The sequence below is a fragment of the Ovis canadensis genome, chromosome 2, assembly GCF_042477335.2.
Source record: "Ovis canadensis isolate MfBH-ARS-UI-01 breed Bighorn chromosome 2, ARS-UI_OviCan_v2, whole genome shotgun sequence".
NCBI lineage: Eukaryota > Metazoa > Chordata > Mammalia > Artiodactyla > Bovidae > Ovis > Ovis canadensis.
In genome coordinates this window covers 35,466,347-35,610,525 of record NC_091246.1, presented here as the reverse complement: position 1 = coordinate 35,610,525, position 144,179 = coordinate 35,466,347, and the positions used below count along the sequence as shown (strand labels likewise).

General features: G+C 41.7%; 1 protein-coding gene, 1 non-coding gene and 1 pseudogene across 3 annotated transcripts; 1 reads left to right on the top strand and 2 right to left on the bottom strand.

The window, feature by feature from the left end:
* Positions 1–55,438: 55,438 nt before the first annotated feature.
* Positions 55,439–125,280, bottom strand: SLC28A3 (solute carrier family 28 member 3). Of its 2 annotated transcripts, XR_011254268.1 has the most exons (20): positions 125,034–125,280; positions 121,379–121,508; positions 91,683–91,781; positions 88,111–88,193; positions 85,103–85,194; positions 83,057–83,246; positions 81,859–82,003; positions 80,496–80,609; positions 78,696–78,773; positions 75,939–76,019; positions 72,391–72,471; positions 70,360–70,485; positions 68,594–68,724; positions 66,448–66,616; positions 65,846–66,043; positions 64,911–65,241; positions 60,750–60,831; positions 59,999–60,097; positions 59,642–59,762; positions 55,439–57,917 (listed from the first exon to the last, which is right to left on the bottom strand). XR_011254268.1 is itself a non-coding variant. In XM_069575827.1 (19 exons), exons 2-19 carry the CDS (start codon positions 121,454–121,456, stop codon positions 57,791–57,793), a joined length of 2,094 nt encoding a protein of 697 aa, XP_069431928.1. In that variant the 5' UTR covers positions 121,457–121,508; positions 125,034–125,280; the 3' UTR covers positions 55,439–57,790. The 2 variants fall into 2 exon arrangements, 1 of the variants encoding a protein (XP_069431928.1); XM_069575827.1 differs by lacking the exon at positions 64,911–65,241.
* TRNAG-UCC (transfer RNA glycine (anticodon UCC)) lies at positions 108,784–108,856 on the top strand. The gene has a single exon. It is a non-coding gene; the product is annotated as a tRNA-Gly (tRNA).
* A 4,301-nt stretch (positions 125,281–129,581) lies between the features above and the next one.
* On the bottom strand, positions 129,582–130,394 carry LOC138433108 (dual specificity protein phosphatase 5 pseudogene; annotated as a pseudogene).
* Positions 130,395–144,179: the final 13,785 nt, after the last annotated feature.

The window sequence follows — 144,179 nt, the reverse complement described above, 5'->3', positions numbered from 1 at the left end:
ATGTTGAGTTTTAAGCCAACTTTTCCACTTTCCTCTTTCACTTTCATCAAGAGGCTCTTTAGTTCTTCTTCACTTTCTGCCATAAGTATTTCTTCCTTGTTTTGCCTTCTAATCCCCTATAATGAAAAGGACATCTTTTTTGGTGTTAGTTCTAGAAGGCCTTGTAGGTCTTCATAGAACCATTTAACTTCAACTTCTTCAGCATTACTGGTTGGTGCATAGACTTGGATTACTGTGATATTGAGTGGTTTGCCTTGGAAATGAACAGAGATCATTCTGTCATTTTTCAGATTGCATCCAAGTACTGCATTTCATACTCTTTTGTTGACTATGATGGGTACTCCATTTCTTCTAAGGGATTCTTGCCCACAGTAGTAGATATAATGATTATCTGAGTTAAAGTCACCCATTCCAGTCCACTTTAGTTCTCTGATTCCTAAAATGTTGTTGTTCACTCTTGCCATCTCCTGTTTGACCACTTCCAATTTGCCTTGATTCATGGACCTAACATTCCATGTTCCTATGCCATTTTGCTCTTTACAGCAGCAGACTTTACTTCCAGCACCAGTCACATCCACAACTAGGTGTTGGTTTTGCTTTGGCTCCATCTCTTCATTCTTTCTGGAGCTATTTCTCTGCTGATCTCCCATAGCATATTGGGCACCTACCGACCTGGGGAGTTCATCTTTCAGTGTCCTATCTTTTTGCCTTTTCATGCTATTCATTGGGTTCTCAAGGCAAGAGTACTGAAGCAGTTTGCCATTCCCTTCTCCAGTGGACCACATTTTGCCAGAACTCTCCACCATGACCCATCCACCTTGGGCGGCCCTACACGGAATGGCTCACAGTTTCACTGAGTTAGACAAGGCTGTGGTCTGCGTGATCAGATTGGTTAGTTTTCTGTGACTATGGTTTTCATTCTGTCTGCCCTCTGATGGAGAAGGATAAGACGCTTGTGGAATCTTCCTGATGAGAGAGACTGACTGATGGGGAAACTGGGTCTTGTTCTGATGGGTGGGGCCACGCTCAGTAAATCTTTAATCCAATTTTCTGTTGGTGGGTGAGGCTGCGTTCCCTCCTTGTTATTTGACCTGAGACCAAACTATGGTGAAGGTAATGAATGTAATGGACCTCCTCCAAAAGTCCCATGCACAACACTGCTGCACTCAGTGCCACCAACCCTGTAGCAGGCCACCACTGACCCACACCTCCACCAGGGACTTCTGGACATTCATGGACAAGTCTGGGTCAGTCTCTTGTGGGATCACTGCTCATTTTTCCTGGGTTCTGGCACACACAAGGTTTTGTTTGTGACCTCCAAGAGTCTGTTTCCCAGTTCTCTGTAAGTTCTGATGGCTCTATGGGGGGTTAGTGGTGACCTCCTCCAAGAGTGCTTATGCCATACCCAAGTCTACAGCACCCAGAGCCCCTACCCCTGAAGACCCTTTTCCAGCTGGTATTTGTAACCAGGGCTAAAATTCTTAAATAGATGGGAATACCAGACCACCTGACCTGCCTCCTGAGAAATCTGTATGCAGGTCAGGAAGCAACAGTTAGAACTGGACGTGGAACAACAGACTGGTTCCAAATAGGAAAAGGAGTATGTCAAGGCTATATACTGTCTCCCTACTTATTTGACTTATATGCAGAGTGTATCATGAGAAACATTGGGCTGGAGGAAGCACAAGCTGAAATCAAGATTGTTGGCAGAAATATCAATAACCTCAGATATGCAGATAACACCACCCTTACTGCAAAAAGTGAAGAAGAACTAAAGAGCCTCTTGATGAAAGTGAGTGAGGAGAGTGAAAAAGTTGGCTTAAAACTCAACATTCAGAAAACTGAAGATCATGGCATCCAGCCCCATCACTTCACAGCAAATAGATGGGGAAACAGTGCAAACAGTGGCTGGCTTTATTTTTCTGGACTCCAGAATCACTGCAGATGGTGATTGCAGCCATGAAATTAAAAGATGCTTACTCCTTGGAAGGAGTGTTATGACCAACCTAGATAGCATATTCAAAAGCAGAGACATTACTTTGCCAACAAAGGTCCATCTAGTCAAGGCTATTGTTTTACCAGTGGTCATGTATGGAAATGAGAGTTGGACAATGAATAAAGCTGAGCACTGAAGAATTGATGCTTTTGAACTGTGGTGTTGGAGAAGACTCTTGAGAGTCCCTTGGACTGCAAGAAGATCCAACTAGTCCATCCTAAAGGAGATCAGTCCTGGGTGTTCATTGGAAGGACTGATGTTGAAGCTGGAACTCCAGTACTTTGGCCACCTGATATGAAGAGCTGACTCATTGGAAAAGACCCTGATGCTGGGAAAGATTGAGGGCAGGAGAAGGGAATGACAGAGGATGAGATGGCTGGATGGCATCACCAACTCAATGGACATGGGTTTGGGAGGACTCCAGGAGTTGGTGATGGGCAGGGAGGTCTGGCATGCTGCGGTTTATGGGGTTGCAAAGAGTCGGACATGACTGAGTGACTGAACTGAACTGAATGCCTATGAAATAGATTCAACCAACTTTATCCTTCCATAGTTTGAGAATTTGAAGAGACCTGAATCATCAAATGGTCCTGTGTTTTTCCACACTGTAGATCATTTAGGATCAAGAAGTCAGTTTATTTGCATCCTGATCAGCACATTTTAGAAAGTGAACTATAATAGAAGACGTTAGAGTGTTGCATGTAGGAAGGATAAGCATTGCTTCTGAAGCTACTGTTTCAGCACTATGTGTGTGCATATGCACATATGTGTTTGTGTATTGATCACCACATAAATCCCCCCACTGTTTGGTGCTCAACCACACTGAATTGGAGTAATACTTATTTTTGGTTTGTGGCACCACATATCAGCATAGGTATATGAGTATATACATATCAGCACTTTCATTTTGTCTATCATCTTCTATTTCAGTGTTAAGTAACATAATACTTAAAATATACACATTTAAAATAATACAAAGGTCACTTGCAATCAGGAACTAGAACATTTCCAATAATGTCAACTACCCTCTACTTCTTCTTCCCCATGTAACTACATTCTTAATTTTGTCTTTATATTCCCATACTGTTTGTATTTTTTTGTTTGTTTTTTACTATGGAAAATTTCAAATACATTAACACAAAAATGCAGAGGAGATGGTATAATGAACAGTAATGTATCCACTTTTGAACTTCAACATTTATTAACTCTCAGTCCATCTTGTTTTGTCACCATCCTCATTACCCCCATTTGGAAGCAAATCTCAGGTAATGTACCATTTTATCCATAAGCATTTCAGAATAAGGCTTAAAAAACACAAAATAATTATTGCATCTAAAAAATTTAACAATAGTTTTAAAATATCCCATCATTTTCAGAGTCTTAATTGTTTCAAGAATGATATTTATGGAAAAAAATTGAAAATTTGAACTTTGACCTGAGAATTAAAGCTATTGAGAAATGATTCTCATTTTGTCTTTGATGTAACAAGCTATTATGGTTATTATTTTCAGTTATTTTTTAAGAGTTTTATTATATATATTATATTCAGATATATTCAGAAATGTGTAATATAACTATACTGAAATATTTATGGATGAGATGGTATAATGTTTGGGATGGGCATTGAAATAATAATACAAGCATGGCGGTGAGTGGGCGGGGTTTAGATGAGATGAGATTGGCCATGACTTGATTATTATTGAAGCTGAGGAACAGGCATATGGGGGTTTATTAAATTCCTGTGTTAGCTTTTATATCAATATAGGTTTGAAATTTTCCATAGGAAAAAAACTAATAAAAAAAGAAGCCATACTGAAATAGACATTCTAGTGCACAAGTCTTTGTGCACATGTGAGGTTTTCTTGAGGGGATAAATTCGGAAGTGCAGCTTCAGCTCTCCTGGATGGTGTCAAGTTTTGCTCCCCGGAGTCAGTGGCAGCTTCTGACAGATAAGGTAAGAACGGCCTCACTTTGAGGACAGCGAGTCCCATCTCTGTGTCTGCGCCTTCATGCATACTGTCCTGGTTGAGGAGGAGGAGAGGAAGAATGTGCTGACCAATGTCCCTTCTCCTGAGGGTGACAGAAGTGTGACAGGATGCAGCTGGATCAAAATAGCAATTTCTGGAACATGAGTACTTGCCTAAGTCTACCTACTGTTTGTTTTTCTACCCTTGAGCCCTTGTTTCAGGTTTAAGACAAACAGTTGACAAAAATCTACATACATTATTTTTGTTTTGTTATGAAAGAAATATCTGCTCATTATAGAAATTTAAACATTGCAAATAAATAAAAAGAAGAAAATAAAAATCAGCCTAACTTACCATAGCTGTCAGTATTTGGTGTTTACTTTCTTTTTCCTTTGCTAATAATCTCCATTCTATTTGAAATGTGCTTTCTTAACTTTAGATGATTTTTTGTATTATTAAACATTCTTTTACAAATAGTTTTTGATGGTAGCTTGGTATTTTGTTGTCTAGAAATGACATACTTCATTTAAATAATTCCCAATTTCCAACACTTGGATTATTTCCAGTATTTTCCTATTTTTTCCCCTAGTTTTGCTGTATGCTCATTTTGAAGATGGACTCAGCACTTTAACTTGTCTCCAAATAGAACCAGTCCCACTGGGAATTAGCAAATGAGACTGTTTCATGGGGGAACACACAGCACACAAAAGAATCCTGGAAACTCAAGATTATTTAGCCACTTGATGTTCGTGTTTTCTACCCTCCATTCTTCTTTCCAGATGGTAGCCCCTTCTCTCTTCTTTCTCTTTCCCAGACACATTTTCCCAACATCCTTGGGATGTCCAGAGTTCAGAGTTATTCATCTCAGCACATTCAACTCAGCAAAGCAAAAAGATCTGCCATCAGCAAAACTAACCATCTTGAGATAGCATTTCCTAAATCATCTATTTTAACTAAAATGTTTCACCAAATGATTTATCAAAATATTATACAATTATACAATCTGTAGCTATTTCCTTGAGATTAATCCTTAGGGGTGGAATGGCTGTATCGGATTTCATAAAAAATGTGAAGACTTTTGGTGACTATTAGGAGTAACTAAGAGGAATTAAAGAACCTCTTGATGAAGGTGAAAGAGGAGAATGAAAAAGCTGGCTTAAAGGCAACATTCAGAAAACAAAGATCATGGCATCTGGTCCCATCACTTCATGGTGAATAGATGGAAAAACTATGGAAACAGTCACAGAATTTATTTTCTTGGACTCCAAAATCACTGTGGATGGTGATTACGGCCATGAAATTAAAAGATGCTTGCTCCTTGGAATAAAAGCTCTAGACAACCTAGACAGTGTGTTAAAAAGCAGAGACATTACTTTGGTGACAAAGGTCCATCTAGTCAAACCTATGGTTTTTCCAGTAGTCATGTATGTATGGATGTGAGAGTTGGATTATAAAGAAAGCTGAGAGCTGAAGAATTGATGCCTTCGAACTGTAGTGCTGGAGAAGACTTTTGAGAGTGGCTTAGACAGCAAGGAGAGCCAACCAGTCAATCCTAAAGGAAAGCAACCTGGAACATTCATTGGAAGGACTGATACTAAAGCTCCAATACTTAGGCTACCTACTGCGAAGAACTGACTCATTGAAAAAGACCCTGATGCTGGGAAAGATGGAAGGCAAGAGGGGAAGGGACAATAGAGGACAACACAGTTGGATGGCATCACTGACTCAACGGACATGAATTTGAGCAAACTCTGGGAGTTGATGAAGGACAGGGAAGCCTGGTGTGCTGCAGTCCATGGGGTCACAAAGAGTCAGACACAACTGAATGACTGAATAACAACAAAAATGAGTAAGGTGTGTTGATTTGCTCTCTGCCAGTGCCTCTGAGCGACTGCAGTAATTAAGCTGAGACTTGGAGCTGCATTTGTTGGGTCCTTCTGTCACCCCGTTCTCCATCAGCATCGTCAGCTGAACCACATCATCAGAGTTTAGCCCGGGAAGCAGAACCACTGTGCCTATGTGCTAAGTCGCTTCCATCATTCTGGCTCTTTGTGACCCTATGGACCATAGCCTGCGAGGCCCCTCTGTCCATGGGATTCTCCAGGCAAGAATATGGGAATGGGTTGCCATTCCTTCCTCTGGGGGATTTTCCCAACTCAGAGATTGAACCCTTCTGTGTCTCCTGCATTGGCAGGCGGATTCTCTACCACTAGTGCCATTTGGGAAGCCGCTGTGAGTGGTATGGAAATGGGATTTGTGGTAGTGATAGACTTCCCTGTGGTTCAGATGGTAAAGAATCTGCCTGCAATGTGGGAGACCCAGGTTTGACCCCTGGGTTGGGAAGATCCCCTGGAATAGTGAATGGTTACCCACTGCAGTATTCTTGCCTGGAGAATCCCATGGATAGAGGAGTCTGGTGGACTATAGTCCATGGGGTCGCAGAGTTGGACATGACTGAGTGACTGAAACTAACTTTCACTTTCAGACTTTACACAACTATGGAAGAGCTAAGGCAGTCAAGTTCTGGAAGGAGACTGGTTGGAGGATCAGAAAAAAGTCACCGGCTAGTGACTTTGAAAGCCTATGAAGGGGAACTGTTTGGTGGTTGGCCTGACACTGCTATAGGTCATCAAGGCAAGCAGTTGGGAAGAAAAGCTGGAGGTGAAGCAGAGGAAAATGAACAGATAGGAACGTGTGAGGGCAAACTATCTGTCTTTCACTGTATCTAACTCTGGTGATGCTGCTGACCTGTAGGAATGCTGGTGCTTGTTGCTGTGAAGCCATGTGCAGGTCCGGAACTAGGAGGAACTGACTGAAGGGATCTGGCAGGAGCTGAAGGAGCAGTACAGCCTGTTGCTGCTCCAGGCTGACAAGATGAGCCAGGTCAGCAATGTGTGTGACCTGCATTCAATTTCCAAGCATAACAGCTGCTACTTACTTTGTGGCTTCCAAATCTCATGCAAATTGCTCTTGCATACAAATCTAGCTTGAAACGGTATGGGGAAAGGACTTTTGGGAAGAATAGGCCCAGGTTAGCTAAGAGGACACAAAGTAAAACCATAGGGGACTTCTATCAGTCAGTCTCGGAAGCAATTACTATTGACCAGGGAAGTTAAGAGATAGGTTGGGGTGAAGGCTAGCAGAGTCAAAAGAATCTTGCTCATAGTTTTTCCAATAAGATAAAAGATTTTTTCAGAAGCGAAAACATATTTACACTGAAAACCAAGTTCTGCAGAGAAATTTTACACTTTCGAGTCAATGATAGGAATTACTGAACCATATAGTCTCAGGTCTGTTGCAAGAGGTATTGAAAAGCCAAGCGTAGGAATTCTATGTGTTTGCATTATTTCCCTGAAACAGACTTAGTAAGTGACCTGAATTAACCTATGTACGGAAGCCTATATTGGAGAAGGAAATGGCAACCCACTCCAGTATCCTAGCCTGGAGAATTCCATGTACATAGGAGCCTGGAGGGCTAAAAGCCCATGGGGTCGCGAGGAGTCAGACATGACTGAGTGATTAACACACACACAAATGGAAACTTATATGTAGAATTTAAAAATAACCGTTATCAAAAATAGAATTCATTGATAATAGAGTTGCTGCTAATCTGATTATCATGAAGAACTTTAGAGTAGTTGAACTTGTCTGTAATAGCAGTTTCCCCTACCACTGGGAGAACCTGCTACATTTTATTGCTGTCAAAGGATGTTTCTCATACAGTCCAAACATAGGCAACAAAAAGTCTCCTTTCAGTGTTAAAGAATTCAACATTGTCAACTCCTGAATATTCCTGCTTTGGAAGAAATTTTCAGTGATAAACAAAAATTTTCAAGATTATCCTATTCTGTGGCATAGTTTTTTCCAGTTTTATTGACAACGGTAGTAGTGTGAGAGGTAGAGTGAGAAGGCTGAATGAGATAGGTGGCGGACTTTAAATAACTCCATCTTTGTATCCTTGTACTTATTACAGAGGTTAATCCCCACTAATTACTGATACTTCTAGTATCGGTAAAAAAAAAGGTAGTCATGCTTATATCACTGCCTAACAACGTTTTTCCAACAACGTTTTGCACAATGGTGCTGCATTTTTTTTTATGAAGAATCCTTAAGAAAATTTCCAAAAGAGGTCAGACATTATTGGTACAGCTCTGGAAAACTGTATTTTTTTTTTTTTCTTTAAAGAATGTTCATACCAATTTTGGAGAAGGAAATGGCGACACACTCCAGTACTCTTGCCTGGAGGATTCCATGGATGGAGGAGCCTGGTAGGCTGTAGTCTATGGGGTCGTGGAAAGTTGGACATGACTGAGTGACTTCACTTTCTTTCTTTCTATGGTTCCTTTTGGAGAAGGAAATGGTAACCCACTCCAGTGTTCTTGCCTGGAGAATCCCATGGATGGGGGAGCCCGGTGGGCTGCCATCTGTGTGGTTGCAAAGAGCTGGACATGACTGAGCAACTAACACACACACACACACATACCAGTTTTATTCCCAATGTTCCAAAACTGGGAATAATGAAATATCCAGAAGAATGGATAAAAAAATGGTGGCATATTCATAATATGACATGTTGTTGTTGTTCAGTCACTAAGTCATGTCTGACTCTTCTGTGACCCCCGTGGACTGTAGCCTGCCAGGCTCCTTTGCCCATGGGATTTCCTGGGCAAGAATACTGGAGTGGGTTGCCATTTCTTTCTACAGGGGATCTTCCTGATCCAGGGATTTGCATTGGCAAGTGGATTCTTTACTGCTGAGCCACCAGGGAAGTCCCAGTATGAGATGCCACACAACATAAAGAATACATTTCAGCTACAGGAAACAACATGGTGAAGGAAATATTTTTTTTAACTGAAATACAGTTGGTTTATGATGTTATATTAATTTTTGCTGTACAGAAAAGTGATTCAGATATATGAATGGATGTATAACTGAAATATATATATATATATATGTATATACACACATTTTAAAATATTCTTTTCCATTACGGTTTATCACAGGGTATTGAGTATAGATCCTCATGCTATATAGTGGGACCTTGCTATTTATAAGCTCTCTATGTAATAGCCTGCATCTGCTAACCCCAAATTCCCCCTCCATCCCTTCCCCACCACAACCCTCTTGGCAAAATCTGTTTTTTAAGTATCTGAGTCTGTTCCTGTTTTGTAGATGTTTATTGTGCCATATTTTAGATTCCACATGTAAGTGATATCGTTTGGTATTTGTCTCTCTCTGTCTGACTTACTTCACTTGGAATGATAATCTCTAGGTCCATCCATGTTGCTGCAAATGGCATTATTTCATTCTTTTTTATGGCTGAGTAGCTTTCCATTGTATATACGTACCACATCTTTTTTGTCTATTCATCTGTTGATGGACATTTAGGTTGTTTCCATGTCTTGGCTATTGTGAACTGTGCTGCTATGAACATAGGGGTGCGTGTATCTTTTTGAATAAAGTTTTTTCCAGATATGCCCAGGAGTAGGGTTGCTGAATCATATGGCCACTCTATTTTTAGTTTTTTGAGGAACCTCCATATTGTTTTCCCATGGTGGCTGCACCAACTTACATTCCCACCAACAGTTTAGAAGGTTTTCCTTTTCTCCACACCCTCTCCAGCATTTGTTATTTATAGATTTTTAATGATGGCCATTCTGACTAGTGTGGAGTGATACTGCATTATAGTTTTGATTTGCATTTTTCTAATAATTAGTAATATTGATCATCTTTTCATGTCCCTGTTGTCCATCTGTATGTCTTCTTTGGAGAAATATCTATTTAGGTTTTCTGCCTGTTTTGATTGAATGTTTTGTTTTTTGTTGTTGTTGCTGTTGAGTTGTATGAGCTGTTTGTATATTTTTGGAATTAAGCCCTTGTGGAAAGATCTTTTTTATTATTCTCACACCTATAGATGAGACTTATGGATTATCACCACTGCTCTTAAGTGAGGTGTATTGGCCAGAGTTCTGCTGAAAATGACCCTAGACTGAGATTCAAGTGTGCCTTCCAGAACCACACCATCAAACTGAACTACAAGGGAGCTGCTGCCTCCAAAAATGAAAATTTTTGATTTGGGAAGTTTCCCTACAGCTGCAGCCTGTTTCTTCAGCCATTCTAGAAACCCTAGGAGCTCTTTATATCCTTAACAATCTCTTTGTGTTTAAGCTAATCAAGGTGACTGCAATAAAGACTATGACTTTATAGCAGTTGGCACTGGAATCTATGTTGAGGAGAAAGTGGACTTTTACAGTTTTTATTTATTTTCATTTATTTACTCATTCATTTATATTATAAATGGTAACTATTTAGCCAGTTGACTTTTTCAACTTTGAGAGTCAACTCAGATATAAGGGCCTCAGCAGAAAGCACCTTTCTGCCTTGGTATAGCTTTCTTTCTTTCCCTCTCTGCTTTCAAAGTGGTTGCCTAGCCTGAATTTACTCTTGAGTCTTCCTGAAAGGTACAAAAAGCAGCCAAAGCTTGCCAACATACTCTGTTTTCCCCCAAAGCTATCACCCTGGCGGGCACCTTTCACCAAACCCTCCATATCAGAGAGGAAGAGCGAACCTGTGGGGCCATCCAGATCTGCCTCTGCCCCTTCTGGTCCTCTTCTCTTTGCAGAGAATAATTAATATTGTTTGACATCCATTGACAGAGGCTCAAACTGCACAATCTGTCTCTGGAGTCAGAGCTACTGTTAGCAGGGCCTGAAACTCAGGTAATTCAGGGAATTTCTTGAGGAAAAATTATACAAAACTACAAATAGAATGTTAGTTATCGATAGGGAGTGCTTAGAATTGGAAGACAAATCACAAAACTACATATGCAAAAAAGCAGACAAATACCAGCAACTTTATAAACTGCAGGAAACAACATTGTGGACTTACTTGTGTGCCTGACAAATCTCTAAAACAATTTCCTGCCCCTGCACCGCTCTGTTTGTGGCTAAATAAAAAAGGACATGTAAAGGACACATAGCAAAGTCACCAAACTCACTGAATTGAAGCCGTGATGTATCTCAAGCTTGCTCCATTGTCTGCACCAACTATGTTTTCCTTTACGAGGCCATCCAGCTTCCTTCCTTTTGTTTCCCATATTAGTGTCCTGATTCTCCAAATCACTTTTATTTTTCTATTTTAATTTTCATCTACTTTTTATTGGCTGTTGTAATTATTTTTTCCCCTTATCTTTATAATGTTGATCATCAACGGTTTTAGTTTCCATTATCTTCTAAAAGCAAGAAAAGTTTTGTTTTTTTTTTTACACTTTAAATCTCTGCCAGTTTTTACTTTTTGATTCACATTATTCGCTTCCACCAGGGTGTTTCCCTCCTGTCATATTTCTTTTAGTAGGATCAGTGATTCTGAAAGCAATACATAATCTGGAAATAAGGTCCATATGAACAATTGAGATGCATTTTGAAATTTCTACCAAGTTGAGTTGTGTTATATAGTTGAGCAATCAAATTACACTTATAATGGCACCTGTTGGTTGACCAGGGGCTTCCTTAATGGCTCAGATGCTAAAGAAACTTCCTGCAATGCATGAGATCTGGGTTCAATCCCTGGGTCAAGAAGACCTCCTGGAGAATTAAATGGCAACCCACTCCAGTATTCTTGCCTGGAGAATTCCATGGACAAAGGAACTTGGCAGGCTATAGACTATGGGATTGCAAAGAGTTGGACATGACTGAGTGACTAACAATGGGTTGATTGACCAGTTGATCACTATGTATAGGAGTTTTGTCACTGGAGTAGTTTTCTTTTTCTTCTAGGCCATTTCTGAGCATTGGTGACAATACTGCATGCTGTCTCATCAGGCATTGTTAGACTTTGTCAGGAAAGGATGTGTTAGATATGCTAAGATTCAATCTGACACCTTGGAGTACATAAAATATGGGCCCTCACATGGCAACTGTTTGTACTACAATTTGTACCCTATATGTGTGTCCTGTACACAATGCAGGAATTCTGATACATTCTATTTCACATAATTTCCAACAAACATGAAAAAATCATGATAGGTTTATTATTGTATCAGCTGTCTTGAGTATTCCAGATAAGAAGAATTCTGACCAGGGGTCTTCTGCTTACATTATTACATATCTGATGACTGGAAGACTTGCCCATAGTCTGGCTTCTGGCTGCACATAGTTCAGCCCTTGTTTTCCCTCCATTATCCTCATCCTTTCAGTGGCAAGTGCCATTGGTTCTTTGTCTCCTGATACAGTCACTGGCCTAGGTCATCATGCCATGATATTTGGTGTAAGCACAGTGGGCAGCTGGAGTATTTCTAGAAGCCATCCCTACAAAGGGAAGATTAAACCACATAAAAATGTGACCATGAACTGTGTAAACATATTCCAAGCTAAACTTAAGCTACTTGTATCACCAACTCTCCTTCAGTGGTATTCAGAAATACCTGTGGCCACTCTAAAACCACCCTCCATAAAGGGAAATGTGATGGAGAAAAAGACAGTGTGGAATGAGACTGTGGAATTGACCAATGAAGGTTAAAAATCTAATTTTTGCAAACTTTATAAAACCCATGACCACATTTTGAGCTCTTGGAACTCTTGTCAGGGTCTTGGAAGGGCCAGGAGGCAAGGGTCCCTAGAAAATTCTGGGCAATTGTTCTGTAAACCTAAAACTGCTCTAAAAAAAAAGTCAAATTAAAAAAAAATACATTGTGGGCATCATCAGAAGAGTAAATGGGGTGGGAGATATAGTGGTGGTCACTTTTAGAAAACACATAATCTTCCTCACTGGGGTCTTTTGTGCTCCGGGCCATCTGTTCTCTGGACAGAGACTCAGAATTGGTCCTGTCCTGCGGCCCTTCTCCAGTCACTGGTCTGAAAGAAGAGGGTTGTGCTCATGGGATTGAGGTCCTGCCACTTCCAGACTCACATCCAAAGACCACAACCGTGATGTAAATCATAGCCCTGTGATGATGAATAAGTTCATGCTCAAAATTCTTTTTCTAGAATAGCTTTCAAAGGAATCCAGGAAACTGGGACATTTATTCAGGGATTTCCGTGCAAAAGGTCAGTTTTGGCTAAAGAAAAATCAGAGAGCTCTAAATTGGGAATCCAGCTCCAACACTGTTAGTTGGGTGGTCTTGAGAAAGTTACTTGACCTCTTTGGATCCCAGTTTTTCCAACTATAAAGTGTATTATATATGCTATAATAATATTAGCAAATAATGATGTGGCACTTGCTATGTGCCAGACACTGTTTTAAGCCCTTTTGGTTTACTTAATCACTAAATAATATATATCCCTCATGGTTGTCAGGTGGATTAGCCCTAAGCTGAGTGCCTTATTGTTCCTGGCTTACTGTATGTTCAAAGAAAATTTTCCTCTTCCCGTAGCGCTTGCCCGGGAGTTATTAAAACAGAATGCCATGCTTCTTCTTAGCTGGTTCTATCCTACTGAAGCTAATAAATGACCAGCAGCCTTCAGTAGCCTGGGGGACATCAGACCCTCTCTGGGCCTAACTGAAGACTTTCCTGACCAATAAACAATGGGGCTGTATAAACCAACTCCGTCTAGACCTGTGGACTCAGTCACTGCTCTATAGATTTCTCAATCCCTAATTAGCATAATCACCATGAAACCTCCAGTATTACACTTAAGAATTCCTGACTTTTCCTGTTTTTTGAGTTCTCAGTTAATTTACTCACCAGTGGTTATTTCCTTGCCTGATAACATTTTCCCCAGGCACTGATGTCTTTGTTTTCCCCTTCAATATGTAGGAAGTCAGTCAATTAATAGGTGTTTTTGTTAACTTTACATGCTATTTACTTATGTGTTTCTCTCTTTGATGAGTGAGGTGAGGGATGGTGTCTCTAAGGCTGGCAATTCCTTTTCTGTACTCAGTACCCCATGACCACTCAGCTCTTGCTAAACAAATGTAGGACTGTGGGGCAACCGGGTTGCTGGGAACTTATGCAATCTGGAGGCAGTGGCTGGCGGGGAGGAGGAGCTGTTTTTTAAGTTAATTAATTCATCTGGCTACACCAGGTCTTAGCTGTGGCACATTGAGGCATGTGGGATCTAGTTCCCTTCCAGGGCTTGAACCCGGGCCCCGTGCATTGGGACTGTGAAGACTTAGGACCACCAGGGAAGTCCCCTATTTAAGGAAAAGACTTTTTAAATTTTCAGCAAATTTTTAATTTTGAACAAATACTTATTTAAGGTGAGAAAATAAAATCCAACAAATTACAAATTTAAAACAAGTGAGAAATGACACTCTCCTGATGGAAATGCTTATGAAGGGTTACCTTTTCATATTACGAACCTCCAAAGGAGCTTATAGAGAAGGAAATGGCAACTCACTCCAGTATTCTTGCCTAGGAAATCCCACGGACAGAGGAGCCTGGTGGGCTGCAGCACATGCGGTTGCAGAGTTGGACACTAAGCGTGCATGCAAAGGAGCTTATGTAAGTGCAGGGCCCTGAAGTTGATGCTTTATGAGCTTCACGGCAAATCTCACTCTGATGACCACAATAATCCTACCTCTTAAACTCCTTCCCTCAGAGGTTCAATGCTTCTGGCTTTCTTTCAGCTTCCTGTTGGAAATAGAAGGTTTTGGAATTGGAGACAATGAGTTTCTTATTGGTTAGAATCTGGCCCTTTCCCTGTGGATTGCCTCCCTATTTGGAAATTAACTTCTCCGAGCTTTGCTTTCTTTCTTTATAAATGTAATCAGAGAACATGCAGGCTTGCCACCTATGATTCTTATGTTAGAGGCATCAAGTGATGTGAGTGACAGAGTTTAAAGATTTTTAGCCCCAAATCCAGGAAAACATGTGATTTTTAGAACTGAGTTCCTAGAGGGCTCTACCCCAAGGAAATCAGATCTACAGACCTCTCTAAAAAGCAAAGTAACCAATAGGTAATTTAAGATATGGAAATTTATACTGTGTGCCTACAGACAAATAATAATGAGTGGTTTTAAGAGATAATGAATAGCATTTCCTCATGGTTGATGGGAGGAGTCTCTTTGATGGCTGGTCTCCAGGTGCTTCCAGATACCTACCTGAGGGCAGTTTCTGTGACTGCCATTGTCTAGCACTCTAATGGGCCCATAGCCACTCCCTAAATGTTTGATGAATAAACACATATAACAAAAGAGTCCTGTTTTATAGAAGTGGTAACCAAACATTGCACTTATAGTGTACCTATACCAACTTTATTCTGTATCCTCCTTCCCTTCCTTAAGTATAAACAACTTTTTCCTATTCTAAGATCTGGGATCTGACCCTTGGACCCATCAGATGACTCCTTGCTGGCGATTAATCCCCTTAGTTAAGGAAAAGCAAATGGACAAAGGCCTTGTGCTTTCTGGTTTGGAAAAGCTGGCCGGCCCCAAGGTGAGGTTGGATTTCAGGGCCTGAAATGGACCAGAGCTCAGGTCCAAGTGACAAGGCCTGAAGAGCACAAAGCCTGGCTCCTCAAGTGGTAGGACCCAGGGGCACAGAAGGTGCTATGCAGTTGGCTGGGCCAGGAGCCTGCCTCAGGAAACCCGTCTCTGGAGGAGCAATGAGGGGGCCACACAACAGACCCCTAGCTCTCTGCAAGGAGCAAGAGCAGCTGGGAAACAGATGCTGAGAGATTCCCTGCCCATCTCTGGATTCTGTGAGCCCCAGCTGATCAGGGAAAGGGAAGCATAGTTGGACTGGAAAAGGGATAGACATTGACCTTTCCACCAGGTCAGGAGAGTAGATACGTGAGAAAAGCAGTAGAAGATGTGTGATACTATTCATGTCCCTGCTGTGGGGACCATGGGGACAGAAGAACAGGCAAGCACTTCTTACTTCATCAGGGGAGGCTAGTTGAAAGCTGCTTCGTAGTTTGGTAGGCCTCAGTGTGGAAAGCAATCTCAGAAGCGGAGGAGTCTGGTTGGTGATGAGTTGGGTCACTAGGCTGGAGCACTGGACACCCCTGGGGGGTGTGATGGGCAATAGGGATGGAGGAAGAGCATGAGGGAAATTGAAGCCCTTGGGCAGACATTTGAGTTTCCTGCAGGGTACTGGCAGGACTCAGGGAAAGGTTCTGATTCATGCCTGTCAGAATGTGGTGGCTGTGGAAGGCAGGTTCGAGGGGCTGGGCATGGCCTCTAGGAAGCACTGGGTTATTCTGGAGCATTTAATTATAATTTATGCCATAAAACATCTGGGGTAGTTTTTATGCCATGGGAGCTGATGATGCTCTATTTTGGTGTTTCCAGTGCCTTTTGGGATTCCTCAGAGCCTGTGCTCTTCCTGGGACCAAGCAGGTGATAATTGAAGACCCTTTGGGAAAACTTTTACCTGAAGGTACCAGAGGATCTGGGCTTCCCAGCTAGCTCAGATGGTAAAGAGTCTGCCTGCAATGCAGGAGACCCAGGTTTGATCCTTGGGTTGGAACGATCCCCTGGAGAAGGGAATGGCAACCCACTCTAGTATTCTTGCCTTGAGAATTCCACGGACAGAGGAGCCTGGCGGGGGCTATAGTCCATGGGGTTGCAAAGAGTCAGACACACTGAGAGACTAACACATACAATACATACATACCAGAGGATCTGCTTCAGGCTCAATATAGCCATCTTTTCAGACCTTTGTCCAAGGTGCTCTGGGGTAAGTGCTCTTGGATATTAGACCCAGCATCCTGGGGACAATTAAGCCACATCCCTCTATTTGAGGCAGTCTCAAGGTGCTGAAATCATCCCAGCTTCCAGGGCCATTCTCCACGTTTCCCCACCACTTGAACCAGGTGGTTGTGTGGTGATTTGCAGAACGTATCAAGAAGCCCCAGAAACTTGCATTTTACTTTTAAACAGGAATTTTTAATTTTATTTTTAAAAAACATATTTATTTATTTTAATTGGAGGATAATGACTTTACAATATTGTGATGGTTTTTACCATACATCAACATGAATTAGCCATAGTCATGTGTCCCCTCCCTCCTGAATCTCCTCCCACTTCCCTTCCCAATCCCCTCCCACCTCCCTTCCCAGCCCTCCAGGTTGTCACAGAGCACCAGCTTTGGGTTCCCTGCATCACACACCAAACTACCACTGGCTGTCTATTTTACATATGCTAATATATATGTTTCAATGCTATTCTCCCAAATCATCCCACCTGCTTCTTTTCCCACTGAATCCAAAAGTCTGTTCTTTACATCTGTGTCTCTTTTGCTGCCCTGCATGTAGGATGGTCAGTACCATCTTTCTAGATTCTATATATATTTGTTAATATATGATATTTGTCTTTCTCTTTCTGACTTACTTCACTCTATAATAGGTTCTAGGTTCATCCACCTCATTAGAACTGACTCAAATGCATTCTTTTTCATAGTTGAGTTATATCCCATTGTGTATCTGTACCGCAACTTTCTTATCCATTCATCTGCTGATAGACATCTAGGTTGCATCCATATTCTAGCTATTGTGAATAGTGTTGCAATGAACATTGGGGTACATGTGCCTTTTTCAATTCCAGTTTCCTCAGGGTATGTGCCCAGTAGTGGGATTGCTCGGTCATATGGTAGTTTTATTCCTAGTTTTTTAAGGAAGGAATTTTTTTATTATTAAAGATTTTTTAAAAATGTGGACCATTTATAAAAAAGTCTTTATTGAATTTGTTACAGTGTTGCTTCTGTTTTGTGTTTTGGTGTTTTGGGCCACAAGGCATGTGGGATCTTAGCTGTCGGACCAGGAATCAAAGGCAAAGTCTTAACCACTGGATTTCCAGGGAAGCCCCAACAGGAATTTTTGAAACCCTTCAATGGCATGGCTTGATGCTGGGAATTCTGTAACAGACAGACATGTCTTCTCTTTGTTTTCAGAGCAGAAGATTTCCTGCCTTTATGTGTGCTCTGGGGTGTTGGGCAATCAGGCTGGCTTTGTCATAGCACTTTGCAGCTGTGATTTATGTAACAATTCATTTCAAGAAATGGTATTTCTTTAAGATCCTGCAGTAAATTGAGGTGAGATGATAATGCATTTTTAAAGTACTTAAAGTGAGATAGGGACTCAAGTGAGGTCACATGTGTTAAATGTTACATGGAGCTGTTGACAGTCAGCATTAAGATTCTTGGCATTTAAGTAAATTACAGGTGAGGGAAAAGGGTTCCATCAAGTCATCTGTTGACATGAAACTCTAAGTAATCCTCTGTGTAACAGCCTTGCTGGGCAAAGAAGAGCCACGCGTTCACAGGGACTCTTGGCAGCTTTTTGTAGATTCATTGTCCATACACGGGCAACAGTTTCAGAAGGAAAGGAGTTCTGTCATCACTTCACTCTCTTCTCTTTCCCTCCTGCTTGGGATTCTGCATTAGGGAGGAAGCAGCCCAGTGCTTCTTTTCATTTTATATTATAACATTTACCATCACAACGAGCAGGCTTTAGGTAATGGAGAGTTTCCCATCCTTAGCCCATGGCCTAGCATTTTGAGTAACATTGTTGAGAATCTCATACAACAAAACATGTGAAATAAATTCTTTTGGAATGTGTTATGTTAGGTTTGAGTCTCTTAGAAAAACCAAATGTTCTTGTATGATACAGGGATATTGTTCCTTTCTATTCTCTTTCTTTAAAAAAATATTTTCCTCTTTTAGATTCTTTCTTTTCTAGTTAAATTTATGTATTTGTCATAGTAGCATTTGAATCTATTTTTAAACTCAAATACATCATCTTTTAAAAAGTCTCTCCTTTAAACTTTTTTCTGATTAGAAAAGCAGTCTATTTTAATTGAAGAAAATTTAGAAAAATGCTAAAAGTTCTAAAGGAAAAAAATTTTTTTTTTAGTTTTTTATTTTTTAAATTTTAAAATCTTTAATTCTTACATACGTTCCCAAACATGAACCCCCCTCCCACCTCCCTCCCCATAACATCTCTCTGGGTCATCCCCATGCACCAGCCCCAAGCATGCTGTATCCTGCGTCAGACATAGACTGGCGATTCAATTCTTACATGATAGTATACATGTTAGAATGCCATTCTCCCAAATCATCCCACCCTCTCCCTCTCCCTCTGAGTCCAAAAGTCCGTTATACACATCTGTGTCTTTTTTCCTGTCTTGCATACAGGGTCGTCATTGCCATCTTCCTAAATTCCATATATATGTGTTAGTATACTGTATTGGTGTTTTTCTTTCTGGCTTACTTCACTCTGTATAATCGGCTCCAGTTTCATCCATCTCAGCAGAACTGATTCAAATGTATTCTTTATAACGGCTGAGTAATACTCCATTGTGTATATGTACCACAGCTTTCTTATCCATTCATCTGCTGATGGACATCTAGGTTGTTTCCATGTCCTGGCTATTATAAACAGTGCTGCAATGAACATTGGGGTACATGTGTCTCTTTCCATTCTGGTTTCCTTGGTGTGTATGCCCAGCAGTGGGATTGCTGGGCATACAAATTTAAACAGCATTCTTCTTATAACATTCTTATAACATTCTTCTTATAATGGTAACTTCACCTCTCATTTTAAACATAAGAAACATCAAAGCCATATGGTACATGTTTATGATTGAACAGTTGATTTGCATGTTAAGGTGAAGGTGAAGGCAAAGGCGAAGGTGAAGGTGAAGTCGCTCAGTCATGTCCGACTCTTTGCGACCCCGTGGACTGTAGCCTACCGGGCTTCTCCATCCATGGGATTCTCCAGGCAAGAATACTGGAGTGGGTTACCATTTCCTTCTCCAGGGGATCTTAATAAAGGGCTTTAATGACTGGATATGTTGGTTTTTTTTTTTCTTTTTACTTTATTTTTTTATTGAAGGATAATTGCTTTACAGAATTTTATTGTTTTCTGTCAAACCTCAACATGAATCAGCCATAGGTATACATATATCCCCTCCTTTTTGAACCTCCCTCCCATCTCCTCCCCATCCCACCCCTCTAGGTTGATACAAAGCCCCTCTTTGAGTTTCCTGAGCCATACAACAAATTCCTGTTGGCTGTCTATTTTTCATATGGTAATGTAAGTTTACTTACTCTTTCCATATATCTCATCCTCTCTTCACCTCTCCCCATGTCCATAAGTCTATTTTCTGTCTGTTTCTCCATTACTGCCCTGTAAGTAAATTCTTCAGTACCATTTTCCTAGATTCCATATATGCGCATTAGAATGTGATATTTATCTTCCTCTTTCTGACTCACTTTACTCTGTATAATAGGTTTTAGGTTCATCATCAGAACTGATTCAAATGTCTTTCATTATATGACTAATATTTCATTGTGTATATGTACCACAACTTCTTTATCTATTCATCTGTCGATGGGCGTCTAGATTGCTTCTATGTTCTAGCTATTGTAAATAGTGCCGCAGTGAACAATAGGATACATGTGTCTTTTTCAATTTTGCTTTCCTCAGGGTATATGCCTAGGAGTAGGATTGCTGGGTCATATGGTGATTTTATTCCTAGTTTTTAAAGGAATCTTCATACCATTTTCCATAGTGGCTGTACAATTTATATTCCCACCAACAGTGCAAGAGCATTCCCTTTTCTCCATACCCTCTCCAGTATTTATTGTTTGTAGACTTTTTGATGAGGGCCATTCTAACTGGTGTGAGATGATATCTCATTGTGATTTTGATTTGCATTTCTCTAATAATAAGCGATGTGAAGCGTCTTTTCATGTGTTTGTTAGCCATCTGTATGTCTTCTTTGGAGAAATGTCTATTTAGTTCTTTGGCCCATTTTTGGATTGGGTCGTTTATTTTTCTGGAATTGAGCTCCAGGAGTTGCTTGTATATTTTTGAGATTAGTTTTTTTCAGTTGCTTCATTTGCTATTATTTTCTCCCATCCTGAGGGTTGTCTTTTCCCCTGCTATAGTTTCCTTTGCTGTGCAAAAGCTTTTAAATTTTATCAGGTCCCCTTGTTTACTTTTGCTTTTATTTCCATTACTCTAGGAGGTGGATCATAGAGGATCTTGCTTTGATCTATGTCGTCAAGTATTCTGCCTATGTTTTCCTCTAAGAGTTTAATAGTTTCTGGTCTTATATATAGGTCTTTAATCCATTTTGAGTTTATCTTTGTGTATGGTGTTAGGAAGTGTTCTAATTTCATTCTTTTCCATGTAGCTGTCCAGTTTTCCCAGCACCATTTATTGAAGAGGCTGTCTTTGCCCATTGTATATTCTTGTCTTTGTCAAAAATAAGGTACCCATAAGGTATCCATTTCTGGGCTTTCTATCTTGTTCCATTGGTCTATATTTCTGTTTTTGTGCCAGTACCATACTGTCTTGATGACTATAGCTTTGTAGTATAACCTGAAGTCAGGAAGGTTGATTTCTCCAGCTCCATTCTTCTTTCTCAAGACTGCTTTGGCTATTTGGGGTAATTTGTGTTTCCATATGAACTGTGAAGTTTTTTTGTTCTAGTTCTGTGAAAAATGCCATTGGTAATTTGATAGGGATTGCACTGAATCTGTAGATTACATTTGGTAGTATAGTCATTTTCACAATATTGATTCCTCCTACCTAGGAACATGAAATATCTCTCTTTCTGTTTATGTTGTCTTTGATTTCTTTCATCAGTGTCTTATAATTTTCTGTGTATAGTTCTTTTGTCTCCTTAGGTAAGTTTATTCCTAGATATTTAATTCTTTTTGTGGAAATGGTGAATGGGATTGATTCCTTAATTTCTCTTTTTGATTTTTGATTATTAGTATATAGATACAAGTGATTTCTGTGTATTGATTTTGCATCCTACAACTTTGCTAAATTCACTGATTAGCTCTAATAATTTTCTAACACTATCTCTATGGTTTTCTATGTACAGTATCATGTTATCTGCAAATAGTGAGAGCTTTACTTCTTTTCTGATCTGCATTCTTTTTATTTCTTTTTCTTCTCTGATTGCTGTAGTTGTGACTTCCAGAACTATGTTGATTAATAGTAGTGAAATTGGACACCCTTGTCTTGTTCCTGATCTCAGGAGGAATGCTTTCAGTTTTTTGCCATTGAGACTAATGTTTGCTGTAGGCTTATCATATATGGCCTTTACTGTGTTGAGGTAGGTTCCTTCTATGCCCATTTTAGAAGAATTATAATAATAAATCGGTGCTGAATTTTGTCAAAGGCTTTTTATGCATCTATTGAGGTTATCATATGGTTTTTATCTTTCAATTTGTTAATATGGTATATCACTTTGATTGATTTGCATATATAGAATGATCCTTGCTTTCCTGGAATAAGCACAACTTGATCATGGTGTTTGAGCTTTTTGATGTATTGCTGAATTCTGTTTGCTAAAATTTTTTAGCAAAAAATTTTTGTTGAGGTTTTTGCATCTATGTTTATCAGGGATAATGGCCTATAGTTTTCTTTTTTGTGTGTTGTCTTTGTCTGGTTTTGGTATCAGGCTGATAGTGGTCTCATAGAATGAGTTTGGAAGTGTTCCTTCCTCTGCAATGTTTTGAAAGAGTTTTAGAAGGATAGACATTAACTCCTGTCTAAATGTTTGATAGAATTCTCCTGGGAAGCCATCTGGTCCTGGGCTTTTGTTTTTTGGGAGACTTTTGATCACAGCTTCAATTTCAGTGCTTGTAATTGGGATGTTCATAATTTCCATTTCTTCCTGATTCAGTCTTGGAAGATTGGACTTTTCTAAGAACCTGTCCATTTCTTCCAGATTATCCATTTTATTGCCATGCAGTTGTTTGCAATAGTCTCCTATAGTCCTTTGTATTTCTGTATTGTCTGTTGTAACCTCTCCTTTTTCATTTCCAATTTTGTTGATTCGATTTGTCTCTCTTTTTTTCTTGATGAGTCTGGCTAAAGGTTTGTCAATTTTGTTTATCTTCTCAAAGAACCAGATTTTAGTTTTATTAATCTTTACTATTGTTTCTTTCATTTCTTTTTCATTTATTTCTGTTCAGATCTTTATGATTTCTTTCCTTCTACTAATTTTGGTTTTTTTCTTCTTCTTCTGTTTCCAGTTGCTTTAGGTGTAAAGTTAGGTTGTCTAGTCGATGTTTTTCTTGTTTCTTGATGTAGGGTTGTATTGCCATAAACTTCCCTCTTAGAACTGCTTTTGCTGCATGCCATAGATTTTGAGTTGTCATGTTTTCATTGTCATTTGTTTCTAGAAATTTTTTGATTTCCCTTTTGATTTCTTCAGTAACCTGTTAGTTATTTAGAAATGCATTGTTTAATCTCCATGTGTTTGTGTTTCTTACAGTTTTTTCTTGTAATTGATATCTAGTCTCATAGCGTTGTGGTCAGAGAAGATGCCTGATAGAACTTCAATTTTCTTAAATTTACTGAAGTTTGATTTGTGACCCAAGATATGATCTATCCTGGAGAATGTTCCACGTGCACTTGAGAAGGAGGTGTATTCTGCATTTGGATGGAATGTCCTGAAGATATCAATGAGATCCATCTCATCTAATGTATAATTTAAGACTTGTGTTTCCTTATTAATTTTCTGTTTTGATGATCTGTCCATTGGTGTGAGTGGGGCATTAAAGTCTCCTACTATTATTGTGTTACATCAGGTTTTCCTTTTACGTCTGTTTGTGTTTGTCTTCTGTATTGAGGTGCTCCTATGTTGGGTGCATAGATATTTACAATTGTCATGTCTTCCTCTTGGATTGATCCCTTGATCATTATGTAGTGTCCTTTCTTATCTCTTGTAATCTTCTTTATTTTAAGGTCTATTTTGTCTGATATGAGGATTGCTACTCCAGCTTTCTTTTGCTTCCCATTTGCATGGAATATGTTTTTCCATCTTCTCACTTTCAGTCTATATGTGTCTTAAGGTCTTAAGTGCATTTCTTGTAGACAGCATATATATATGTCTTGTTTTTGTATCCATTCAGCCAGTCTGTGTCTTTTGGTTGGAGCATTTAATCCATTTACATTTAAAATAATTATTGGTATATATGTTCCCATTGCCATTTTCTAATTGTTTGTGGTTGATTTTGTAGATCTTTTTTCTTCTGTTATATTTCTTGACTATACAAGTCCCTTTAACATTTGTTGTAAAGCTGGTTTGGTGGTACTGAATTCTCTTAACTTTTGCTTGTGTGAAAAGCTTTTTATTTCTCCATCAATTTTGAATGAGATCCTTGCCAAATACAGTAATCTTGGTTGTAGATTTTTCCCTTTTAGTAATTTAAATATATCTTGCCATTCCCTTCTGGCCTGCAGAGTTTCTGCTGTAAGATCAGCTCTAAGCATATGGGGTTCCCCTTGCATGTTACATGTTGCTTCTCCCTTGCTGCATTTAATATTCTTTCTTTGTGTTTAGTGTTTGTTAGTTTGATTAGTATGTGTCTTGGTGTGTGTCTCCTTGGATTTACCCTGTTTGGGACTCTTTGTGCCTCTTGGACTTGATTGACTATTTCCTTTTCCATGTTGGGGAAATTTTCAACTACAATCTCTTCAAAAATTTTCTTATACCCTTCTTTTTCTCTTCTTTTTCTGGAACCCCTGTAATTCGAATGTTGGTGCATTTGATGTTGTCCCAGAGGTCTCTGGGATTATCCTCAGTTTTTTTCATTCTTTTTACTTTATTCTGCTCTTCAGAAGTTATTTCCATTATTTTATCTTCCAGCTCACTGATTCATTCTTCTGCTTCAGATATTCTGCTGTTGATTCTTTCTAGAGTATTTTTAATTTCAGTAACTGTGTTGTTTGTCTCTGCATCTTATTCTTTAATTCTTCTAGGTCTTTGTTAATTGACTCCTGAATTTCTTCCATTTTGTTTTCAAGGTTTTTGATCATCTTTACTATCATTATTCTGAATTCCTTTTCAGGTAGTTTGCCTATTTCCTCTTTATTTATTTGGACTTCTGTGTTTCTAGTTGTTCCTTCATTTGTGTAGTATTTCTCTGCCTTTTCATTATTTTTTTTAACTTATTGTGTTTGAGGTCTCCTTTTCCCAGGCTTCAAGGTTGAATTCTTTTTTCCTTTTGGTTTCTGCCCTCCTAAGGTGGTCCAGTGGTTTGTGTAAGCTTCTTATAGGGTGAGATTTGTGCTGAGTTTTTGTTTGTTTCTTTGTTTGTTTTTCCTCTGATGGGCAAGGCTGAGTGAGGTAGTAAACCTATCTGCTGATGCTTGGGTTTGTATTTTTGTTTTGTTTGTTGTTTAGATGAGGCTTCCTGCACAGGGTGCTACTGGTGGTTGTGTGATGCCAGGTCTTGTATTAAAGTGGTTTCTTTTGTGTGAGTTCTCACTATTTGATACTCCCTAGGGTTAGTTCTCTGGTAGTCAAGTGTCTTGGAGACAGTGCTTCCACTCCAAAAGCTCAGGGTTTGATCTGTGAGTTGACTCCACTTTGCAAACATCTTCTAAACTCCACGTTTTCAGTGCTGGCTCAGACATGGCATTCATTTTTATCTGAAAGGAAGTGAAGTGAAGTCGCTCAGTCGTGTCCGACTCTTTGCGACCCCATGGACTGTAGCCTACCAGGCTCCTCTCTGAACAGCAAATCTATAACCAAGTTCAAAGAGATGTTCACAGATACCAGGTCAATGTCCAGAAAATGAAATCCCATGCCTCCCATGAACTATCTCCCAAGGCTCTAGTAAAAAGTCTTAAGATATATAATGAATCCTTTTAATTAGTCCTGTCCCATCATTACACTTAGTGGCTCCCTGGGCCACCACAGGGGCAGAACCCAAGGCCACCACCAACTGTGGGGATGTGAGCAGCTGGGCAAGCCCCGGGTGCCCAGGCAGCTTCAGGAATCCTCAGAAATTTCACTAGATATGTTTTAAACTTCCTAAATGTGATATCATATTCAATATTCCATAATATACCTGAAGAAAGGAATGCCTACCCAGTCCAGTATCCTTGCCTGGGAAGTCCCATGGACATAGGACCCTGGTGGGCTACAGTCCATGGGGTTGGAAAGTGTCAGACATGGCTAAATGACTAACACACACACACACACACACACACACACACACACACATTATATTGTATATGGAAAAAATCATTAAGATAACTGAATATGGGAAATCTGGAACAGATCAGACCCCATGTATTTGAGTCAATAGTCTTTTTTCATACTTCTTGTTAGTCACCTTATTCTTATAATATAATTGAAAAAATAATAAAATATGATAACTAATGTATATTTTACAACATTAATTAAAATATTAGTACTAAAAATTCCCTTCCTTTTTTACTCTATATCCTACTTCCCAAAGGCAAATGCTTAAAAGTGTTTTTAACTATTTCAATATTTGCTGCCATTTAACTTTCTTAAAAAGTAAAATTTTGAGAACCTATCTAAAAGTATTTCCTTCATTTTCTTTGATTGATTTTGACTAGATAGAGTTCTAGATTGAGAATCACTTTCATTTAGAACTCTTGAAGGCATTGCGCCTTGTATCTTCAAGCTGATGTTAACTTGATGGCCAGTTCTTTGCATGAGTCATCATTTTTCTCTTAGGATTTCATTTTGAAATTCAGTTTTTATGATTCTTCACTTTCTGTGCAGAAAATTTTCAGTCTGAAATATATTATCATTATTGTTATGATTATTCATAATTTCTGCACCTCCACTTTTTTCATTCTCTTTTTAAGAATATCTTTTCATTGGATGTTTCACTTTTTGAGTTGATTCTCTGGAACCCTTGTCTTTCCCTTCTTATAGCTCGTCTTTTTGTTGTTGTTGTTTTTTGTTCTCTCTGGTCAATTTCTGTGACTCCATGTTATAACATTTCTGGTGAGTTTTATTTATGTTTTGGTCTTGCCAGCAGCTGAGTGCTGCAAAGGCAGTCACTGAGTGACTTGGGGCATCACTTCTCCCTTAGACAATTTGTGACTTGTTTGTTTATAATGGGTATAATCTGGCCAGAGTTTGCATAATTTCATTTCTTCTGTCAGTATTTTGTTTTGCCTTTAAGTTGCAGTTACATAAACACTGGGAATTATTATGTGTGTTTTACTTAACAATTGAAGTAATTGTGTAGAATTCATTCCAATGCTAGGACTTGAGAGAATTTGTCTGGAGGGACACCTTAGTAGAAAAATCTGTTAAGATGTGTGTACGTGCGCTAAGTTGCTGCAGTTGTGTCCGACTCTTTGCAACCCCATGGACTGTTGCCCACAAGGCTTCTCTGTCCAAGGGATTTGCCAGGTGAGTACACTGGAATGGGTTGCCATGCCCTCCTCCAGGGGATCATCCTGACCCAGGGATTGAACCTGCTTCTCCTGTGATTCCTTCATTGCAGGCAGATTCTTTATCACTGAGCCACCAGGGAAGCCCATTAGGATGTGCAGAAAGGGTAAATCCTGTGGAGAAACTTTTCTGTTCCTTCCAAGTTTACATATTCTTGAGGAATCAGCCCCAGGTGACAATGAGAGATTCTCAGCATCCAGCAACCACACAGGCTTTCTGAAGTGGGTTCCAGAAGAACTTAATATTACCACCTGTTCCATTTACAATGATGGCTGGAGAAGGAGGCAGACAGGGGACAACAGGATTCTTGGGACAGTAATATTCATACTAATGAATCAAACAGGTGCCAACTTACCTGTGTGCAGTAAAGTCAATCTACTGACACTGGGTTGGGGTGAAGGAAAGTGTAGTGTTTATTGCAAGGCCAAGAAAATAGTATGGGCAGCTAATGCTCTAAAGACCTGAACTCCTCTGAAAGGACATTCAAAATTTGCTTCTGAGGTTTGAGGGTAACCCTGGAGCCCAGCCATCAGGCCCACATTGCTCCTGGAATTTGTGGGTTGTCTCAACAAGTAAAACCCCTTAAAGAATTGTGGGATTGGAGGTGCTGGTTACACCCTTGGTTCACCAGCCTCTTCCCTCCCCCAGTTCCCAGGGGAGTACAGTAGAGCAGGTGGGAGATTCCTTTGTGAAAACTGAGGACTGAGGATGTTGGGTGAGGGGGATGCACCTGATCAAGTGGAAGATGTGTATCTTAGAGAGGTACAGTGCCTACCACTGGGGTAGTTTAGAAAGGAGAGGAAAAGCAATGGTGCCATGTCTTGGGCCCCATGAGTGAGCACACTGCCTGGTAGCCCTTACTGCCTAAACAAAAACATGCTGGGCAGAAGACTTCACTGTGGGACCAACCATTCAATAGACAGCACCACCTTTCCATGTCCACTGCTGCACAGTGGTAGCAGTGACCAGCAGAAAGGGGGGTACTCCCTCCAAATGCACACACACACACACCAATAAAAGTTGCACTGGAGTGGAGAATAGGGGGCCTGGGAAAGTGGGTCTGACATTCCCTTCTCTGCTTCTAGCATCTTCAGACAAACCTCTGGACTGAGACTTTGAACTGAGCACTAATAATTATACTTTCTGAATTTCACTCAGTTAACTAAAAAAAGAGATTAAATTTAAACTGGATTTAATCGTTACTGGCCAATTGAGTTTAACTGGCTGAACTAGATTCAGTCTTCCTGATACTGTATGGGCATGGAGAGCCTGTTAATGAATCAGCCTCGCACTTCTTTCGCTGAACTGAGACTCTTCAGCCAAAACTGTTGCACAGAGAAGAGAATATCTGAAAGACTATTTGGCAAACTGTTGACACTGGTATCTATGGGGACATGTGTGGAGAGTCATAGGACACACACATGTTCTACATTATGGATTTTTGTAGAAATTTATTTTTATAATTATAGTGCTATTTTGTAATTTAATAACAAAGTGTAAAAATTCAGAAACTGATTAGCTTACAGCTGACTAGTGTGATGTGTCAGCTGTACTTGCTGATGGAGCCATGCTAATGAGGAAGACCAAGACAGTCCAGTGGGGTGGGATGTGAAGACCGATGTAAACCCATGACTTCCATGAGCAAATCGAGTGGAGGCTCTGCTTGATAATGTGAGCAGCTAGTACACATGAGCAGGACAAGCATTTAATGCATCATCCAAAGCATAGCATTTTGAGTGAGCCAAAGCACTGGTACTAATTTTGCTGGGACCACAGTGTAAACTAGACCTCAGTTCATTTCAGTCGCTCAGTCGTGTCTGACTCTTTGCGACCCCATGAATCGCAGCACGCCAGGCCTCCCTGTCCATCACCACCTCCCAGAGTTCACTCAGATTCACGTCCATCTAATCAGTGATGCCATCCAGCCATCTCATCCTCTGTCGTCCCCTTCTCCCTACACCCTGGCAAATCGGCCTGTTGTCACTCTGGGAGCCACTGTTTCATGTGGCTGTGCCCTAGGAGTGGAGGTCACCTCAGGGCTGTACCCGTGTGCCCTAGACAAGGTCTGGGCACCCTACAGTGATCCATGTAGTGAATTTTGGTGATTAAAAAGTCCTAGAATAGCAATGTCCAGAAGAAATATAACATGAAAGCCACACATGCAACTTAAATTTTTTCTAGTAGACACATTTAAAAAGTAAAAAAGAAGCTATGAATTTAATCCTAATAATATATTGTATTTCATCCATGTGGAAGGCAGAGTAATGGGCCTCCAAAGATGTTCACATTCTAATTTTGCCACCTGTGGTATGTTACCCTACAGGATACAAGGGATTTAACAGATATGATTAAGTGAAGGGCCTTGAGAAGGGGAGATAAATCTAGATTGTTCTGGATTAGCTGGGCCTGTTCTAGTGAAATCGCTCAGTCGTGTCCGACTCTTTGCAACCCCATGGTCTGTAGCCCACCAGGCTCCTCCATCCATGGGATTCTCCAGGCAAGAGTACTAGAGTGGGTTGCCATTTCCTTCTCCAGGGGATCTTCCCAACCCAGGGATCGAACCCAGGTCTCCCACATTAGAGGCAGATGCTTTAACCTCTTAGCCACCAGGGAAGAGCTAATCACATGAACTGTTAAAAGCTGAGATTCTTTTCTGACTGTAGTCAGAGAAGAATGGTCAGACAGGTGGAACACTGTGGGCTTTGGAGATAGATGAAGGGGTCCATGAGTCAAGGACTGTGGGCAGCCTCTAGACACTGGAAAAGACAAGGAAACACCTTCTCCCCTGTGGCCTACAGAGGAGCACACCTGGATTTCAGTTCAGTGAGACCCAGTTTGGATTTCTGACCTCCATGACTGTCATATAAAGAAATTGGTGTTGCTTTAAGCCAGTAAATTTAGTAGTAATTTGTTACACTAGCAATAAGAATCTAGTATAATCCAACATGGGCTTCCCAGGTGACACTAGTGGTAAAGAACCTGCCCACCAATCCAGGAGATGTAAGAGATGCAGGTTCGATTCCTGGGTCAGGAAGATCCCCTGGAAGAGGGCATGGCAACCCACTCCAATATTCTTGCCTGGAGAATCCCATGGTCGGAGGAGCCTGGCAGATTACAGGCACGTAGCGTCACAAAGAGTAGAACATGACTGAAGTGATTTAGCATGTGTACATAATCCAACATATTTTCATTTTAACACTTGATCGTATAAAAATTATACACAAGATATCTTGCATTCTCTATTTCACGCTAAGTCTTCAAAGTCCCTTGTATATTTTAGACTTTAAAGCCCAGCTCCGATCTCAATTCAGGCTTTCAAAATTTCCAGCATTAGTGGCCACATGTGATTAGCGGCTACCACACCAAAAAGCATAATTCTAGACCCTTAGCTCCAGGATTCTGAAATCTAAGGTTCCCAGCACTGATTTATCCCAGCTTGAAGCATCTGCAGAGACTCCTTCTAGGGTAGCCCTACTTCCAGTGTTCTATTTCCAGCCAGTGGCACTTTGCTTGTGTGTGTACATGTGGGTTAACTCCATGAGCATTTAAGCTGTGCCTGTGGGTGGTGGGGCAGGGCCAGCAGCCTTGGCAGACATCCCACATGGCCCAGGGGAAAAAGGGACGTTTTTTGCAGGTCCTAGTTGTCCTCCCAGCAGGAACCAGCTTGCCAACTGATCTCCTGCTAAAGATCCTTTATCACTGCTCTCAGTCCTGCCGGCCTTGGCCAGCAGCTATTTCCGGGTCTCCACAGAAACCAGTGTTGACTCATGGAAGGTCTGCATTCCATATTTTTTAATTAAAAAAATTTTTTTTTGATTCTAGCTGTGTTGAGATATAATTGAACGTTCTGTGAGTTTAAGGCACACAGTGATCTGAAAGACTCGTATGTTATGAAATGTCTACTGGAATAAGATTACTTCACACACGTTTCACCTCACTCTTTTATTGTTGTTGTTATGGTGGGAATATTAAGGCTCTACTCTCATAGGAACTTGCCAGTGTACAGTACAGTATTGTTAACTCCAGTCCCACACCCCATTTTGATCTGCTTTCACGTGCACCTGCATGAAACAGGCAGAGATAGTTGCAGGAGGCTCTAACCGAAGATAGTTCGGTGCCCATTCATGCCAAGGGGGTATGAGCATTTAGGTCATTCTTCATGGCCTCTTCTAGAGCCTGATCCACAATAAGCAGGTCACACAAGGAATGGGCCAGTCTGGCCGTAGGGCTAGGCACCTACTCTCTGGTTTGTTGGCACAGCCTGTCAGTAAAACCAACAGAGAGCAGTGGGTGCTGAACACCTAACTCCCCCATATAATGGCTCTTTATAATGTTAGATGCGTAAAAATGTCACAAGGGACATACTGCACTTGCTGAAGGTTGAGCTGCTGTTGCAAAGCAAGCAGAGAAAAATAACTCTCCTGTCCTGAAAAAGCACATGTTATTATCGCCTCTGATTAGATTTCCCAGAGAAATGACCCATCACCTGGGCGAGTAATCCTAATGTCCATCAGCTTCTTCCGGGTTTCTGCTTCTGACTGTAATTCATTTCCCTCTGGCACATGTTGTTTGTATTTCTGATTAGACTAAGGTGAAAAAGAGGTGAATTTATTGGTATAATTTGCTCATGTACTCTATGCTATTGGTAATTCTGAAGTGCATTCAGAGGTACTGGCCTTCTGATTAAGAATTTTCACAGAATTCTGTGATGTGTGGTTGGTCAGCTGTGGATGGAGACAACTTGCATCTGAGGGGGGTGATGGTATGGTGTGGATGGAGCTATTAAGACTGCAGAAAGAATGATTCATTTCAAGGTTATGGTCTAGATAGGGAAATTGCAACCCTTGGCAAGTCTACAAAGTGCTATCCACACAAATAAAAATTATTCATTAAACTGGATATGGGAAATTTTGCCAGGGAAAGTCTAGTCTTAATAGTGCTGTGTTCTTATTTTTAACCTCCAGCAGATTATAGCACAGTTTTAAATGTGTGTGTGTGTGTGTGTGTGTGGTACATGATGGAGATGTAGCAGTGTTCTCAAGAGGATAAAAGTGTGAGAGTGTGGAGTATTCTCACTCTACATGGTTTCTCTTCCTTCCAACTCAAGGAGCATTTACAGGTTCTGTGGTGGTAAAATCCACTGCTGAAAGCCCTGGACCATTTCTGACTTTAGTGGATTCCTGTAAAGCAAGGTGTGAGCTGACGCTGGATGTCTTATTCTGAGAAATCGTGTATGAGGTTCCTGGACAGTGGGGCTAAGGCACTGTCAGCCTCAGCAGACTTTCTTCTCACCTTCTTGGACAAATGCCCAGGGCAACCATGTTGCAACACTCTGGGAGCATCTTAGGACTACAGGGTGGGGGCAGCTTGGGACTGCTTGCAACTCTGCTCACATACTTTGCCAGGTATACTTTACACTCTTGTAACTAAGGTAACTTGTAACTTGTACTTGGCATTCCAGGTTCTCCAGGATTGGCCACAACTCTCTTCTCTAAGGGTTTCCCTGGTAGCTCAGTTGGTAAAGAATCTGCCTGTAATGCAGGAGACCCCGGTTTGATTCCTGGGTCAGGAAGATCCTCTGGAGAAGGGATGGGCTACCCACTCCAGTATTCTTGGGCTTTCTTTGTGGCTCAGCTGGTAAAGGATCCGCCTGCCATGCAGGAAACCTGGGTTTGATCCCTGGAGAAGGGAATGGTTCAGTATTCTGGCCTGGAGAATTCCATGGACTGTATAGCCCATGGGGTTGCAAAGAGTCAGACACGACTGAACGACTTTCACTTTTACTTTCTCTTCTCCAAGCTTGCTTGCCCTTCTGCCCTTTCTTGCTCCCTGTGCTCCCCTCCTGTTAAATGACTTCCTTTCCCCTACTTCCTCATACTAACCCACTCTGAGCCATTGCTCACACCAGCTGTGTTCCAGAATGCCTCCTCTATTCTTTACCTGCATGCTTGTGCTTAGTCACTTCAGTCGTGTCTGACTCTTTGTGACCCTATGGACTGTAGCTTGCCTGTCTCCTCTCTCCATGGTATTTTCCAGGCAAGTATACTGGAGTGGGTTGCCATGCCCTCCTCCAGGGGATCTTCCCGACCCAGGGATCGAACTGGAGTCTCCTGTGTCTCCTGTATTGTAAGTGGATATTCTTTACCACTGAGCCACCAGGGAAGCCCCTATTCTACCTCCATGTGCCCAGACACTATGCATTCTTTCAGATTCAGTGTCTATGTCACCTCCCCACAAAGCTCTCAAGCTCCTCAGCCTTCTCCAGCTCCAAGTTACCTCTTCCTCTTCTGGACTCTTTTCTTATGACAAATCTCTTACTCCCTTTGAGTAGACATTTATGCTCACATCTCATTTTTCATGCTAGACCATAAGTTAGTATTTGAGGGTAGGGCCCAAGTGAAATTTATCTGCCCTTTGAGGGACAACCTACTCACAGCAGGTCACTGTTGGGTAAATGAATGAACACAGCATTGATCAAAAGCCATTGAGATGAGCACTCTTGGAGAAGTGTATGTTAAAGTGAGTTCCAAGGACCATTTGCTTGGGGCAGGGACAGGAGGTTGTTGAAAAGTGCCAATTCTTGGACCCCAATAAGACCTAGTGAGTCAGATTCTGTGGGAGGTAATGCCTGGGAATCTAGTTTTAGATCAGATCTTTGAGAGCCTCTAGGGATTTGCAAAGAATGTTCAGCCTGGTTGAGGTTAGGTCCCCTAAAGTGAGGATCTAGAGAATGAGGGCTGGGGGCTCTGGAGAAATTCTATTCCACTGATGTGTCAGAAAGGGCATTTGTATTGGTTTAAGGCTGGAAAGGGCAAGCTGCAGTAATTTGTGGTTACGATTGTAAGGAGCCCAGCATCTAATGCAGGGAATCCTTCTAAGTCAGGGAGAAAAAGATATCCCAGGGCAGACAATTTAATCTGTTTGTGCCTATCAAACAAAGCATTGTCAAGTGTTAGCTTCAGGTTTGGAGAACTTTGTTAGAAAAAGCAAAGGCCACTGGCTTAATGAACAGAATTGAGTGTTTATGTATTAGTAAAAAAAAAAAAATTTAAACAAGAAAGCAACTGAGGGAAATCAAATACCTCAAGCTGGAAAAGAAGCTCAAAAGAAAACACAGCGAGCACATCCAAGTGATTATTTTAAATGCATATAAAATTTTATAGTAGGAAATGGGAAATGGATTTCTATGGACTTCAGTTACTATGGCCAATGGGTAACTAAGGAAATACTCTACTCTTCCCTACTGATTTTTTCTGGGTGATTTTAACCAAGTATAAAAGCCATCATGAAAAAAATGTAGCATGCATGCCTAGCTACATAGGGAGAAAAGCAAATAAAAAGGCACTTCGTTCTTTACATAAGAAGCTTTTTCCCAAAGAAAAGTAGTGCAGTGGTCATGCTTGTCTAAAAAAAAAAAAACAAAAAACCCAAAAACCAAATCACAAAAGGGACAAATACTTTTAAATCTATGGCATAATGGGGCTGCTGTTAATATTTAGAAAGACAGAGAATTATAGGGTTGAGCTGCAGAGAAAATGGCTCGAGGTTCTATTTTCAGCCTTTCTACATGTCAGAGGTGGCCAACGAGGCGTGGCTGGCAGGGTGGCTGGCACTCTTCCAGCTGAACTGGTTTAAAAAGCAGAGACCAGAGGAGCCTTCTTGGAGTTGAAGCAGCAGGTAGAACAGCCTCTAGGACTCATTTTTCTACATATTGCATTCTTTTTCCTTTTAATTTTCAACTTGATGGCCATTAGAAGGAGATTACCTGGTTGGGTCATTTAGTCAGAAGTTATCGAGTTTCCATTTGGCCAAAGGCTGTGTATCTACCAGCCATGCAAGAAACCCCTTTTAATTCTGAGCTCTCGTAAGACCTCTGCAGTAGTCCCAGGAGTGCTTTCAAGTCTTCTTTCTATACAGTTGGAAAGACAGGAAGACTTATTGGAGCTGCCCTAAGAGTTTCACTTGAACTAGACTGTCTAAATCTATCATATTTGCGTGAGGCCAAGGTTGCCTCTGTGTGCGTGTGTGTGTGTTTTCTGGGGTACGTGTTGTTTGTTTTCTCTTCCTCTCACACTCTGGGCCGATTTACCTTATCCAGGTTAATTGGACATTTTTGTTATTATTCTGGAAATTAGGTCATCCTTGTAGTCAGACAAGCCACCTTGAGTTACCACATATATGTTTTGCTCAGAGGCACAGAGGTAAACATATTCAGAGGCATCTTCTTGTGAGCCTTTCCAGTTATACTTGCCTAAAGGACTGACGAACTCAGGTTTTTCCGGCTGTCTGAAACAGTGTGCCACTCTCATCTTCAGAAAGCCAGCAGCAAAGCAGTACAACGTGTACTATCGTGACTAACAAGAGGACCAGTCATCCTTGTTCCTGGGGGTGGTGCCTCATACTACCTATTCCTGAGAGGGCTCCATTTGATGTCCCCTGTCTAGCGGTGAACTCAGCAACCATAGCTCAACAACAAACCTCACTGCATGAGGTCATTGTCACAAAGTTGTGGCCCCCACGATGGAGAGTGGGACTAAAGCGAGTGTGTGGGGAGATAGGATCAGATCCTGCTGTTGCCTTGTTGCTAGGACAATACTCAGCAAATGGGATTTCAGCTGAAGCAATCACGCTCCGATCAGGTTTAGATTAGGCTCCTCTGGGGAGAATTAAATCCAGCTCTTGTTTCTGAAGAACTTGCACATGTGAGCTTGGCATTGTAACTTTGACTAATAAGTGTGGAAAGAGAAATCAGAACCCTCGATCTGTGAAGAGTTCTTCTAGGGAAAAGAAAAAATAAGATTGCACAATACCAGTGCTGCCTTTACCAGGTGTTTAGCCTCGTCAATGTCCCGTCAATGTCCCTGGGGCTCATGAGTTACGACAAGCTGCATTAATGTCTATCAATTACTTTGGAAAGGGAAAGGCGCCGTGAATGCCCTACTACTACTCACTCCTCAAGTCTTGGTCTTGCCCATTCTCTTACTCTAACTCCATTCTTGGTCTTTAACTTGTGCGCTCTGTTCTTTTCCATTTACTTATGATATATATAGGATCAGGATATTAGCTACAAAGGTTTAGAGTCTCAAAAATTATTTGCTAATGTAACACCCCACAGATTATTTCCTGGTTGAGTGGATTAAGCTTGTCTCCCTTAATCCTGAGGTCAATCATAGAGTCACTAATGGTAGGGAACTAAGTGTTACTTTTCTCCTGGTGTGGGGCAATATGAAGTACACTACAGCTCTCTGATGGATCCTAGCCAGGAAGTGTTTGTGTCTCATCAATTGGATCTAATTTTCAGTTTACAGGGAATATGGAGATAGGAGGACAAGTTTAAGAGGATAGGACTTCTGCTAGGTACCTGGCCTGCTGTCTTCAAGGACTTCATGATGTGTAACAAAAGATGAGAGTCCTAGATTAAAAGAAAATTAAAGATAATAATCTGATATAATGCATAGTCCTGGATTGGATGCTGGGTTAGCTAAACCAGCAGTAACACATTTTGGATAAAATGGGAGTGAGGGGTTGAAAAGTACTGTATTAGAAGAAGATTTATTAACATGGAAAGATGAATGATTATATATACATATGAGATATATATGCATAGAAGGAAAGTGTGGAATGCTATACACATAAGTGTTAACTGTGGTAACCTTCAGGAATAAGAAAATGATGTTTTGAATTTTCCTGTTTTTTCCTTATTGACAGTTTTCATTTTTTCCAACTTCATTGAGATATAATTGGCACATAATATTATTTAAGATGTACAATGTGATGATCCAATACACATGAGATCTAATTTTTTTTTAACAGTGAAAACATATTGCTTTTGTAATCACAAAAGTTTGTTAAAAAGAAAACAAATCAAGAAATGCATTTCCAGGCAGCAGTGATGAAAAGGGACAGGAATTCAGGCCAGTCAGGCTGCTCCTGGGCTAACACAAAGGATGTGCGAACGCCTCCAGGCCACCCTGTGGCTCCTCAGGAAGTCCCCAGCAGAGATCATAATTCTACAGTTGTGTAGCCCCGCTTGTTCATTTTGAGGCACGGATGAACCATAACATTTGTCACAATATAATTGAACGTGCCGATTGACTTTCCACCGATGATGATTTTTGAGGGTGACGGGATGGGGGCTCGGAGTGTGAGCCTCTTGGGAGGTGCTGGGCTCTGTCATCAGCCTTTGTCTTCCCCGGCTGTGCCGTGTTCTGAATGGGAAGCATCTCTTCGGCATGGGATCTTCATAACTTTGTGCATCACTTGGTTAATTCCTCAGGGCCAGGTTTTACCAGTGACATTTCCCCTTAGTCAAAGCTTTTCCCTAGCGGAGAATTCTGTAAGAGGCAAATGGATGGCACAGTTCCCACGCAAACATTAAATGACATACAAGCTGAAATAACATCCAGGAGTTCTCTGCTTTCACCCCTTAGTCTTTTCTCCTGGGCAGGTTAGTGATACTGAATGACACTTCCTGAATATTCAAATGAAGGGATGGTGGAATAGCATCTTTAATCCTGTTTTGATGGTAAATACAGGATAAGGAAAAAATGAAACTAAAAATGAAGTGAAGAAAAACCAGAGGATTATATCTCAAAATTGGGACAAAAAGTTTACTCTTAAAATGAAGCCAAATATCTAAAAAAAAAACTACTCTTGCAACAAAGTAATCTTAAAGAAAAAGAAAGAATCAGAAGGGAAAGATAACACAGAACAATGACTTCAGTCTTAATGTGCAAGGTCCCATCTGCCCTGCGGGAGGGAGGTGGAAAGGCCAAGTGTACGCTCTGTTCCTTAATGACATCAGTTAAGTTCAAATTGAACTATCTGACCTATCTAGTTGAATCCCAGGACCTAGAGGGACCAGGTTGGTAAATCTGCTTCCAAATGTGTGGAATAAGGCCATGATGTGTCGGTTATGACTTAGAATGAGACTGAGAATAGTCCTGTTTGTGAGAGGCTCTTTGCTGGCATGCATGGCTGGCATTTTCACCCTGAAGTATGCAGTTTAAATTAGAGAGTGAAAAATCCCCTAAATGTGTAGAAACTAGAACTATGGAGGGTGGAAACTGATGTTTACCTCTCATGGGGCTGCTCAGGAGCATTTTCTGGTGATTCAGTGTTGACATCCATCTCAACATGGTGATATCGCTTCACACTGTTGACTACTTTTTGCTACTTTGCTAAAGATTATGATGTCAAATGTATGAGCTTGAATTGCATGATTTGTGTAGATCAAATATGGCTGAGTGTGCAATTTCATGTTGTTTAATCTAATAATCGGCTTTTTCCCTTAGAGGAACTAAGACATGAGTGGAAAGACAAAGAGTAACTCATCAGTGGATGCAAAATGATTAAGAACTGGAATTAAGAAGTCTTTATTTTGAAATCAGTAATGCATAAATTTGTAATACCTTAATTTTTTTTCCCTGACTCCCCTCAATAGGTGAATCTTTCCCTTAGATGAACCATCTGGTCAAATTTATAAACCACAGGGGGAATTGACCCAATGACTATATGCAACCCAGTTTTATCCCAAAATATTACTGTCTGCCTTGACTACCCATCTTCCAAGAGCAGACTGGAGGTTTCTCAGAAACAAATCCACCCTCATACGACCAAGATTTATGCCCATGGTAGCAATTTGGCAGAATATGGTGAAACTCTGAAGGCAAGTCCCAAAGAAGAGTTGGTGTTTAAGTGGCTGCAGCATTTCTGGCAGAAATACACAGCTTCCCAAAGTGACTGCTCACTTAGATGGGTAAGCACTGGTTGTGTTTCTTTTAAAATCAGACTCATTACTTTATAATCACACCTTCCTAGACAAGCTCTGGGTCTCCAGAGTCCCTGGAGAGGCATTTTGTTCCTTCTGCCTGAATTTTATTCAATCTCATATCTCAGTGGAGTGGCTGTGACCCGGTAGGTTCTTTTTCAAGTCCTAGAGAGACTCACTCCTAGATTATCTGTTAGAGTTTTAATTTTTTTCTTTTTCTGTGGAGGGGTCTTTATCACTGTAGTAATCATGATACTTCTCAGAAATTGTCTTAACCGCTATTGAATTTCTATCACAGAACCAGCTGAACTGCTAGAATGCATGACATGATACTGGACTGGAATTTTCTCTTCTTACAAGTGGCTTTTCTATTCTATAAGGTAAAGGACAATCATGAATTTTCTGACATAGTTAAATAAAAGATCAAGATTAGTCCAAACTATCCTGAAAGTCCCTGATGCTGGGAAAGATTGAGGGCAGAAGGAGAAGATGGCGATAGGGGATGAGATGGCTGGACGGCGTCACTGATGCAATGAACATGAACTTGGGAAAACTCCAGGAGATGGTGAGGGACAGGGATGCCTGGCATGCTGCAGTCCATGGAGTCCCAAGGGTCAGACACTACTGGGCGACTGAACAACAATCCTGAAAGTCAGATGACAAAAGTTCAGGTGTCAGTTCTGAACTGACTTTCTGTGTTATCTTAGGCAAGTTAACTAACTTCTGGAACTACTACTTTCTGCCCTGGGAAAAGAAGAGCATTAAAGAATTAATAAATAATCTCCCAGTTACCATCTAACTCTAAAACAATACAAGTCTGTGTAAAATCTTGTATATTGTTAGGCTATTATTTAAATTATTCCATTATTCCTTAAAATGCACTTAAATTTTTTTATTTTTTGTCATTTTAATTTATTTTAAATTGAACAATAATTGCTTTACAATGTTGAAACACTCACTTTTGTAGAGAGTAAAAGAGAAGATAGCTCAGAAACAGGTAGGTGAGTAGGAAAATCCAGGTTTTAAAATCTCTATGGTAATTGAGTTATATGGAAATAATTAAATTTTTTAGATATCGTCATCTTTATATGAAAATATTATATAAGAGAGCTCTGGGGATTCTGGAGGATGGCTCCCAGCACCTAAAGTTATATGTTTAAAAGTTGGGATTAATATAAGTAGAAGTAGTTATATGTGTTGGAATGGTCACCTCAAAGTTCCTTTTTGTGGTTGAAGATTGATGAGGTGCCTATGTTACTGTCTGGAATAAGAGCTGAGCATTTAGGCAGAAGAATAGCATTTGCAGAATGTTTGGCACTAACTTTAGTTTAGGGCCGATGTTATCTGGCCTATTTCTTTTGTCATTTTGGGTGTCAGACACCAATCAGCGCCCTGGCCTGATTTGCTCCATCATGGTGTATGGGCTTGAGAGTCCTTGCTGGTGACATTCTGCCACCTTGTGGCCATCTGGGGAATTCAGCATTGTTCCTTTTCCCTATGCGTGGTGGATCAGAGAAGCAATACGTGACAGATTTTCCAGGCTTTAGGATTCCAAGCACCATTCTGCGAGTTCTGTTTATTATTTACAGACTCTTCCATTGATCATCAAATGTTTGTGAGGCATTGCAGCCCCAAAGAAGAGTCAGTTATCTAATCCTTTCATTCTTTATAGTCACATCAGCTCATATAGCTGATGGGATGGCAGAAAGAGAGGTGTAAGTGTTGTAAATGTCTGATCTGACCTTGGGTTTTGCTCCTATAAAAAATTAAAAAAAAAATTACTTCTGGCTGTGCTGGATTTTCACTGCTCGGTGGTTTTTTCCTCTAGTTGTGGTGAGTGGGGCTGCTCTCTAGTTGCGATGCGCGGTGGCTTTTCTTGTTGTGGAGCACAGGCTGTAGGGCATGTGCGCTTTGGTAGCTATGGCGTGAGAGCTCAGTGGTTGTGGCTCCCCGGCACTAGAGCTTGGGCTCAGTAGCTGTGGTACACAGGCTTAGTTGCTTTGTGACCTGTGAGATCTTCTGAATCAGGGATTGAATCCATGTCTTCTCATCGGCAGGCAGATTCTTTACTACTGAGCCACCAGGGAAGCCCCAGTTTCACTCCTTAATAGATTCTTGCTTCAGGGAAACCCCAGGTCTGGAGTTGAGAGGCCAGGTTCTTCCTGGTTCTGCAGATTAAACTGTCCGTCCTTGGGAAGACCAACTCGCCCCTCCATCCTCAACCGGCAGTTATGAGACTTTATAGGGTTACTGCATGTCTGTTACTGCACATCACAGCACCCGTCTGTGGTAGGTACTATTTTTATCCTCATTTTATAGATTTACAGAGATTCAGAGACATCATCATCAGCTTGTCTAAGGTTGATCAGAAAAACCACAGTAACGTGAGTTTCCACAGCGAACCCCTTAGCCTTGTCCCTGTGAAATGAAATAAAAACACCCACTTTACTGCACACAAAGCAGATGTAAGATCACAGGAGATGATAATGCAAATGAAAGCTGTTTTAAATGAGAAAAATCTGTCCAGATGTTGGTTGGCATTTAAAAAGATTAGCTCTATTACTTTTATTATGCATGATGCTGAGATTGTTGCTAATGACAGGCAAAAATTGCGTAATTCCTCGATGGAAGAGAAGAGTGACTTCTTGGAGAGGAATATCCAGATTGATTAAAAAGTTATTTGTAGCTGCTATAAAGGATATTTTCTAATCCTCTCATTTTCCTATTTGCTGCACACTTTCAGACTAAGCTGATCCTAATTAGAGATTGTTTGTGGCAAATGAATTTCTTTGTGAATTCCATGTATAAATGAAAAGGTGGCTTGGAACCACCAGGGGATAGCAACTAGACCAGTGTGATAAAAATTTTGAGATGTTTGCCAGTAGCTGCCTAGGGGAATTGGACAGTTAATTTAAATTAAATGGGGGAAAATAGATGTTCCATCATCCTCTCTGAGGGATCAAGAGGAATTCATTTTGTGTTGTTTCTCTGGGACTTGAGTTACTTGGAATGATTGCAGATAGACTTCTCAGCTCTCTACCAAATTAAGAACAATATCTGCATCATGAAAACAAGTAATGCTCAGGGTAAAAGCCACCAAACAAAAAACAATGTATCCTTCTGTTCTCAATAATGTTGGGTGATAGGAAAGCATGTCTTAACAAAACCTAGGCAAAGTATATAAAGGGAACACACTGGATGTGAAGTATGTAACCAAATGGTCTAGGTAGTGCATGTTCACCACTCACCTCCCTCACACACTCTCACAAATCATTCCTTCAACAGGATAAAGCCAGAAAGAAACCCAGGCAAGAGTAGCAGGTCTTCGCAGGGCAAGATCCTGCTTGAAATGCTGGAGAATCAATGGAGCAGGCATGAGATTCCATCAGAAGGCATCTCACTAGAAATTTTGAAATTGTGTCTCTGTGACTTCTCTGCCCCTAGCAAAAGAATGTTGTGTTGCAAAACATTTTGGTTTGTTTTATTGGATATAAACTGCTAATGTTTGCCACTTTGTATCCATAGTTAGGATACATGACCCATAAGTTAAATTCTTAGTCCCTGTGGCCTTTTTTTTCTTTTGGTAAATGACTGCCTTACATACCTGAATTTTATTCATTATCTACCTGTATTGTATAATTCAGAGATATGTAGGGATTAGAAATGGAAAAATTACACACTGAATTCCTCCTCCAGTGCACACAGACACACACACACAAATTTTAACAGGTTTAAAATAATCTATAAAATTTAAATTAAAATAACTTCAAGGTTTTTTCTTTTTAAGGAGAAAAAGAAAGGTTGGGGAATATAAAAGAGAAGATATATCAACTCTGCTCATTTCTTGTTGATGGTGGTGATGTGGGTGGTAGACAAGTTGGAGATGGGTTGAGTGTATAAGAATTTGGCTTCTTAAACCACTTCCTATCCTCTCACCTGTTACCTCTTTAAGTCCTACCTAGCTAGTGGTTGCGAGAGATAGGAGGGCCATCAGTCTAGCACACTATGTAAACTGGTGGACAGGGCAATGTCAAATTACCTAAACTTGGATTCTCCTGGCCTGTATTGAAGAACATCGTGAAACAATTGTTTCTACCATAAGGAAGTTGTGGAAGTTGCTGTTACTATATTACAGGATGGACGCCCTCCTTATGGAGACTCTTCAGTTCAGTTCAGTTCAGTTGCTTAGTCGTGTCCGACTCTTTGCGACCCCATGAATTGCAGCATGCCAGGCTTCCCTGTCCATCACCAACTCCCGGAGTTCACTCAGACTCATGTCCATTGAGTCCGTGATGCCATCCAGCCATCTCATCCTCGGTCGTCCCCTTCTCCTGCCCCCAGTCCCTCCCGGCATCAGAGTCTTTTCCAATGAGTCAACTCTTCACATGAGGTGGCCAAAGTACTGGAGTTTCAGCTTCAGCATCATTCCTTCCAAAGAAATCCTAGGGCCGATCTCCTTCAGAATGGACTGGTTGGATCTCCTTGCAGTCCAAGGGACTCTCAAGAGTCTTCTCCAACACCACAGTTCAAAAGCATCAATTCTTCGGCGCTCAGCCGACACAGTCCACAGTCCAACTCTCGCATCCATACATGACCACTGGAAAAACCATAGCCTTGACTAGACGGACCTTAGTCAGCAAAGTAATGTCTCTGCTTTTGAATATGCTATCTAGGTTGGTCATAACTTTTCTTCCAAGGAGTAAGCGTCTTTTAATTTCATGGCTGCAGTCACCATCTGCAGTGATTTTGGAGCCCCAAAAAATAAAATCTGGCACTGTTTCTACTGTTTCCCCATCTATTTTCCATGAGGTGATGGGACCGGATGCCATGATCTTCGTTTTCTGAATGTTGAGCTCTTAAGATAAATTAATTTGCTCTTAGCATCAGGAACAGTTGTTTTTCTCTTGAGCAATGGAAAAAACAAAAAACAGAAAACCTTATGACACTGAGATGTGTCCTTAAAGGTCTTATTGTTGCACTGACCATTAGAAAGCTTGAAGCTAAAGTTGCAGCTTATTCACAGCAAATATATAAGACTTTATGGTATTTATTTTTGCCCTAAGTTTATTTCTCTCTTTACTGCATGTTTGTTAACCTTTTTTCCCTCATTTGCCTTAGTGGTAAGTATTAGATTTGCCTTTGGAATGAAAAACTCAAAATGCCAGCAGCTTAATCAAGAAGTGAAAGTAAAAGTGTTAGGTGCTCAGTCCTGTCTAATTCTTTGCAACCCCATGGATAGTAGCCCATCAGGTTCCTCTGGCCGTAGAATTCTCCAGGCAAGAATACTAGAGTGTGTTGTCATTCCCTTCTCCAGGGAATTTTCCCAACTCAGGGATCAAACCCAGGTCTCCTGCATTGCAGGCAGTTTCTTTTCTTTTTTTTTGTTATATATTATTATTTTTTTAATTTTTATTTTTACTTTATTTTACTTTACAATACTGTACTGGTTTTGCCATACATTGACATGAATCCACCACGGGTGTACATGCGATCCCAAACATGAACCCCCCTCCCACCTCCCTCCCCACAACATCCCTCTGGGTCATCCCCGTGCACCAGCCCCAAGCATGCTGTATCCTGCATCGGATATAGACTGGTGATTTGATTCTTACATGATAGTATACATGTTTCAATGCCATTTCTTTACAGTCTGAGCCACCATACAAGCTTCATTTTTTTCTCAGGTAGAATTCTGGGTAAGTAGTCCAAGTTTGGAATGGCAGTTCCACGATCATTAGGAGCCCAGACTTCTAATGTGTTGTTCTGTCATCTTCAACATACAACTTCTAACTCATAATCCAAGAAGGTTACTCTTACCATCATGTCCACAATCATCAGGAAAGGACACATCAATCCTCTCTTTTAAGGAGAAGGAAATGGCAACCTGCTCCAGTATTCTTGCCTGGGAAATTCCAAGGACAGGGGAACCCGGTGGGCTACAGTCCATGGGGTCACAAAGAGTCAGACATGACTGAGCACACACATAGACACACAGAGAGACCAGACCTTAGGCATTTGGGTACACCTAGCTATAAGGACAGCTGAGAAATGTGGGTAGCCATGTGTTTCAGCTAAAAATGAGGAATAGTAATACTGTAAAGGAAAGGGAAATGAGCTATTAGGAAACAAGTAGAAGGTTGTACCAATTTAGGTTATTTTATGAATCTTTGTGAATTACTTTAAATTCTATCCACAATGGGACAGGGGTGGTTATAAGTAATGAAAGAATAAATAAGTTTACATTCCTTAGGAGGAGGGTGGATCTTGTTATTGCTTCTGTTTAACATGAGTCAGAATCTCAGAACCTCTCTTTGATGGAGTTCTTCAGCCGTTTCTGTAATCTTGATTTGGGATGCTCAGATCACTAAGGGTCAGTGAAGGTAGGACTGAAGAGTTTGAATGATTGTTGTTAATCTCTGAAAGTCTAGTAAGCAATATGCATTCACCTGAGCTGAAGGGGGTTACATGAGTATTTGATAAAAAGGGGAAATCACTATCATTCAATATAGTCATCCCTCAGTATCCGTGGAGATTGGTTCTGAGTCCCCTGGCAGACACCTAAGTCTGCTGATGCTCAAGTTCCCAATAGAAAATTACACAGTACTGTCAGTGAAATCTATGGATTTTGCATCAACTGATTCAACTGCCTGAGACCAGGACTGTTGAATCTGTGGTTGTGGAATCCGAGGATACCTAGGGCTGACTGTACATGCAATTTGTTTGGTAGACAAATATCTTTAAAAAGAGTGCAGCTCTTAGGGAGCCATGGTGTTGTAAGGACATGACAAAAAGGATCCAGAATGGTGAGGTATTTTGATGCTCGCTGGTACTCATGCTACATGCTCAGTCGTGTTCTACTTTTTGTGACCCCATGGACTATAGCCTGTCAGGCTCCTCTGTCCATGGAATTTCCCAGGCAAGAATACTGGAGTGGGTTGCCATTTCCTATTCTGGGGGATCTTCCAGATCCAGGGATCAAACCTGTGTCTCCTGCAGCTTCTGCATTGTCAGGCAGGTTCTTCGCCACTGCACTACCTGGAAAGCCCATGTTTTGGTGCTACTGACAGGAATTGTTGTTTTATTACGAAACTTTAAAGTTATACAGCTATACTAGAGCAGTATTTTTCAAACATCGGTGCACCTAAGACCTTCGGGACATCGTTAAAACTGCTGGTGCCTGGGCTCCACCCTCACAGATTTTGATTTGTTAGCTTCAGTTCAGTCGCTCAGTCATGTCTGACTCTTTGCAACCCCATGGACTGCAGCACACCAGGCTTCCCTGTCCATCACCAACTCCTGGAGCTTGCTCAGACTCATGTCCATAGAGTTGGTGATGCCATCCGACCATCTCATCCTCTGTCGTCCCCTTCTCCTCCTACCTTCAATCTTTCCCAGAATCAGGGTCTTTTCCAATGAGTCAGTTCTCATCAGGTGGCCAAAGTATTGGAGTTTGAGCTTCAGCATCAGTCCTTCCAATAAATATTCAGACAGTCCTTTAGGATGGACTGGTTGGATCTCCTTGCAGTCCAAAGACTCTCAAGAGTCTTCTCCAACACCACAGTTCAAAAGTATCAATATTTTGGCACTCAGCCTTCTTTATGGTCCAACTTTCACAACCATACAAGAGTCCTGGAAAAAGCTTAGCTTTGACTAGACAGACCTTTGTTGGCAAAGTAATGTCTCTGCTTTTTAATATGCTCTCTAGGTTGGTTATAGCTTTTCTTCCAAGGAACAAGCATCTTTTAACTTCATGGCTGCAGTCACCATCTGCAGTGATTTTGGAGCCCCCCAAAATAAAGTCTGTTACTGTTTCCATTGTTTCCCTATCTATTTGCCACGAAGTGATGGGACTGGATGCCATGATCTTTGTTTCTGATTTGTTAGCTTGGGGACAGCATTTTGACAAATATTAGACTAAAGGAAGTTGATTGCCAAAGATTAAACATTTCTTTATGGAGTTAATGAAACTTCCTTTGAAAAAGAACAAGAACAAGTCAGTTAAAAAATCATGGAATTTGCTTTTAATACTTTGTTGTTCAGGTTTCTGAAGGGTCCAGCATTTCTCCTCCCTGTGACAATCTCTTTAGTGAAGCATCACCCTCAGACAGTCGAGCACAATTGAATTCCTGCCTAAATGTTAACGATTTGATGAGGGCTTTTAGCACCCTCTCGCAGCTCTGGGTTCCTGACGTGCCAGGTGCCAATGGGCATGGAGAAAGCATGCTTAGCTTCTTCCTCACCATGGCAACCAGTGCATGCTGATCTGTGTCTGTCAGTTTCCAGGCTGGCGACTCTACAGAGTCACCTGTGCCATAGCAACAAGAGAAAACCGCAGTTGACTTTGACATTTCAAGTGCTCTGGAAAGAGGGTTCCAATCCCAGGCCCCATCTTCTTCCTCTCTGTAGTTTCCTGGTGAGAAACTATTTGACTCCAGAAGTTGAGGGCCTGAGAGCAACAGGGTGGGAGGGAGGGTTCTGGGATATGAGAGACATTGATTGCTGATGTGGACAAATTGGAGCTGTCAGCTGAACCAGAAGGAAATAAAAAGTATGACTTCTGGGGGAAGGGAGGGAACCACTGTCATAAAAACAGCTTGCAATTTAGGCCAGGAAGTGAATTACAAGTTCTTCACTCTATGTGAAATATCAAGGCACAAGGAAAAATCAATCATCCTTGCCTTTAAGTATTTGTGTGTGCGTGTGTGTATGGACAGGGGGTGGGTGGGTGGGTAAGGGTGGGGGCAATGGGAATGCTGTAGGGTTGACAGTAAAATGAGGATGAGAAGGAGAGAGAGAAATGGTAGCCTTGAATTTTTCCAAACATTTTACAGTAAAAAAGTTTTTTTTAAACACACAGCAAACTTGAGATAATTTTGTACTACTTAGACTCTAGTATTATTTTGTTTTACCAACTTTATCACATATTATCCACATGTACCCCTCTATTCTCCATCAACACATTCTGCCTTTAAAAACTTAATATTCTGATCATGTGTCCTTTCTTTCTTTCCAGTTCTGGTGCTTATTACCCTCCTTTTTGGTCCTCATTCACAGAAAGCCATCATCTTTAATAATTATGACAAAGAACATGATGGTGATAACTACAAAAGTAGCCCATGGATTGAACATATGGTATATGACAAACAGTACTAGCCACTTTTCTTATCTTACTATCTCATTATTTGTCAGAATGAGGGGGTACAGTTATCTCCTAATAGAGTCTTGGAGATGAAGTGGCTAAACTAGAATCCAAACCTGGTCTTACGTGCCATTTTTGCTTCGGCAGACAAGTTTCAGGAGAATAACAGTCCTAGAAGTCTCCTTTCAAACTGGGTTAGTGAGAAGTTCAGTAAAATCACTATCAAGATCATTGCTAACGTCACTTTCTGCATGTAGAGAAATCTTTAGTGCAGAGTGTAATGGAAAGACTAATCTTTGAACCATCATTATTGTGAACCTGCTGGGTAATCTGCATTTCTTTGCAGAGGAGTGAGCTAGGCAATATTTTCCTTCTCTGTATCATCACTGCTAAAATTTATTGAATTCTTCTATGGGCCAAACACCACCCATTTATTTAATACTTAAAGCTAATTCTTTGGGGTAGCTGTTATAATCTCCAGTTTAGAGATTGTAGGGGTAGGAAGGGATCCTTTCCTCTACCTCCTGGGTTCTGTGGATGGCTTCTCCTGCAAAGGAGTGGCCAAGAGCGAAGTACAGAACAGGTGTATAGTGTGGTTGTTTGTGAACCATTGGTGCAGGGAGTTGACTCCCTCTCCCTGCAAACAAGGCACCATGGCTGCTCTCTTGTGCATCCTGAGGAGACAGGACACAATTCTGGATCCTGCTTTTGCTGGCGAAACTGCTGATCCTCCCCTAACTGGAAGAACAGACCCAGGCCACAGGACCTAGGCAGTGCTCACCTGTCCTCTGCCATCAGCATGCCCTGTATTCAGCAGTACCAGCGGGAACCATACTTTTTGATTCTCCATGGACTAGGACTTCTTTCCTCCTGGACTAGCTTCAAGTGGGGTCAGGAATTAGCGCTCAAACTTCCTTTTGTTTTATTCATATCCAGTTAATCTGTGTTGGCAGTACAAAAACCCACTGAAAAAAATAGAGAAATCATTTTCACTTTCAAATAAGGAACTAGAAAATTAATCTTTAATTGGATGAAGATAACCTGGTGTGTCATTTACCCAGGATTTTCACAAAGTGGATGGCAGTAGTGTATAAAATCCTACACAAGTCCTGACTTGCTATTACGTTTCAGTGACCTTCTTGATTGCCAGCAATTGAGCTAGTAGGCTGAATTTGTACTGGAAATACATTATCCATTCATAGTTTGATCATTTGGCTTTGTCCTGAGTCTTAGCATTAAAAAGGAAATATGTTGGGAGACAAAATCTCTATGTGTCTCTAGCATTTTTGTATGTGTTACAAGGGACTAATCATGAGTGTGCGGAGAGTTGAATACAAGACTGTGTATTGCTGATACTCATGAAAAATGGGAAATATCTGGAATAGTAAACTGTAAGAGATTGGTTAGATTCTGGTACAGTGATACAGTGGGATATACAGCAGCCATTTACAAATGATGATGTAGGAGAATACTTAAAAATCAAGGGTGTTTATAATAGTGACTTCCCTGGTGGTCCACTAGATAAGGCTCCATGCTTCTAATGCAGGGGGCCAGGGTGCTATCCCTGATCAGGGAACTAGATCCCACATGCCACAACTAAGAGTTTACATGCTGCAATTAAAGATTTTGCATGCCCCAACTAAAAAAGATCCCTTTTTTAGTACCTCAGTGAAGATTGAAGATCCCACATGCTGCAACTAAGACCTAGCGCAGCCAAATAAATATTTTTAAAAAAGTGTCCGTGATATATTACGAGGGAAAAGCTGGCCTCAAAATAAATCATAGTAGTGGTCTATTTTAAAAGTCTTACACACACACCCACACCCACACACAGGCACACAGACACATTGAATGACTATATCCCACAGATTACTAGTACTTGTTACACTTTGTGATGGGATATGGATGTTTTTATTTTCTTCTTCAGTTATGAATATTTTTCTACAAAATACAGCTGATTACTTCTGCAATCAGGCATTTATAAAAGCTTATTATAAGAAGGGGTAGAGAAATAAACACCTGTCCCTATACAGTTGCAGCAGACCACCATAGGGAGTCACTTCTGGAGCCCCAATCTCACCTCATCCTCTCAGGGCGCCCCAGGCTCTGGCCAGCTTGCTGGGACAATTCTCTCGGTCTCTGACCTACTTACTCCTTGCTATTGATATCTGGACAATGCCTGTCCTTTTTGACCAGAGGCATTTGTGAAAAACTGTAACCTGAATGAAATTCTCCTGAAACATATTCCTGTATTAATGGGAAGATGGAAAAGAGAATATTTAAGAAATTAACTTTATCTTCAGATCATCTAGATGATCCCCCAGCCCCGCCAATTTTAGATGGAATTTTAATTGAATTCTTTTTGAGTACTTTTGTAGCTTTTGAGAAAAAACTTTTTCGAGTGTCCAGCTGCAGCCTCCTTTGAGCACTCGGCTCTTGTTTGAGAACGCTGAAGTCTGTTGCTATGGAAGCAATACTCAAGTCAGACTGCAACAGGAGGACCTCTCCTGAGTCCCCAAGAACATATTGTTTCCTTCTGTTTGGTTCCTTTGGTTTAAGTAGATGCAGAAACTCTCACTTTCCACATGGCCTATTCTCTGTGGCCAGACCTTGATGAACGGATGGTCAAAGAGAGCAAATAATTCCCAACTGTTTGAGATGCCCATCTCAGAAAAGGGCAGCTGGAATTTTGATGGATGAATTCTAATGAGAATTTGAGTCTGTTTTGCACAGATGCTTTGAAGAACTGGCCAATCTGTCCCATAAATGGGGTTAAGTTTATCATGGCTCCTAAGTAACAACAATTTTCAGCTGATCAATGCTTCTGTACCTTGCAAACTGCTGCTGCTACTGCTGCTAAGTCGCTTCAGTCATGTCCGACTCTGTGCGACCCCATAGATGGCAGCCCACCAGGCTTCCCCATCCCTGGGATTCTCCAGGCAAGAACACTGGAGTGGGGGTATCATTGCCTTCTCTGACCTTGCAAACTACTGGAGCCTAAATCTGTTTTGTGTAACCAAAGCTCACTTCGAAGATGCATGGTACTTTCCTATAATATTGCAAACTACAAAGTGTTTCTTACATTTCTTATATATTTTTAATTTATATTCTTGCTTTAGAATTCTATGAAGTTAAATGTTAGCATAACTCTTACTTTTATTGGAGGCTTAGGAAAGCCAAATGATTTTTCTCAGAGTGCGGTAGAGTGACAGTACTGTTACGTGCTGTGTAGGAGCAGCTAATCAACACCCTATTCAACCAAGAGTGACCATCAGTTTGTGGCCTGAAGCCAACCATCTTGAAAGTCCCCATGAAGAATGACATATAAGTAAAAAGATTCAGCAAGATTATGAGGGAGAGGAAGGATGATAAGGAGCAAAATTCCAGGAATTCCTTGGCGGTTCAGTGGTTAGGACTCCATGTTTTCACTGCCCAGGGCCCAGGTTCGATCTCTGGTTAAAAAACTAAGATACTGAAAGCTAAGTGGCATGGCCAAAAAAAAGAAAAAGAAAGAAAAAGGAGCAAACCTCCATGTGGGTAAACCATGCATTCTTCACATTTCAGTTTATCTATGCAAAGCTTAACATATCCTGAAACTCCTTAAGAGTGTGCAGCAAATAGAAATTTTCCTGAAAAACAAATATTCTACAAAAACTAAAACAAGCTAAATGCCAATCAAGAGTAGAAGGGACATATAAATGGTGGTGTAGTTATAGAACGGAGGAACAGTGATGAAAACAGAATGGCGGACAAAACTTACGTTCATTATGCTGGACGAGAAAAACAAGAGACAAAAGAGCATGTGCTGTATGAATCCATTTATACGATGTTCCAGCTGAACCGTTTATCTGAACTGATCTCTAGTGGAAAGAAAATCTGTCAGGCTTGCCTGGGAATATGGGAGTATGGGGGTGAGGCAGAGTGGACCGGGGAGCTTTCTGAAATGATGAAAATGTGCTCCATCTTGATTGGGGTGATAGTCACATGGGTGTATGTATTCGTCAAAATGTACACTTAAAATCTATACATTTATTGTCTATAAATTATACCTTGATGAAGAACAAGTGTATTTTATAGCCTTTCTCTGTGAGGCATTTGTCTAAGTGCTTTACATGATTTAACTTTATTATCACAAAACTATACAGGAGAATATATGTTTATTTGCACTTTACAAATGGGGAAACCAAGGCACAGAGTGGTTACATAAATATCTAAGGCAGTGGGGCTGGGATTTGAACTAGGGGCCGGATTTGAACAGATTCGAACAGGGATAGTTCGGGTCCAGAGGTGGATGCTTAGTTGCTGAATCATATTTCACACTTGCCAGCAGTGGCAGCCAGCTTGCTGTTTCCTGTTTCCTATAACAGCTTTTCAAATTTGCTCATATAAGCAGAAAGAATCTGGTTACTTAAGTACACCTATTCACATTGGGCATTGGGGTGTTTCAATGATTCCCTTTAGCTTCATGGGATACAACACCTGAATTGCAGACTGGCCTTGCTGATTATCATGAAGACCAGTTGCCAGCACTTTGTTCATTAATCATTGTTCAGTACGTTTATTATAAGATAAGCAAAACCATGTGCTTGTTGTTGCCAAGAAATAGAAGGTGAAAGTAATTCTGGCATTAAGATTTGAAAGAAGACTCATTCACTCCAGTTTGATAGTTATAACTCACTGTATAGTTTATTATACGCTGAGAAAAATGAACAGTGACACCAGTGTTCACTGTAGTTGACTGTGAGGAATGAAACTGAGCTGGGAGGAAGATTTCTAATTTTTCGGTTATATGCTGGCATATCATTTGCAATTTTTATTCTAAGTATGCATTCTGGATGAGCTATTTTTAAAATCTTTTTAACAGTGATTGAATTAACTATCCCTATTTATGTGAAGGTTAGTAATTTTGCATTAATCATACATTGAAAAAACATGTACTGACTGTCTACTAGATGCCAGGTACTAGTACTGGAGATATATAGGAATTAGTAGTCTATCTAGTGGGTCAGACAGACATGAGTGAATAATTACGAAATGAGGTAGGTACTCTGAAGTTGAAGGAACTTAGATTAGACCAGGGAATAATGCCCCAATTCTCCTTTTAGCTATGTGCCTTTGTTTAGTTGCTCAGTCATGTCCCACTTTTTGTGACCCCTTGGACTGTAGCCCATCAGGCTCCTCTGTCTATGAAATTTTCCAGGCAAGAATCCTGGAGTGGATTGCCATTCCTTCTCCAGGGGACCTTTGTGACCCAGGGATTGAACCTGCGTCTCTTGTGTCTTCTGCAATGGCAGATGGAATCTTTACCACTGAGCCACCTGGGAAGCCCCTATTAGCTACAGTAATGTACAGATTATTACATCATAGGTAGCTTTACATGACTTCCAGGTTGGGGTGGGCTGGGGAGTGCAAGGAAATGAGATATTTCTGAGTGACTTAGGATTCTACAGTCCTCTTATTTTATGAGTATTACTGGAAGAATGCCCAGTACATGGAAGATATGGAGCTGATTCTGCATGTAAACATGACTTGCAAGACATCATTTTTTTCCCTAATCTTGGTTTCTCGTGCTAAAGTGGTTGGGGAATTCCCTGGTGCTCTAGTGGTTAGAACTCCACGCTTTCACTGCAGTAGACCTGGGTTCAATTCCTAGTCACGAAACTAAGCTCCTGCAAACCACAGGATATGGTTGAAAAAAGAAAAAAAAAAGTGGTTGGCAGTTGTCAGAGAACTAAATTGCAAGATTGATATTTGAGTGCTTTTCTCTGTTCCATGGCTATGGAATATATCCCTAACTTCAGTCACTGTCTTCCTATTTTGCTAGAGGCAGAGTGAGTAGGGGAGCTGGTTTGAAAATTCTCCAAGCCAGGCTTCAGCAATACGTGAACTGTGAACTTCCAGATGTTCAAGCTGGTTTTAGAAAAGGCAGAGGAACCAGAGATCGAATTGCCAACATCCACTGGATCATCAAAAAAGCAAGAGAGTTCCAGAGAAACATCTATTTCTGCTTTATTGACTATGTCAAAGCCTTTGACTGTGTGGATCACAATCAACTGTGGAAAATTCTGAAAAAGATAGGCATACCAGACCACCTGAACTGCCTCTTGAGAAACTTGTATACAGGTCAGGAAGCAACATTTAGAACTGGACATGAAACAACAGACTGGTTCCAAATAGGAAAAGGAGTACGTCAAGGCTGTATATTGTCACCCTGCTTATTTAACTTATATGCAGAGTACATCATGAGAAACACTGGCTCATGTACACCCATGGCAGATTCATGCCAATGTATGGCAAAACCAATACAGTATTGTAAAGTAAAATAAAGTAAAAATAAAAATTAAAAAAGAAAAGAATTAAAAAGTATTACAGAAAATAAAAAAGAAAAAAGAGAAACACTGGGCTGGAGGAAGCACAAGCTGGAATCAAGATTGCTGGGAGAAATATCAATAACCTCAGATATGCAAAAGACACCACCCTCATGGCAGAAAGTGAAGAAGAACTGAAGAGCCTCTTGATGAAAGTGAAAGAAGAGAGTGAAAAGTTGGCTCAAAGTTCAACATTCAGAAAACTAAGATCATGGCATCTGGTCCCATCATTTCATGGCAAATAGATGGGGAAACTGGAAACAGTGGCTGACTTTATTTTTCTGGGCTCCAAAATCACTGCAGATGGTGATTGCAGCCATGCAATTAAAAGACGCTTACTCTTTGGAAGGAAAGTTATGATGAGCCTAGACAGCATATAAAAAAGCAGAGATATTACTTTGCCAACAAAGATCCGTGTAGTCAAGGCTATTGTTTTTCCAGTGGTCATGTATGGATGTGAGAGTTGGACTGTGAAGAAAGCTGAGTGCCAAAGAATTGATGCTTTTGAACTGTGGAGAAGACTCTTGAGAGTCCCTTGGACTGCAAGGGGATCCACCCAGTCCATTCTAAAGATCAGTCCTGGGTGTTCATTGGAGGGACTGATGTTGAAGCTGAAACTCCATTAGTTTGGCCACCTGATGAGAAGAGCTGACTCATTTGAAAAGACCCTGATGCTGGGAAAGATTGAAGGCAGGAGGAGAAGGTGATGACAGAGGATGAGATGGTTGGATGGCGTTATCAACTCGATGGACGTGGGTTTGGGTGGACTCTGGGAGCTGGTGATGGAGCGGGTGGCCTGGTGTGCTGTGGTTCATGGTGTCTCAAAAAGTTGGACACGACTGAGCGACTGAACTGAACTGAACTGAACTGAACTACTGCCTACTTTCTAGAGTCTCTTGTAATAGAAATGCCAAGCGGCCCACTAATGACCAGGGTAGAAAGCACTCTACGTCCAGGGAAGTCACAGGGCCTTTGTCATATAAAGGAAAATACACTCATCATCACGAACGGCTGTTGTCTTTAGAGTCAGAAGAAGAATGGACAATGGCACGCTTTTCTTCCTGCTTTAGTTTAAATGAAAAGTTGTTTTTATTAACAGATTGTAAAATGTGGCGCAAGTGGTAAATAATCCACCTGCCAATACAGGAGATGCAAGAGATGCTTTAATACCTGAGTTGGAAAGACCCTCTGGAGAAGGAAATGGCAACCCAGTCCGGTATTCTTACTTGGAAAATTCCATGGACAGAGGAGCCTGGTGGGCCACAGTCCATGGGGTCACAGAGAGACACAACTGAGCGCACACGCACACACACAGCTGCAAAAAGGTAAGTTATTTTTAGGACAATTAGCACCATATGGTGCACCTGTTCCAAGCATGTCTTCTTTAATCCTGTGCTCCTGACTGTTTAAAATGTGAATGATTGCTTCTGCTTCCCCTGCTCCAGTACATTCAGTGTAGTTTAATCCTTCCTGGAACACTGTTGTCCTTCAATACCTTCTTTATAATCATTCCTGATTTTGGAATGGTTCTGTAATTGGAAATCAGCCTCACTGGGCAGGTGCATGTCTTAAGCTCTTCACAATGGCCTAATGGCCTATCAGCCTAATTAAACTACAGGAACATAAGAACAATTAGGTGGGAGGATTTGCAAAATGAAGGCATGTTAGTAATCTGTGTCGTTACAGAGACCTCACTCAGACCTAACTGCTTGGATGTGCTGATTTTATCAATGGAAAGAAAAATCAAAGAAAAATTTCCATATTTCGTGACTCCAGTCTATTCTTAGCTGTGACCCTAAGGCTTCTGTGGTGTCAGAGAATTTGTTTGTAACCACAGCTTCTGGATTGAACAGAGAAATGCCACTTCTGACCCCTTCTCTGTTTGCAAATCAGTGGGAAATAATAAGGAGAATAAGAAGCAGTAAATGTCCCTCTTTATTGAGATTAGGAAACATTCATATCTGGACTCATAATACTGTATTTGAAAAAGGACTTTCAGGTTAATGAAAACTGTATCAGTGTGAAGATAGACTCAGAAAAAAGGGTGGAGACTTTGGATTCCAGGGACAGATAAGACAGAATGCAGAATTCTTCATTTCACAGCCTTGGCTTGAAACAAGGTCAGCGTGCATAGACTGACAGCAACGTTCTGTGCTGGGTGAGTGCAAAATAGTGCTGGGTGGCCTTGGGCAACAGCCAGGGAAACACACAGGAAACACAAAGACACTCCATCTTTGCCATTTCAGAAGACTACGGGTGGGTGGAGGATATTCTGTGAGGAATAAATAGCTCTCCAGTATCTACGTGTGCCAAAAGAGTGAAGACATCACTGTCTACCAAAACCTTCGACTGAGTAGCTTCACTGGGAAAAGGGAAACTTCCACCTAGCCCAGCGCCACTCACAAAGGTCACAGAGTATTGATAAGATTTCTGGAGGCAGCAAGCCTCAAGTGCTCACCAGCTCATTTGCCTGATCCTTACTCCCTTACTATCTGTTCTCACCACATGACTCAGAAATAATATCTCCCTCCCTCAGTACTAGTCCATTAACAGTTAATTTCCGAGTGTGATACTGGAAAGAGACTGGAGTGAATAGGATGGAGAGAAAGGGGTATGTGTGTAATATTGCCACTTTTATTAAAAATGAATTTTATTAATTTTTGAATTTGAAAAGGGGAAAACTTTAACTCTCAGGAATAAAACAGAGTAGAAAAATGCAAAGAGTTAAAAAGAGAAAAAAGAGTGAGAGAGAAAAATAATAGTCATAGTAAACAGAGGAGAACCAACATATGACTAACTGGCATCCCTCACACACTGTGCCATAGGCTTTTACGAAGGCTGACACCAGAATCTACAGAACAGAGGGAACGGACATGTAAATACCATTTATGTTCCCACTTCATCACCACCACACATACACACACAACACATACAAGTCAACTATTCACACATGGATTTAAAAAAATTACTCTTGCATATGAACAAAAATGAAAACGCAAATAAATTACTTAAGGTATTCCAAAACCTTTCTCACATTCTTTCTTTTGGGTGAAACCCCTTTAATCCAGTCACTAGTATTTGTGTTTCCTCATATAGTGTGGTCTTTATGCCATTAAGATCACTTCACTAAAAAGCATCTTTGCATCATCTCCAGAATCTCCTTTTGAGATAGGAAACATTTTTGGAGACAACATGTCACTTTGGGACACCAAAATGAGTAATTCTCAGTAGTGGGGAGACAAAAGGGGAGGAGGAAGATACTATAGATCTGAAGCATTCATTCCTGTTTTTCTTCTTTAAAGCTGAAACTCCATGACAGAAGTATTGATCTGTGGAAATAGCTTGTTTCTCCCCACTCTCCTCAAAGCAGAAAATTCAGCACCTGTACTTAGAGTTCTGTTAGAGGAGTGGCTGGACTCAAAGTACATTAGGAATCCAACTGCAGTTCAGTGTTGGTGTATTCAACAAGTTGCAGCAGTTCTTCAAAGTATACAGGCTATGGTTTCCGGTTGGGATGACCTCACCAGGACCCTTGACAACAGTGCTGGAGCAAAGGAGAATAAAACAGTTAGTTGAGACTTCAAAGACGGAAGATGAACAGAAGATGACACATGAGAAATAGCACAGGGTAGGAAGCTGATGTCTTCCCTCACATTCCAGGAGTGTTTGTCACTCAGTCGTGCCTGACTCTGTAACCCCATGGATTATAGCCCACCAGGCTCCTCTGTCTATGGCGTTCTGCAGGCAAGAATACTGGAGTGAATTGCGATGCCCTTTTCCAGGAAATCTTTCCAACCCAGGGTTCGAACCTGGGTCTGCCACATTGCAGGCAGATTCTTTACCATCTGAGCCACCAGGGAAGCCTAACATTCTGGTTAGGGTGGGTTAAGGACAAAGTAGTTTTGACTCTTAAATCCTGTTTGGCCTGAGAGACTCCTCTTATTTCTTCCAGAATAAACAAATAAAGGATAGAAACAATCTTTATAAAACACTTGCACATGGGGCTTCCCTGGTGGCTCAGTGGAAAGGAATCCTCCTGCCAATGCAGGAGACATAGATTTGATCCCTGGGCTTGGAGAATCCTGCATGCTGCGGACCAGCTAACCCCATATGCCACAACTACTGAATCTGTGCTTTAGAGCCTGGGAGCCTCAACTACTGAAGCCCACATGCCCTAGAGCTGATGCTCTGCAATAAGAGAGGCCATTGGAATGAGACGCCCATGCACTGAAAATGGAGTCGCCCCTGCTCACTGCAACTAGAGGAAGGCCCATGCCACAGCCAAAAACAAATAGATAAATAAAATTATATTAAAAAAAACCCTAAAACTTGCACCTTAGGAAGAGCAGATGGAGTGGTGATACTGATTTTGAGGATAGAAACTGTACAAGAATGGGAGGCTGGCATGAGTCACTGATGGCCCCTCGTCCACTGAGGCTCATCACCATCATGCTGTCAGGGTAGCCTGCACTGCTTGATACTCTTGAAAGGGAGGCAGTACCTAGTAACAAGTACTAGGGTCTTAGATAAGGGTCTGGGCTCTGTGGGCAGAAAGACTCAAATTTTCTTGGCTCTTTCTATCTTACTCTTGCTTGCACTCATTTTGCTTCAGTAAGTGACATAGTTTCTCTAAGCCCTGATTTTATCTAATGCTTAAAAAAGCAATAGTGCCCAATTTATACAGTGGTTGCAAGGTTTAACTGAGCTAATTCATACAAAGTGCCTAATACACGGCTGGGGGCATATTAAAATGTTTGAGCAGCATTGGTTAGTGTTATGGTTTCTAGTCTTAGTTGAGAAAAGTCAAGATGAAAGGTATTTTGGGATCCCCTGGTGGTCCAGTGGTTTAGAATCCACCTACCAATGTAAGGGACATGGCTTTGGTCCCTAGACCAGGAAGATTCCATATGCTGTGGAGCAACTAAGCCTGTGTGCCACAACTACTGAGCCTGCTGTCTAGAATCTAGTGTGCCTCAGCTACAGAAGCCTAGGTACCTAAAGCCCACGATCCACAGTGAGAAGTCACTGCAGTGAGAGGCCCATGCACCACAATGCCACAGCAAAGAGCAGCCCCTGCTGGCTGCACCCGGAGAAAGCCCACACTCAGCAACAAAGAACCAGTGTAGTCATAAACAAATAAAAAGATGAAAGGTGGTTAGAACTGCCACACAGGGTCTTATATTAAGAGTTATGAAGTTATAATAAGTGGATGCTCTTTTTTTATTATTAATGATGACTATAAAGAAGTTATCATCAAAAGTACAATACCTGCTCAGTAGACCCTGGCAACAAGATACGACATTGGTTGTATTTCTGACTAAGCTGGAGTTGAAGGCATTCTCCAAAATGTGGTGGCAGTTGATGTCTACAGGAGTGTTGGTAAGCATGCCTAGAAGTGGAACAGAGTGCCATTTATTTAATTAATGATGTCACTGAACTCTTCTTCTATTCTTGACTTCTCCACCATGCTCTGCACATTTCACATCACAGCATGCTTAAGAGCAGCTCTACCTCCCAGCTCTCTATAGCAACGTACGCTGTGTATGTAGGTGGTGGGCACTGTGCCCCCAAAGTTGCCATCCTGTGAGCGCAGGGAGACAGGACACAAACAACACAATATAATACCTGCAATGCAGGCCGTCAGGAAGCAGGCGATGGTCCCCGCAATCAGAGCTCTCATTGCTCCTGTGGTGATGTCACGCTTTCTTGAAGGAGCCATGGAAGCTGGGGAACGTGGGAGAAAGTATGGAAGGTTAATGTTGAGGATATTGATTTCAGTTCCAAATTCCCTGCCTCTGAGAGTTCTAGGGTTGGAGTCTCAGGTCAGCCGACTTTTCTTTTCCTTTTGTAAACTGACTGGGAAAATTCAAGATTCAAGAGCTAAGTGATGAGCTCCACACCCAGAGAAGTTTCTCTGCTTTAGGAGACCTCACAGTGTGTTGAGGGCATGGCAAGGCAAATGGGTTGCAAGGAGGGATCCCAAATATCTGCAACTCATCTCTCACCATCCCCTTCTTTGCCTATGGTGGCACAGAATTAATTAATCACAGCGTTTTCCCATTGAACTTCCACTGGCCCTCAGAATCCTTCTCCAGGTGGTCATTAAAAATCTATTGGAATTGGTATGCAAAGTGAAATGTGTTTGTCATCTTTGAGTGGGGTAATAATATCTGTACATTTGAGCAAATTCTTCCTGATGTTAGCCAGGACACACATAGGAAAACTACATTGCAGAGCGGGGGCAAAAATAGACCCCACAGAATTTACTGCTGTTGCAGTGTCTCTTTTTCTGACACAAATAATGTTACAGAGCAACAAGGAGATCAGAAGCACGTTTACACCATATCTGTAGGTGAAGAATATTCTTTTCACTTACTGAGTCCGCCGATCACTATTCCCAGGGAACCAAAATTGGCAAAGCCACAGAGAGCATAAGTGGAGATTGCCTCAGAACGCATCTGGAAATAAGCATAAACACACAGATGTATACATGATGTGACCTAGTTTAGTAAATCTGATATCCTAACTGGGCTTCCAATTCTGACTATGAAATCACTATCGACAGATAAATGTACAGTGTATGGTATCAAACACCCGTTGTTTTTTCCATCTCCCCTTGAATTTTGGGGAAGGAAAAGGGGCTGTGTGGGTTCAGAGACTTCATGAAGTTCTTAGATTGGTACTCTTGACCTCTACAAATGCTATTTTCTACTCAATGATAACTTTTATATTGTGTCAGGCAAAGTATTAGCTACTGATGATACAAAATTGGTTCTAGAAAATACTCACATTACATTTATTTGACAGAGGACTTATTCAGAATGTATAAAGAAATGCTATAACTCATTAAGAAGACAAGCACCCAATAAAAAACAGATAAAAAGATTTCATGAAAGATACGCAAGTGGCCAAAATAAGCACATGAGATGTTTGACATCAATTGTCACCAGGAAAATGAAAATTAAATGAAAACAATAAACTATCACTATGCATCCATTAAAATGGCAAAAAAAGATGGACAACACGAAGTGTTGACAAGGATGAGGAGCAATTGGAATTCTTATACACTATTAGTGGGAATGCAAAGTGACACAGCCTGTTCGTAAAATATGAACATACCTAGCAGGGTTTTTTTTTGTAATCGAATTAACATAACAGCCTGTATGATCAATAATACCACTCCTAGGAATGTTCCCAGGAGAAATAAAAACATATGCCTACAAGGAGATTGTACATGAGTATTTAAAGCAGCTTTATTCACAATAGCCCCAAGCTGGAAATAACTCAAATGTCCTTCAATAGCCAAATGGATAAATGAAGTGTGGATACGACTTCACTTTCACGCATTGGAGAAGGCAATGGCAGCCCACTCCGGCGCTCTTGCCTGGAGAATCCCAGGGACGGCAGAGCCTGGTGGGCTGCCGTCTATGGGTTCGCACAGAGTCAGACACGACTGAAGCGACTTAGTAGCAGCAGCAGCAGCAGCATGCATAAAATAGGATACTACTCTGCAATAGAAAGGAAAAAACTAACACATGCAACAATATGAATCCTGAATCCATTTATATGAAATTCTAGAACAGGCAAAAAGCTCCTCTTTCACAATTTCTGAGAACTCCTTTGTTGATATTCTCCATCATCATGCAGACAGGAAAAAAAAATATATTTCAAGCATTTGGGCAGTCCACTGTTTGCGGAAAAGCTCATTCTTGTCCCTTGCTCAGTCTATTGCTTTTTCATTTAGTTCAGTTGGCTTCAAAAATAGGCGAGCTTGTTAAGAGGCCATGGGGAAGGAGATGGCAAAAAGTGCTTAAGATTTGCTCCTCATTTCTGAGGATCTAGGGGAAGGAGGGACACAGATGTGGCCATGTAGGGTCTTATAATAAGAGGAAAAGTAGGCTGGGATGATTCCACTTAGCCTTTGCCCAAGGGTTATGTGATAGAAAGAGCTGCACTGTACTAGGAAATTAATAATAGTTCTTTCAGCTCTCCTTGTACTGGATCAAAGATGCCACAGGTACAAGGAAAGTCATTGTAGCATTACTTCTAATAGCTAAAAAATTGTAATAGTGTTCATCAACAAGGGACTGGTTGAAATAAGTTATGATGTGCTCATATTGTGTCACAGGCATCCAAGATATGTCATCAAGGGCAAAGAGCATTGCTAACAACAGAGAGCATGATGTGAAATGTGGAGAGGAGCTGAATCGTAGAGAAACAGGGAGGATGACTTCCTTTTCCCTGTACACCTCTTGTACCTTTTGAGTTCTGTACCATGGTACGTTTTATGTGTAAACAAACAAACATGCAAAGTATTATCTTTATTCTAAGAAAAAGAAGATGGTGAAAATGATGGAGTGATAAAGAGCGCATTTTTAAAACTGAAGTGTATTTGATTTACACTGTTTTGTTAGTTTCTTCTGCTCAGCAAAATGATTCAGATATATAGATACGTATATATTTATTATATACACATATGTATTCTTTTCCATTATGGTTTATTACAGGGTATAAATTTAGTTTGCTGGTCTGTACAGTAGGACCTTATTGTTTATCTACTTTATGTATAGTAGTTTTTATCTGCCAATACCAAACCTAATTTATCCCTTCTTTTGTCGCTCCCCCTTGGTAACTGTAAGTTTGTTTTCCATGTCTGTGAGTCTGTGTCTGCTTCATAAATAATTTCATTTGTGTTATATTTTAGATTTCCCTTAGATATAAGTGATATCATATGGTATTTGTCTTTCTCTTTCTGACTTACTTTACTTAGTCTGATAATAGCTAGGTTCATCCACGTTGCTGCAAATCACAGTATTTTATTATTTTTTTATGGCTAAGTTGTATTCTATTGTGTTTATGTACCATATCTTCTTTATCCATTCATCCATTGATGGACATTTAGATTGCTTCCATGTCTTGGCTGTTGTAAATAGTGCTGCTATGAACACTGGAGTGCATGTATCTTTTCATATTACAGTTTTCTCTGAGTATATTCCCAGGAGTGGGATTGTTGGATCATATGTTCACTCTAGTTTTAATTTTTTGAGGAAAAGTGAAAGTCTCTCAGTCATGTCTGACTCTTTGCAACCCCAAGGACTATATAGTCCATGGAATTCTCCAGGCCAGAATAATGGAGTGGGTAGCCTCTCCCTTCTCCAGGAGATCTTCCCAACCTAGGGATCGAACCCAGGTCTCCTGCATTGCAGGTGGATTCTTTACCAGCTGAGCCACAAGAGAAGCCCAAGAATACTGGAGTGGGTAACCTATCCCTTCTCCAGCAGATCTTCCTGACCCAGGAATCAAACTGGGGTCTCCTGCATTGGAGGTGGATTCTTTACCAACTGAGCTATCGAGAAACCTCTATACTATTTTCCACAGTGGCTGTACCAATTCCAACCAACAGTGTAAAAGGGCTCCCTTTTCTCTATACCCTCTCCAACATTTGTTATTTGTAGACTTTTTAATGATGGTCCTTCTGACTGGTGTGCGGATGTGCTCATTGCAGTTTTGATTTTCATTTCTCTAATAATTAGTGATGGGCATCTTTCCACGTGTCAGTTGGCCATCTCTACATATGCATTCTGAACACTTAGATGAAGGTCATCAGTGTGCATAATTCAATGGATAACACTGGGTTCTTGCCTTATGGACCCAGGTTTTATGCTTTAGTCACATTGTACCTTTTCCAGATGGTGGGACACTCCCACCACTTGTTGGTTGGTAAACAGAAATTGTAAGAACTCGTCCCCATTTGGTTGATTGGAAATAAGACATTTGAAAAAACAAAATGCTTTCTCTTTTGTGACTCAACAACAGCAAAAGCCATTGAGTTCCTGTCTCCAAATATCCTTCTGTGAGTCTGCCCCTGGTTGGGCTCACTCCCAACCCACATCAGCTCTACTGTTCTATTTCTATCCTCTTAATAACCTGTTCACAAACCTGCTTAGTACAGCCAGAGCTGAGAGCTCACTTTGCTTAACAACAAAACTACTTTTTCCAGGCAACCGGCAGTCAGGGATGGAAAACATTTCACTTAATTTAGCCTATTCTTTACTTTTGGCAGGGAAGCCAGCTAGTTTGTGGCAGCATCCAAACGATGAGGACGTTTGGCGAAGCTCCATTGCGTGGTCAGTTGAAGAATGAACATTTGACAAACAGGAGACCTGCAGAGCTATTGTTCATCTCAGATGTGTGGGTCAGAATGCCCCTGACCATAAGTACAAATCAATACTGCCCTGGAGTATGCTTGTGTAACATGTGGGAGTAATCCGTGTTTGGTGTTTGGGAGGCTGGGAGAGATGGTCAGAGGTGGGCAGTCTCAGTTAGAACCTTGAACAGCATGCTTTTCCTTCCCTTTCCCTTTAAAGCCAAATATGTGCCTAGGACATTAATTCCAAGCAGATTGTTTTGATGAGTAATGGTGGTGGTAGGAAATGTTTGCCATTTCCCTAAGAGTTTCCATGTGTGACAATTCTGTTCTTCAGAAAAGTAGAAGCTGGAGACTCAGCTGCAAATATGGCTGAAATAACAGCCTCACCTGGATGCCCTCATCCCATTCAAGGCCAAGTAGACATGAGCGTCTCCTTGCAGGCTATGGACCTGAAATCATGACATAATTGTAGGGCCTGAGCTTTTTCTCTTCCCTCATTCACTTGGAGGATCGTTGTTGTGTCTCACCGCCTCTTTAATATGTCCAGGCACTAGGCGGCGCTTAGGCAGTTTCTCAGAGATCAGTTTCTTAAACAAGAAGAAAGAGAACTTCATGATCATTAGATGATGAGTCCCATGAGAACAGAAGCTTTATCACTCGTTTAACACTGTGGCAGCCATCCATAGCACAGTGCTCAAAGAAGACATTCCATAAACATCTGATGTGAAAGTGAAGTGAAAGTGAAAGTCACTTAGTTGTGTCTGACTCTTTGCAACTATATAGTCCATGGAATTCTCTAGGCCAGTATACTGGAGTGGGTAGCCATTCCCTTTTCCCAGGGGATCTTCCCAACCCAGGGATCAAACCCAGGTCTCCTGCATTGCAGGAAGATTCTTTGCCAGCTGAGCCACCAGGGAAGTCCAAGAATACTGGAGTCAATAGCCTATCCCTTCTTCAGCAGATCTTCCCAACCCAGGAATCAAACTGGGGTCTCCTGCATTGCAGATGGATTCTTTACCAGCTGAGCTATTGGTTATAATCCCAGCTCATGGATTTGCACTGATAGTGGCTCAAAAGTAAATGATCACAGTGGTAAAGATTAGCTGTGTTTCTTTCTACACACAATCACATACATTCATGCGCACATGCATACCCTGTGATTAACTCAATGTAACCCGATCGTGAAGTCAAAGATTTGGGGCCTGTTTTCTTCTCTGATGTACCCCAAATACCTGGCATGGTACCTGACACACAGAGGCACCAGCAGCTATTTGATGAATGTATGTATGTGTTGAAGTATATTGGGAAGGAAATGTACTCACCGACATATATTGCTGCACACCATCCACAAATTTGGGTCCACCCACTTGCCTTAAATGGATCAATTTTGAGAGTTGCTGATAAGCCACAAATTCATTGAAGAATGTCTTATAACCTATGAGTTTGGCAACCATAAAGCTATCTTGCCAGTCTACTCCCATCATGAAGGCAAAGGGCATGAAGATGTAGGAGCATATTACCTACAAAAAAAAAAAAAAAAAGAAGAAGACCTCATTAGAGCAGTGATTTGCTTCCAGTTCTTGGGCCTCATGCCTGTGACCAGATTGTTCCCATCCCCTCTGTGTCCTTAGGCACAGAAATCCCTGTTCCTCCTCTAGCCTCTCTTTATCCTTTAGGAGTAAAGGTTGAAACTGGTCATTTGAAGTAAGGAAGGATTTAGGGGAAGGAGTCAGGAATGAATGATTCTGTGTTGGGGGAAGGAGGAGAGAGGGGTGGGAAGTTGTGGGGTTCCTGGTAAGTCTGTACATGGTAGAAGAGTGCACTATAGCCAGTTAGAGTATATTATAGACAGTTCATAAACCAGCTTTATTTTTAACAAAGGTTGGCAGAAATGAAAAGGAGGAGGAATATGATAGAATTGTACCTCAAAACTCAGTTGTGGGTAGTCAAACATGTTTCCCAACCAGGACAGGGCTGAATTCATAAAAGACAGCAGGGCTAGGAAGGCAATCAAATTCACGGCGATGTTCGCCACCAGGGAAATGGATGAGGATGCTCCCTGTGTTGCAGCTTCTAGGAGATTCCTTGAATCACTTTATCAAAAAATAGCAATTGCAGAATTACTGAAAGATTGTCAGTGGATGGACATCATTGGTGTAGAAATGGCATAATCGGAGCTTATTTGAATGGAGAGACGAACTCTCAGACCCATGTCCTGGCTGAAATACTCACTCACCTGAATTCCATGAAATCATGAAAGGATTTAGTTTTTGAGTGTAGGTGATGGGCCTATGAGTGTCTAAGTGTTATACCACTCTTTTAACTTGGGAAAATAATTTATAATAAAAAAATGGGAGAGAATAAAATATTATAGGTTTAAACAATTATATTTGATGGCTTCCAGAGAATATTTATAAAATATTCACAGTATCAGTCAGTCAGTCAGTTCAGTTGCTCAGTCATGTCCGACTCTTTGCGACCCCATGAATCACAGCCCGCCAGGCCTCCCTGTCCATCACAAACTCCTGGAGTTCACCCGGGAATTCACAGTATAAAAAGTAACAATTCAAGGACGGTCTGTGTATGCATCCATCATCTCATTTAAGAAATGGAATGTCACATCAGCTTTGAGCACTCCCATGTTAATCACATCTTCTTTCTAATCTCAGAGGTACTTGGCCCACTAAGATTTGCTTAAGATTCCCTTTCTTTTTAATTTTCTTTACCCCTGAATAATATATTGTGTTAGTTTACACATTTGCTAGCTTTATAAGTGAAATCCGCATATTCCATATATATACTTTGGCAACTTGCTTTTCCACACATGGTTATGATTCTCTATATACAAACAATGGATGAATCTCAGAAACTTTGGTTGACGAAGAATTGATGTGTTTGAACGGTGGTGTTGGAGAAGACTCTTGAGAGTCCCTTGGACTGCATGGAGATCCAACCAGTCCATTCTGAAGGAGATCAGCCCTGGGATTTCTTTGGAAGGAATGATGCTAAAGCTGAAGCTCCAGTACTTTGGCCACCTCATGTGAAGAGTTGACTCATTGGAAAAGACTCTGATGCTGGGAGGGATTGGGGGCAGGAGGAGAAGGGGACGACCGAGGATGAGATGGCTGGGTGGCATCACTGACTCGATGAACGTGAATCTGAGTGAACTCTGGATGTTGGTGATGGACAGGGAGGCCTGGCATGCTGTGATTCATGGGGTCGCAAAGAGTTGGACACGACTGAGCGACTGAACTGAACTGAACTGAACTGAAATTCTGTTATATAATGACATACTTTTGAACATCCTAAATTCCTTATTTTTTTCACCCCTTTCTCTTTCTTTCAAAAAGAGCAAATAGTAAATGAACCTAAGAGGGGTTAGGAATACTAATATCACATCTCATCATCCCTATTATATAAGAAACTTCTGGAAATGGTGATCCTATGATTCTCCTACAGTCTTAAATCATGGCCCAATGAAGCCCATGTGTGGGTTCAGCTGCTCAGTTGTGTCTGATTCTTTGTGACCCTGTGGACTGCAGCCTGCCGTGCTCCTCTGTCATCTGGGATTTTCCTAGCAAGAATACTGGGGTGGGTTGCCATTTCCTTCTCCAGGGGATCTTCCTGACCCAGGGATCAAGCCCATGTCTCCTGTGTCCCCTGCATTATAGGCGGATTCTTTACCGCTGAGCTACCGGGGGGCCACAATGAACTTTACATGATATTTAAAATTACCTATCTGTTCACCTGAACCTAATATAATACCACAGACCAACTATACTTCAATCTAAAAAGAAGTTAATTAAATGAAAGACCTGAACAGTCAAGGAAATGTATTGACATTTAGGTACTGGTAGTTGGGGGAGATTTCCTTGAGTGCTGAAAGAAGATATTTGGATGAAGTCTACATAGTTATGGGAAATTAAATTCACTTTAATTCACTGTGTTCTCTGCTAATAAAATTTTTGCTGCACTTTGAATTTGGACTGGAACAAAACTCTCCTTCCCCACCCCCAGCTTGCTACTTGGGTAGTAATTAACTATTAACTAGGTGAACTTGTCCCACTTACCCATTTTCCATTTTCATGGCATTCTTGAGGTTTATTTTAGGTGTTTCTGTCTCAGGCCAAAAAAGTTTAGAAATAGCCAATGCTGCAGGTGCAGACATAACTGAAGCAGTTAACAAGTGAGAGGATGAAACCTGTGATTTCAAGAGAAAGACCAGTTTAAGGTTTAGCTTTTCTGTTGTGTTTAGAATGAATGACCCAAACACCTTACAAGGGAGGTGATGGGCAGGCATTGATTCTGTGCTAGAAATCAGTGTTTCTTTGGAGGCTTGGTAAAGCTCAATTAGTCATCTCCCGGGCATCAACTTGAGAGAAGGAAGGACATGGCATCAACTGACCACATCCTCTTGGAGAAGCACAAACCAAAATTTACCATTTCAGAAGAGAATTAATCCTGTGTTTAGGAACTTTCAAAGAAGATAACTCTACCTCTCTGTTCTCTTGAATGTTCAAATAGCCCCTAAAGCTATTTCATTATGTCATCAATTTAGGTGATGGGTATCTGGGGTGCAGGCATGGATACACCCCTCTCCATCTCCCTTTTGGTTTCCTGATGTCCTTTGTGCCTCTACATAATATCCGTTTATTCAGAGTCCCTTTAATCTGTAAGTTAGTTTTGTTTTCCTCACTGCAGTTCTGCTTAAACTCTTTCCCCTTCCCTCCCACAACCTCATCTTGTTTCTGGATTCTCTTCCCTGTGTTTCCAGAATTATAGAATCTGCTCCTCCCTCCCCACTCCCATTCCATCCAGCACAGTTTTGTGGCAGAATTCCTACAGCCAACCATCTGGGGCATGAGTCAAACTGCTGTTCCTGAGGTCACCACCCTTTTTGTCTTTCCTCTTCCCACTGATTGGCTCTGTAAGATTTGGATGAAGTCCTGGATTGAAACTTGCCTATCTTATAAGAATTCCTCATCAGCTGGACCACGCAACAGCTGTTACTCCATTTCTCCATTGGAGGCTGTAAGCTCTGTGCTCGAGGCATGTGCATCAGTTACCATAACATTCTTCAGCCCCATCCCATAGACCAACTGCTCTCAAACTGGGCTAAACAATGAAATCTGAGGACTGAAAAATAATACTGATGCCTGGGTCTCATCCCAAGAGATTCTGGGTGAATTACTCTGGGGTATGGACCTGGGCATTAGGGCTTTTAAAAGCTTTTAAAAAATCCCAGGTGATTCTAATGTGAAGTAGATTTTGAGAATCTCTGCTGTAAGCCAGGAGTCAGGAAAAGCTTTTTGTAGAGGGTAAATAGTTTTGGCTTTTGGGGCCACAACTGCTCAACTCTGCTCAAAAGCTGCTTAGATAATGAACAGGAATAGCTGGCTTCCAATTAAACTGTAGTTATTAAAAAAAAACCAAAAACCAAAGTGATCTAAATTTGTCCCTGGGCCACAGTTTGCTAATCCCTGACCTAGATGGCCTTTAACTAGTGTCTGTAATTGTTAAATTTTTTTTTACATATTTAAATTTTCACCCAAAGTAACCTCATAAAATGAGGTTATGATTGAAATACCAGATTTCATTCTGGTATGGTTGGATATAGTTCGTGTTTAGGTGGCTGGGATATGAAAGTGAAACACCAAAGCTCCTTGGGGTCACTCTATTCAAATGCCAAAAGAACTGTGACCATCTATACAGCAAAAAGGGATACTCTTTTTGGCTCCTTATCTGGCAGCAGTAGTAAAGGAAAGAACTGAAATAACAATAGCAAAGAAAAAAAAAGATTGAATTTTTCCATAAGTTAAGCCTGAAACATTCTTACCCCAAAAGAGATGTATGCACCTAAGACACTTCCGGCAATGGTAGAGAACCCAGCGGTCATGATTGCGTGGAGTTCAGACTTGGTGACATAGGGTAAATACGGTCGGACCAGCAGAGGAGACTCGGTCTGGAAATACAAAGTGACCAGATTAAATGTTCCCTGAGGAGGAGAGGCTACTACTCAAAATTCCATTCTCTATAGCAGTATTTCTAAGAGTGGACTTCAGGCCAGTTCCATCAGCTTGACCCAGGAATTTGTTAGACCCACAGATTCTCAGAATTACTTAATGGAAAACTCTAGGGCTGGGTCCAGCAGCAGTGTTTTAACAAACTTGCTGGTGGTTCTGATGAGTGTTCATGTTTAAGAACCTATACTATCAATGTCTGGGTCTTCTGGACTCTAGGGCAGTGTATATACAGAGTCATATGTGAAGTTTGCAAGGCCAGTTTATGTAAGGCTCCTGCCTACCCTAGGATTGGACTCTGAGGACTTGGTACTCTTTTCTAAAGTTGGACAACCATGGGCCAAGTAACTCTCTATCCACTGGCCTGGCTTTGGGAACTATGATTCCCAAACTTCTGTGACTTCCCATCTCCCAGCTTCATCTCAACATACCCTAACTTCTTTGCTGATACCATAGGGAAACAAAGACATAAGTATTAAAAAATACCAGCAAAAACAAAGACAGGTGCCCATGGGCCCTTCCCTAATTGAAAATCAGAGAACCACCCCTACTTGCATGGAAAGGCATCGATTAGAATATAGTTATAAAGGCTTGAGTTCCATTAAGGAGGGCAGGTGGCCTACGGTGTGGGACTCTCCATAAATAATAGCTGTACTTTTAGCATATTAAGTACATATTAAGTGTCAAATTGAGCACAACAGGAGCATGTGTGCAATTTTACAATTTTCCCCTCATTATTTCTAATTGTTCTATAAGATTGAGTGTGTTGAGCTTCAATTTATGGACTAAATAGAAACTCAGTACATGAGCCCTCTTACCCTGCAGGTAGGAGTAATCAGCTCAAGATGGTGCCCTAATTAGTCCTAAGGGATTTTATGACTATAATTATAATAATTTCAACTACTAGGGAAAGAACTCTGCTCTAGGCTAGTAAGCTAGGCTTACCGATCAGAAGGCTTAGCTGCCTGGAGCAATTGTAAGCTTTTTAATTTGGGGCCATGTGTTTTTCGGGGTGACTTGATTTTTGCTTCAAATTCAGTTTCCTTGCATAGCCATGCTAGCAAGTATTCATACCTGGTTTCCTTGGTGTGTGATTCCATTCTGCCTGAAGTTATGTATCCTAAGTGATGAGGGTTTCTTACTTATATATCCCTTAGGAATGCTGCCATTTTGAGAGATGCCCCTTGGCAACATATTTCTCTGCTTAAATGGACTTCAGGCAAAAATGCATGTGATAGATAAGGAAGGTGAAAATGCTTTTGCTCATCAGCATTTTTCTTTAGGCTCAGCAAAGAGACTGTTGGATGGTTCAGATAAGTTGAGAATGAGCTTAAGTACTGATATGGCTGCATGGTTCCCAGGGGAAAGCCTTTCTTGGTCTCTCTCATTGCCACAAGCTTTATATTAGTACTAGAGAATGCGAGGCTGCCTGTTACATATTTGCAGCTTCAAGACGAATGGTGAACTCCGTTTGAGTAGATGAGCTGCTAGCCTTTGACGGGTGGGTCAGAAACCTCAACAACTCAATTAATTCAGAAAAGATTTGTTGAGCATCTATACATGAGAAGCCCTATGCTTTGATAAAATGATTCAGTTTTTCTTCCTCTCCATAAACTTCCAAGAACCCAAATTCCACACTAGGGCATGGACTCTTTTAGAAGAGCTCTCTCTGTCTCTCTCTCTCTCCCCTTGGAGTCTGCACATTATTAATATTGAGGGTTCCTTATCTTGATATCTTCCTCCTACAGTAAAGGAAATAACACTGTCATTAAAAAAATTTTTTTTTCCTCTTTCTGGAAAGAGTATCCATTTTAGCAGATGTTTTGTTTTTTGATATTATAACTTACCTGTCCAATAAATATATTGCCAGAAGCAACTACAGATTCAACAGGAGATGTTCCCATAGTCACTAGCATTACCCATCCAACCTAAAAGGCAAACAAGGATAAAGTCAGTAAAGAACTGTTTGTACACACAGAACTTCAAAGTAGGGATAAAAATCTTTAAAATGGAGGAAAATACGGAGGACTTCAACAATTGTACTAAGCTTGAATATATATACATTATTGATAGGGACAGAATAAAGGGACAAAGTAGGTGATTAAATAGCAAATCACACTAAGGGATTGCAAATAGAAAAAAAAAAAAGGTGGGGGGGGAGACTCCTGTAAGTTAATGATTACTCAGGAAAGCAGATTTGCTTAAGCATAAAACCAAGCAAGCTTGCTTAGCAACAAACCCTGCAACAGAAGTACAAGACATTGCCCCCAAACAATGAAACAATGGTGGCGTGAGACCCACATCCTGCCCAGCAAGTTCAGTAACATGCTCTCTGCACACATAAAAACAATAATTTATGAAAAGGTGACACTTCAAAATGAAAGACCCTCATTGTACTGAGATGTGAAATAATTTTACGCAGTGCCATGACAGTTTTGGCTTGACCTGGTGGGGCCAAAACCTCCTCTGCCAAGCACGGAGGAGGAGCTGATGAAGGAAGCATGGTGTCTACTCAAGAATGAGGAAGGACATGGTCTTTTCCCTCTCTGCACTTTTCCTTTTCTTCTAAGACTGTAGCCCACTAGTTTCTCAGGGCGTGGCACCTTCTTGCCTGTCTGCTTGTAAAATTCGTAAGCGTCCTATTCTAATAAATCATGCCTTTCACTGAATTCTTTCTGCACTGAGAAAGAAAGGACTGGAGCTCCTTGGAATCCCTCAAAACACCACCTAGTGTTTTCATTATACAGTGCATAAAGCAGGCTGATCAAATCTTATTTGAATGGTAAGTCTGAGTCAATATGCCAGCAAATTTGAAAACTCAGCAGTGGCCACAGCACTGGAAAAGGTCAATTTTCATTCCAGTTCCAAAGAAAAGCAATGCCAAAGAATGTTCAAACTACTGCACAATTGCACTCATCTCACACGCTAGCAAAGTAATGCTCAAAATTCTCCAAGCCAGGCTTCAACAGTACATGAACCATGAACTTCCAGATGTTCAAGCTGGATTTAGAAAAGTCAGAAAAAACAGAGATTAGATTGGCAAAATCCGCTGGATCATCAAAAAAAGCAAGGGAGTTCCAGAAGCATCTACTTCTGCTTTATTGACTACTCCAAAGCCTTTGATTGTGTGGATCACAACAAACTGGAAAATTCTTCAAGAGATGGGAATACCAGACCTCCTGACCTGCCTCCTGAGAAACCTGTATGCAGGTCAAGAAGCAACAGTTGGAACTAGATATGGAACAACAGTTGGAACTAGATATGGAACAACAGACTGGTTCCAAATTGGGAAAGGAGTATGTCAAGGCCGTATATTGTCATCTTGCTTATTTAACTTATATGCAGAGTACATCATGCGAAATGCTGGGCTGGATGAAGCACAAGCTGGAATCAAGACTGCTGGGAGAAATATCAGTAACCTTAAATATACAGATGACACCACACTTACGGCAGAAAGCAAAGAACTAAAGAGCCTCGTGATGAAAGTGAAAGAGGAGAGTGAAAAAGTTGGCTTAAATCTCAGTATTCAGAAAACTAAGATCATAGCATTCAGTCCCAGCACTTCATGTCAAATAGATGGGGAAACAATGGAAATAGTGACAGACTTTCCTTATTGGGCTTCAAAATCACTGCAGATGTTTACTGCAGCCATGAAAGTAAAAGATACTTGCTCCTTGGAAGGAAAGTTATGACCAACCTAGGCAGCATATTAAAAAGCAGAGACATTGCTTTGTCAACAAAGGTCCATCTAGTCAAAGGTATGGTTTTTCCAGTATGGATGTGCGAGTTGGATCATAAAGAAAGCTGAGCACCAAAGAACTGATGCTTTTGAACTGTCGTGTTGGAGAAGATCCTTGGGAGTCCCTTGGACTGCAAGGAGATCAAACCAGTCAATCCTAAAGGATATTAGTCCTGAATATCCATTGGAAGGACTGATGCTGAAGCTGAAGCTCCAACATTTTGGCCACCTGATATGAAGAACTGACTCATTGGAAAAAACCCTGACACTGGGAAGGATTGAAGGCGGGAGGAGGAGGGGTTGACAGAGGATGAGGTATTTGGATGGCATCACTGATTCGATGGACATGAGTTTGAGCAAGCTCCAGGAGTTGGTGATGGACAGGGAGGCCTGGCATGCTGCAGTCCATGGGATCTCAGAGTCAGACATGACTGAGTGACTGAACTGAGCTGAACTGAAGTCTGAGTCATTGTATATTCTTTGAACACTATACAATGAATGTCTCTTGAAATGTCTATTTTGTATAAGTAATATCTTGATTTTTTTTTCAAGTAATAAGTTTTAATATTTTCTAACAGTCATGTCAGTCTTCACAGCATTCCAAGGACTATTTTAAGCCCTTGTTCTAGTGAATTTAATCCTTATAATAACCCTCTCAGGGAGGTTCTGTAGTTAGACACATTTTACAGAAGAGGAAACCAAGGCACAGGACGGTTTAGTTGTTCTGTCAGAGATTGCTTAGCTAATAAGTAATGGGATATAGTTGAGGTTTGGTCTTTTCTCACTAAGTCTCAAACATGGTTGACAGTCCCACTTTTGTAGTGGTTCTTCCAACCAGAGACTGTAGGGCCCACCTGAGAATGGGGACTTTCTGTTGCATCCTCTCTCCTTCCTTCCTGCTTCGACATGAAACACAGGAATACTAAGTGTTTCAACTGATAGTCAGAAAATTATGCACTCTGGAACTCTTGCTGAAACCTTTAATCCTGCTGTTATTCTGGCTCTCTCTCCATTTTATTTATTTACAGGGATCAAAGGAGGGTTGGGGCTGTGCCGAAAACCTCTATACGCTGCCTTGCTCTCGAGTGCATTTAAACTAACTTACAAATTACTGAGTTTTGTGATATAACATGATGTAGGACTGACAGTTGTTGGGGCAGCAGGACTGAGATGAACTTTTCAGACCTAAAAAAAAAATTTTTTTTGCATGCTGTCAAAAGCCCCTCATGAGAGAAGAGCAGCTTTCCTTTCTTCCTTTGATTCTCTAACAACTCCTAAACAAGGAGGATCCATTTGGGTTATCATCTGAGGGTAAGCAGTGACTCTGTGTAAGGCATGGCTGGATAGTCAAGATGAAAGGACAATCTGGTCCTGACTTCTTGAAGTCAGTTCTTTGGTTAACGGAGTAACTGCTGAGGTTTCATGAAGATGTCCAGGGAGTCGCAAGTCACAGCATTATTAGAAGTCCTGGAGATAAAATCCCCTCTGTAGATCCATGGAGGAGTTTTGGGTTTGAATCTAATACCTTGGGGTAGGAGTGGATCTTGGTATGAAGGGAAAGGCACTTTGTAAAAATCCAGATAAAAGACATTCAAGACTTTGTCCCTGAGATAATCAGCTTGACCCCTGTCACCCACTTCCTTCTAGTCCCTGTACCTTTCTAATGATCCACTGCATCAATCCGAGGTAGTACAACATGGACATCACAGTGCTGAAGAAAATCACAATGGGCAGGACCTGGGGGTGGGTGGAGGACAAGAGTGGCCACAGGTTAACACTAATCCCAGCAGTACTAGTAGGTTTCAGATCAATCTCCTTCTTTCTGCCTCCTTTTCCCCCTCTGAAATGTCATCAAAATACTGGAAACTTCTCTTGAATAAAGAACACTTTTATCAGGCAACCTCCTCATCTACATACAGTCTCTTTTAATTTGTTCAGAGTAAACTTGAGTTTATTTCATAGGAAACTTAAAAAATCCTACTATGATGGGCTTTCCTTACTTCAGTTTCTAGAGAAGCAATGACATTTTGGGGACGAAACTTACAATAATTAGATCAAGAAACTGAAAACCACTGGCAGATATCCTTGTCATTCTGATATTCAACAGACATAGGATTCACTACTTATTATCAGAACAACCTGGATCAAGGTTAACTGCGAGCAACCTCAGGTCTTTATTTATAGTAGTGACCCAGTAGGTACTTAAATAATGCCTCCTATAGAGCAAGCATTCATGCATTTAGTTTTTAGAATAATGAATATTTTACTTATAGACTTTTGAATCATTATACAAAGATTAGACTTTGGAACTAGTCTACTTTTGTGTTAATGAAGATTGTCTTTTTCTAGATCTTTTCCTGATGCTCTTTGGATGCCTTCCATGCAGCTTGCGTTTCTACAGGGAGCGGTTTCTACCCTGCGTGAATCATACCGGGTTGTGGTCTGGATCCCTCACCACCCCTACTCCATTGTTCCCTTTTCCTCTGTTCCTAGCTAAATGGCCAGGAACAAGCTGCCACCAGAGACACAGAAGGACTGAGGACAATTTGTACAGGATCTAATTTAGAACAATCTATTAAAAGGCTGTTTGTGCCATTATTCAGAATGCACTCATTTATGTGCTTTTATTGGCTTTAATGGGCAGGCAGAGTCTTCCTGAAAGCTTCAAGGAGTTAAAGGGGCTCATCTCATTAATGTTCCCACAGGGAATCTATTCTCGCAGAAAGGATGCCCTGGAGGAGAGGACAGGTGTTGTTCTTGTTGTTGGTGGTGGTGGTGGTGGGGAGGTCTGAAGACAGTGGTGCAGCTTGAACAGCAAGTTCCACCTTCTTTGTGATTTTATTTTTTGTAATTCTGGATTCAATTTATGATAGGAACATATTTCTATCTCAGTTTGCAAACACTGGACCTTTCACAGATGGCTTAGTTATTTCAGCACCAAAGTATCAAATCAGTAGTTTAAAAAAAGATTCAGCATAGCAGTTGGCCGAGGTAATTTGGAGGTAAATGGAGTCCATGAGTGAGAAAACAATTAAAAAATGTAGGAACAATAGCATGCCATAAAAAAGAAATCTGAAGAAAAAGCCAAATGCTTTTTCTGACTCATCAACAAGGATTTGTAGGGACTTCCCAGAGGAAGGTGAGCTTCCTGGGGCTGTGAGAATTGATTAAGCCTGACCTTGGGGCTAAGTCACCAAGTTGCCTTCCTTCCTGCGGTTGGGAGAAGGCCCGGCCTGAAGGCCTGCCAAGGTGAAAGCAGTACTGAAGCAAAGAGGGGAAAGGTTTAGCACGGGGATGGTTCTGTAAGAATAGAGGTTGATGTGGGTGACCAGCTGTCCCAGTCTGTCTGGGATTAAGAAGTTTCCTGAGTGCAGAGCTGTCACTGAGCCTGGACCAGGAAGGCATTAGCAGCCATATGTCTATTCATTGCCAGGTACCTCATGTTCTTTCCCCTGAAATCTCAGATCCTATTACCCCATATGAGCTTTCATAAGTATATCAGCAAATGTTATGCAACTCCCCAAGGTACAGGCATAGCTTGTTTTGCTGTGCTTCACTTTATTGCACTTCTTGCATGTTGTATTTTTCACAGATTGAAAGATTGTGGCACTCCTTCATTGAGCAAGTCTATTGGCGCCATTTTTCCAATAGCATTTGCTCACTCTGTGTCTTTGGGTCACATGTTGGTAATGCTCATAATATTTCAAACTTTTTCATTATGACTATGTTTGTTATGGTGATCAGTGATCTTTGATGTTACTGTTGTGATTGTTCTGGCATTGTTTAGCAATAGAGTGATTTTAAACTAAGGTATGTACTTTTTTTTAGACATACTGCTATCTCACACTTAATAGATGACAGTAGAGTTGTAAACATAATTTTTATGTGCACCGGGGAAACCAAAAATTTGTGTGATCGCTTTATTGTGATATTCACTTTACTGTGGTGGTCTGGAACTGAACTTGCAACATCTCTGAGATCTGCCTATGTTTTGTTATTTCTGATTTCCTCTACGTGTTCTCTTTAATGTTCAAAAAATATATATTTATTTATTTGGCCACATCGTGGCTTAGCTGTGGCAGGCAGGATATTTGATCTTCACTGTAGCATGCATAATCTTAGTTGCGACATGTGGGATCTAGCTCCTTGACCATTGAACCAGGACCCCCTGCATGGGGAGCTCAGTGTCTTAGCCATTGGACCACTAGGGAAGTCTTCCTTAATGTTATAATAACAAAATAATGTATTTTCAGCCCATTGACTTCAGGTAAATTGTAAAGGAGAAAGGATGGTGCTGTGCTGTGCCCCTGTGACATGCCTGGGTCTGGTCAATTAGGGTCTATCTGAACATCTGCATGTGAAGAAGTCACTGAAAAGGAAATGTCTACACAGAAAAAAAGTGTTTGGTTTTACCTTGAATGCAAAAAAGTGGTCTGTATATTTCTCACCAAAGACAAATGAAGCACCAGCATCAGTGTACCCCAGGAATGTCTGAATTACAGAAAAGAAAAGAGCAGATCATTACAAACACTGAAACAGTAGTTAACATCCACAAGACCAACCAGGCTCTGCAGTGAGGACCCAGAAAACTCGCGGAGAGACTTGGAGAGTTAATTTTCCTAGCTTTCCCCCTCCAGTAGATGGCTGGGAAGTATATTTTAGGACTGTAGCTGCATACAGATTTCCTGGCATTTCTGACATTCACTCTGACTCTAGGGTGCTAAAGAATAAGCTGGGTGTGATACTTTGCTCCAGAAAATATAGATGGTACATGGAGGGTACTAGTTACTACTGGATGCATAGTAGTAGGTTTTTCTGTTTGGGAAAGCATCTTAGAAGAGTGGCCCTGGGACAGGGTGCAGGGGTCAAATGAGACAGAGAAGGGATATCATGGGTACTTAGTCACTCAGTTGTGTCCGACTCTTTGCTACCCCATGGACTGTAGCCTGCCAGGCTCCTTTGTCCATGGGGATTCTCCAGACTAGAACACTGGAGTGGGTTGCCATGCCCTCCTCCAGAGGATCTTCCCAGCCCAGTGATTGAACCCAGGTCTCCCATGGGCAGGGAAGCCCATGATATGGGTAAGGGACAGCCAAAATAATAATGAACTTGGCAGATTAACGTATTCCACATAAACAAAATTATTTGTCTAACTCATGTATGGAATTAAAATTTGACTCAACCAAATAGGAAAAGGAGCAAGTCAAGGCTGTATATTGTCACCCTGCTTATTTAACTTATATGCAGAGTACATCATGAGAAATGCTGGGCTGGAAGAAGCACAAGCTGGAATCAAGAGCAAGCTGGAATCAAGATTGCCCGGAGAAATCTCAGTAACCTCAGATATGCAGATGACACCACCCTTATGGCAGAAAGTGAAGAAGAACTGAAGAGTCTCTTGATGAAAGTGAAAGAGGAGAGTGAAAAAGTTGGCTTAAAGCTCAACATTCAGAAAACTAAGATCATGGCATCTGGTCCCATCACTTCATGACAAATAGATGGGGAAACAGTGGCTAGCTTTATTTTTGGGGGTTCCAAAATCACTGCAAATGGTGACTGCAGCCATGAAATTAAAAGATGCTTACTCCTTGGAAGGAAAGTTATGACCAACCTAGATAGCATATTCAAAAGCAGAGACATTCCTTTGCCAACAAAGGTCCATCTAGTCAAGGCTATGGTTTTTCCAGTAGTCAAGTACGGGTATGAGAGTTTGGCTGTAAAGAAAGGTGAGCACAGAAGAATTGATGATTTTAAACTGTAGTGTTGGAGAAGACTCTTGAGAGTCCCTTGGACTGCAAGGAGATCCAACCAGTCCATCCTAAAGGAGATCAGTCCTGAGTGTTCATCGGAAGGACTGATGCTGAAGCTGAAACTCCAATACTTTGGCCACCCAATGAGAAGAGCTGAGTCATTTGAAAAGACCCTGATGCTGAGAAGGATTGAAGGCAGGAGGAGAAGGGGACGACAGAGGATGAGACGGTTGGATGGCATCACTGACTCAATGGACATGAGTTAGGTGAACTCCGGGAGTTGGTGATGGACAGGGAGGCCAGGCGTGCTGCAGTTCATGGGGTCTCAAAGAGTCGGACATGACTGAGTGACTGAACTGAACTGAATGCAGATAAATAAACTTATTTCTAACATATCTTAAGGATTATATTCAAATGTTAAAAGCACTATAAAAAACAAGGTGGTCCTTTGAACCGAACTTACCTGAACTTGTTTGCCCAACCAATCAAAAGCCATAAATCCAGGTTCTGTCCTTAGTATCAAAAGGCCAAGAAGAAACTGTAACCCAATTCCCCAAAAGACAGGCCTCCAGTAAACCTATGCAGAAAGAAGAAGAGATATCTTATTAGAAAATGAATGCTAAACTCAGCATAAATTACCAGAGGATCACTATTTTATTGGAAGCTTCTCAGATATAGCTTGTGACTCACCTTCTTTCAGAGGCCAAGGCAGCTGTGAGCAAAGAATCCCTCCTTAGAATTATACTAAAAATCTCAGAATTGTACTACTTCTTAAACCTGAGTTTAAGCCTTCAGTCCTGGAAACATATGTAACCATTTTGTCATGATAAAATCACTTAGGCATGAAGAGTAGTTTTAGTAGAGTCATTAAAGGAGGAAGGATCCGGTCTTCTGGTCATGTGGTAAATATTAGATACATATAATTATTTTCCCATCTGGAAAATGGAAAGGCTGAACATGACTTCTCTGTGTGTCCAGGGTTTGTTGATCTGACAATTTGTAAGTGAATTAAGTGAAATTCCACCCTGTGGAGGGGCTTTCATTTCACTGTAATTTCACAATTAACTCTAATGCAGTCCCAAAGCAGGCAGCATGTAAATGGACAATCAAGTGCTTTTATTTTTGGTGCAGAGATGACTGCTCTGCAAAGAACTATGGGACTGGAGGCACAGAAAACAGTGGGGATGTTCACCGAAACAGGGAAAGCAATTTGGATCTTATCAAGTGGCTTTGGTCTTTGATTAATTCTCTCTTTTTTTGGATCAATCACTCAGCCAGTAAAGTCTTCAGACTTTCAGCTAGTAAAGTTTGCTGTTATGAATCATATGTGAAAGTTTTAATATCTGATAATTCTTGCTGATTTAGTGGGTTCCGGGATGATAAAACAAGGATGAGAATTGAATTCAACGTAAACAAAACTGCTTAAGGACAAATTTTTGGAGTAAAATAGCCTCAATGGCAAATAGAAATTTGATAAACTGCAGAATCCAATGGTAGAATATTGTTATTTACTGGCCTGAAGAAATTTGGATCAAAACGGATGAGTTTTCTTTGTATGTAACAGGGGGATGGGGGTACAGAAGTATAAATCAGACTTGACAGAAGAGAGTATCTCACTGGTTGAACAACTGGAAAATTACTGAGAATGAAAAAGGTAGAGTAATAGAACTATTAACATTCAGGAAAAGGGCACCTTAGCCATTTAAAATATCATAGCAAGGTAAGAAAAATATGGAATAGCGGTTCAATTCTTTCATACTCATTACTTTGAGCAATTTACACATGCGGGAAAAAAAGGAGAAAAAAATGATTGATTTCATACTTACTTTGGTTGGGTGCTTAGAAAATAGAAATGTCAGGGAAGTGTACATTATGAGTCCTCCAAAAGACACCAGCTGCTGTTGGCCCAATTTGGCAGTGTCAAAGACCAGCCAGAGAATAACTCCCAGGATCAGGCAGCCCCATATCACCCTAAGAAAACCAGGAAGGATGCTTTGGCATCATTTATTGTGCTAACATGGAAATCTTAATTAGGCTTAAATGTACAAACAAAACATATCGAGTAACACATACTGGCACTCGGAAATTATGCTTCTAGAAATTGCAAGAGACTCTCTTTGGGTGTAGCTAGAAAGGTACATAGTCAAAAAATGAAGCAATGTATCCCCAATATTCCAAACGCTTGGATTCTTTGCTGGCGCAGTAGTCATAAAGGGGTCAGAGAGGAGAAAGGATGCCGAGAGAAGAAATCTGGTGATTTCTTCCTGAGAGATGCTGGGAATTCTCTCCTCCATTTAGGGAGATGGGTGAAGTATTACCTTCTTCCTTTCAAGGAAGAACTTGAAATGTGTCCTCTGCACTGGGGGACCCACCCAAGCCTCGGAGAGCTAAGTTGGATTTTAGACCTGGTTCTGACTTCCTGGAGAACCCAGTGGGCACAACAGGAGTGATTCAGTAAATGGCAGAGCTGGAGAGGATGTTCTATTGGGATTGTACAACCCTGGTCATTAGGCCAAGAATGTGTGAACTTTCCTGGTAGATCCCATGTTGGCCATATTGAGGAGAATGGGTTCTGGGTCCTACCCTGTAGGGCCACCTGGAGACAGGGGGGCTCCCAAAGAGACAGGCTGAAAGAAAAGCCCTGAACAGTCACCTTCAGGACAGGGGTCCTATAAGAGAGAGTTGATTTTATTAATTTACAGATGCCCAGACAGAGAGTCACCGCTTCGAGTCAGAACCATCCCAACTTTTGGACAACATTTTATCATTTAGTAGCACTTGAAATGAAAGCAGTTTGTAGGGGCATTTGAGCACATCTTGCATGAATCACTGCCTGATCTAGGCCTTCGTGTCCTGCTTGTGAAATGAAGATTTAAAAAAAATTTTTTAATGGATTATTCCCTAGGTTGTTTCTAGCTTCAATATCCCATCAATGAGGAAGCAATTTCAGAATGAATCTATGGAACAGTGTTGGAAAAGACTAACATCCCACTCAACCACAAGAAAAGAACTGAGTGCATTTACCACTTCAGCCAGAACCAATGGCTGTCCAGTAGCCTTTGGCCTGGAGACAGGAACCTGGCTATCTGAGACTCATATTTGTCCATGAAGTGATCCCAGACCACAAAGAAGATGGCAACCACGGTGATCACGAAAAGAGGAAGGGCTCTGTGAAAGTTCATCACACAGGCTGCGATCACCAGGGCCAGGTAACCTGTGCAGGAAGCAAACACAGACAGTGAACATCACCAGTCAGCTGGAGACCAGCCTCCAGCACTGATCTGGCTCAGCCAAGGGCAGGGCCCACCAGAAAACCATTGAACACAGTGGTGCTCTTGACATAGCTATTGGCCATTCTGATGATAAGGATTGTATTGTGGGTTAAATTCCTTTATTATTATTTTTTTTAATAGTCTCTCCAAGAATGCTAGAAGCACAGGGTGCCAGATTTTTTTCTTAAGGAAACTTCTGAATTCCTGAATCTTGTTGCTTGATCACTGGAGCTCTTGCTTAGTGCGTGCATGCTAAGTCACTTTAGTGCTAAGTCTAACTCTGTGTGACACTATAGATTACAGCTCCCCAGCTTTTCTGTCCATGGAATTCTCCAGGCAAGAATACTGGAGTGGGCTGCCATCACCTTCTCCAGGGGATCTTACCAACCTATTGATCGAACCCAGGTCTTCTGCACTGCAGGTAGATTCTTTACTATCTGAGCCACCAGGGAAGCCCCTTGCTTAGTACTGACTACTTTTTCTGATACCCAGACTCAGAAGATGAGCTTCTACAGAGAAAGGCCAGGCATCAAAGCAACCATTGGCAAAAATTATTGAGTCTCCTGGTTTGTGGCCCAGATTTGGCCTAAACTTGAGTAGGAAAATCTCTGAACGCCACAACATTAACATGCTACAGAATCTCTAAAGGAAAGAGGTGGGTGATGACCAGGCTGTTAGCTTTAGAAGAGGAGATTCTGGGATAAGAACACAAGGTTTTCATTAAAAGTTGGCAAACATGGCTTTGTTTGCAAGTTAAATTTGGCCTGCCACTTGTTTTTGTAGGTGGCAAGTACAGTTGTATTTGTATATTTGTATTTGTAGTCTACAAATAAAGTTGCCTTGGCACATGGCCACGCCATCTGCTTACTTTGTACTACAATGGAATAGCTGTGTGGTTTTTAGTATGGTCTGCAAAATACTGTCTGGTCTGGTAGAAAGCAAGCAAGCATGTTTTCAACCCTGATGCTCCCTGTTCTGTCAGTGTGAGACCGGAAAACCACTGACCTCTTGGGGTCAGCCATCTTGGATTAATGTCTATGGACTGGAGTGGGAGGGCTCACATTTTATAGACAGGAATGTTCCTTGAAATGGGCCCTGGAACCCTTTGTTTGGAGGGAGTCAAAGCAGGACACCTGCTCATCTGTGAAGACACCTGGTCCTGCTTTCAGGTAGGAGGAGAGGGCTTTGTGACCCTAGGCTCCTCCTTGTTCTGTGTTCACATAAAGCATTAATTGATCAGTTATATCACCCCTTCAGTTAGGTTGCTGCCTTGTGATTATCATCATTTTTCCAGTTACCTGAATTTGCATTATCCAACCCTCAAATCCTTACCACAATAATAAAGACCATGGGAGTAGGTAATCTAAAGTCAGCTGCTGGCTGCATAAACAGGACATGGGGCTTTCCCCTGGTGGCTCAGTGGCAAAGGGTCTGACTGCAGTGCAAGAGACCTGGCTTCGATCCCTGGGTTGGGAAGATGCCCTGGAGGAGGGCATCGCAACCCCCTCCAGAATTCTTGCCTGGAGAATCCCATGGACAGAGGAGCCTGGCAGGCTACAATCTATAGGGTCGCAAGAGTCAGACACAACTGAAGTGACTTATCACGCAGAACAGCTATCTACATGGGCATTTCAAGCCGAGACCCACCACTCAGGGGCTTTCTGGTGAAATTCTCTCCTCCCTGGATGACTCAGAGATGATTCAGGGAATGCAAGACTTATTTGTTTTCTACAGAAAACTGATATTTGAGAGAACCTGGAAAAGAGACACTAGTATCCCATTCTCTTTTGCTATTTACCTGCTATTAAAATGCCCCAGATGATGTACCGAAGGGTTGTTTTGTGTTCTCTACAAAAATCAGACATCCTCCCACACATCCTTTCCAGGCACCTGTAACAACATAAAGGCAAGAAGTAGGCAGATGTAAACACCACATACACGACATATCCTGGCACGCTAAAGCTATAGTAGATTAGGCTTTGTAAGTCATCAGGTAAACATATTCATGAGGTTTGTGTCCTACAAAATAGAAATAAGAAACTCATTTCATTTTAGGCCAAAATCATCCATGATTGGCTCAACCTTTGCTGAATGGATGTGCCAAGCTCTGAGAGATTATGGAGATGCAGGAAATGTGCTCCCAAAAATAAAGCAGGGGACAGGATAACCAACCAAAAGCTGAGAATGAATCATAGGCTGAGACTGTTTCTCACTAGGCTAGATCACCCCCTCTCTAGTGGAAGGGTGACTGTCTTCACAAGATGCTTGAAAAGTGAAGTAGGATTTTGGGGATTTGAGGGCTGTCAACCCTCAAATATAGCTTTTCTCAGAAGGTTCTGGAATTGTTGATGTCTTTGTTTCTGCCCAGAGCTTTGTTACAGGGTGGTGTGGAGTGTGCAAGCCATATGTGCATCTGATCACTTCTTCCAAGGAAGATGGTGTACCCCAGTAAGGGAGTCTGGAGAGGTCCCAGGGTGGCACTCACAACAACTGTCCTTTCTTCTCCCGGGTGTTCCCAGTCCCCCATGCTTGCTTTGAACTCTGGCTTCCCTGCATACACCTCTTTCCTCAGTGTTCCTCCCAACGCAGGCCTCTCCTCTCCTACTTGAGGCTAAATGGAAGGAATTTACTTGCACATTTAATCATGACCACTTTCAGGCCATTGGACAGGATTTCTAGAATAACCCTTTCTCCTGTATAGAAGATTCACAATCTCCAGGATCTCAAAGGACTCAGCCCCCAGCTAGGACCTCCCATCCCCTTGGTAAACATTCTCCAGTTTCCCTCCCTCCAGCAGTCATGCCCACTTGTCCATGTCATAGTCCCCTTCATGGTTCAGGGCACTGCTTAAGCCCTTCGCTTCCGCAAAGCCTTCTTGCATTTCCTCAGACAGAGGTAGTCCTCTGCAACCTATTCCTACATTCTCCTTTAATTATGTTTTGTTATGAAAACTTGACTGACTGTAGCTTCATGGAGAATAGATGTCTGAGCCCAACATCAGCAGCTTGGACACTGAGTGCTTGACAGGCCTTTGTTGAATTCTTAGATAAATGAAATGGGATTTCTTATTGCTTTTCTGGAACAATATTTTACAGCTGTGGGTTGGGACCCATTTGTGAGTTGTGAAGTTTGTCATACAGCATGTGATAACTGTCCTTAAACAAAAGAATAGGACATGTCAGAGTATATCACACATAGTGATGACAGGCATTATTTCATGAAAATTTTGTCTTATGTGTGTGTATGAATCGGTGTACTGAGAATTAGTGACACTGTTCTAGAACATGTTGGGGGAATATAAGTACAATAAAGACTAAATTTTTCATGGTTTAATTTAGGACAGGCTGTTGATACATTGTCCTCAGTTGTGGATATAGTGTTATAAAGCAGCAGCGTCAGACAGCAACATTCAATAGAGCACATCCATCTACTCCAGGTCAAATTTATCAGACTGTTTAATTGCAGGGAGTGTGTACAGTCCATTAGAGCAACCTGACACTGCAGAAAAAGGAAGTGGCTAGAAATAGTCGCTTTGACCATTTGGTTATCTAGGCTGAATGACTCCAAATCTCTTGGTGGTTGTTTTTCCATCCATTAACACTGATGAAACCTGAGTACCTCTCACCACCCAAGAGAATATCTTGGCCCCAAGGGTCAGAGATTCTTGAACTAAAATGAGGATGAAACCAAATGCAGGTTTCCAACATGGTAAAAATTCTTTTTAGAAAGAAAATTTTTGTTGGTGTATAAGCTGCTTTACAATGTTGTGTTAGTTTCTGCTGTACAGGAAAGTGAATCACCTATATGTATACCTATAACCACTCTTTTTTGGATTTCCTTCCCATTTAGGCCACCACAGGGCACTGAGTAGAGCTCCCTGTGCTAAACAGTAGGTTCTCATGGTGGTAAAAATTCCTTATGATGCATATGTGACAAGAACTTTCAATCTGAATTTTGACCAGCTCTATCCTCTGATACACAACAAGTTCTGCAGAGACTCGGGAATTAACACCAAATTTAAACAGGAATTTAGAAAATTTACAAACACTTTAGTGTTATGATAGAGACAGTCTTGGACTAGGAATCAGAAGCTGAAGTTTAAATTAGCTTTTTTCCAGCTGACAAACCCTTGGCTAAGTCTGGGCTTCATTTTTCTGATCCAAAAAATAAAAATAATAATTTGCCTCTCCTGCTAATGAGTGATAAGGACTGGAATATTTTCATGATACCATGAGGTAAGAGCAAGTTTGTTGGGACTTAAAAAGTGAATTGGATTTTGAGAAATCAATTGCTCGTTGATTGAACATTGAGAAGATGAATTAACTACTTTTGCATGGACTGGGGCAATTAGTTGGCAATTTACAGCTTTAATTAGAAGATTGTCCTGGATATTGGGTTCCTAGGACATCAGCAATTTGAATTTACCACATTGATTATACTAGAGTTTCATTAATTTTTCTGAAAATGCTGTTAGGTGGGTAGTAGGGAGGGGCGATTGGTGGTGACTATCTCTGATAAATCATAATTAATGTTAAAAATTAGATGAGAATAAAAAAGTGGCAAAACCATTTTGCTTAGGAGGTGCTGTGCTGTGTTTAGGCATTTACTCCATGGACGGTAACCTGCCAGGCTCCTCTGTTCCTGGGGATTCTCCAGGCAAGAATACTAGTGAGGGTTGCCATGCCCTCTTCCAGGGGATCTTCCCAACCCAGAGATCAAATCCAGGTCTCCCGAATTGCAGGTGGATTCTTTACTGTCTGAGCCACCAGGGAAGCCCAAGAGTATTTCTATGGTTTGAACCTGTACCCTTTTCGATGTGTTTCTCGATCATCCTCCTCGTCTTCATCCTTTCTTAGAGAATCCTGCTCGATGGTGATGTGCTCTTCTACCTGGAAATCAACCATGGGGACAGAGATGGAATGATGAGAATGCTGAGCATAATGGACTCTGATCTCTTTTGCTCAGAATTTTGGCAAGGAAATTTTCCCAAATTATTTAAATTACTTTAAAATTATTATGCAAGATTATGTCTCCAATTATCAACTGCTCAGAGATTTTTCCCCTTGTCACAAAAAAATCTAGGTTCGTTCATCTCTCCCTTTACTTAAAAGGAGCCATTGGTATTTTCTCCATTTCTTCAGCCAATTGGCTAATATCTCTGCTTTTAGTTCCTATCTCTACTGTAATCATTGAATTCCTGCTCTGTTTTCAGACAAGTGCTAAATGAAGTTAATACCAGAGGCTACATAAATCTCCCTTTATATTCTGTCAGCCCCAGTTTCCAGAAAACTGAGACTAAGGCTGTTTTTATTTTCCTGGCAGCCCAAGGCTTGGTCTTCTGATATGAACAGTAGCTCAGCATCTTCCAAAGCTGTTAAACTACCCTTGGGAACTAGGGTTCTTCTATCAATTGGGCTAAGGGGAAATATTTCCTCACTCAACTAGCCCTTGCTCTAGTTATTGAGTGATGTATATGCCTGGGCTTCCCTGGTGGCTCAGACAGTAAAGAATCTGCCTGCAACGCAGGAGACCCGGATTCAATCCCTGGATAGGAAGGTCCCCTGGAGAAGGGAATGGCTATCCACTCCAGTATTCTTGCCTGGAGATTTCCATGGACAGAGGCGCCTGGTGGGCTACAGTCCATGGGTTACAAAGAGTCAGACACGACCGATCAACTTTCACCTTTTCTTTTTCGTACCTGCGCTTTTTCTTTGCGGGGGGTGGGGGAGGTGTGCAGCATGTGGGATCTTAGTTTCCCAACTAGGGATGGAACCCATGCCCCCTGCACTGGAAGCATAGAACCTTAACCACTGGACTGTCCTGCTGGGAAGTTCCAACCAGGGCTATCTTTTATGAACAATCTTCACAAGTACTATTGGAGCTCTTAAGCATCCATGACCCATTCTATTCTTGTGACGATGGGAAGGATTTCCTACCTCCCATCATTCTGAGATAATGTCTCAAACAGGTCCAGCTATTGTAAGCAAAGGCAAAGGAAGGTTGGGAGGGAGTAGGCAGCTGTTAAGCAGTTTTGAACGTGCCTAAGAGGTATAATGCCAAGTCTCAGAGTTAGTTTGTTGTCAGATCCCATGAGGCTTTCATTTGTCTTTAACAACAACAAAACCCATGGAAATTAGTTATTAGCATGTCTCTGAAAGGATCCTCAAAGATTATCTTGTCCTTTGAGGCCAAACTCCCATTATGCTCCTGATTTAGGCTGCCTCCAGGTCGTGGGCTGGGCCTCAGGCACAAGGATGGTTGTAATAGAGACCAGCTGAGTCCAGGTTGCAGCTGCAAAGGTCAGGGGTTCAGAGAAGCCCTTCTTATTTTCCCCTACCTAACACCAAGCTTGGCCAAGAGAAAAAGTTTGGTAAAATTTTCACTTAAATGATCTTCATCATTATTTTCTTTGAGTAAAATTGTCCCAAGTTACTTACCATATGGAATGTCTAGCATTTCTTTGTTTTCTCTTTTGTTTTTTTCTAACCCCTTTTCATCTTTGAAACAAGACCAAAACAAAACAAAACCTTCCTGACCCCACAGTCATGGGACATCTACTCTCCCTCCTTCCCTTCACAGTCAAACCACTTGAAAGAACTGTCCTTACATTCAGAGACACTCCATATCCTGTTCACTTCTCAACCCACTGTGACCAAACTTTTACTGAGATGGCTTCTGCTAAGGTCACTGCCAAGGTCACCTAAGGACCACTGTGACCAAACCAGTAGCTACTCCTCAGTCTTCATATTTCTATTTATAATAATACTTAATTTTTGTTTTTGACTTTTTTAGTGAAACAATGTTTAAACCAAGACTTTTAAGAGCTTATTTATTTAGGCTCATAGCAAAATTGAGAGGAAGGTACAGTTTTCTCACATATTTTTGCCCCCTACTTCATGCAGCCTTTCCCATTATTGACTTCTCCACCAAAGTGGTACATTTGTTACAACTGATGGACCCATGAAGTCTATAGTTTACATCAGGGCTCACTCTTGATGTTGTACATTCTATGGGCTTGGTCAAATGTTTAATAACAGGTATCAACCATTATAATATCATACAGAGTATTTGCACCATCCTAAGAATCCCCTGTGCCTATTTGTCCTTCCCTCCCTCCCATCTTCCCTCCCATCTTGGAAGCCAGTGATCTTTTTACTGTTCCCACAGTTTGCCTCTTCCAGAATGTCATATAGTTGGAACTACATAGTATGGAGTCTTCTCAGATTGCTTCTGTTGCTTAGTAATACACATGTAACGGTCTCCTATTTCTTTTGATGTCTTGATAGCTAATTTGTTTTTAGTGCTGAATAACATTTTATTGTCTGGATGGTTGCTTTTAGGTTTTGGTGATTATGAATCAAGCTTGTATAATCATCTATGTGCAGGCTTTTGTCTGAAAAGAAGTATTGTCTTCTCTCTCTTTTTTTTTTTTTTGGTTGAAGAACACTTACTGATATGAACACTTTAGAATATATTAGGTGAAATAGACAATTACCAAATAATATGAAAGCACAATCCCAATATACCTGACATGCACATAGATGTATATGTAACTTGGATTGAAACAAGCTATATTCCAATATGTTAGACACTGATTTTTTTTTTCTGGAATTACAGTTCATTATTTGTCTCCCAAATTTTGCTGCAATAATATTTCAAATTTTTTACTTCAAATAAGCTATTTATTTATCATGAGCAAACTCCCCCTAAAATATGGCACCCAAACAAAATTACTTTTTAAAGGATGATATACATGGGTAATTTGCACCCTTTTTTCAAATGAGATCCTGACACCTGTAGCTTATATAATTCTGTACATCAACTATAATTCATAAACATTTAATTAAAAAATCTATAATCAGTGAAAATATCCTTCAAAAATGAAGACATAATACAGATATTTTCAGGCAAACAAACAACAAAAAAAATAAGATCCTACCCAGAATTCAATATATAAAAGAAATAAGAGGTTTTGTCACAGAGCACCTCAACTTGCTGTGTACACTTAGATGTCATTGAGGAGCCCTAGGGTGTCACAAACACAGTTTTAGAACCATGTCTTAGAACCTTCCTCCTGTCTGCTTCATTTACTTTAAAATTGAGATGTTTTTGTTGAAGCCAGTGCTTCCTGTCTTGGGATGGAATTTGGAATGTGCAATCACGAAGTGTCAGAGCAAGCCTGGGTACTCTCTCCATCAGAGAGAACAGGTGTATAAACACAGAATCTTTGTTTGTGCATATGTATTTTCCTCATGACCCTGCCATAGCCACCCCAATTACCATTTAACTTGCTCCTCTGAGTACCAGCTTTCAGTTCCCATAGCTGTTGCACAGCAGTTGCCATGGTGACAGATTCACTCGCTGTTTTCCAGTCATACCTGTTTGCCATTTTCATGCTCTCTGTTTTGCACAGCTCTGTTCCTTAGTGAGTGGTCATTTCCTGATGTGTTCTGGTTTTCAAAGCCGTCTTCATCATTCTAAGAAAAAGCACAGGATTGCAAAAGTAAAATTTCAGAGCCAAAAACACAGATGTTCTTTCAATGAATGATACCCAAAGACTTTTGAGGGATGAGACAACAAAGACGAAGTGTTCAGATGAGTCAGCTGATTAAAGAAAGAAACAATGAATCTTAGTACTTAAAGAAATAGAAATGACTTAAAAATTTTGAAAATTTACTGTCTGTAAAAGCCACATAAGGAAAAAGATTATCTCAATCTAGAAATGTAAATCCTTTTGTCTTTTTTCCTTTTTTTTGGCTGTGAAATCTTAGTTCCCTGACCAGAGATTGAACCTAAGCCCCTTGCAATGGAAGCACGGAACCCTAACTACTGGACAGCCAGAGAGTTCTCTAAATCCTTTTGTTTTCTAATGTAGTCTAATGGTACATATGGTTGCTGGCACCAAAAATATGTTTTAGTTAAAAATTTAAATGACTTATATTTCACATATTTTTTCCCTGAAAGATATGAATGCTCTAAGTACAAGACTAACAAAAACTTAAATGTTTTGCATTTTCCACTTCTTTGATTATACATGTTCCTGATCAGTTTCTCTGCTTTTAATCTTTCTTTCCTTCAGATCTGTATATAAATTCCTTCTAAGCTACTCTTTCTACATTATAAAATGAGACTCCTGGCCTCTGGAGTCAATTGCACACTCCTCGGCACAGTTCAGGGTTGCTCAATCCTGTTCGTTCGACTTACTCTGCTCCCCTTGCAGGCACCATGAAGGAAAATCCAGCCAAACAGAACTATGTGCCTTTCTCCAGGCCCAGATTAAGTTCTCCTGCCTTGTGTTTTCTATCCTGCAAAAGATCCTATAAAATATTAGCAGTTCCTTCTAAACAAGATTTAAAGATAAAGCATGGTTCAACTATGAAAGATGATGATCTGAAAAATGCATGTGTTGCACTGAAAGTCATTACCTATATTTGAAATATGCATGATTTTTACTGGTGTTGTTATGATGGAAAAGATTGGTGTGGTCGAACTTGAAGAAGACAGATGGAAGAAGGATGCTGGGACTAGGCTATGTAGCCTTCCAGCAAGCAGAGCTGAGATGAGAGTGCAGCTCTCCAACCTTCTTTTCAACATTTCACACAGACTTTCAAATTATAAAATGAAACAAAATATAGTTAACTGTGGGCTGGATAATTTTATTCTTAGATGTTGGATTTGTGAGATATTGAGCTATTTCAAATCCTGAAAGATGATGCTGTGAAAGTGCTGCACTCAATATGCCAGCAAATTTGGAAAACTCAGCAGTGGCCACAGGACCGGAAAAGGTCAGTTTTCATTCCAATCCCAAAGAAAAGCAATGCCCAGAGAATGCTCAAACTACCACACAATTGCGCTCATCTCACACTCTAGTAAAGTAATGCTCAAAATTCTCCAAGCCAGGCTTCAGCAACACGTGAACCGTGAACTTCCAGATGTTCAAGCTGGTTTTAGAAAAGGCAGAGGAACCAGAGATCAAATTGCCAACATCCTCTGGAACATCAAAAAAACAAGAGAGTTCCAGAAAAACATCTACTTCTGCTTTATTGACTATGCCAAAGCCGTTAACTGTGTGGATCACAATAAACTGTGGAAAATTCTGAAAGAGATGAGCATACCAGACCACCTGACCTACCTCTTGAGAAACCTGAATGCAGGTCAGGAAGTAACAGTTAGAACTGGACATGGAACAACAGCCTGGTTCCAAATAGGAAAAGGAGTACGTCAAGGCTGTATATTGTCACCCTGCTTATTTAACTTATATGCAGAGTACATCATGAGAAACACTGGGCTGGAAGAAGCACAAGCTGGAATCAAGAGCAAGCTGGAATCAAGATTGCCCGGAGAAATCTCAGTAACCTCAAATATGCAGATGACACCACCCTTATGGCAGAAAGTGAAGAGGAGCTAAAAAGCCTCTTGATGAAAGTGAAAGAGGAGAGTGAAAAAGTTGGCTTAAAACTCAACATTCAGAAAACTAAGATCATGGCATCTGGTCCCATCACTTCATGGGAAATAGATGAGGAAACAGTGGAAACAGTGTCAGACTTTATTTTTCTGGGCTCCAAAATCACTGTAGATGGTGATTTCAGCTAAGAAATTAAAAGACGCTTACTCCTTGGAAGGAATGTTATGAGCAACTTAGATAGCATATTCAAAAGCAGAGACATTACTTTGCCAACAAAGGTCCATCTAGTCAAGGCTGTGGTTTTTCCAGTGGTCATGTATGGTCAGCAGCAGGGTTTGCTCTTGGAAGTGTGTCTTGACCCCTAGCTGTTTTTCCCAAATGTGACAAACACTTGGTTCATTTTTCCTTTGCCTTTTTGGGATGGGTCCAATCTTTCTCCCATCTCTTCCCCAGCTAGCGTTTTTAGATGGCACTTCATTCCAAGTAAGGCTGCAGATAGATAAACAGTGTCAGATAGGTGCTTTTATCTTTTCAAGAAATGTTGCCTGCTAACCTTGTCAGGTATGACATTGATTTGAAGAAGAAACAAATGTATGAGTTTGATTATTTTTAGCCACGTAGGATCTTCCACCAGGGATTGACCCGTGCCCCACTGCACCACCAGGCAGGTCCCTCTGTGAGTTTCATTTTAACTTTAGACCTCTGGCTGGCCCTACAGATCTAGGGGGAAAAAAGTACAATTCCAACTTGTAATATATGTTCCAAACCTGCAACTCCTGCTTGGAAGGCAGATTCTTTGCCTCTGAGCCATCTGGGAATCCCTTATTGAAACATAGGACTGTATAAACATGAATAAAGTCTAACTTCCAGCAGCACCTGATATATGCATAAAGGTCTTATGGCCAAACTGCTTTTTTGTGTGTGTGTTACGAATGCTTACACCTTACTTTAGTCCAGCTCCTTGCTTATAACTTTCATGAGTGCTGAAAATTTGCTTAATAAGAAGCTAAAAATAAAACCCAACAGGAGTTGGAAAAAAGGACCTCGGTAACTGAGGGGGCTTGGTCCTTTGGGTCCCTAAATACACAGGTGACACAGGGCAGGTCACATCTTTCTACCACTCTGTCCACCCATCTACACGACAGTTTCGACTTGGTGTTCTCATGGTCCCTTTCCAACTCCTATCGTTTTCTGGCTCCAAGAGCTTCTGCTTCCAGGTGCTGATTACTCCTGCCACCTAGTGGCAGAATTGGAGACTTCCTTGAGCAGCTCTGTGCACGATGGAGCTGACCTTTGTAGGGTTAATGCTAGAGGAGAGGGGTGGGGGTGGCAGTGTAGGGGTTGAGTGAGGGGTAGAGTGGGCACCTCTGGACATGTAATGGGATGGTTTTACCCCCACTATAGTACATGCTTTGGCTTTTCAGCGTTGTTCAGAAGAACAATATCTCCCAGTTGGGGATTTTCAACAGAAGCAAAGGTGTTTATGGGTGTTAATTGGTGCCTGGAAAATGACCCTTAAAATACCCATTTATCTGCTTCTTTTTAAATTGGAGTCCTACGTGCTATAATAGGTGGCCCATAATTACTTCTTAGCCCATTGTTGTTGTTCCCCATCTACTTAGCAATTAGGACTGAAAGATATCATAGTACACTGGACTCCTACAACCATGACTGTATTCGGAGGGCATACCTGCTCCCTGAATAGGTAGCAACGTTGTGGGTACTCAACGTTATGAGTAGTTCTAAGCAATTTACAGCACAGCAGTTTTAACTTCTCTACTTAACCTTAGTGGCTGTGTGTCCTAAGGGGATGATCTTGGATTGGGTCCCCGCTGGAGGGCAGATCCTTGAGCCAGGAGTACTTGGTGTTTGGGCTTGTTCCCCTACCTTGTCTTTTTAATCTTGCATTTCCATGTGGTTCAAGCAAATATAGATCCATAGTCGGTGCAGGGAATACGGATGGACAGAAGCCTTTTAAGTTAATTTCTTCCTTTTGTTCAGTTTCTAAACCACACAACTTCTAGAACATAGTCCTGAAAACTGAACTCACCCTCCTCCCCACTGGCATCTATTTGTGGATGGGAGGGGTCTCCTATAGAATTTTAGCTGAACACATCACCACCCAAAATAAAGGTGACAATTGCAAGCTTCCCTTTTAACTAGATTCTGGCCAATGAAATGTAAATAGAAGTGGAGCCCTGAGTTGGGCAACTTGGGGATGCTCCTTAAGAGATGGCTGGCAGGTCCTCTTTATTCCTTCTAGACTCTCCTCTGTCCTGCTGCCTGGTGGTGGATGGTTCCAACTGGGTCATGAACACAAAGGCCCCACCCTTGTGATGTCAAAGTGGTGAACTAGAGGGGCCTTGGGCCCCTGGAAACCTTAGCTCCCACTCTGCCTCTGCACAAGCCACCTCCTGACTTACCTGCAGGAAACACACTTCTCCCTTGTTACATTTGCTTTTTGCTTTTATGTACACCTGAGCTTACATAATATTTAGTGGGTTCAAGACACTGCATGAAACCTTTACAGCATTTTGCATTTGATCTATAGAGGCCTGTGAGGTGACTATTGGGATCACCCTTTTTACAGATGAGGAAACTAAGGCAAAGATAAGTAAATTCCCTGACTCAGGTTGTACAATCAGAAATACAGGAGATAGAATCTGAGTTAAGACTTTCCAACCTCAGGCCATAATATACTCGTAGAGTTTAGCCAGTGGGCCAAGGCTTTTTGGCCTTTGGAATGTCTAAAGACATAGTAGTATACCTACAGATTGAATTCCCTTTCAATTAAGAAAGACTGATTTGGACTATAGCTATTAACATTAGATTAGAGTAGAAATTGGAGAAGACAATGGCAACCCACTCCCGTACTCTTGCCTGGAAAATTCCATGGATGGAGGAGCCTGGTAAGCTACAGTCCATGGGGTCCCAAAGAGTCGGACACGACTGAGCGACTTCACTTTGACTTTCAGAGTAGAAATGACAGAGATCCTTAAGATTCCAGAAAGACTGGGGTCACTTTTAAACTTATTTTAGGTTCTGGTGGTCATTTCTTATGCCAGCATGATGGCCTTCCTACCTTAGACAGATTCTAAGTCAACTTTGCCCTTTAAATAACATGAGTGGGCACTCCTGCATTTGTGGGCAGGTCATGTCTCCATGGGCGGCTTCCCTGGTGGCTCAGATGCTAAAAAATCTGCCTGCAATATGGGAGACTCAGATTCAATCCCTGGGTCAGGAAGATTCCCCTGGAGAAGGGAATGGCAACCCACTCCAGTATTCTTGCCTGGAGAACTCCATGGACAGAGGAGCCTGGTGGGCTACAGTCCATGGGTTTGCAGAGTCGGACACGACTGAGCGACTAAGCACAGCATAGCACATGTCTCCATGATGAGTGTAATATTTTTTCCTCTTCTAACCATGCCTGCTCCACTCACTTGGTCTCTCTCTCCCACTGTGCCCTTGACTGAACCAACACGGCTTCCATTTCTCAGCAGTAGTGTCTCTATCAAGACTCAGTATCACTATGCCAGGAGGGCCTTTCTTTCCACTTTCCTTATACAGACTGCTCTGGCCTCACGTGCTCTGACTGGGGAACTGACCTTGCTGAGTGGGGCACAGCTTGGCTGAGACCTGGAGCAAGAACGGAAATCTTCTTCCAAGGAGACTTTGAGCCTAATCTTTGGCTGGATGTAGAGCATATAGGTTTATCAAAGATGAGATTTCCCAGCAGGCAAAGTGATGTTGACAAGGAGCTCCAGGAGTTGCTGTGAAGTTCCTTAATTTGTTCTAGGGCCTGGCATTACATAGCAAGTTTTAGGAAGTGTTTGATAATATACCTTGGGTGGAGGGTTTTATACTGCCCAGATTAGATTGGTGATCTAGGTTGCTTATTTTATTTTCCATGTATTTAATATGTATATAAGAGTGTGGTGGTAGTGGTGGTTTAGTCGCTAAGTTGTGTCTTACTCTTATAACCCCATGGACTGTAACCCGCCAGGCTCTCTGTCCATGGAAATTTCCCAGGCAAGGATACTGGAGTGTGTTGCCATTTCCTTCTCCAATATGTGTATATCTATTTCCAAATCTCTGCCCACCTTTAATGCAAACTTCCTCAAAGTGTCATTCATGCTATGCAGCCCAGGCCCTAGGCATAGAAATTGGTTTTCAGCTGAACAGGCTAGTTGTATTTTCTCAATAGGATACCCCAAAGGCCCACAGCAAAACCAGATAATGGACAAAGCAGACTGAGGGTCACTGCTTTCCTTGTTTTGATTTAATCCCCGTGTTTCCATACCAACACCTGAGAGCTGAAGGACATTTATCTGATTTATCTCTGTGTTTGTTTCCGAAGTACCTGGTGTTTGGCAGAAATACTCTGTAGCTGTGCTGGGGGAGAAATATGCTTGGAGAGATATACAGTGGTCAACCACCCAGAGCTGACTCTGACGTGACCACAGGAAGGCACCTGCAAAGATGAAACCTGGAGGTATCCAAGGGTTACCTTTGCTTCATCACCCAAAGCTGGGATTTGTACTCTGCTAGGTGCAACTGGTGGAGAAGGAAATGGCAACCCACTCCAATGTTCTTGCCTGGAGAATCCCAGGGATGGGGGAGCCTGGTGGGCTGCTGGCCGTGGGGTCGCACAGAGTTGGACACGACTGAAGCAACTTAGCAGCAGCAGCAGCAGGTGCAATTGGTGCCATGTGCAAAGGAGCATGGAAGACGGAGCATGCACTGGTTGCCCCTAGAAATCTCTACCCCTTTCCTAGAGCCCGATGACCTGTCTGCCTCCTGGTCCTGGGAATTCCCTGACTGCTCTCCCTCTGGGAAGAAGGTACCTTTAGAATGTGAGCTCCCCTTCTCTATTCTCTGGCAAAGGCTGTCTTGCTTGCACCAAACTCAGTTTCATTATTGGCAGCATAAACCTGGGCAGCAAAGAACTCCCTGACCAAGCCAGGAGTGCTTCAGTTTGACTAAAGCCCCAAGAGGGGTGGCCTTGTGTCTAACTTGGTAACAGAAGCAACAATGTGGTACATTCTGAGAGGCAGGACACCTTAAATATTGCCACAGGTGTTGAAGTCCCAATGCCTGCAGTGAAAATTGGGAACGTGATGTCATTTGGACTTGGGACTGGGTAAATCTGTATTTTACCCCCTGGACTCTGAGCTGAGCAGCCAGATACTCTGTCGTTTGTTCTCTGATGGGTACCAAGTGCCCAGCACAGTGCCAGGCTCAGAAGTGCTCGGTGACTGTTTTAGAATCATACACCAACAGATAAAACAGTGTCTCTACAAGTGGTAACCCACTTGAAGTGACTCAGATGGTAAAGAATCCGCCTGCAATGCGGGAGACCAGGGTTTCATCCTAGGGTCAAGAAGATCCCCTGGAGAAGGGCATGGCAACCCACTCCAGATTTCTTGCCTGGAGAATCCCATGGACAGAGGAGCCTGGTGGGCTACAGTCCATGGGTTTGCAAAGAATGGGACACAACTGAGGACTAACACTCCCAGTGGTGAGGACTAGCACAAGACTGCTCTCTCTCCTTCCTTAAGACGGTCGTCTTGTGTTCTGATATTTTTAGCCTTAAGTGTCGAAGTGAAGGTGTCAGTAATACACCTCCAATTTCTGCTGCTTTTCTGAGTTTCTTCAGGTGATCTAACCTTTCTGTATCCATTTCTCTGAAAATGGATTAGGACTAGACTCCAACCAGTCCATCCTAAAGGAGATCAGTCCTGGGTGTTCACTGGAAGGAGTGATGCTAAAGCTGAAACTCCAATACTTTGGCCACCTCATGAGAAGAGTTGACTCATTGGAAAAGACCTTGATGCTGGGAGGGATTGGGGGCAGGAGAAGAAGGGGACAACAGAGGATGAGATGGCTGGATGGCATCACTGACTCAATGGACATGAGTTTGAGTGAACTCCAGGCGTTGGTGATGGACAGGGAGGCCTGGTGTGCTGCGATTCATAGGGTTGCAAAGAGTCGGACACGACTGAGCGACTGAACTATAGAGCAACTACTTCAAATAGTAACTTAAAACTCCAAAATGCCATACAAATAGACCATAGGCAATGACAGCATAAATCTCAGGTAACTGCTTCTTGGGATATTGATAAATTATCTATATGAATTGTGGCTGCATTATGATTAAAAAGCTCGAGTTCCATAGTCACACTTTGGTTCAAATCCAGCCTTAATTTCTTGAGGCCTCATACTCTATTACATGGGAATGCAGCATTCTTTACCTAACTAGGGGGGCCGTGTGACCAGTCTGGTGCCACCCATAGTAAGTACTTATTAACTTTCTTTTTTTTTCATGTCAATTTTATGATTTAGTTTGCTACTTGCTTGCTAATTCTGGGGCATTTAGTCACTTTGTCCTCTTATCAAAATTTGGCTTGTAAAAGTCAACATCTATTTTGTGAATCTAATTTCTTCATATTACCATTATTACCCCAAACCAATTATCCACCTATCTATCTATCATCTATTAAAAAAATCTACAAATGTCAACTATTTTAAGACTATTTCTGGGACTTCCCTGGTGGACTGGTGGTTAAGACACTGCCTTCCAAGGGCAGGGGCATGGGTTTGATCCTGGATTGGAAAGCTAAGATCCCATATGCTTTGAGGTGCAGCCAAAATGAAATAAAATTTTAAAAAGGCCATTACTTTCTAATATTTTCTTCCAAGTTGCATGAGCATTGCCTTGGAATGGTTGCATTTTCAAAGGCAGTATTCCAGAAGCCTATAAACTTTACCTATTGCTCCTGACCCTCTTGACTCATGCAACATCCGGCTCAAGTCTTGGGTTTACGTAATCCTTAATGTGAGGTGATGTGCACTGGCTAGACTGCTCCTTTGTGAAACGTTTCAGTTTTTCCTGCCAAGCCTGTGTGGGTTGACAGATTGGGTGCAGTATTGTGGGAGGAAAGCACCTGACCAGTCTGGGGCTCATAGTCACACTGCCCTGGCACAGTCCTCTGTTACCTCTGAATGTGCTAATGGGAGCTCTGAGTTGGGCGCAAGGTGTCAGGGCTACAGCACACTGATGACATTCTCCCCTCATGATCTTTGTGAGCCAGGGGCAAGGGGAACCTCTAAGGATAGAAATATAAGGAAAAGTAGAAAGAGGCAGAGTTCTATACCTGGAGGAGAAAAATTAGAGGAAGGTTTTATTTGTTGGATTAAAAAGAATACATTTAAACAAACATGCAAATACTCATGGATTATGACTCCTGTGAACTTTCTTTTAAAGAATTTTTTTTTTGACGTGGACCATTTTTAATGTCCGTATTGAGTATATGACAAAATTGCTCCTGGTTTATGTGTGCTTTTTTTTTTCTTTTAAAAAAATTTATTTATTTATTTTAGTTGGAGGCTAATTACAATATTGTGGTGGGTTTTGCCATTCCTTGACATGAATTAGTTTTTTGGCCATGAGACATGTGGGATCTTAACTCCCTAGCCAGAGGACAAACTTATACCCAGTGCATTGGAAGGTGAAGTCTTAACCACTGGACCCCCAGGGAATTCCCTGGTGAGCTTTGCGGAGGAAACTTCTTGAGGAAAAAATAGCCAAATGGAGAAATTTTGGCAAAACAAGTGATAGTATGTTTTGAATCTTTTTTTTAATGAATCAAAACCCCAAACAATTTAGGGATTGAGATTCCAGAATAAATGATAAACATTATAACTCCTACTAATGTAGAAAAAGTGATCAGAGCGCCGCTTGAGGGAGGAGGAAATAAAAAGATCAATGGTAGGCTAAGTAGGCCTGTTTCCTCAACGTTTAATTTTCGGAACTGGAAGAGATTTTAAGTAGCAGTGTTTAATGTAGAAAGGTAAATGCTAAAACATATATAGTCAGCTAAAATCAAGTGATGGACCAGAAGGAAATAAAATAAAGGAAAGTAGAAACTATAGAAATTCTGTGATCATTCATAATTTTAAGTTGGTTATAAAAGGAACCATTAAAATAAAAAAACCCAAATACATCTTCAGAAGAAACCAACCAAAAATAAACCAAACCAAACAATGAAAAGATTAAAAAACAATTACAAACTGAAATATGATGAGAGGAGTTTTTTTTTTGAAAGTCGCTCAGATGTGTCCGAGTCTTTGTGATAGTATGCAGTCCATGGAATTCTTCAGGCCAGAATACTGGCATGGATAGCCTTTCCTTTCCCCAGGGGATCTTCCCAACCCAGATTGAACCCAGGTCTCCCACATTGCTGGCGGATTCTTTACCAGCTGAGTCACAAGGGAAAACCAAGTATACTGGAGTGGGTAGCCTATCCCTTCTCCAGTGGATCTTCTCTACCCAAGAATTGAACTGGGGTCTCCTGCTTTGCAGGAGGATTCTTTACCAACTGAGCTATCAGGGAGAGGAGCGAAGAGCAAGCAAATCAGTTTGAGTCAGATAGAATAACAGAACACAACCATATACTGAAAATGACTCAGTGGTCATCATCTTAATCAATCCAGGCTGAATAGAGCACAAAAAAGTCAATGACTATGTCCAAAAAAATGCCAGTGGTCAAGGTACACTCACACTCTTTAATGTATGGCTATCTATATACAAGTGGCATGGATTAATAAGGGAAACAGGGAGAAAAATTTAGACATGTTTAGAAAGAGGTTAAGAGAACACTTTTAGTCTATGACAAATCAAATGGAAAGTAAGGATAAAGGAAAACCAAAATTACAGAGAATAGAAATCTAACATCTCTTGAACTCCAATAAAAAAAATATACTGTGGCTGAGATGGCTAGTTGTCCCCCAAATCTATTCTTCCCCATTTCCTTTAGAAATACAACTCTGAATTTTAGCAGGACCTATGATTTCCCAGAAAAGGGCATGTTTCCTAAACTCCCAGCAGTTATGATGAAGTCTGCCTTTGTGATTGAAGTTATGTGCAACTTCTGGGAGCTGTTTTAGGGCAGGACAGTGGGTGGAGCTGACAGAGCCATTTCAGGATGCTTTTAAAAACATAAAATTAAATATATAGAATTAAAAGGAAGCCAATTATATTGAAATACCAGTTATTAAGATATTGAAATTAATTTATGATAGGATAACATATATGCATCTCTGCTGCTGCTGCTGCTAAGTCGCTTCAGTTGTGTCTGACTCTGGGCGACCCCATAGACGGCAGCCCACCAGGCTCCCCCGTCCCTGGGATTCTCCAGGCAAGAACACTGGAGTGGGTTGCCGTTGCCTTCTCCAATGCATGAAAGTGAAAAGTGAAAGTGAAATCGCTCAGTCGTGCTTGGCTCTTCGCGACCCCATGAACTGCAGCCTACCAGGCTCCTCCGTCCATGGGACTTTCCAGGCAAGAGTACTGGAGTGGGGTGCCATTGCCTTCTCCGTCTATTCACATTAACATCCAGTAAATCTACTAGTGAGATAAATCACATAATGCCTAGGAATAAAGAACTTTGCATTTGATTCTTATAGATTCTTGAAATGAGAAAATGAGTGATGGTTAAGCTTCCTGCTTAATTGTCTTAGGCTGACATCATATGATTTTTCTAAATGACTTTTTTTCTATCAGAAATTATCAGCGTTCTGGGTTATATCTAAAAGATGAAATGCAGATTATTTTCCAGTGTTAATTCTGGAACCCGACCAGACCAAGCTAAGGTAGACTAGAGAGTGGTTGTTGCATGCAGCGTCCACTTGGTGGTGCCACTCCCCTAATGCTGCTAGATAGAGGTGCCACCCAAGGCCAACCCAAGGGCCCCTCTGATCCTGGAAATCTGGAAGCTGGAACCTGGTAAAACCATCACCGTGACCTCATTTTTATATACTCTGAATGCTTACTTAATATCCTTTCTTGGGTGATTATATCTAATAAATAAATCCAGTCATTGGTAAAAAGCATTCTGAGGTCACTGACCAAATCTGGACAAATTGAATATCAAAAAGTAAAAAATATGAATAAAGTCTGTAACTTACGTCAAAAAATAAGGTGGAATGACAGACGGATAAAGGACAGCATAGATGAAAAAATATGTGATAAACTGCAGTAAAATATAGATTGTAGGTGATGTGTTCACTGCGAAACTCTCAACTTTTCTGTATGTTTGAAAAATTTCATAATATAATGTTGGCAATTAATTATAAAATGATGAATAAAAAGGAATATTAGTCCACAGTGATATTCAAAAAGAAAGAAATATGAAAAAAAGGGAAGTTCATTCTTTTCAAAAGAAAAGAATAAGGTAAGGAATATTGACAAGATGAAAGTCAACATTTTGCAGCTCCTAAGGTAATAACTGATTGAGGAAAAGGCCATCAATGGATGCAAAAACCATGGGGTGAAATGTACTGGGGACCTGAAGGATCACTTACTAATTAGAAAGAAAACAATGTAACTTCATAATGGAATAGTCTACCAAGTTATCCCAATAGTGGAGTTAAATTTCTCTAGCACACATATGTGTATGTCTTCCTTTTATCACATATGGTTTCTAGATCCTGGAACTAGCTCAAAGTCATATACATGTAGAATTGTACTCTCCGAGACATCACTGCCCTTCTGATGAGCTGTCTTTCACTCTTATCTTAGTGTCTGATACCTGTAGGTGATAATGTATGATTATTTCAGCCTGGTTCCAATTTCCTGTTATTGTTTCTTTTGCCTTTCTTTGAATTAAATTGATTGTTTAAATATTTGAGGACACTCCCACAAGGACTCCTAAGATAGACTTGAGAGGGAGAGGTCTCAAGACACCCACAGAGAAGCTAATAATATGAACAATAATATGACAACGTCTGTACTTTTTATTCTGGGTTGGGCACAGGGCTCTGTGCTTTCCCAGGAACTACCGTACTCAACCTCCTTTGCCCTTGATTTTCTAACATTTGCATCTTCATTAATTTTTTTGTTATGTGAAGTCAAGAATTCTTCTCCCATTAAAAACCAGTTTTCTATCTGCACTTACTGGTTGCTATGGTCTGAATGTTTGCATCCCCTCAAAACTCGTCATGTTGAAATTCTAACCCCCAAAGATGATGGTATTAGGAAGTGGGGCCTTCAAGAGTTGCTTGAGTCATGAGGGTGGAGCTCTAATGGTTGGGAATAATTAGTGCCCTTGTGAAAGTAAGCCCTCGGAGATCCCCACCCCTTCCACTACACAAGGACACAGGGATTTCAGGGTGCTGACTATAAAACAGGAAGAAGGCTCACACTAGAACCACGACCATGCTGACACCCTGATCTTGGGCTTCCAGTCTCCAGTTATCAATGTCCGTTATCTTTAAGCTACTGGGTCTGTGGTATTTTGTTACAGCAGCCTGATTAGATAAGATACTGGTTCTACTTTTTGCCCCATATTCATTCTTTAACCCATGCTGAACTGGCTCTCATTCCTACCATGCTAGAAATCACCCTTGCTAAAGTAAATCAATGGCTTCCATTTCCCTAAGGCCAGTTTTCGTCGTACACAATGGACCAGGTGCTCTTTGAAATATTCTTGTCCCTGACTTCTGTGATCACATTTTGTTAGTTCTCCCTTACCATCTGGGCTTCTTCTCTTGTACTGTATAAGCCTTTTCACTCAACCCTTAACTGCTATGCACAGTTCCTTGGGGCTCCCTCCCAAGCACTCTCATTTACTCCTTTACCAAATACTTACTGTGCACCCACTATGCCAGAGACCCTGTATTAGTTACTCGGCATTGCATATATAGTCCCTCTTCTCAGGAAGTTTAGAGGGAAAGCTGTCAACCATAAATTATTTAACTGATCATTTCATTATAGCCAGTATGTTAGCTAGCCAACTGTTTGCGGCCCCGTGGACTGCAGACTGCTAGGCTCCTCTGTCCATGGGATTACCCAGGCAAGAATGCTGGAATGGGTTGCCATTTCCTCCTCCAGAGGATCTTCCTGACCCAAGGATCAAATGTGTCGCCTACATTGGTGGGTGGATCCTTTATCACTAGAACCACCTGAGAAGCCCCGTAGTTGGTATAAGGACTATTGGAAAGTTCAAGGTACCATGTCAACAGGTTAATTGGAATAAACTTGGCTGTGTCTGAAATTCCAAAGATTCAACTCATTTAATCACAGAGGGAACCAGAAATGCTCTTATAAGCAAAACATCTTCTCACATTTGAGAAAAAAATTAATAAACAAGAATAAAATCCTTTTGAATTTCTCAGTTGAAATTGAGGTTCTTCTTACTCTCATTTCCTTCTCTGGAGTGTTTCACTAGGTAAATCTCTAGTCTGTCTGGACGGACCAAATTAAAATTTAGGTGGTGAGGTGGTTGCAGATTGTGTTTTGTTTATAAAAACGCTTCTACCTTGTGCCACAAGGCTGCTGGTGGTCTTTCTGTAGGGCTCCTGATTGTCAAAGATCAAAAGATTAAGACATGTTGGCTATCTGTATTTTGTTGCAACTTTTAAATGTACCTTGAACTTCCAAACCACATCATTCCAGCCTGTGGGACAAATACTCTTGGATCTTTGATTAAAACCTGGAATGATAGCTTTAATAGAAGGCAAAAAAATAAAATCACTTTCTCCTTATCCCAACTGTAAATAGATTGTGACTCCATCAAGAGTGCCATCAATATTGAAGCCCAAGCAGCTGTTGGTTCTGGTATTAGAACCCAAGTCAGAATTACATAGTTCTTTGAAATTTGGGGTCTGTGTTATTTATTACACATGACCTAAAAACATTGTTCTGTCTCTGTTATTACCTGTCACCCACACTTCTAGGGTTTGTTGTTGTTGTTATTTTTGTTGTTAACCTGTCCTCTCAGAGTTCTGGGCCTTCTTGGTTCTCTCTTCTCCCTATCTAGACAGTTTCAATTTTAGAATGATTCACATTCTAAGAGGTAATTTGTTATACATTTCCTATGCCTCATGGCATCCAACGGAGAAGGCAATGGCACCCCACTCCAGCACTCTTGCCTAGGAAATCCCATGGGTGGAGGAGCCTGGTAGGCTACAGTCCATGGGGTTGCGAAGAGTCTGACACGACTGAGAGACTTCACTTTCACTTTTCACTTTCATGCATTGGAGAAGGAAATGGCAGCCCACTCCAGTGTTCTTGCCTGGAGAATCCCAGGGACAGAGGAGCCTGGTGGGCTGCTGTCTGCGGGGTCGCACAGAGTCGGACACGACTGACGTAACTTAGCAGCAGCAGCAGCAGCAGCAGCAGCATGGCATCCAAACACCAAACGAAAGGATAAACACCCCCTTCCCCCTTTTATAAACAGAACCCACACAGATATCCAGGTATAATAAAGCCCCACATATTCAGAGCTGTGGCTATTAGTAAGGTGGCATTTTCAGTTGGTGACAAAGTTGATGTAAGGAGTAAGAGTGTCTCATTTAGTAATGACATCAGAACCTCTTTGTGAAATTTCGGGCTGTGTAAAGTAATTTTAAAAGGGTGCATAAGTCAATATAGTAGAGGGGTCCTGTTTAGTTCAGTTCAGTCGCTCAGTTGTGCCCGACTCTTTGCAAGCTCATGAACTGCAGCACGCCAGGCCTCCCTGTCCATCACCAACTCCCAGAGTCCACCCCAAACCCATGTTCATTGAGTCTGTGATGCCATCCAACCACCTCATCCTCTGTCGTCTCCTTCTCCTCCTGCCTTCAATCTTTCCCAGCATCAGGGTCTTTTCCAATGAGTCAGCTCTTCGCATCAGGTGGCCAAAATATTGGAGTTTCAGCTTCAACATCAGTCCTTCCAATGAACACTCAGGACTGATCTCCTTTAGGATGGACTGGTTGGATGTCCTTGAAGTCCAAGGGACTCTCAAGAGTCTTCTCCAACACCACAGTTCAAAAGCAACAATCCTTTGGTGCTCAGTTTCTTTATAGTCCAACTCTCACATCCATACAAGACCACTGGAAAAATGTAAAGGCATCTAAACCTGCTATGAACTTTAATTGCCACTTGAAGCCATGGGTAGACAGTGGCTCTGCTCTAAACCACATTTTAGTGATTGTGTTTTTTTCCTGAATATATTTGTAACGTACTTTGATGTTTATGCTAATGAATTTTTAATGTACTTTTGGAGATATTTCAGTCTTGTGTACTCTTCTGACATCAGAAAAGTACTCCTGCTTGTTCGCAGTCTTATCGTATAATCAGCCTACCACAGGCTTTCATGTACAGCAAAGTAATTAATATTGTGCAAGTGTAAAGTATTTCTGCTATGAAAGTAGTTTGAAAAATGAGAAATTATTTAAAATGGTTACAGAATACAAGTTAATTTCCTTTCCCTACTTCAGTCTGCTTTACCAGCAAAAGGATCCCTTATTTGTCATTGTGAAATTCTTAGAAAATGTGTTTAATCCTCTTAAATATACTCAATACTAAAAATCTATATTTCTTATTTTGGTAAGTATGGTAAGTTCTGTTGGGTACAGAGTACAAGGCGCAATCAAAGGATGGTGAGGACCTTTCCCATTGCATCTCTTGAGCTGTCTGATTTTTTTTTCTCCAGCGTTTTGTTTTACACAGGTTTTGAATTTCTTAACTTTTATTGTGTCTACTAAATACTGCATATGTACTATTCTGATTGTTTACTACCAATAAAAGACCTGTTAATCATACACACAGAAAAATTAAAATTAAGTATGGTCTAATACTTATACAAAAACTGTGAAGAATATAATGTTTGTCTGTGAACCAATTTGGTCAGACAAATCACTAAATGACTTTATTCTTTCAATTAATTTCTTCATTTCATTTCATCTCATTTCAGAAAACATAGCTTCAGCTCTTCATTAATGTCTATTATTGGAGAAAGACAGAGTAAGAAGGAAGAAAAGGGAAAGAGGGAAGAAGAGATGCAGGTGGTATCAAGAGACATTGGATATCATTAATGATACCTTCATCTTGTAACTTCATCTTGTCATACCTTGAGTAGCCCCTAAGCTATTCAAAATCCTGCTTTGTTTTTGCAACCATTGGTTTATATAGTGGGTATTACAACTTGGGACCTTCCTGCAAGTTCAGTGAAATCAACCCCGAGTCTACTTTCAGTTCCTGCTTCAGCCACTCTCCAGCCGTCTTCATGTAAAGGTGAGTTTCAGGGACGTCCCTGGTGGTCCAGTGGTTAGGACTCTGAGCTTCCATTGCAGGGGGCCCAGATTCAATCCCTGGTCAGGGAACTAAGATCCCACAAGCTCTGGGGTGTGGGAAAACAACAACAACAACAACAAAGCAGGCTGTTTTATGCCAAAGCCTGAATCACCTATGGGATAAAGTCTGGGTCAGTCATGCCTGATTCTTGAGTTATTGTGGGGCGTTATGGTCATTTATTTCTAAATATTATCCTTACTTACTGCAGTATTTTTTGCTGGTGGATAGCATATATTATGTCATAGGCATTTGAATTTGCTCACAACTGGAAAAATTTTGGTTTTTGGCTTCCCTGGTAGCTCAGCTGGTAAAGAATCTGCCTGCAGTGTGGGAGACATAGGTTCAGTCCCTGGGTTGGGAATATCCCCTAGAGAAGGGAATGGTTACCTACTCTAGTACTCTGGCCTGGAGAATTCCATGGACTGTATAGTCCATGGGGTTTCAAAGAGTTGAACATGACTGAGCGACTTTCACTTCACTTCACTTCACTTCACTTCACTTCACTTCATTTCACTTCAAAATTACGTTAGCCATTAAGCACTTCTTTCCACAGAGTGCTAATTAAGTGCTAGAAACTTACAGTATACAAAAAATTTTTTAAAGAAATTCATTTGACTAAATAGAACATGAATCAAAATGAACCAAAATATCTGTAGGGCTTGCAAGTGCTCAGTCATGTCCGACTCTTTGTGACCCCATGGATTGCAGCCCCCCAGGCTCTTCCTGTCCATGAAAATTTCCAGGCAAGAATACTTGAGTGGGTTGCTATTTCCTACTCCTGGGGGATCTTCCTGACCCAGGGATCAAACCTGTGTCTTCTGCAACTCCTGCATTGCAGGCGGATTCTCTACTTCTGAGCGACTGGTGAAGCTCCAGAATAAACCAAAATATTTGTAAATCGCTTTTTAAAGTGCTGTGAAGAGCCCTAGGTATTGAGAACTGAGCTCTCCAGTGTGCTGGGGGACCTCACGGACATAAGGTTTTATGTTCAGTTGACATGGTAAAAATTCAGATCTGCTTGCTTGCATCTCTCACAGTTTTTCCATGAGTGAATTCCAAGATTTGCTATAAGAAGAGACAGACTTCACACTTAGAGTTCAAAATTTGGTTTCACCTGCACCAAAATAGTCTCCCCACCTAAATGGTTTAAATAATAGTTACTTGAGCATTAGTAATAAATACTTGAGCATTTGTTAGGTACCAGTGCTTTACATCTGGAGAAGGAAATGGCAACCCACTCCAGTATTCTTGCCTGGAGAATCCCAGGGACAGAGGAGCCGGGTGGGCTGCCATCTATGGGGTCGCACAGAGTCGGACATGACTGAAGTGACTTAGCAGCAGCAGCAGTGCTTTACATTAATATCACAAAAGTCTTATGATGCAGGGTATCAGTAACTATTTTTGGATGAGAAAATAGGTATAGAAGTTATGTAACTTGGGAGTTGCTTGCTGGTCCTGTGGTTAAGAATCTGACTTCCAATGCAGGGGATGTAGGTTTAGTCTGTGGTCGGGGAACTAGGATTTCACATGTTGTTGGGCAGTTAAATCCACGTACCTCAACTACTGGGCCCACACTCTAAAGCCTGTGAGCAGCAACTAGAGAAGACTGAACACTGCAGTGAAGACCCAGTGCACCAAAAAAAAAAAAAGAAGAAGTTAGGTCGTGTGCCCAAATCACAGAACTAGTAGTTTAGTTCTGAAGTTTCGATCCAAGGGGTTTTGTCCTCCTAGAAAAATTTAATATGTAGCTTTTAACCTCAGTATCTGTGCCCTGTTATCCTCACTTCCCCCAACCCCCAACAGTATGGCTTTTTTCAAGAGTTCACCCCCTTTCTCTCTCCTATTTCTTCCTTAATGAGGGGCCCTTTGCCATCTCCAGCCAAGGTCAAAGTCACATATGCTATGGCCAGTGCTTGGAACATTGCAGTCTACTTCTTACTCCCACCTGTGCTTTTCTAAATTCTTCCTTCCCTACTCCTTTCTTCCCTCTTCCCTGACCTAAAGACCTTGTGCTCTACAAGGGAACAAGGAAGTGGCTGTGTGGAGCAACAGAAAGCCACAAATATGCAGTCTTCTGGAAACGTCCTTTGTTGAATCTGCCCCTCCTTGCTGGATCCAACATACCCTGTTTCTAGACCTTTGCTTCTCTCCTGCTTTGCTTGCCTGCATCTGCCCCTCAATTAAGCAAATATTTTGTTTCAAACCTCCCTGGCTGCCCAAGTCAGACCAGTACTCTCGAACCAACTTACTCCTTGTAAATGTTCCTGAACCTTTAGTCTTGAGTGGATGAGAGACTCAGAACGCAATAACTAGAATTAGAAAAATAAAGATTTTTTAAAAGCTAGCAAAGTTATAAAGTAATATGGATGACAGTGTAGGATGATCAGTACATTTCCAAAGCTGAGCAGGTCAGCAGAGTAAGGTAACTGTGTGGTCCAGAAGGGGAGCTGTTAATGCCTGTTCTAGCCCCTTTTAGACTATGACTGACACTTTCTCATGATGCAAAGAGCCTTATCTCATATGAATGGGTTACTTTCTGATTATGTTTCATGGAGAAATATACATATATATTTAATTGATGTATAGTTGATTTATATACAGCCTTGACATACTCCTTTTCCTATCTGGAAACAGTCTGTCGGTCCATGTCCAGTTCTAACTGTTGCTTCCTGACCTGCCTATAGGTTTCTCAAGAGGCAGGTCAGGTGGTCTGGTATGCCCATCTCTTTCAGAATTTTCCACGGTGTATTGTGATCCACACAGTCAAAGGCTTTGGCATAGTCAATAAAGCAGAAATAGATGTTTTTTTGGAACTCTCTTGCTTTTTCCACGATCCAGCAGATGTTGGCAATTTGACCTGTGGTTCCTTTGCCTTTTTTAAAACTAGCTTGAACATCTGGAAGGTCACGGTTCACATATTGCTGAAGCCTGGCTTGGAGAATTTTGAGCATTACTTTACCAGCGTGTGACATGAGTGCAATTGTGCAGTAGTTTGAGCATTCTTTGGCATTGACTTCTTTGGGATTGGAATGAAAACTGACCTTTTCCAGTCCTGTGGCCACTGCTGAGTTTTCCAAATTTGCTGGCATATTGAGTGCAGCACTTTCACAGCATCATCTTTCAGGATTTGAAATAGCTCAATGGGAATTCTATCACCTCCACTAGCTTTGTTCGTAGTGATGCTTTCTAAGGCCCATTTGACTTCACATTCCAGGATGTCTGGCTCTAGGTGAGTGATCACACCATCGTGATTATCTGGGTTGTGAAGATCTTCTTTGTACAGTTCTTCTGTGTATTCTTGCCACCTCTTCTTAATATCTTCTGCTTCTCTTGAGAGTCCCTTGGACTGCAAGGAGATCCAACCAGTCCATTCTGAAGGAGATCAGTCCTGGGTGTTCATTGGAAAGACTGATGCTAAAGCTGAATCTCCAGTACTTTGGCCACCTCATGCAAAGAGTTGACTCACTGAAAAAGACTCTGTCTGATGCTGGGAGGGATTGGGGGCAGGAGGAGAAGGGGACGACAGAGGATGAGACGGCTGGATGGCATCACTGACTCAATGGATGTGAGTCTGAGTGAACTCCCGGGAGTTGGTGATGGACAGGGAGGCCTGGCGTGCTGCGATTCATGGGGTCGCAAAGAGTCGGACACGACTGAGCAACTCAACTGAACTGAACTGATTTATAACGCATGTTAGTTTCAGGAGTAGAGCAAAATGACTCATATATATATATGTATGTATAATTGCAAGATTTGACTATAGTTCGCTATGCTATACAATAGGTCTTTGTTGTTTATCTATTTTATATATAGTAGTGTGTATAGTGAAAGCGAAAGTCGCTCAGTTGTGTCCGACTCTTGGCGACCCCATGGACTTTGTTCATGAAATTCTCCAGGCCAGAATACTGGAGTGGGTAGCCATTTCCTTCTCCAGGGAATCTTCCCAACCCAAGCATTGAACCCAGGTCTCCCACATTGCAGGCGGGTTCTTTATCAGCTGAGCCACAAGGGAAGCCCAGTAGTGTGTACGTGTGATCCTAATTTATCCCTCCCTCTCAATGAAGAATTTATTCCATGACTTTAGTTGCAACCTCTTATAATCTGGCTGGCTAACTTATTCTAGAATGTTCCTAAGTCCACAGACTATAGAAATTCAGTTTCAAATGTAAATGTATTGGTTTTAGATTCTTGGGACCAAGATTTTGAAATTAGCAAAGAGCCATGAGGTAAATAAAGAACTGTCCTCTATTCCTGAATTCCTCTCGTTACCACCCTCTCCATCTTCCTGTTCGTGTCTCTCATATCTTTTCATTCAGGGCCTTGACTTCTCCATATAATGTCATATGAGAAAAATAGTTCTTGACATGGTGGCCTGGGGAATTATACACTTTGGGCCCTAATGAGCATTTTCCTTCCACTCAGCTCAAAGGTCTGCATAGTCAAAACTATGGTTTTTCCAGTAGTCATGGATGGATGTGAGCATTGGGCCATAAAGAAGGCTGAGCACCAAAGAACTGATGGCTTTTGAGTTGTGGTGCTGGAGAAGATGTGTGAGAACCCCTTGGACTGCCAGGAAATCAAACCAGTCAGTCCTAAAGGAAATCAACCCTGAATATTCACTGAAAGGATTGATGATGAAGCTGAAGCTTCATGTATTTTGGCCTCCTGATGCAAAGAGCCAACTCATTGCAAAAGACCCGGATGCTGGGAAAGACTGAAGGCAGTAGCAGAAGGGGGCAACAGAAGATGAGTTGCTTGGATAGCATCATCGACTCAAGGGACTCAGAGTCTGAGCAAACTCTGGGAGATGGTGAAGGACAGGGAAAAGGGTCGAACTCAACATAGCGACTGAACACCAAACAGCAACAGCTCAGAGTAGGTGCTCAAAAGATATTTGTAGAATGAGTTAGTGAGGGAATGAAAGCCTGTAGATACTCATTTTGAACATTTAGGAAACGTTCTCCAACTCCCAGTCTAGGGGAGATCACCTCCTTGCATCATGAATAGCATTTTTTACATACTATGTTCTGTTACTTTGCCATTGTTACCTAATTTAACCTAACAGAAGCTCCCTGTTTTCAGCTCCTAGTATAATGTCTGGCACGAGGTCAGAACTCAATAAATTTTTGTTGAATCAATAAATGTTATGCTTTATGTTGAAAGAGTTTTGGCTCTTGGAAGGAAAGAGACAAACAAAGGCTTGAATTTATAAAACCAGGAGATTGGAAGGAACACCAAGATGTCTTCAGGTATGTTTCCTGACAATCATTCTCAGTAATCATCTCCTTTGTTCCTGAAAACCCATGAGAGTTTTCTTAACATTGTGACTCCCAGGATTTTCATAAGAAACTTCTATTTACTGTCAAAGGATATAAGACATTTACCTTTGCTTTCTTTCTGATTTTCAAAGGAAAAAGAAAGTATGACCAGGCATGCCAAGACTACAAATGGCTTCTGGGCCAAAGGTCTTAGCCATGTGTGGAGTGAATTTAGATGTCTCCAACTCTAGAGCCCGGCTTTAAGTGAAAATCATGCTGTTCTTCATCTGCCTAAATCTGCAATATGAAGACGAAATTCCAAATTTCTGTGGCATGATAGAGATTTGGGGTTCATGCTCCCAATAATCTGTTCTATATAAAATTTCAAATTCTCCCACCTTTGATATTTTTTGACAAATAACAGTTCAGTTAGCATCTGGGGCCTAGTTTGTCATTAACATCAACAGTGTCTAGATAAAATGGGTCTGCAAGCATCACTGTCTTCCTTTTAAATTAAGAGCTTATGGAGCGGAAGTTTTATAATCAGTAGTAAAAGAGAGAGAGAGATAGGAAGCCTGGTAACCAGTCTTGGATCTGTCTTAACTGAGGTAAGAATGTTTTCCTAAAAACCTTGGCAGCCCATCCTTTAGAGGTCTGGAGGTTGGGGCTGTGTTGGCGGCACACGGTACCCTGTGAGCCAGTTTCAATTGGTGTTCCCATGACTGATCAAGGGCTTTCAGTCATCACTGACATGACATCTACATGACAATCAGGACCAGAGATAGATAACAAATCAGGTTCTACTCCATGCAATCAACATGTAGAACCTCAAAAGAAGCCTCTTAGAATCAGAAGGGATATTCATGGAAGGAAAATAAAGCATTTAATCTCCCTCTTCTCCTTTCCTTTTCCTGTGACCATTAGATGTCAGTTTTGGTAAAAGGCAGCCATGATGGCTGTAAGCCTCAGAACCTTAGTCCTGGCTGTACTCATGACTGATCATACGGTGCATGCCTCCCAAAGCTACTCTCACTCTCCTGAAGCCTCAGATGTGGCTAGAACCATTCGTCATTTAATCATACACATACTCCTTTATGACATGTCTAGCTTTGCTATTTAAATCTCAGGTTATTGGGCTTCCCTCGTGGGTCCGTGGTAAAGAGTCTGCCTGCCAATACAGGAGACACCAGTTCAGTCCCTGATCTGGGAAGATCCTTTACACCTTGGAGCAACAGGACCGTGTGCCTCGACTACTGAGCCTATGCTCTAGAGTCAGGGAGCTACAACTAGAGAGTAGTCCCTGCTTGCCAGAACTGGAGAGAAGGCCCACGCAGAAAAGAAGACCTCACCAAAATTAAAAAACATATATATATATATATAAACTAAGATTATTGGTACCATTGGCAGGAATGATGGAGTAAGAACATCTCAAATTCCTCACCTTCATAAAGGCAACAAGAACACTGGCAAAATTGTCAAAATCACTTTTTTGGAGCTCTGGAAGTTAACCAAAGGCTTATGACAATCCAGAGAATATTTTTTCCAAATACAATGACTGAATCTCAGAACTGCAGGCTTTGTGGTGTCTGAACTCTCTGGTCCTATTCCACTCTCCCCAGAGTCATGATGACCTTGAAAAACAACTGAAATAGCAGTGAAAACTAAGCAGCCTAGCATCCTAAGGAAGAGAAAAAATGGGAATGTCACTCTCCCAAAGTCTAGTTGCAAGATCACAGCCCTTATTTGACCTGTCTTGCAGTTCCTTGGCAATTCCCACTCGAAAGGCTTGTCTTTATTTAATCTGAGTCTGCATTCGTGTATGTGTATGCATGCAGAGTCACTTCAGTCGTGTACGACTCTTTGTGACCCTACGGACTGTAGCCCACCAGGCTCCTCTGTCCATGGGATTCTACAGGCAAGAAAACTGGAGTGGGTTGCCATGCCCTCCACCAGCAGATCTTCCAACCCAGGGATCAAACCTGTCTCCTGAGTCATCATTCACCCAATACTATTTCCCTGAGGGCCATGGTTTAACATCGGAGGCAGCTGCCTGAGATTGTGAAGACTGTTGGAGAAAACAGCAAGATAAACAAAAATGTAAAGGAAAAGTTGGAGAATGAGATATCCATAAGGGAGACTAGAAGCCCAGGGATGCCCGAGAAAGACCTGAGAAAAATAAAAATTCTTATTTCTGGCTGATGTGGAAACTCAACAGAAGCAGAGTCGAGTAAGCATGGAATTGGAGCTGGCCTGCCAGAGGACTATGGACAACCTCCCCAGCAGTCACAGAGCCCCTAGCATGGATGGGGACATTGATTGGTTTCAGGCACTTGGGAATTTATGTCAGATCCATAACTAATTATTAAACTCACTGAACAGAGCCTTGAGTGGCAACACATGACAATAAATGCAGACTCCATAGAATTAGTTCAGTTAATTCAATAAACAAACCAATAGGAACAATAATGGCAACAGCAACAACCAGCAACAGCAAACCCCGGAAAAGGGGGGAGGTACTTGTTTTTCAGAATTACCACATTATTTCATTTTCTTAAATCGAAGTATTGTTGATTTATATAATGTTTTGGTAGTTTCAGGTGTACAGCAAAGTGATTCAGTTCTTTCTATATATTCTTCTCCAGATTATTTCATTGTAGGTTATTACCAGATGTTGACTAGAGTTCCCTATTTTATTTTGCTATCCTAAGTGAGGGAGGCAGTTGAACAAAATGTGCAGGATGGGACTGTCCAAGCTGAGGGATGACAATGTCCTGTTCCTTGACCTGGTTGGGTTTTTTTCATACCTTGTCTATCTGGTTTCATGTGTTTTTCTGCATGTTACATTTTACAATGATTGGAAAAACCCTGCCTGCAACTCTGATCTTGCCTCTTCTGAGCCCACCTCTCTCCCTTCTGCCAGAGGAATGTCTTTTCTCTCCTCATTTTCTCCAGGGTCTTAATGCCTACTTACAACACAAACTGTCCCCGGCCCCCACCCTGCCCCAGTGACCAGTGATATCCAAGTTAGCAAATCAAATGAACTTGTCTCCTCCATGGAGGAGTCTTAGCTTTTGACCTTGCAGTTCTTTTCCCCTCAGCTTCCCCAGACTCTCCCCCCTCACCTGGTTCTGTCCTCTCTTCCTGTGACTTTCCAGTTCCTGATACACTGGCGCTCCCCGGGTTCCCTTCCCATGGTCTCATCCACGCCCTTGCCCACCTCTCTGCTAACAGCCCCCCAAAGTTTAGTGCCCCTTCCAGGCTCTGGTGCAGGTGTGCATGAAGCTTCCTGCTTCATCTCCATCTTTATCTGAATGTTCGGTATCATCTGAATTTCAAACAACAGGCCTCAAAATGAAGTCATTCTCTTCCTTGCTCCAACCTGATTCCTAGATTTTCTATCTCTGTAAAGGGAATCACTTTCAAGTGACATCTCAAGCTAGAAATGTGGATGTGTCGTTCTCTTTAACCTGAGTACCAAGAGCTTCTATTATTATGTGCACATTGTGCTAGGCTTGCTACTTTATGCCTCGCTGCCCCCCACTTCCAGATTCCTATTTTGAAAATTTCATGCCCTGAGTGGTATGTCAGGAGATGGAAACTTTGGGACATGATTAACTCAACAGGGCAGAGCCTTTGTGAATGGGGTTAGTGTCTTTATAAAAAAAGACCTCAGAGAGCTCCCTGGTATTTTTGTCTTTGTGAGGATGGGGGCCTCACCAGATACTGAATCTGCTGATGCCTTGATCTTGGATCTCCCAGCCTCCAGAACTGTGAGAAATACATTTCTGTTTATAAGCCACCCAGTTCAAGATACTGGGTTGGCCAAAAAGTTTGTTCGGGACTTTGTCGACAAAGATTGGTATAGTCAAACCTACAGTTTTTCCAGTAGTCATGAATGGATGTGAGAGTTTGACCATAAAGAAGGCTAAGCATCGAAGAACTGATGCTTTTGAACTGTAGTGCCGGAGAAGCCTCTCGAGAGTCCTTTGGACTGCAAGGAAATCAAACTAGTCAATCCTAAAGGAAATCAACCCTGAATATTCATGGAAGGACCAAAGCTGAAGCTCCAATACTTTGACCACCTGATGCAAAGAGCTGACTCATTGGAAAAGATCTTGATGCTGGGAAGGATTGAAGGCAGGGGAAGGGGGCAACAGAGGATAAGTTGCTTGGATAGCATCATCGACTCAATGGACATGAGTTTGAGCAAACCCCAGAAGACAGTGAAGGACAGGGAAGCCTGGCGTGCTGTAGTTCATAGGGTTGCAAAAAATCAGACAAGACTTAGCAGCTGAACAATAACAAGCCACCTAGTCCGAAATATTGGGTTGGCCAAAAAGTTCGTTTGAGTTTTCCTGTAAGATTTTATGGGAAAAGCCTGAATGAACTTTTTGGCCAACACAGTATTTTGTTACAGCAGCCTGAGTGAATTAAGACTGTTTTTAAAGAAACCATATAGTACATATGTCGTTTACGTATATTACAGAGGAAGTCGTGGAAATATTCACGGGCAGGGGAGCTCTTACTCCTCTCCCTGACAATCCCACTGCAGGGGGGCCTCTAATTAGTATTAATTAGTATTAATACTGTCACCCAGCATCAGTTTCCATTGCCTATAACCTGGTTCTGACCATCAGACTAACCTAACTGGTATCTCAACCACACACAAATCTCTTCCCATTTCCGTTCACCTTTAAGTAGTGCTGAAGTACTTTAATACTTTGATCATATAAGTTTTGATCGTTTCCTTCTTGAATATCTGATGAGCACACATGGAGGCCACATGGTCTAACACCAGCCTCCCCCACTCCCTTCACCCCACCAGCTCCACATCCTCTCTACCCAGAGCACACAGGCTCTTTCAGGTCCTGGGCCAGGGCACAGGCAGTTCTCTTTGTTTGAGATGCTCTGTTCACAACCTTCCCTGTTTATCTGGGAAATCATTGCCTACCCTTAAGTGACACCTGATGTTCTCTGAACATCTGTGACACAGAATAGTTTGTTATTCCCTGTTGAACTGGCTCTCTCCCTGGTGGTGGCCATATCTAGGGGGCAGTTAACAACCATGCTGAGTAAATAGGTGTCTCTGGAAATTCTTATTGAAGGTCTAGCACTGGACAGATAACCTGGTCAGTACTTGAACAATCTGTATCACTGGAGGCAGAGATGGTGAGGAGACATCTCACAGGTATCTTAATCTTGTCTTCCAGTAGTTACCGCCACATAGTTCCTAGCCACTTCTCCACAATTTATTGACCCTAAAAGCGCAATCCTGCTTTCCTTTGTCTATATACTTCTCCACAATTTATCATCCTTTTAAAAAATTCTGAGTCTTACTGCTTCATTGGGATTTTTACTTTCTTTCTGCGAAATTTATGTGTACAGAAAATTAAAAATATTAATAAACTTTGTATGCCTTTTCTACTATTTAATCTCCCATTTGTCAGTTTAATTCACAGACCTTAGGAGCTGAATCTAAGACAGTAGAGGGAAGGATTTTCTCTCCCCTGCACTTACACCCTGTGAGATGAGCATGACTGTGATAAATACGCAGATGATGAAACTGAGGATCAGGGAAGTTACAATAACTTGCGGAAGACTCAGGACAACTCAGGGTTGGGTCAAACGCTTTTACCTTCCTTGTTCCTTTCTTTGCTATTGCTTAAACATTTGTTTTGCTTGTGTATTGAAGTTAAAGCCTAGGGGATTTCTGACATCTGTTCACATGGCTTCGCAGGTTGACTGTCAGCTTAGGAAAGGAAGCATACTTGGGAAGAGCCTTGAAAAATCCCTGTCCCAGACCCAGTCAGAAAGCCTGGTATTTCCTGGAGACAGTCTCCTGTGGCATATGGACCTGGGCCAAGCAGCATTACTCACTCAGTGAGTTTTGGTTGATGACATAAGACAGTTTGCAAAACCCAGCTGTGTGGGGCAGGTACCCAGGCCTGATCTGACAGAGGATTTAATACCTGGTTCAAGAGAAAGGAACTCTGATCTGAATAAACATTTCTTCAAAGAGGACATATACATGACCAACAGGTACACAAAAAAGATGTTCAACACCGCTAGTTATTAGAGAAATACAAATCATATCACCTCACACCAGTCATAATGGCAATCAGCAAAAAATCCACAAACAGCAAATGCTGGAGAGGGGTGTGGAGAGAAGGGAACCCTCCTACAGTGTTGGTGGAAATGTTAATTGGTACAGCCACTATGGAGAACAGTACGGAGGTTCCTTAAAAAACTAAAAATAGAGATACCATATGACCCTGCAATCTCACTGCTGGGCATATACTAAAAAAAAAAAAAAAAAAAGATCCAAAAGTATCCATGCACCCCAGTGTTCATTGCAGCACCATTTATCAAAGCCAAGAAATGGAAGCAACCTAAATGTCCATTGACAGAGGGGTGGATAAAGAAGATGTGGTGCATATACACAATGGAATAATACTTAGCCATTAAAAAGAATGAAACACTGCCATTTGCAGCAATATGGATGAAACTAGAGAGTGCCATTCTGAGTGAAGTAAGTCAGGCAGAGAAGGAGAAATATTGTATGACACCCCTTATATGTGGAATCAAAAAAGAAATGACACAAATGAACTTATTTACAAAACAAAGAGACTCACAGACTTAGAAAATGAGCTTATGGTTGCTGGGGGAAGGTATACTTAGGGAGTTTGGGAAGGTCAAGTACACACTGCTATATTTAAAATGGATAACCAACAAGGATTGGAACTCTGCTCAATGTTATATGCCAGCTTGGGTGGGAGAGGGGGTTGAGGGATATTTAGGGCTGAGTCCCTTTGCTGTTCACCTGAAACTACCACAATCTGGTTAATTTACTATATCCCAATACAAAATAAAAAGTTTGAAGTTTGGTGGGAAAAAAAGAATACACATGTATACTTAAAGAAAGAGAGAGAGGAAGGAACTCTGAGGTGCTGACTACGTTCAGGATCTAGATTCTTCCCCATTCTTCCCCACTCACCAGTTCTTTGGGAAACTGTACGTAAATACTATACCCATGCCATATGAGCCCTAAACACAAGCAGGAGAGGAAAGTGTTGTTTTCAAGTGATAGGACAGGTCAGGGATCAAAACAGGTTCAGTTAAGAGACTTTTCAGGTTTGTCAACCCAAGAAGGAAAGAATAATAGGCTTAAAGAGAACCATTAAGAACCTTATTTTATTACAATAAGACCTCTGCTTTAGTGAAGAAACTTGCCAGAAAGGCCAGGAAAGAACATTAATTACTTGGTCTTAAACATAAAACAAAAGCTCTGCTCACCTGAAAGCCACTGTTGCTGCAACCCTGGGCTGGGAGGGCCGCCACCCTCTGCAGCTCCACAGAGCTTTTGCTGCTCATGGACTTGGGCTCCGGAGTCTTTTCAGACGTCTGGGCTGGAGATCCGCTGTACCTGTGAAATCAAACACAGCTTCTGCTGAAGTCAGAATGCCACCTGCTGTCATAGGCACCAGGCCATCGATTCAGTTTGTGAACTTTGATCTAAATCTCCTGGTTGGGGTGGGGCAGGAGTGGCGAGGGGCGGGGTGGACGCTTTCCGGGCAGGTCCACCTACTTTATTAATCCTTCTTATTATCCCCATTCCTGCCGGTCCATTTTCACTCAGGGAAGAAGACTCCTGTGGTGCTCAAAACTGAAAAGAACATTTTCTCTACAGTCTTGAGTGAAAGAATCTAATTTCTGGGCTAGTGTTGGGCACTGGGAGTGGTGAGTGGCAGGAAACATAAGGGCTGGCTATTACCAAGTGACCAGGATTCTGTGCTAGGTCTGTGTTCTAGACATTACATATGGTGGTCTTGATTTATCTTGAAACAAAGGAAAACTGAGGTGTCCCTGAACATCACCTCAGTTAATCTCGGAGTAACAAAAGTTAATGGTTTGCTCAGGGCCATTTGGCTAATGAATGGACAGTGAAAAGTCAAATTCAGGTCTGGGGGATTCCAAAGCCTTCTTACTCTACCCCTGCCAGCAAACAGGGTCGCTTCAAAAAATTCAACTCCTAGAGGGACTTCCCTGGTGGTCTAGTGTTTAAGACTTCTAAGTGTTTAAAAATGGTCGAGATCAAAATATCTTAAAAATAAATCCAGCTCCTAGAAATGCAAAGATGTAGCAGGTAAATGAAAAGTGACCAACTTAAAAGATTCTTTCCTCTATGAAATTTTTAGCTATGGGATTTTTTTTCCCCCAAAACAGCAATCTCCCCTAGTACGTTTAAAATGAACTATTGTGCATCTATTCATTATTATAATTATGAGGTCTGTGCGGAAATGTGAAAAATGTTTATGTTAAGTGAAAAACTAAAATGTATAAATTGAATGCTGTGTACAGTAGACAAAGAATGGAAGAAGATATCAAATATTGCTGCTGCTGCTGCTGCTGCTAAGTCGTTTCAGTCGTGTCCGACTCTGTGTGACCCCAGAGACGGCAGCCCACCAGGCTCCCCCGTCCCTGGGATTCTCCAGGCAAGAACACTGGAGTGGGTTGCCATTTCCTTCTCCAATACATGAAAGTGAAAAGTGAAAATGAAGTCGCTCAGTCGTGTCTGACCCTCAGCGACCCCATGGACTGCAGCCCACCAGACTCCTCCATCCATGGGATTTGCCAGGCAAGAGTACTGGAGTGGGGTGCCATTGCCTTCTCTGTATCAAATATTACTAGTGGTTATTTCTGGGTTGTGGTTTTTTTTTTAATCCTCTGCATGTTTTATTTTATTTATTTATTGGGATTGCACTGGGTCTACATTGCTGCTTTCAGATTTTCTCTAACTGTGGTGAATGGGGGCTACTCATCCTTGTAGTTCACAGGCCTCAGTAATTGCAGCACGTGGGCTCAGGAGCTGTGGCTCCCAGGCTCTAGAGTTCAGTCTCAGTAGTTATGGTGCATGGGCTTAGCTGTTCCATGGCACGTGGGATCTTCCTGGACCAGGGATCGAACATGTGACTCCTACATTGGCAGGCAGACTCTTATCCACTGTACCACCACTACCAGGGAAGTCCTGGGTTGTGGTTTTATGGGTGGTTGCTATTTTCTCTTTCATCCTTTACTAAATTTTCTATAAAAGTGTGATTTACTACCATTATCATCATATTGAATATATGTATACACACATATGTGTATACATATATACAGTATGATGATATGAACATATATACACACGTGTGTGTGTGTATGTTAAGAGCTCATTGGACCTATACTGCCTGGGTTCAAATCCTGGCTCTGCTGCTCACTACAGAAAACTATAACTCAGCTCAAGATCTAAACCCAGCCTTCTGCCTGTCCTTAGGCAGCCCCAGAGCTAAGAATGGTTTCTAGATCTTAAAACAGTTGAAAAAATTGAAAGGATGAATATTTCACGACATACATAAACTATATGAAATTGAAATTTCAGTGTTCATAAATAAAATTTTGTTTGCACAGAAACATGCCCGTTCATTTCTGTATTGTCTATGGCTGCTCAAGACTCAATCTAGTTTATAGTTGGAGAGGATCCTTATTCTCCAAAGAAAAAGAAAAACCTTCATTCTTCTGTTTATGGTTGTAATTGCAGGAATGTGATTCAAATGTCTTGACATTCTTACAGGTATTGTTATATGAAACTTTTAAAAGGCAACAACCCAGTATTTTCTCTTCCCCTAGGCTGTAGCCAGCATGTTTGAAAAGATACAAGCATATTTGAGAGCAGGTCACAGTACCAGCAAGATCACACTACAGTGTTGATTTAAAGGCACAATGACCTGTTTATTTCATTCTAAGGCAATACCAGCTAAAAGGAAAACTTGAGAGCTACTTAGGGCAAATTGCATGTACAAGCAGGATGCTAAAATGCAAAACTAGATAGTCATTTCCAGAGAAGTTTTAACTTAAAATGCTATCTATCTGAAACTTTTGGTTAAAAGCTTTTAGAAGTAATGAAAATTCTGACTTTCTTGGCAGCACAAGAATTAACTTGGGACTATTCATGGGACTATCACTTGATGGTACCTTGGTAGAAGCTATGGCTCATTTTAAACAATTTGGAGATAGGCATTGTGATCGGAAAATGAGATGAAAGACCCTTGCAACTTTCCAAGACCGCATATTAAATCATTCCCCAGTTACGCAGAATCATTATTTGTAAGGAATAATCTATGCCAAGGCCTGGGAAATTGTCTCTTAATTCCACTGCATCAGCTATTTTCATCGCTGCTGCTGCTGCTGCTGCTGCTGCTGCTGCTAAGTCGCTTCAGTCGTCTCCGACTCTGTGCGACCCCATAGACGGGGGCCCACTGTCTCTGGGATTCTCCAGGCAAGAATACTGGAGTGGGTTGCAGGGTTCCTCAAACTCAATTTTAAACTTTGAAACCACTGCATAGCAATCAAATCACTAGACTTTTTAATCAAGGGATGTATGTTCTATTCCATTCCGTAAAAGTTGGCTTTTAGACCCAAAACCATAGACTGTATATACAAATTCAAATATTAAAGAAAAACAAAGAACCTCCCAACCCCCTTCAAATTTATTAAAAATTTGCAAGTAAAAAATTATAAACACATGATAGTAGATCTTGCTTCATGTACGTAGTTCTATAGTAAGATCATTCTTTTCCTTTTGGTGATATATTTCCAAAAAGAGTAAAATGAATTAAAAAAAATTGTCCATAACATTTCTCACATGTTGAGAACAATGTATTACATGTTTCAGCGTGATTTTTATCTGCTCCTGCTGTCATCCCTGGAAGGACATTCCACGTACTACAGATTAACATTTTTTTTTAATACATTTTGAAGTAGTTTAGTAAACTAAGAATGTAATCCTGTGATGGCTACAAACCTTAGTCTAACCAACCTGAATTTTTGAGTTGGTTAGTTAGATTAAGAGAGAATCCAAGAGTGAGAAAAAGAAAAGCAATAATGTGTGTTTTACTTGGGTTTCTCTTACCTTGGACGTGGGGTATCTCTTCACAGCTGCTCCAGGAAAGTGCAGCTGCTGCTCCTTACATTGGACGAGGGGTATCTCCTCACTGCCGCCCCTTCTGACCTTGAACGTGGAGTAGCTCCTCTTGGCCAGCACCTCCCTGCCGCCGCCCATGGCCTCGGGCATGGGGTAGCTCCTCTCAGCTGCTCCTGCACCGCCTTTGTAGATATGCAGATGACACACCCTTATTGCAAAAAGTGAAGAGGAACTAAAAGATCCTCTTGACGAAAGTGAAAGAGGAGAGTGAAAAAGTTGGCTCATAGCTCAACATTCAGAAAATGAAGATCATGGCATCTGGTCCCATCACTTCATGGGAAATAGATGGGGAAACAGTAGAAACAGTGTCAGACTTTATTTTGGGGGGCTGCAAAATCACTGCAGATGGTGACTGCAGCCATGAAATTAAAAGAAGCTTACTCTTTGGAAGGAAAGTTATGAGCAACCTAGATAGCATATTGAAAAGCAGAGACATTCCTTTGCCAACAAAGGTCCGTCTAGTCAAGGCTATGGTTTTTCCAGTAGTCATGTATGGATGTGAGAGTTGGACTGTGAAGAAGGCTGAGCACCGAAGAACTGATGCTTTTGAACTGTGAAGAAGATGCTTTTGAACTTGAGAAGACTTTTGAGAGTCCCTTGGACTGCAAGGAGATCCAACCAGTCCATTCTAAAGGAGATCAGTCCTGGGTGTTCATTGGAAAGACTGATGCTAAAGCTGAAACTTCAATATTTTGGCCACCCCATGTGAAGAGGTGACTCATTGGAAAAGAGTCTGACACTGGGAGGGATTGGGGGCAGGAGGAGAAGGGGACAACAGAGTATGAGATGGTTGCATGGCATCACTGACTCGATGGACACGAGTCTGAGTGAACTCCGATGGTTGGTGATGGACAGGGAGGCCTGGCGCGCTGCAATTCATGGGGTTGCAAAGAGTCAGACATGACTGAGCGACTGAGCTGAACTGAATGTGTGTTTGAAATAGAAAATACTTTGAGATGTTTCTCCAACAAAATCATCTTTGAAGTTAGATTTTGCTTTTCAACACCCCCACTACAGAGCTGGTATAGGAAAGGCCAGGTGTAGAATCTGCTGCCTGGATAATGCCCACACATGATTTACAATTACTTGGCCTTATGGATCACTTTAGTTATAATCCTTAGACAGATGATCTTGGTACAATGGTGGGGCAGTAAAGCAAAAGGGAAGAGAACTAGCATCTGTTGATCATTGTCATGCACCTTTTAGGTACTTATAGTGCTTCCATTTCATCTTTGCAACAGCCCTACAAATGAGGTGCTAATAGCCCCATTTCACAGATGAAACACTTGAGGCTCAGGGGACGAAGTGACTTTTCCAAGAACATAACTAGTAAGTGGCAACATCGTGATTTGAGCCTAAGTGTCTGAAACCTAGACCTGTCAAGAGCTAAGTTCTGGAAGGAAATAAAGCCCAAGAGAAGCACAACTGAGTTAATACCCAAAAGTGTTCAGTCTGCTAGTGGGAAAAGCAAACTACAACCAAGATGAATGGAAAAAGCTTAATAAAATGGAAAAAAGCTGAGTTTAATCCATCTGCATACTTTGAAATCCCCAAAAGATGTGCCAGTGCTTCACTGAGGTAATTCCTAAGAAGCCCCAAGAGTTGACCTGTCATATCTGATTCCACTGGAAGTGAATGTTTGGACCTGCAAATGACAGGAGGGCAGGGATGGTACCCACCTTAGTCTCTGTATTTAGCATCACTTAGAGCAGAGCAGACTCAAGGCTGAATAGCTTGTCTATTGACCAAAGGAGGAAACTGGAAACCCCTGCATTCCCATTGTCCCAGGAATCTGTGTGAACTGTATAATGAACTGTGAAGGAGGTTAGCGCCCATGGCTGGCCCTGCCCAAGAACCAGCACTGGGAGGAGGGTGAAATAAGCAGAATCTAGGGTGCATGTTTTAAGTGAGTACAGGTCAGGACATGAGAGTGAGAGCCTTCTTAAATGTTGTACCCCAGACCCCCTGCCCAGCTCACCCTACTCCTGGTCCTGCCACGAACAAGCCCTGAGTTTGTTTTGGATCAGTGTAAGGTAGCAGTTAAGCGTGTAGGCTCTGGGCTCAGTCTAGCTGCCAACCCAGGCTCTGCCTCTTACTAACGCTAACTAGCTGGAACCTCAGGCAAATTACTCACCAGAAACCTTTCTAAATATCTGTTGTTACCTGCAAAACGAGATTCGGAATTTTGCCTACCTTCTAACAGGCCTACTGGGAGAGTTTGATGGGGTACCACATGGAAAGTGTCTGGTGCATTGTAGGAAGAAGGCACACACTCAAGATTCCAGGGCAAATCTGCCAGCAGCTGCCCCAAAAGGCAACCCAGGGGAAACATTCTTCGTTCTTTTTCAGTGCATGAGAAAACAAGACACGGTTTGCAAGGCCATGGGAGGTGGTTTTGGATGGTCAGCTAAATAAGGCTGCTACTATAAAAAAATATTGCAATCTGTGGAGCAGAGACCACTCAAATGTGTTTTCTTCACCATTTTGCAACTGTGATGGCAAGAATTATGAATGGATGCTAAAGTTAGTGGCTGGCAGAATTTGATGAGAAGGACATTTATGTGCTTCTTTGTGTCTCCCCACAAAGTATGTGTTAATCAAAGAAAAAGTAAGAGAAACTTTACAATGGGGAAACCTGGAGGACACCACCTTACCAAACAGTCACCAGAAATGGGGGAAAGTGACATTCTGTGCCTCCTGATATGAGCACTGAGCAGGACACCACATCACTTTTGTGGAATTATTGCCCCAAATGTATAACCTGAGTCTAATTGGGGCCAGTTGGGGGATGTTTTACAAAATAACTGGATTATATTTCTCAAAATTGTTATGTTTATAGAAGACAAAGAAGACAGAGAGTCCATCTCAGATTACAGACTACCAAAGATATTTGACAGATAAATGCAGTACATCATCCTGGAGTGAGTCCTGTATCAAGGGGGAAGTCTGTTATAAAGACCAACATAGGGACAACTGAGCACATTTGAATTTTGGTCATAGTAAGGTATAATCTTAAATTTCCTCATATTGATAATGATACTATGGTTATGTTAGAGAATGACCTCAGGAAATAGACTTTGGAATATGGAGGAATAAAGGGGTATGATGTCTATAATTTATTCCTTAGTGGTTCAGAGCAAAACGACACTCAAATGTATATGAGAAAAAAAAAAAAAACAAAAAAAAACAAATGTATATGAGAGCTATTGAGGTATTATATAAAGCTAATGAGGTGTTACAAAATAAAAAGATACAAAAAGATGTGAATTATTCATATATGCTAATTATAAATTTAACCTCTGTGTCGTGTGTGTGGACAGGGACATTAATTTGCATACACATGTTTCCCTTTTACTTTTTTATTTTGCACAATAAAAACAACAACAATCAGTAACATACTGCTTTTCTTCACATCTGTATGATTTTAAGAAATTGCTTTTTCTCCTGGAGAAATAGCTTATAGATGAAACAAATAGTATCAAATTGTGAAATCTGCAAACCTCAGAAGTCAATAGCGTGAAGCCTACTCCCAGGGGCAGGGAAGAAAACAAGTGTCATGAGAGAAGAGGCAGGCAGGCATAAGGAGGGCAAGCTGGGGAAATGAATGTTTCCAATGCCACTGACTCAGAACACACAGTAGTTACGCTTTTCCTTCTTCACTTTAAAGGGTGATTTGTGGTCTGTAGTCTGAAGAATGACTTCAAATGACACATGAGCTGCTTTGAAGAGACATACAACAAGAAAGTTTCAAGAACAATAAGAATCACTCTAAAGGTCTAGGTCCCAGAAAGAACCCACAGTGAAAAGCAAAGTCAGAGAGCTGATGTCTTGCTGCTTCAGCCAACCACCTCCACTGGACCCATGAAGGAGTCTCAACAGCATTTGAGGGAGAGTTCAAATCAGCATATATATGGTGTCCTTACAAACCCTGTAGGGTTACTTTCCTGACCAGATGGTGACAGCTTATGCCCTGAAGAAGCACAGACAGAGATTTCCAAAGTTAAATAAGGTGGAAAATGAATTGGCTTCATAGCCTCCTTTTCTTCTAGTCTAACAACAGCTTTCCCCTCCTGGCTCCCCACCCTCTGTTCCTGCAGGTACTTATTGCCTTATGCTTAAGGCAATGAAGCAGTGAACTTTGAAGTTCAAGAACCGGGCAGTCCTAAGGACAGGACGTCTGGAGGCCCAGGAGCCACATGCACTGTGTTCTCATAACGGCTGGGCCTGCCTTCAGTGCTGAGAACCTATCCCTGAAGTCAGTAAAGCTCATTTGCAAGCTTGATGACCACTCACTGTTCCACGGGGATAGTATGACATGAAAACCTGAGGTTTTCAGTGTTGCACGGGTCTGAAATATCTGTGAGTTTAGAAAACAAAACCACAGTTGTTCCTGGCTGGGCTGGTGCCCCAACCCAGTCCTAGTATGGCAGTGCTGTGGCTATGGGCTCCCGCTGAGCTCTGAGACCCTGAGGAGGGTCAGCACTGGTACCAGCATGAAGCTGGCACATGCAGCGGGGAGCCTGGCACGACAGGGCTCAGTGATGGTGAGGCGGCCATGAATGAAGGACCGACTGCCGCCCTCCGCAGGAGGGAGCCGGGGAGTGGCTTGGAAGGCAGGATCTCAGAGCCATAGTGCAGGAGCTGGCCTGGGAGGCCGAAGAGGAGGCGGTTACTCCTCCTCTTCTTGATGGGATTGAAGGCCTCCTTCAGGCAGAACTGCTTGGTCTTTGTGAGGTTAACTTTGCAGATGGTAGGTGAATGAGGAGCCCAGTTTCACGGTGGACCAGGGCCTTTCCTTTCTTTCCCTGACATTCTGTGAAGCCTATGGCTTCTTGAAAGTGGGAGCTAATGTCAGACTTGGGACTGTCTTCTGCAGGGACCCCTTTGTAGTGTAGATGGGCTGGGCAGGCCTCGTAGATCTGTAGGAGACATTCAGTGGGGCTGTGAAATGCAGATTGGTGAGGATAACACTTGGATGCATGGCAGGCGTTTCCAAGGTTGAGGAACAGAAGGACTGTAACAGGGCTGCCGTGTTCAACAGCTGGCCAATAGCTGATGTGAGCACTGGTTCCCACTCTGTCTATTGAGGGCTCTCTTACCTTCAACCTTGTCTTGTGAAATAAGTATTATGTCCATGCAGTGCTCAGGATATTCCAGTTAAAAGGTCTCATATCCCCCTTTGAGGAAGTAGATCTGTGGGGCTGGGGCCAACAGACAGCCAGGTGTCACCAGAACACACAGCGCAACCCCCTCCCCCTGGCCTGGCTGCTCCCTGCCCCAGAAACTCATATTTATTTGGCTGTGCCACACAGCCTTGCAGACTCTTACTTAGTTCCTTGATCAGGGATTGAACCTGCATCCTCAGCAGTGAAAGCATGCAGTCCTAACAACGGGACATCCAGAGAACTCAGAAACCCGAATTTCTATTTTTTACATCTCTGAAACTACGTTACTGCATATATTTCCTGCCCCCTCACCCCATGTGGTTAAATACAGATTCCAAACATATTTTACTATTCATGTGCAGAGTTGGGATGGACTTATTAACAACAGCAAAGATTCTGCTACTTAAAAAGATTAAGGTTTTTGGAATAGGGGTTTTCTTTTACATAATATATCTTTAAACCAGTAAAACTTGTCATTTCTAGGTCAAGTTATGTGACTTAGAATAATAGAGATGCCCCAAGTAATTGTCAGTTCAGTTCAGTTCAGTTCAGTCACTCAGTTGTGTCCGACTCTTTGCCACCCCATGAATCACAGCATGCCAGGCCTCCCTGTCCATCACCAACTTCCGGAGTTCACTCAGACTCATGTCCATCGAGTCAGTGATCCCATCCTGTCATCTCATCCTCTGTTGTCCCCTTCTCCTCTTGCCCCCAATCCCTCCCAGCATCAGAGTCTTTTCCAATGAGTCAACACTTCGCATGAGGTGGCCAGAGTATTGGAGCTTCAGCTTCAGCATCATTCCCTCCAAAGAACAACCAGGGCTGATCTTCAGAATGGCTGGGTTGGATCTCCTAGCAGTCCAAGGGACTTTCAAGAGTTTTCTCCAAAACCACAGTTCAAAACATAAATTCTTCAGCGCTCAGCTTTCTTCACAGTCCAACTCTCACATCCATACATGACCACTGGAAAAACCATAGCCTTGACTAGACAGACCTTTGTTGGAAAAGCAATGTCTCTGCTTTTCAGTATGCTGTCTAGGTTGGTCATAACTTTCCTTCCAAGGAGTAAGCATCTTTTAATTTCATGGCTGCAATCACCATCTGCAGTGATTTTGGAGCCCCCTAAAATAAAGTCTGACACTGTTTCCACTGTTTTCCTTTCTATTTCTCATGAAGTGATGGGACCAGATGCCATGATCTTCATTTTCTGAATGTCGAGCTTTAAGCCAACTTTTTCACTCTCCTCTTTCACTTTCATCAAGAGGCTTTTTAGCTCCTCTTCACTTTCTGCCATAAGGGTGGTGTCATCTGCATATCTGAGGTTATTGAGATTTCTCCCGGCAATCTTGATTCCAGCTTGTGCTTCTTCCAGCCCAGCATTTCTCATGATGTACTCTGCATATAAGTTAAATAAGCAGGGTGACAATATACAGCCTTGACGTACTCCTTTTCCTATTTGGAACCAGTCTGTTGTTCCATGTCCAGTTCTAACTGTTGCTTCCTGACCTGCATATAGATTTCTCAAGAGGCAGGTCAGGTGGTCTGGTATTCCCATCTCTCTCAGAATTTTCCACAGTTTATTGTGATCCACACAGTCAAAGGCTTTGGCATAGTCAATAAAGCAGAAATAGATGTTTTTCTGGAACTCTCTTGCTTTTCCAATGATCAGCAGATGTTGACAATTTGATCTGTGGTTGCTCTGCCTTTTCTAAAATCAGCTTGAACATCTGGAAGTTCATGGTTCACATATTGCTGAAGCCTGGCTTGGAGAATTTTGAGCATTACTTTACCAGCGTGTGACATGAGTGCAATTGTGCGGTAGTTTGAGCATTCTTTGGCATTGCCTTTCTTTGGGATTGGAATGAAAACTGACCTTTTCCAGTCCTGTGGCCACTGCTGAGTTTTCCAAATTTGCTGGCATATTGAGTGCAGCACTTTCACAGCATCATCTTTCAGGATTTGAATTAGCTCAAATGGAGTTCTACCACCTCCGCTAGCTTTGTTTGTAGTGATGTTTTCTAAGGCCCATTTGACTTCACATTCCAGGATGTCTGGCTCTAGGTGAGTGATCACACCATCGTGATTATCTGGGTCATGAAGATCTTTTTTGTACAGTGCTTCTGTGTATTCTTGCCACCTCTTCTTAATATCTTCTGCTTCTGTTAGGTCCATACCATTTCTGTCCTTTATCGAGCCCATCTTTGCATGAAATGTTAGGTCCATACCATTTCTGTCCTTTATCGAGCCCATCTTTGCATGAAATCTTCCCTTGGTATCTCTAATTTTCTTGAAGAGATCTCTGGTCTTTCTCATTCTGTTGTTTTCCTCTATTTCTTTGCACTGATCACTGAGGAAGGCTTTCTTATCTCTTCTTGCTATTTTTTGGAACTCTGCATTCAGATGCTTATATCTTTCCTTTTATCCTCTGATTTTTGCTTCTCTTCTTTTCACAGCTATTTGTAAGGCCTCCCCAGACAGCCATTTTGCTTTTTTGCATTTCTTTTCCATGGGGATGGTCTTGATCCCTGTCTCCTGTACAATGTCACAAACCTCCGTCCAGAGTTCATCAGGCACTCTATCTGTCAGATCTAGGCCCTTAAACCTATTTCTCACTTCCACTGTATAATCATAAGGGATTTGATTTAGGTGATACCTGAATGGTCTAGTGGTTTTCCCTACTTTCTTCAATTTAGGTCTGAATTTGGCAATAAGGAGTTCATGATCTGAGCCTCAGTCAGCTCCTGGTCTTGTTTTTGTTGACTGTATAGAGCTTCTCCATCTCTGGCTGCAAAGAATATAATCAATCTGATTTTGATGTTGACCATCTGGTGATGTCCATGTGTAGAGTCTTCTCTTGTGTTGTTAGAAGAGAGTGTTTGCTATGACCAGTGTTTGCTATGAGAGTGTTTGCATTTTCTTGGCAAAACTCTATTAGTCTTTGCCCTGCTTCATTCCGCATTCCAAGGCCAAATTTGCCTGTTAGGTCAGGTGTTTCTTGACTTCCTCCTTTTGCTCCAGTCCCCTGTAATGAAAAGGACATCTTTTTTGGGTGTTAGTTCTAAAAGGTCTTGTAGGTCTTCATAAAACCGTTCAACTTCAGCTTCTTCAGCATTGCTGGTTGGGGCATAGACTTGGATTACTGTGATATTGAATGGTTTGCCTTGGAAAAGAGTAGAGATCATTCTTTCATTTTTGAGATTGCATCCAAGTACTGCATTTTGGACTCTTTTGTTGACCATGATGGCTACTGCATTTCTTCTGAGGGATTCCTGGCCGCAATAGTAGATATAATGGTCATTTGAGTTAAATTCACCCATTCTAGTCCATTTTAGTTCGCTGATTCCTAGAATGTCGACATTCACTCTTGCCATCTCCTGTTTGACCACTTCCAATTTGCCTTGATTCATGGACCTGACATTCCAGGTTCCTATGCAATATTGCTCTTTACAGCATCGGACCTTGCTTCTATCACCAGTCACATCCACAACTGGGTATTGTTTTTGCTTTGGCTCTATCCCTTCATTCTTTCTGGAGTTATTTCTCCACTGATCTCCAGTAGCATGTTGGGCACCTACTGACCTGGGGAGTTCCTCTTTCAGTATCCTATCATTTTGCCTTTTCATACTGTTCATGGGGTTCTCAAGGCAAAAATACTGAAGTGGTTTGCCATTCCCTTCTCCAGTCGACCACCTTCTGTCAGACCTCTCCACCATGCCCGCCTGTCTTGGGTGGCCCAAAAGGCATGGCTTATTTTCATTGAGTTAGACAAGGCTGTGGTCCTAGTGTGATCAGATTGACTAGTTTTCTGTGATTATGGTTTCCGTGTGTCTGCCCTCTGATGCCCTCTTGCAACACCTACCGTCTTACTTGGATTTCTCTTACCTTGGATGTGGGTGATACTGAACTTCAAAAATTTAAGGATGTACCCCCAAAGTTGTAAGTGGCCCTTAAAGTTGCTCTAATTCTAAAAGTAAATGTTTAAAACACACCTTGAGCTCATATTTTCAGCCTCATCCATCATTACCCAGTTACTTCACATTTTGGCAGAAGCCCGAGATAGTGTCAGGGCTCTTAGAGCAGCTGGTAGAACATCTGGAAGTTGCAGCATTATTTGGGAACACAGGGAAATACTGGTATTTAAGTCTGTTCAATCTACTGTGCAGGAAAGGACAATGTCCTACATATGTAGTGTAACACTCACAAACACAGAAAACTATGTAAAAATATGCAAGAAAACCTCTGTTTCTGAGTTTTTCTGTTAACTTTAGTTTCTTACTTACCAATTGCTTTATTAGCATTCATTAGCCTGATTTAACGGAGAAGGCAATGGTAACCCACTCCAGTACTCTTGCCTGGAAAATCCCATGGATGGAGGCACCTGTTGAATGCAGTCCACGGGGTTGCTGAGAGTCGGACACGACTGAGTGACTTCACTTTCACTTTTCACTTTCCTGCATTGGAGAAGGAAATGGCTACCCACTCCAGTGTTCTTGCCTGGAGAATCCCAGGGATGGGGGAGCCTTGTGGGCTGCCATCTATGGGGTTGCACAGAGTCAGACATGACTGAAGTGACTTAGCAGCAGCAGCTGCAGCCTGATTTAACAGTCATCAAAACCTGTCATTCTGGGTAGCTTTCACTCATTCACTCAATACAAATTTTAATTATGAAAAGAAAAAAAAAGAAATCCTACTCCCAGTGTCTCTAGTGAGAATTGCAGGTACTGAGAAACTGTTCATCACTGTTCTGCCAGTGGAGGAACCCAGGAGGATGCCTGGCCCTCGTCTGCCTCATTTTGTTCTACTCTCTTCCTTGCTCACAAATCTGCCAGGGCTTTGCGGCTCTGTTCTGGCTTTGGGGCATTTTTTGCTTGAACTTGGAGCAGTCCCTGTACTGCTTCATTCTCACAGTTCGACTCTCAGCTCCTCAGGTGAGCTGCCTGGGGCCATCCAATCTTCTTGAAGGTGCTGACTGTCTTGGGTATCACAGGGCACAGGGCCTGGCCTGGAGGGAGTGCAGAGACAGCACAGCTATATAGGGGCTCGGAAGGCTTCTACAAAGCATCTCCCTGAAAAGAACCAGACAGGTGCACCCATGACTTCTAGAAACAAGGACGTTTTTAAACCTGAGGTTGCATCTAAACATGATCTGAAAAGTAATCAAAGTTAAGACGATTTTAACATCCAAAAGGGCAATGTGTACTACAGTGAAACCGTATCACGTCTACAAAAATTCATGAGTTCATAACCATTCTTAAAAAGAAAACTCTAGAAAAATCCCCTCATGCTTGTAACCACTTAAGTGAAGTGAAGTGAAGTTGCTGAGTCGTGTCCGACTCTTTGCAACCCCATGGACTGTAGCCTACCAGGCTCCTATGTCCATGGGATTTTCCAGGCAATAGTCCTGGAGTGGATTGCCATTTCCTTCTCCAGGGGACCTTCCTGACCCAGGGATCGAACCCAGGTCTCCTGCATTGTAGACAGACGCTTAACTGTCTGAGCCACCAGGGAAGAATTCCTTACTGTGAAAGTTATGGAGAAAAGTAAGCATTTATATCATCCAATAGGAACAGCATCTCAAGGTAACAAAATAGCCCCAGTTGATGAGAAGCTACATTTTATACAATGCAAGTATAAAAGGAATGACAGGATTTGAAAAGCCTTATCAGGAGACCTCTTGAGCAAAGATGATCAGCTGGTCTTAAATAAGTGAGTGGACAGTAGGTGGGGTGCTGGATATTCTATGGAGCCAAGTTCGTGGGACACAGGTGACACACTGGCATGGGGCATAGTGAAACGGCAGAAGAAAGAGACCAGGCCCCAAAGAACTAAACAGACCTTTCTCCAAAGAAGACATACAGATGGCTAGCAAACACATGAAAAGATGCTCAACATCACTCATTATCAGAGAAATGCAAATCAAAACCACAATGAGGTACCACTCCACGCCGGTCAGAATGGCTGCGATCCAAAAGTCTACAAGCAATAAATGCTGGAGAGGGTGTGGAGAAAAGGGAACCCACTTACACTGTTGGTGGGAATGAAAATTAGTACAGCCACTATAGAGAACACTGTGGAGATTTCTTAAAACACTGGAAAGAGAACTGGCATCGACCCAGCAATCCCACTGCTGGGTATACACACTGAGGAAACCAGAATTGAAAGAGACGTGTGTACCCCAATGTTCATTGCAGCCCTGTTTATAATAGCCAGGACATGGAAGCAACCTAAATGTCCATCAGCAGATGAATGGATAAGAAAGCTGCGGTACATATACACAATGGAGTATTACTCAGCCATTAAAAAGAATATTACTCAGTATTATTCAGTATTACTCAGCCATTCAAAAGAATTTGAATCAGTTCTAATGAGGTGGATGAAACTGGAGCCTATTATACAGAGTGAAGTAGGCCAGAAAGAAAAACACCAATAAAGTATAATAATGCGTATATATTGAATTTAGAAAGATGGTAACGATAACCCTATATGTGAAACAGAAAGAGACACAGATGTATAGACAGTCTTTTGGACTCTGTGGGAGAAGGTGAGGGTGGGATGATCTGATAGAATAGCATTGAAACATGTATATTATCATATGTGAAACAGATCACCAGTCCAGGTTCGATGCATGAGACAGGGTGCTCAGGGCTGGTGCACTGGGATTACCCAGAGGGATGGGATGGGGAGGGAGGTGGGAGGAGGGTTCAGGATGGGGAACATATGTACACCCATGGCTGATTCATATCAATATATGGCAAAACCCACTACAATATTGTAAAGTGATTAGCCTCCAACTAAAATAAATAAATTTTAAAAAATTAAAAAAAAAAAAAGATCAGGCCAATCTCAGTCCAAATGGACAATTTGTTTTAAGTGGGTCCACCAGATATTATGAACTTCTGAAGTGGGACAATGTGAAGTACACACATTTCTATTTTTGAATATGGATGTCTTGGTGTCACTTTTCTTAAAAGCTCTAAAGTTAGGTTGTTGTTTAGTCGCTAAAACAGAAGCCACCTCTTTTTCCACCCCATGGACTGTAGCCTGCTAGACTCCTCTGCTCATGGAATTTCCCAGGCAAGAATACTGCAGTAAGTTGCCATTCCCTACTCCAGGGGATCTTCCCGACCTAGGGATTGAACCTGTGTCTCCTGCATTGGGAGGCAGATTCTTTACCACTGAGCCACCTGGAAGCCCTAAAGTTAGATTACCTGGTTCTAACCCAAATTTCCCTCTTCAAGTCTGAGTTCTTGAGCGATTAGGCTGTCCCTCAGAGACTCAATTTCTTAGACCTCTTAGGGTTTTTTGAGGACCTAATAATAATATTTGTGAAATTGTTGGACCAGAGCCTGACACTTTCAGGACTCAATAAATTAGCTATTCTTGTTGTATTTTCTGTATATGTCTGTGTATAATCTCCCCTCTCCTGCCCTCATCCCAATCCAGCCCATGAGATTCTAGACTTCCAGTTGTGTAAGTTTCAGTTCAGTTTAGTCGCTCAGTTGTGTCCGACTCTTTGCGACCCCATGAATCACACCACACCAGGCCTCCCTGTCCATCAACCAACTCCCGGAGTTCACTCAGACTCACATCCATTGAGTCAGTGACGCCATCCAGTCATCTCATGCTCTGTCATCCCCTTCTCCTCCTGCCCCCAATCCCTCCCAGCATCAGAGTCTTTTCCAATGAGTCAACTTTTCACATGAGGTGGCCAAAATACTGGAGCTTCAGCTTTAGCATCATTCCCTCCAAAGAAATCCCAGGGTTGATCTCCTTCAGAATGGACTGGTTAGATCTCCATGCAGTCCAAGGGACTCTCAAGAGTCTTCTCCAACATCACAGTTCAAAAGTATCAATTCTTCCATGCTCAGCCTTCTTCACAGTCCGACTCTCACATCCATACATGACTACTGGAAAAACCATAGCCTTGACTAGACATACCTTAGTCAGCAAAGCAATGTCTCTGCTTTTGAATATGCTATCTAGGTTGGTCATAACTTTTCTTCCAAGGAGTAAGCGTCTTTTAATTTCATGGCTGCAGTAACCATCTGCAGTGATTTTGGAGCCCCCTAAAATAAAGTCTGCCCCTGTGTTCCACTGTTTCCTCACTGATTTCCCATGAAGTGATGGGACCAGATGCCATGATCTTTGTTTTCTGAATGTTGAGCTTTAAGCCAACTTTTTCACTCTCCTCTTTCACTTTCATCAAGAGGCTTTTTAGCTCCTCTTCACTTTCTGCTATAAGGGTGGTGTCATCTGTATATCTGAGGTTATTGAGATTTCTCCCGGCAATCTTGATTCCAGCTTGCGTTTCTTCCAGTCCAGCATTTCTCATGATGTACTCTGCAATAAGTTAAATAAGCAGGGTGACAATATACAGCCTTGACGTACTCCTTTTCCTATTTGGAACCAGTCTGTTGTTCCATGTCCAGTTCTAACTGTTGCTTCCCGACCTGCATACAGATTTCTCAAGAGGCAGGTCAGGTGGTCTGGTATTCCCATCTCTCTCAGAATTTTCTAGAACCCATTAAATTATCAGGACCCAAGTTCCAGACTCTTCCATTAATAATCTCCTTGTAGAACCTGAATGAGTCAGTTGCTCAGAGACTCTGACTCTCAATTTTCTCACCATGAGCCTGGGAACAGAGGTGGGCAGGGTGAAGGGGACCTTAAATGTGTGCCATGTGGGGAAGAAAGATGACACAAAACAGGGTATTAAGATGTTGTTCAGCATGATTGTGATTTAAAACCTGGGACACATGCGTGTAAGATAAAAGTGATGTTTCCCTGTCAGTGGGCAGCACACTGGTCTTATTTTTCTTAACATCTTCTAAAATAAAACTGAGGGCTGCCCTGATTCTACTCTTTTCAGGATTTAGTGAACAAATATTTGTTTACTAAATCTTTTAAATCTGTTATGATCATAATTCTTGTTCCAGAATAAAAATTCCATGGCACTGTCACTTAACAAAACAGTAAAATGTACTTATTGACCACACCAATTACCCGCTTGCCTGATAGACCATAAGCTCTGTTACGGCAGAGACCTTTGTTTTTGTTCATTGATGCAACTCCAGGACCTATAACAGTGCCTCAGATATAGTAAATATTTGATAAATATTAGTTTAATTGTTTGAAAATCCTTACAGAGTTATCAGCTTGGATATTGAATGTTTCTGTAAAACATGGGGCTCAGGTTCTGTGAAAGGGCTACATTTACTTGTCTCCATTCAGGGTTGATTTGAGTCAGGGAAACGTCGAAGTTGAGCAAGGACTTTGTAAATACGTGCAGTGCCTGTCACTAGCCATAGCAGACTGGGTTTTCCCCATGACTCTTTCTGTGCAGTTTAGTCACAGGAAGTAAATAGGAATTCAGATTCCAATCCCCGCCTCTCTTTGTTCCTCCTAAACGAAGGCAGCTGATTACAAAGGAGCCTGTCAGTGCTGAGGTCTCCGTGTCCCAGAGTTGGGTGAGGAGGTGATCAGGGAGTGGAGACTGAGTACAGCCTTGGCAAACAGCAGAGACAGGGCAATGGGTGCCCCAGGCAGAATTGCTTTGTCCCCCCAGTGAACCATGGTGGAACACCTTCCCTGTCCAGGCCTATAGAATCACAAGGACCTCAGAAGTTAAGCACCATGCCCCAGGTCACAGAGCTAGAACCTGCTAGAGCCAGACAACCCAATCTATGCTGTCTGCCTTGAAGACTTGAGATTTCCCCACTGTTCCTCTTCTGCTTTTGGCATCTCCAGTTCCTAAACATTTATTGAGAGCCTGTCATGAACTAGACACTATTCTAGACACTTAAGTGTTATCAGTGAACAAAACAAAGATCCCCCTCTTAATTTGCGGGGCCTACAACCAAGAGAAGGATCCAGAGACCAAGCCAAGAATTTTGCCTTGAGCTCTTGCCTTAGGGGCAGAGACAGAAGCCAACTTCTGTAAAAGGCACTCTTTGCTTCTCTCCTGTCCAATCTGAATATTCTGCACATAATCTAGATGTGAAAGTTGGACTAGAAAGAAGACTGAGCACCGAAGAATTGATACTTTTGAATTGCGGTGTTGGAGAAGACTCTTGAGAGTCCCTTGGACTGCAAGGAGATCAAACCGGTCAATCCTAAAGGAAATCAGTTCTGAATATTTATTGGGATGACTGTTGCTGAAGCAGAAGCTCCAATACTTTGGCCACCTGATGTGAAGAGCCAACTCACTGGAAAAGAGGGCAAGAGGAGTAGTGGGCAACAGAGGATGAAATGGTTAGATGGCATCATCGACCCAATGGACATGAGTTTGAGCAAACTCCGGGAGACAGTGTAGGACACGGATGCCTGGCGTGCTGCAGCTCACAGGATTGAAAAGAGTCAGACACAACTTAGGCACTAAACAACAATAACCATCTGGCTTCAGCATTAAAACTTCTCCAGATGGAGCCTCATTAGTTCTTGTAGCTCTGTGTAGGTTTTATCTCAATCCCTGGTTCAAGAATGGTAATCTAAGCAAAAGTAAACAAGAGTATCAATAACCTCAGATATGCAGATGACACCACTCTTATGGCAGAAAGTGAGGAGGAGCTAAAAAGCCTCTTGATGAAAGTGAAGGAGGAGAGTGAAAAAGTTGGCTCAACATTCAGAAAACGAAGATCATGGCATCCGGTCCCATCACTTCATGGGAAATAGATGGGGAAACAGTAGAAACAGTGTCCAGACTTTATTTTTTGGGGTTCCAAAATCACTGCAGATGGTGATTGCAGCCATGAAATTAAAAGATGCTTACTCCTTGGAAGAAAAGTTATGACCAACCTAAATAGCATATTCAAAAGCGGAGACATTACTTTGCCAACTAAGGTCTGTCTAGTCAACGCTATGGTTTTTCCTGTGGTCATGGATGGATGTGAGAGTTGGACTGTGAAGAAGGCTGAGAGCGGAAGAATTGATGCTTTTGAACTGTGATGTTGGAGAAGACTCTTGAGAGTCCCTTGGACTGCATGGAGATCCAACCAGTCCTTTCTGAAGGAGATCAGCCCTGGAATTTCTTTGGAAGGAATGATGCTAAAGCTGAAGCTCCAGTATTTTGGCCACCTCATGTGAAGAGTTGACTCATTAGAAAAGACTCTGATGCTGGGAGGGATTAGGGGCAGGAGGAGAAGGGGAAGACCGAGGATGAGATGGCTGGATGGCATCACGGACTCAATGGACATGAGTCTGAGTGAACTCTGGGAGATGGTGATGGACAGGGAGGCCTGGCGTGCTTCGATTCATGGAGTGGCAAAGAGTCAGACACAACTGAGCGACTGAACTGAACTGAACTGTACTGACAAGGGAGCTGACTGTGGCTCAGATCATGAACTCCTTATTGTCAAATTCAGACCTAAATTGAAGAAAGTGGGGAAGACCACTAGATCATTCAGGTAGGACCTAAATCAAATCCCTTATGATTAAACAGTGTAAGTGAGAAATAGGTTTAAGGGACTAGATCTGACAGATAGAGTGCCTGATGAACTCTGGACGGAGGTTTGTGACATTGTACAGGAGACAGGGATCAAGACCATCCCCATGGAAAAGAAATGCAAAAAAGCAAAGTGGTTGTCTGGGGAGGCCTTACAAATAGCTGTGAAAAGAAGAGAAGCAAAAATCAGAGGATAAAAGGAAAGATATAAGCATTTGAATGCAGAGTTCCAAAAAATAGCAAAAAGAGATAAGAAAGCCTTCCTCAGTGATCAGTGCAAAGAAACAGAGGAAAACAACAGAATGGGAAAGACCGGAGATCTCTTCAAGAAAATTAGAGATACCAAGGGAATGTTTCATGCAAAGATGGGCTCGATAAAGGACAGAAATGGTATGGACCTAACAGAAGCAGAAGATATTAAGAAGAGGTGGCAAGAATACACAGAAGCACTGTACAAAAAAGATCTTCATGACCCAGATAATCACGATGGTGTGATCACTCACCTAGAGCCAGACATCCTGGAATGTGAAGTCAAGTGGGCCTTAGAAAGCATTACTATGAACAAAGCTAGTGGAGGTGATGGAATTCCCATTGAGCTATTTCAAATCCTGAAAGATGATGCTATGAAAGTGCTGCACTCAATATGCCAGCAAATTTGGAAAACTCAGCAGTGGCCACAGGACTGGAAAATGTCAGTGTTCATTCCAATCCCAAAGAAAGGCAATGCCAAAGAATGCTCAAACTACCACACAATTGCACTCATCTCACACGCTAGTAAAGTAACGCTCAAAATTCTCCAAGCCAGGCTTCAGCAATATGTGAACCATGAACTTCCAGATGTTCAAGCTGATTTTAGAAAAGGCAGCGCAACCACAGATCAAATTGCCAACATCTGCTGGATCATCGAAAAAGCAAGAGAGTCCCAGGAAAACATCTACTTCTGGTTTATTGACTATGTCAAAGCCTTTGACTGTGTGGATCACAATAAACTCTGGCAAACTCTGAAAGAGATGGGAATACCAGACCACCTGACCTGCCTCTTGAGAAACCTATATGCAGGTCAGGAAGCAACAGTTAGAACTGGACATGGAACAACAGACTGGTTCCAAATAGGAAAAGGAGTACGTCAAGGCTGTATATTGTCACCCTGCTTATTTAACTTATAGCAGAATACATCATGAGAAATGCTGGGCTGGAAGAAGCACAAGCTGGAATCAAGATTGCCAGGAGAAATCTCAATAACCTCAGATATGCAGATGATACCACCCTTATGGCAGAAAGTGAAGAGGAGCTAAAAAGCCTCTTGATGAAAGTGAAAGAGGAGAGTGAAAAAGTTGGCTTAAAGTTCAACATTTAGAAAACGAAGATCATGGCATCTAGTCCCATCACTTCGTGGCAAATAGATGTGGAAGCAGTGGAAACAATGTCAGACTTTATTTTAGGGGGCTCCAAAATCACTGCAGATGGTGATTGCAGCCATGAAATTAAAAGATGCTTACTCCTTGGAAGGAAAGTTATGACCAACCTAGACAGCATATTCAAAAGCAGAGGTATTACTTTGCCAACAAATGTCCGTCTAGTCAAGGCTATGGTTTTTCCAGTGGTCATGTATGGATGTGAGAGTTGAACTGTGAAGAAAGCTGAGCTCCGAAGAACTGATGCTTTTGAACTGTGGTGTTGGAGAAGACTCTTGAGAGTCCCTTGGACTGCAAGGAGATCCAGCCAGTCCATCCTAAAGGAGATCAGTCCTGGGTGTTCATTGGAAGGACTGATGCTAAAGCTGAAACTCCAATACTTTGGCCACCCCATGTGAAGAGGTGACTCATTGGAAAAGAGTCTGATGCTGGGAGGGATTGGGGGCAGGAGGAGAAGGGGACAACAGAGGATGAGATGGTTCCATGGCATCACTGACTCGATGGACATGATTTTGAGTGAACTCCGGGAGTTGGTGATGGATATGGAGACATGGTGTGGTGTGATTCATGGGGTCGCAAATAGTCAGACATGACTGAGCAACTGAACTGACTGACTGAAACAGTGTAGGGTTTTTTAGTGGGGAGGTTTTGAAGTCTAGAGTTCCTTAAACAGGTAGCAAACAGGTAATAACAGAGGGCATTGGTTTACTTGAAAGTGCCTGTGGCATCACTGCAGATCAGATTGGAAGAATAGCATTAAATTTATGACAGTGATTGTCTCAGAGCAAGACAAGCAAGGCTGGTCAGTGGCTGTGGGGACCCTTGACAACAGAGCTGGCTATCTGTGTGCATTATTTGGGTTCTTTAACAAAGAAATGTTATAAAGTAAATTGGATTGAAAGTTGTTAGTTTTGCTTGGTGGGGGCATGGTTGTTGTTTATTCTACTCTTGCACTTTCTGGGTGGTGAGTATTTAGGTTAGAACAAGGTGGTCATGGTTAACAACCAGATTATATGGGCTCATTTCTAGCTCTGTCACCTATCGACTCAGCCTG

What these genes read in the sequence shown, in the direction of transcription:
- SLC28A3 (XM_069575827.1), bottom strand. Translation starts at nt 121,456, where the DNA reads ATGAGCAGCAAAAGCTCTGTGGAGCTGCAGAGGGTGGCGGCCCTCCCA. An exon ending in GCCATGAAAATGGAAAATGG is followed by an intron (nt 66,617 to 68,593) that starts GTAAGTGGGACA and finishes TTTTTGATAAAG; the next exon opens with TGATTCAAGGAATCTCCTAG. An exon ending in CCTGACGGCCTGCATTGCAG is followed by an intron (nt 59,763 to 59,998) that starts GTATTATATTGT and finishes TTCCACTTCTAG; the next exon opens with GCATGCTTACCAACACTCCT.